Here is a 126,541-nt window from a genome sequence, read left to right as displayed (position 1 = left end):
TATATAGCCATGTTATTTTCTACACCCTCTATATAGCCATGTTATTATCTACTCCTCTGTATATAGCCATGTTATTTTCTACACCCTCTATATAGCCATGTTATTATCTACACCTCTATATATAGCCATGTTATTATCTACTCCTCTATATATAGCCATGTTATTTCCTACTCCTCTATATATAGCCATGTTATTTTCTACACCCTCTGTATAGCCATGTTATTTTCTACACCCTCTATATAGCCATGTTATTATATACTCCTCTATATATAGCCATGTTATTTCCTACTCCTCTATATATAGCCATGTTATTTTCTACTCCTGTAACGGCGTTCATCTGTAGAAAGAGAGCCGGACCAAAATGCGGCGTGGTGGTTACTCATGTTCTTTAATGAAATTGAATGATACATGAAATAACTAAAATTGCAAAACAACAAACGAAATGTGAAAACCTATACAGCCTATCTTGTGACAACAAACACAGAGACAGGAACAATCACCCACAAAACACACAGTGAAACCCAGGCTACCTAAATATGGTTCCCAATCAGAGACAACGAGAATCACCTGACTCTGATTGAGAACCGCCTCAGGCAGCCAAGCCTATGCTAGACACCCCTTCTCAGCCGCAATCCCAATGCCTACTAAAAACCCAATACGAAAACACAACAAAAAATAAACCCATGTCACACCCTGGCCTGACCAAATAAATAACGAAAACACAAAATACTAAGACCAAGGCGTGACAACTCCTCTATATATAGCCATGTTATTTTCTACTCCCTATATATAGCCATGTTATTTTCTACTCCTCTATATATAGCCATGTTATTTTCTACTCCCTGTATATAGCCATGTTATTTTCTACTCCTCTATATATAGCCATGTTATTTTCTACTCCTCTATATATAGCCATGTTATTTTCTACTTCTCTATATATAGCCATGTTAGTTTCTACTCTCTGTATATAGCCATGTTATTTCCTACTCCTCTATATATAGCCATGTTATTTTCTACTCCTCTATATATAGCCATGTTATTATCTACTCCTCTATATATAGCCATGTTATTTAGCCATGTTATTTTCTACTCCTCTATATATAGCCATGTTATTTATCTACTCCCTATATATAGCCATGTTATTTTCTACTCCTGTATATAGCCATGTTATTATCTACTTAGCCTATATATAGCCATGTTATTTTCTACTCCCTATATATAGCCATGTTATTTCTACTCCTCTATATATAGCCATGTTATTTTCTACTCCTCTATATATAGCCATGTTATTTTCTACTCCATGTTATTTTCTACTCCTCTATATATAGCCATGTTATTTTCTACTCCTCTATATATAGCCATGTTATTTTCTACTCCTCTATATATAGCCATGTTATTTTCTACTCCCTATATATAGCCATGTTATTTTCTACTCCTCTATATATAGCCATGTTATTTTCTACTCCTCTATATATAGCCATGTTATCCTCTATATATATCATGTTATTTCTACTCCTCTATATATAGCCATGTTATTTTCTACTCCTGTATATCCCTGTTATTATCTATATAGCCATGTTATTATCTACTCTATATATAGCCATGTTATTTTCTACTCCTATATATAGCCATGTTATTATTCATGTTATTTTCTACTCCTATATATAGCCATGTTATTTTCTACTCCTCTATATATAGCCATGTTATTTTCTACTCCTATATATAGCCATGTTATTTTCTACTCCCTATATATAGCCATGTTATTTTCTTCTCTATATATAGCCATGTTATTTTCTATATATAGCCATGTTATTTTCTACTCCTATATATATAGCCATGTTATTTTCTACTCCCTATATATAGCCATGTTATGTTATGTTTTTCTACTAGCCCTCTCTATATATAGCCATGTTATTTTCATAGCCATGTTATTTCCTACTCCTCTATATATAGCCTCTCTATATATAGCCATGTTATTTTCTACTCCCTATATATAGCCATGTTATTATCTACTCCTCTATATATAGCCATGTTATTTTCTACTCCTGTATATAGCCATGTTATTTTCTACTCCTCTATATATAGCCATGTTATTTTCTACTCCCTATATATAGCCATGTTATTTTCTACTCCTCTATATATAGCCATGTTATTTTCTACTCCTATATATAGCCATGTTATTTTCTACTCCTCTATATATAGCCATGCCATATTATGTTTCTACTCCTCTATATATAGCCATGTTATTTTCTATATAGCCATGTTATTTTCTACTCCTCTATATATAGCCATGTTATTTTCTACTCCTCTATATATAGCCATGTTATTTTCTACTCCTCTATATATAGCCATGTTATTATCTACTCCTCTATATATAGCCATGTTATTTTCTACTCCTCTATATATAGCCATGTTATTATCTACTCCTCTATATATAGCCATGTTATTTTCTACACCCTGTATATAGCCATGTTATTTTCTACTCCTCTATATATAGCCATGTTATTTCCTACTCCTCTATATACAGCCATGTTATTTTCTACTCCTCTATATATAGCCATGTTATTTTCTACTCCTCTATATATAGCCATGTTATTTCCTACTCCTCTATATATAGCCATGTTATTTTCTACTCCTTGTTGTTATTTAATATTAACTGTGCTAATATTTCAATGTTTTATTACAGTTTTCTGCTTATCTTTATCTCTGCATTGTTGGAAAAGGATCCTTAAGTAGCACTTCACTGTTGGTCTACACCTGTTGTCGACGAAGAATGTGACAAATAATGTGATTTGATTTCGATTTGAACACGTAAGATCAAATTGCCTTCAGTGGAGTTAAACAAATATTTATATTTTACTTAACTAGGACGATGCTGGGCCGCCTTATGGGACTCCCAATCACGCCCCGGTTGTGATACAGCCAGGAATCAAACCAGGTTCTGCAGTTACACCTCTAGCACTGAGATGCAGTGCCTTAGAACGCTGTTTACTTACTGTAGCGAATATGCCATTAGTGCAGCAGAGAAGAAGCCCACAGATGATTCATATTTCCTCATGAAATGCCTCAATAGATGTGAGTTTCTGCTCCTCTCCTAGTCTACTATTCACAAACATGAGCTTTCGCTGGGAGATGAGGAAGGAGAGAGAGGACGATGAAGAGAGGATAGGAAATGGAAATACTATAGGGAGACGGGAAGGAAGGGAAGAGGTAAGAGATGCGTACCGGAATGTTCGGACATCTACAAATAAACTGGTGCACTCAGTCAAGCAAAGACATCTCTGATTCAAATGTGAATGCCGTTTACGCTAGGATTATTATGTTCAGGAGCTTTGCTATACACAATAAACCTCAAGGAGGTGTGGTTTATGGCAAATATGGAATTTTCTTAGTCAACGACACAAAGCGGAGTGCCTGGACACAGCTCTTAGCCGTGGTATATTGGCCTTATATCACACCCCCTGAGGTGTCTTTTTGCTATTATAAACTGGTTACCAATGTAATTAGAGCAGTAAAAATGAATGTTTTGTCATACCAGTGGTATACGGTCTGATATACCATGGCTGTCAGCCATTCAGCATTTACTGTAGGGCTCGAACTAACCAGTTTAAAATAGAATGTGCACAACTCATCAAAAGACTATGGGCAAATCAACTGTCAGAACAATTGACAAAAACTGCATGGCTAATCTCAGTGCAACGGCTCCCGGGGAGAGCAGTAGTCCACTGGAGCTCTTACATTAAAATGAAAAAAAAGCCCAATGCCATCAAGCACTCATGATGAAAACCTTGAACCCTAACTGATGCAAGATATTGGAGTTACCATTCAAGTTGAACCAAATGCCATACTGTATGGAAACATTTATGGGACATTTAATGAGATCAACAAGAACCTTTTCCTCCTCATAATATGTATAGTAGCCTAGGCGAAACACACAAATATGTAAAACCCAATGCCGAATGACAATTCGTTGGTGGTTGGAGATATCCCTCTAGTGGTGTGGGGGCTGTGCTTTGGCAAAGTGGGTGGGGTTATATCCTGCCTGTTTGATCCTCTCCGGGGGTATTGTCGGAAGGGGCCACAGTGTCTCCCGACCCATCCAGTCTCAGCCTCCAGTATTTATGCTGCAATAGTTTATGTGTCGGGGGAGTATTTCTCCTGTCTTATCCTGTGTCCTGTGTGAATTGAAGTATGCTCTCTCTAATTCTCTCTATCTTTTCCCCTATTTTTCTCTCTTTCTTTCTCTCTTTCTTTCTTTCTTTCTCTCTCTTGGAGGACCTGAGCCCTAGGACTATGCCTGACTGATGCTCCAGTTTCAACTGTTCTGTACGAACGTGCTACCTGTGTCAGACCTGCTGTTTTCAACTCTCTACAGACAGCAGGAGCGGTAGAGATACTCTGAATGATCGGCTATGAAAAGCCAACTGACATTTACTCCTGAGGTGCTGACCTGTTGCACCCTCTACAACCACTGTGGTTATTATTATCTGACCCTGCTGGTGATCTATGAACATTTGAACATCTTGGCCATGTTCTGTTATAATCTCCACCCGGCACAGCCAGAAGAGGACTGGCCACCCCTCATAGCCTGGTTCCTTTCTAGGTTTCTTCCTAGGTTCTGGCCTTTCTAGGGAGTTTTTCCTAGCCACCGTGCTTCTACACCTGCATTGCTTGCTGTTTGGGGTTTTAGGCTGGGTTTCTGTACAGGACTTTGTGACATCAGCTGATGTAAGAAGGGCTATATAAATACATGTGATTGATTGATTGAAAATATTTTGGTTTCCAGCGAGACAGTTTAAACTGTAAGGGAATACCCCCCTGTATTGGACAAAAATGAATGGCATGTCATTGGCATCGGACAAACCATATACACATTGGCCAATACCACCCAATTCGGCGTTGATTCATCCAAAGTGTATTGCAAATGCCATATGGTAATTGCCAGTTGTAACACTTTAAAAATTCAACAGGGGGCAAATGCGCTCCACCGGGGTTTTTCATATTGGATATGTAACCCAAATTAATGTCCAAAAGTAAAATTTTGAAAAAATGAACTTTTTTTCAAAAACTTATCACCCCTTAAAAAGTGCTTTCTGGACCGTTTTCGAAATTCTTTCGATTTTTTTTGTCAATTACACATGTGTAAGAACTGTATGAATATACTTTTGTCCAATTTTATTATCATAATTTTTTAATTTTTTTATATGCGCATAAGGAATATGTTTTGTCCAATTCCAATATGATTTCATAGGAAGTCAAAAGTCAAAAGTCAAAAATGTCAAAATTTTGTAAAAACTTCACACACCCATAAAAAGTGCTTTCTGGACCGTTTTTCGAAATTCTTTCGATTTTTGTCAATTACACATGTGTAAGAACTGTATGAATATACTTTTGTCCAATTTTATTATCATAATTTTTTTTTTTTTACATGCGCATAAGGAATATGTTTTGTCCAATTCCAATATGATTTCATAGGAAGTCAAAGTCAAAAGTCAAAAATGTCAAAATTTTGTAAAAACTTCACACACCCTTAAAAAAGTGCTTTCTGGACCGTTTTTGAAATTCTTTCAATTTTTTTGTCAATTACACATGTGTAAGAACTGTATGAATATACTTTTGTCCAATTTTATTATCATATTTTTTTATATATTTTTTTAAATTGTGCATAAGGATTTTTTGTGGGCCAAATGACGTAAGAAATTTGACATGCTCAAAAATCCTGCAGAAATGCAAAATTGACTGGCCTGATGAACTCGGGATGGCCGGGCAGTGATAGTTGTTCCTTTCCATCACTCGTTGTGTTGACTTCATCATGTCCATTTTGTGATGTTTTTCACTATATAATCATATTGCAAGTGCACGTGCATTTGCAATATGTTTCAATGTGCATTTACCATATGAAATTTGACCTTGCTCAAAAATGCAAAATTGACTGGTCTGATGAACACAGGATGGCCGAGCAGTGATAGTTGTACATTTCCATCACTCGTTGTGTTGATTTCATCATCTCCGTTAGGTGATGTTTTTACACTATAGAATCATATTGCAAATGCACGTGCATTGTTGTGCAACTGGTAACCCAAAAATAAAAATATGGTTGTAAATGCATTTACCGGTCATTCTGATATTAATGCTCGCTATGGGAACACAGGATGGCCGGGCAGTGATAGTTGTACATTTCCATCACTCGTTGTGTTGATTTCATCATGTCCATTAGGTGATGTTTTTACACTATAGAATCATATTGCAAGTGCGCGCATTTGCAATATGTTTCAATGTGCATTTACCATATGAAATTTGACATGCTCAAAAATGCAAAATTGACTGGTCTGATGGACACAGGATGGCCGAGCAGTGATAGTTGTACATTTCCATCACTCGTTGTGTTGATTTCATCATGTCCATTAGGTGATGTTTTTCACTATAGAATCATATTGCAAGTGCACGCGCATTTGCAATATGTTTCAATGTGCATTTACCATATGAAATTTGACATGCTCAAAAATGCAAAATTGACTGGTCTGATGAACACAGGATGGCTGAGCAGTGATAGTTGTACATTTCCATCACCTGTTGTGTTGATTTCATCATGTCCATTTGTTTATGTTTTCTCACTTTTGCAAAGTCACTGTGCATTTGCAATATGGTTCAATGGGCAGGTACCATCACGAATTTGTCATGCTATAAAATCCTGCAGGAATGTGAAATTGACTGGTCTGATGAACACAGGATGGCCGAGCAGTGATAGTTGTACATTTCCATCACTTGTTGTGTTGATTTCATCATGTCCATTAGGTGATGTTTTTTCACTATAGAATCATATTGCAAATGCACGTGCATTGTTGTGCAACTGGTAACCCAAAAATAAAAATATGGTTGTAAATGCATTTACCGGTCATTCTGATATTAATGCTCGCTATGGGAACACAGGATGGCCGGGCAGTGATAGTTGTACATTTCCATCACTCGTTGTGTTGATTTCATCATGTCCATTAGGTGATGTTTTACACTATAGAATCATATTGCAAGTGCGCGCGCATTTGCAATATGTTTCAATGTGCATTTACCATATGAAATTTGACATGCTCAAAAATGCAAAATTGACTGGTCTGATGGACACAGGATGGCCGAGCAGTGATAGTTGTACATTTCCATCACTCGTTGTGTTGATTTCATCATGTCCATTAGGTGATGTTTTTTTCACTATAGAATCATATTGCAAGTGCGCGCGCATTTGCAATATGTTTCAATGTGCATTTACCATATGAAATTTGACATGCTCAAAATGCAAAATTGACTGGTCTGATGAACACAGGATGGCTGAGCAGTGATAGTTGTACATTTCCATCACCTGTTGTGTTGATTTCATCATGTCCATTTGTTTATGTTTTCTCACTTTTGCAAAGTCACTGTGCATTTGCAATATGGTTCAATGGGCAGGTACCATCACGAATTTGTCATGCTATAAAAATCCTGCAGGAATGTGAAATTGACTGGTCTGATGAACACAGGATGGCCGAGCAGTGATAGTTGTACATTTCCATCACTTGTTGTGTTGATTTCATCATGTCCATTAGGTGATGTTTTTTCACTATAGAATCATATTGCAAATGCACGTGCATTGTTGTGCAACTGGTAACCCAAAAATTAAAATATGGTTGTAAATGCATTTACCGGTCATTCTGATATTAATGCTCGCTATGGGAACACAGGATGGCCGGGCAGTGATAGTTGTACATTTCCATCACTCGTTGTGTTGATTTCATCATGTCCATTAGGTGATGTTTTTACACTATAGAATCATATTGCAAGTGCGCGCGCATTTGCAATATGTTTCAATGTGCATTTACCATATGAAATTTGACATGCTCAAAAATGCAAAATTGACTGGTATGATGGACACAGGATGGCCGAGCAGTGATAGTTGTACATTTCCATCACTCGTTGTGTTGATTTCATCATGTCCATTAGGTGATGTTTTTTCACTATAGAATCATATTGCAAATGCACGTGCATTGTTGTGCAACTGGTAACCCAAAAATAAAAATATGGTTGTAAATGCATTTACCGGTCATTCTGATATTAATGCTCGCTATGGGAACACAGGATGGCCGGGCAGTGATAGTTGTACATTTCCATCACTCGTTGTGTTGATTTCATCATGTCCATTAGGTGATGTTTTTACACTATAGAATCATATTGCAAGTGCGCGCGCATTTGCAATATGTTTCAATGTGCATTTACCATATGAAATTTGACATGCTCAAAAATGCAAAATTGACTGGTCTGATGGACACAGGATGGCCGAGCAGTGATAGTTGTACATTTCCATCACTCGTTGTGTTGATTTCATCATGTCCATTAGGTGATGTTTTTACACTATAGAATCATATTGCAAGTGCGCGCGCATTTGCAATATGTTTCAATGTGCATTTACCATATGAAATTTGACATGCTCAAAAATGCAAAATTGACTGGTCTGATGGACACAGGATGGCCGAGCAGTGATAGTTGTACATTTCCATCACTCGTTGTGTTGATTTCATCATGTCCATTAGGTGATGTTTTTACACTATAGAATCATATTGCAAGTGCGCGCATTTGCAATATGTTTCAATGTGCATTTACCATATGAAATTTGACATGCTCAAAAATGCAAAATTGACTGGTCTGATGAACACAGGATGGCTGAGCAGTGATAGTTGTACATTTCCATCACTCGTTGTGTTGATTTCATCATGTCCATTTGTTTATGTTTTCTCACTTTTGCAAAGTCACTGTGCATTTGCAATATGGTTCAATGGGCAGGTACCATCACGAATTTGTCATGCTATAAAAATCCTGCAGGAATGTGAAATTGACTGGCCCGATGAACTCGGGATAGCTGGGCAGTGATTCTGGTTCATCTCCATGGCTCGTTAGGGTTGATTTCAGAATGTCACTTTTGGTGATGGTCCCTCTCCGTTTAAACATATTGCTAATGTACAAAAGTCAACTAGCAAGTCAGTGTCCATCAGTCAATTAGATGTCATTTTGACACCAAACTGATACCAATTGACACCAAACCCACTTTTTCCAACTCATTTAGAAGCCAACTATCATATATGTCAGAGCAGGCCCATAATTCACAGCGCCTTTAGTTTAAAACATAATAAAAACGTAAAACACATAGTTACGTTCTAGCTGCGGGTCCAGGTCAGACATTATGTGAAGGCCTATGTGAGGCGACCCCGAATCCCGAGTTTCGGCTCGATAGGTCCTTCGGTGCCCGAGTAAAACCCTAATTGGTGCTGAAAATCCACTTTTTCCATGCCTTGCTATGGGGTCCTTGAATGAGCTATCGGACCGAAACGTTGGGGTCCGTCTCTATGGGCCGAGCCGGTTCCAATGCACCTAGTCTTGTGTCTCTGAGACTTTTCTAAATGTCGCCATTTTCGTAATGGTCAAAATGAATTGAAATCATTGCAAATGTACGAGGCTATTTCTCGGTCCGAGAACCTTCTAGAGCCACCTAACTCACCACGCACTATCGACCCGAGGTCTAGAACAGGTTTCTAAAGTTTCGGAACTCTAGGTCTGACGGTTCTTTTTAGCTCGAACAAAGCTAACTATTGGAGGCACTGTCTGTCTCTACAACCCCCAATACGTCCCTCCTTCCAAGTTGTGTGTCTGTGTGATTTAGTTTTCCTTTGAAATTTTATGGGAAAAATGACTGATTTACAGTTCATGGGGGTTGCCTAATCACACATATGAAGTTTTGGACAGATCTGACTTTTTTAACCCCTCGAAACAGCCCCTGAGACACCAATTAAGGCACTTCCGGTTGGCACAGGAAGCTATAAGTCAACACATATCCTCACTGGGCTATGCTTTTACAGAATCCTGTGTTTTAAGTCCTTACGTTAAGAATTGACTGATTTACACAGGGTTGAATGCACTATGTCTATCAAACTGCAGGCAGGTAATGGAAAAACACTTTTAGGGTGATTTTAACCACTTCCGGTTGGTCCAGGAAGCCTAGAATCAACACAGGTAGACCTCATACTGGCCTGATGGACTGTTATCAAAGACAGGTTCATACGGCATTCATAACCCATATAGACTTCAGGTTGAATTTAGGGGTAAAGGCAATGTATTCCTATGGGGAGAGAAGTCAATGCAAACTCTTTGAAGTAAACACCTTCTTTTAACTATTAAGGGTTAATGCCACACGGTCAAGGTTAGGCTTGCACGGATCGGAAGGACCTTAGGAACGTACCTGAGGTCGAATTGTGCTTCTCACCCTAACGGTTCTCTCACTGTCACCCAAAAGCAAATGACATTGAGGGCCAGGCTTCCTTTTTGCGCCTTCTTTTTTTCAAGGTCGCTGCACTCAGAGCGAGCTACGGTCAAGCGGGGCGTCTCGTTGAACTCTGCACAGCCTGGAGACTATGGTGATGCCATTTTTGTGTTGATTTCAGAATGCCATTTTGGTGATGGTCCCTCTCCGTTTAAACATATTGCTAATGTACAAAAGTCAACTAGCAAGTCAGTGTCCACCAGTCAATTAGATGTCATTCTGACACCAAACTGATACCAATTGACACCAAACCCACTTTTTCCAACTCATTTAGAAGCCAACTATCACATATGTCAGAGCAGGCCCATAATTCACAGCGCCATTAGTTTAAAACATAATAAAAACGTAAAACACATAGTTACGTTCTAGCTGCGGGTCCAGGTCAGACATTATGTGAAGGCCTATGTGAGGCGACCCCGAATCCCGAGTTTCGGCTCGATAGGTCCTTCGGTGCCCGAGTAAAACCCTAATTGGTGCTGAAAATCCACTTTTTTCCATGCCTTGCTATGGGGTCCTTGAATGAGCGATCGGACCGAAACGTTGGGGTCCGTCTCTATGGGCCGAGCCGGTTCCAATGCACCTAGTCTTGTGTCTCTGAGACTTTTCTAAATGTCGCCATTTTCGTAATGGTCAAAATGAATTGAAATCATTGCAAATGTACGAGGCTATTTCTCGGTCCGAGAACCTTCTAGAGCCACCTAACTCACCACGCACTATCGACCCGAGGTCTAGAACAGGTTTCTAAAGTTTCGGAACTGTAGGTCTGACGGTTCTTTTTAGCTCGAACAAAGCTAACTATTGGAGGCAATGTCTGTCTCTACAAACCCCAATACGTCCCTCCTTCCAAGTTGTGTGTCTGTGTGATTTAGTTTTCCTTTGAAATTTTATGGGAAAAATGACTGATTTACAGTTCATGGGGTTGCCTAATCACACATATGAAGTTTTGGACAGATCTGACTTTTTAACCCCTCGAAACAGCCCCTGAGACACCAATTAAGGCACTTCCGGTTGGCACAGGAAGCTATAAGTCAACACATATCCTCACTGGGCTATGCTTTTACAGAATCCTGAGTTTTAAGTCCTTACGTTAAGAATTGACTGATTTACACAGGGTTGAATGCACTATGTCTATCAAACTGCAGGCAGGTAATGGAAAAACACTTTTAGGGTGATTTTAACCACTTCCGGTTGGTCCAGGAAGCTTAGAATCAACACAGGTAGACCTCATACTGGCCTGATGGACTGTTACCAAAGACAGGTTCATACGGCATTCATAACCCATATAGACTTCAGGTTGAATTTAGGGGTAAAGGCAATGTATTCCTATGGGGAGAGAAATCAATGCAAACTTTTTGAAGTAAACACCATCTTTTAACTATTAAGGGTTAATGCCACACTGTCAACGTTAGGCTTGCACGGATCGGAAGGACCTTAGGAACATACCTGAGGTCGAATTGTGCTTCTCACCCTAACGGTTCTCTCACTGTCACCCAAAAGCAAATGACGTTGTGGGGCAGGCTTCATTTTGGGCCTACTTTTCTAATGGTCGCTGCGCTCAGACCGAGCGAGCTACGGTCAAGCGGGATATCTCGTTGAACTCGGCACGGCCTAGACATTATGTTTATGCCATTGCCTGCTCTCTGTGTCTTTAAGAACCACACTTTTTCACTCCATCCTTGCTGTGTGTGCGTGTGAGAGCTTTTCTTTGACATCTGCTGGGAGAAATGACTGATTTACAGTTCATGAGGGTTACCTAGTCACACATATGAAGTTTTGAAAAGATCTGACCTTTTTAACCCATGGAAACTGCCACTGTGACACCATTAAAGGCACTTCCGGTTGGCACAGGAAGCTATAAATAAACTCATATCATGATTGGGGTATGCCTTTACAGAATCCCGAGTTTTAAGTCTTTACGTTAAGAACTGAGTTATTTACGGAGGGTTTAGTGAGTGTGTGTTATTTCAGAAAATCATAGAAAATCACAGAAATCTCGCAGAGCTCCGCAGCACACTTTAAAAAGATTCGTAAGAACAACCTGCAACTGGATCTGTAACCGTTGAAAAAAAAAACACCTATCCGTGAACATCACCAAGGTGTCGTTGTACGATTTCTCTTAAATGACGATAGATAAATGGCTGGTTCTTTTTTTTTTATTGACACCGGAGGCTCCTTGACTTTGACGTGAAGTGGAAAAATAATTTCTCTATTTTCATTTTGGACCTTTAATCCCAGATAAATGGCCATAACTCAAAAACCGTTGAGGCCTAGACGCCATCTTGTTCGGGGCCAACTGCCCATTATGCCGCCCCTACGCTCACCGAGTTTCGGCTTCTAAATATTTTCAGTTTTCGAGATAAGGCCCCGTCGTGAATCGTGATGTTTTGTAGCAATAGCCATATGATTGCTTATGCCCTCTTGTGGGAATTTCCGGGACATGGGAAAAATGACATAAATCTTATTATTTTTGTAAAACGGAAACCGAATGTCCGACAACGTTCATTTGATGACTTCCTGGTAGGTCCGGCCCTGCCGCTCGGCCCGACGCCGTCCGCGAATTTTACAAACGATTTCGGACGTCTAGTAAGGGACCGTACATTTGCAATATGGACTTTCTCACTAACCATACAGGTACTGCCGAATTCTTCCCTTAAGGTATGTAACGGCATTCTTCCTCCTCTTCTGAGGAGGAGAAGAGAGAAGGATCGGAGGACCAATGCGCAGCGGTAAGTGTCCATAGCGTTTATTTTAAGACATAAACTGAACACTATGAAATACAAAACAATAAACATGAACGAAAACCGAAACAGTACCGTATGGCAACAAACACTCACACGGAAACAAACACCCACAAACCAAAAGAGAAACCCAGGCTACCTAAGTGTGATTCTCAATCAGAGACAACTAACGACACCTGCCTCTGACCAGGATGTCTTGCTCCCAGGCAGACTAAATAACTTTTTTGCCCGCTTTGAGGACAATACAGTGCCACTGACACGGCCTGCAACGAAAACATGCGGACTCTCCTTCACTGCAGCCGAGGTGAGTAAAACATTTAAACGTGTTAACCCACGCAAGGCTGCAGGCCCAGACGGCATCCCCAGCCGCGCCCTCAGAGCATGCGCAGACCAGCTGGCCGGTGTGTTTACGGACATATTCAATCAATCCCTATACCAGTCTGCTGTTCCCACATGCTTCAAGAGGGCCACCATTGTTCCTGTTCCCAAGAAAGCTAAGGTAACTGAGCTAAACGACTACCGCCACGGAGCACTCACTTCCGTCATCATGAAGTGCTTTGAGAGACTAGTCAAGGACCATATCACCTCCACCCTACCTGACACCCTAGACCCACTCCAATTTGCTTACCGCCCAAATAGGTCCACAGACGATGCAATCTCAACCACACTGCACACTGCCCTAACCCTAGGTCTCGACCCCGCCCTGTGCAACTGGGTACTGGACTTCCTGATGGGCCGCCCCCAGGTGGTGAGGGTAGGCAACAACATTTCCACCCCGCTGATCCTCAACACTGGGGCCCCACAAGGGTGCGTTCTGAGCCCTCTCCTGTACTCCCTGTTCACCCACAACAGCGTGGCCACGCACGCCTCCAACTCAATCATCAAGTTTGTGGACGACACAACAGTGGTAGGCTTGATTACCAACAACGACGAGACGGCCTACAGGGAGGAGGTGAGGGCCCTCGGAGTGTGGTGTCAGGAAAATAACCTCACACTCAATGTCAAGAAAACTAAGGAGATGATTGTGGACTTCAGGAAACAGCAGAGGGAACACCCCCCTATCCACATCGATGGAACAGTAGTGTAGAGGGTAGTAAGTTTTAAGTTCCTCGGCATACACATCACAGACAAACTGAATTGGTCCACTCACACAGACAGCATCGTGAAGAAGGCGCAGCAGCGCCTCTTCAACCTCAGGAGGCTGAAGAAATTCGGCTTGTCACCAAAAGCACTCACAAACTTCTACAGATGCACAATCGAGAGCATCCTGGCGGGCTGTATCACCGCCTGGTACGGCAACTGCTCCGCCCACAACCGTAAGGCTCTCCAGAGAATAGTGAGGTCTGCACAACGCATCACCGGGGGCAAACTACCTGCCCGCCAGGACACCTACACCACCCGATGTTACAGGAAGGCCATAAAGATCATCAAGGACAACAACCACCCGAGCCGCTGCCTGTTCACCCCGCTATCATCCAGAAGGCGAGGTCAGTACAGGTGCATCAAAGCTGGGACCGAGAGACTGAAAAACAGCTTCTATATCAAGGCCATCAGACTGTTAAACAGCCACCACTAACATTGAGTGGCAGCTGCCAACACACTGACTCAACTCCAGCCACTTTAATAATGGGATTTGATGGGAAATGAAGTAAAATATATCACTAGCCACTTTAAACAATGCTACCTAATATAATGTTTACATACCCTACATTATTCATCTCATATGTATACGTATATACTGTACTCTATATCATCGACTGCATCCTTATGTAATACATGTATCACTAGCCACTTTAACTATGCAACTTTGTTTACATACACATCTCATTTGTATATACTGTACTCGATACCATCTACTGTATCTTGCCTATGCTGCTCTGTACCATCACTCATTCATATATCCTTATGTACATATTCTTTATCCCCTTACACTGTGTATAAGACAGTAGTTTTGGAATTGTTAGTTAGATTACTTGTTGGTTATTACTGCATTGTCGGAACTAGAAGCACAAGCATTTCACTACACTCGCATTAACATCTGCTAACCATGTGTATGTGACAAATAAAATTTGATTTGATTTGATTTGATTTGAGAACCATACTAGGCTGAACTCAAAACCCCAACATAGAAAAACACACATAGACTGCCCACCCCAACTCACACCCTGACCATACTAAATAAATACAAAACAATGAAAATAAAGGTCAGAACGTGACATAAACAAATTGGAATGGAACTGAAAAGGTGAAGAACCATCCAATCGAAACATGGAGGGTGTGAACGATATGAAATTCTATTGTGTTGAGGTTAATCCCCTGTTTTTTTTATCCTAAATACTTGTGAAAAAATGAAAGAACAACATTTAAAAAAAAATTGAATGTGAAATAAAGAGTTTTTTTTAAAGGTAAAGCTAAATCAAATTAACAGAAAAGCTACAAAACAAGAGATGAAGAGTGGGGATGGGGGATTGAGGAAGGTGGGCTTGGGAGGGGAAGATGAATCAGCATATTCCAGTAGATAGTCGGCTACTGTATGGAATTCTCTCTAGTTATTTTGAGGAATAGTTAAAGAAACTGTACTGAAGCCCCATAATCCTGATCCATGATAGAAGGTGAGTTTCCATCCTGCCTATTCATAATGACTGAAAGAGGCCAGAAACCATTCAGATGGGATTAGGGTTTGGCCAAGGTTTTATAGGAGAGATCAAACCCTGAGTCGCTCAGGTTGCCAGTCATTTGGCGTGTTCACAGCTGTGTTGGACCGGGTGGGGAGGAGTCACATAAGCCATTGCTTGTCTATTAGGGACATTGGACACAGTGGGTTCATCTCTATGCTATAAAGTGGCTTCTCTATTCCTGTTCCAATACTATTGCAATTCAACCCAAGCTCAGGTGAAACAGATATGTCAGAGACAAACTTGGGAATGTCTCGGATTAGTGTGCACAAATAAAGGTGTCAAGGAGAGGAAGTTACCTTTACATTTTTGGTACGAACGACACCCAGCCTTGCATGCATAAATAGTTTCCAAGGCAACAGGGATGGAATAGTTTTCCCCCACTTCCCCCTCGGAAATTAGGTCTATGATTTAGTCAGCGACAGTTGACTTTTGCAGAGTTAGTGGCCTGTGATATTGGTTTAATTTCATAGTGATGTCAGCTAGTACATTGAATACAGAAATTATTCACACCCCTTCCCTTTTCCACATTTTGTTACCTTACAGCCTTATTTGAAAACAATTAAATAAAAAATGGTTTATTGCCAATCTACACACATACTCCATAAAAATAAATACAACTTATTTACATAAGTATTCAGACCCTTTGCTATGAGACTCAAAATTGAGCTCAGGTGCATCCTGTTTCTACTGATCATCATTGAGATATTTATACAACTTATTTTTTTAAATGTGTTATTATTTTTAGGGGGTTGATCAGCTTTAGTATTGCAGATTGTGGCTTCCATCAATTTAATTGTCTGCATCACTTCCAATCCCCCATATATTTTTAGCATATATATATATATATATATATATATATACACACACACATATAAATACATACATACATAAATACATACATACATACATACATTCATACATACATACATACATACATACATACATACATACATACATACATACATACATACATACATACATACATACATACATACATACATACATACATACATACATACATACATACATAGCTAATCCAAGTTTATAATTTTAAAAGGCTAATTGATCATTAGAAAACCCTTCTGCTATTATGTTAGCACAGCTGAAAATTGCTGTTCTGATTAAAGAAGCAATAAAACTGTCCGTCTTTAGACTAGTTGAGTATCTGGATCATCAGCATTTGTGGGTTCGATTACAGGCTCAAAATAGCCAGAAACATCAGTCTATTCTTGTTCTGAGAAATGAAGGCTATTCCATGCAAGAAATAGCCAAGAAACTGAAGATCTCGTACAATGGGGTGTACTACTACCTTCACAGAACAGAGCAAACTGGCCCTAACCAGAATAAAAAGAGGAGTGGGAGGCCCTGGTGCACAACTGAGCAAGAGGACAAGTACATTAGAGTCTCTAGTTTGAGAAACAGACGCCTTACAAGTCCTCAATGTCAACACTGAAGAGGCGACTGGTCTTCTAGGCAGAGTTGCAAAGAAAAAGCCATATCTCAGACTGGCCAATAAAAATAAAAGATTAAGATGGGCAAAAGAACACAGACTCTGGACAGAGGAAGATTGGAAAAAAGTGTTATGGACAGACTAATCTAAGTTTGAGGTGTTCGGATCACAAAGAACATTTGGGAGATGCAGAAAAAATGAAAAGGTGCCATCTGTCAAGCATGGTGGAGGCAATGTGATGGTCTGGGGATGCTTTGGTGGTGGTAAAGTGGGAGATTTGTACATGGTAAAACTGATCTTGAAGAAGGAAGGCTATCACTCCATTTTGCAACGCCATGCCATACCCTGTGGACAGCGCTTAATTGGAGCCAATTTCCTCCTACAACAGGACAATGACCCAAAGCACAGCTCCAAACTATGCAATAACTATTTAGGGAAGAAGCAGTCATCTGGTATTCTGTCTATAATGGATGGAGTGGCCAGCACAGTCACCGGATCTCAACCTTATTGAGCTGTTGTTTGAGCAGCTTGACCGTATGGTATGTAAAAAGTGCCCATCAAGCCAATCCAACTTGTGGGAGGTGCTTCAGGATGCATGGGGTGAAATCTCTTCAGATTACCTCAACAAATTGACAACTAGAATGCCAAAGGTCAGCAGGGCTGTAATTGCTGCAAAGGGAGGATTCTTTGACGAAATCAAAGTTTGAAGGACACATTTATTATTTCAACTAAAACTCATTATTTATACCCTTGTCAACATCTTGACAATAAGTGACCACAAACGTTTGAATGGTAGTGTATATACACATCTTGATTTTTTTTTTTTCCTTTATTACCCTCCAACCCCACCACCCCTCCCCAATTGGAGCCAAATAGTGAACAACAACGCTTTGGCCTGTATTTCCAGATTACACATACTATATACATTTTATGGACACAGTCTATTTTACATTAGGTATCTTGTTGTTATTAGTTGTTATTAGTCCCAACCTTCAGCTCCATTCAACCCCTCCCATCTATCTCTCAACACCATCCAGTCCCACCCTTCAGCTCCATTCAACCCCTCTCATCTATCTCTTAACACCATCCAGTCCCACCCTTCAGCTCCATTCAACCCCTCCCATCTATCTCTCAACACCATCCAGTCCCACCCTTCAGCTCCATCCAACCCCTCTCATCTATCTCTTAACACCATCCAGTCCCACCCTTCAGCTCCATTCAACCCCTCCCATCTACCTCTCAACACCATCCAGTCCCACCCATCAGCTCCATTCAACCCCTCTCATCTATATCTTAACACCATCCAGTCCCACCCTTCAGCTCCATTCAACCCCTCCCATCTATCTCTTAACACCATCCAGTCCCATCCTTCAGCTCCATTCAACCCCTCTCATCTATCTCTCAACACCAGTCCCACCCCAGTCCCAACCCTTCAGCTCCATTCAACCCTTCAGCCATCTCCCATCTACCTCATTAACACCATTCAACCCCTCCCATCTATCTCTTAACACCATCCAGTCCCACCCTTCAGCTCCATTCAACCCCTCTCATCTATCTCTTAACACCATCCAGTCCCACCCTTCAGCTCCATTCAACCCCTCCCATCTACCTCTCAACACCATCCAGTCCCACCCTTCAGCTCCATTCAACCCTCTCATCTATATCTTAACACCATCCAGTCCCACCCTTCAGCTCCATTCAACCCCTCCCATCTATCTCTTAACACCATCCAGTCCCACCCTTCAGCTCCATTCAACCCCTCCCATCTACCTCTTAACACCATCCAGTCCCACCCTTCAGCTCCATTCAACCCCTCTCATCTATCTCTTAACACCATCCAGTCCCACCCTTCAGCTCCATTCAAGTCCCCCCTCAGCTCCATCTATCCTCTCAACACCATCCAGTCCCACCCTTCAGCTCCATTCAACCCCTCTCATCTATCTCACACCATCCAGTCCCACCCTTCAGCTCCATTCAACCCCTCCCATCTATCTTAACACCATCCAGTCCCACCCTTCAGCTCCATTCAATCCAGTCCCACCCTTCAGCCCTCCCATCTATCTCTTAACACCATCCAGTCCCACCCTTCAGCTCCATTCAACCCCTCTCATCTATCAGCTCCATTCAACCCCTCCCATCTATCTCTCACACCATCCAGTCCCACCCTTCAGCTCCATTCAACCCCTCTCATCTATCATCTCAACACCATCCAGTCCCAGCTCCATTCAACCCCTCCCATCTCATTCAGCTCCATTCAACCCCTCTCATCTATCTCTTAACACCATCCAGTCCCCCCTTCCCATCTCCCATCTATCTCTTAACACCATCCAGTCCCACCCTTCAGCTCCATTCAACCCCTCCCTCATCTATCTCTTCAACACCATCCAGTCCCACCCTTCAGCTCCATTCAACCCCTCCCATCTACCTCTTCAACACCATCCAGTCCCACCCTTCAGCTCCATTCAACCCCTCTCATCTATCTCTTAACACCATCCAGTCCCACCCTTCAGCTCCATTCAACCCCTCCCATCTATCTCTCAACACCATCCAGTCCCATCCTTCAGCTCCATTCAACCCCTCTCATCTATCTCTCAACACCATCCAGTCCCTTCAGCTCCATTCAACCCCTCATCATTCAACACCATCAACACCCAGTCCCACCCTTCAGCTCCATTCAACCCCCCTCCCATCTATCTCTCAACACCATCCAGTCCCACCCTTCAGCTCCATTCAACCCCTCTCATCTATCTCTTAACACCATCCAGTCCCACCCTTCAGCTCCATTCAACCCCTCCCATCTATCTCTCAACACCATCCAGTCCCACCCTTCAGCTCTATTCAACCCCTCTCATCTATCTCTCAACACCATCCAGTCCCACCCTTCAGCTTCATTCAACCCCTCCCATCTATCTCTTAACACCATCCAGTCCCACCCTTCAGCTCCATTCAACCCCTCCCATCTATCTCTCAACACCATCCAGTCCCACCCTTCAGCTCCATTCAACCCCTCTCATCTATCTCTTAACACCATCCAGTCCCACCCTTCAGCTCCATTCAACCCCTCCCATCTATCTCTCAACACCATCCAGTCCCACCCTTCAGCTCCATTCAACCCCTCTCATCTATCTCTCAACACCATCCAGTCCCACCCTTCAGCTCCATTCAACCCCTCTCATCTATCTCTTAACAGCCATATTGGATTTATATTTACCATATATTTTTCAACTATGCTGTGATGTTTCACAAAAGTTCTGAACCTTTCTATTCTCATGGTTGATACAGATTGTCAATTTAAAATAAACGTGTTTCTACAACCCGATTGGAGTCCAAATTGTCTGTGGTAAATTGTCAGAGCAAATACCAAGCCATGAGGTCGAAGGTCACTTGAGCTCCGAGACAGGATTGTGCAGCGGCACAGATCTGAGGAAGGGTACCAAAACATTTCTGCAGCATTGAAGACGGGACAACCTTCCCAAAAGACAACCATATCTGCAGCACTCCAGCAATCAGGCCTTTATAGTGGTGGTCAGACGGAAGCCACTCCTCAGTAAAAGGCACATGACAGCCCGCTTTGAGTTTAGAAACAAGATTCTCTGGTCTGATGAAACCAAGATTGAACTCTTTGGCCTGAATGCCAAGCGTCACGTCTGGAGGAAACCAGGCACTGCTCATCACCTGGCCAATACCTTCCCTATGGTGAAGCATGGGGGTGGCAGATTCATGCTGTGTTGATGTTTTTCAAAGGAAGGGACTGGCAGACTAGTCAGGATCAACGAGAAAGATGAACTGAGCAAAGTACAGAGAGATTCTTGATGACAACCTGCTCCAGAGTGCTCAGGACCTCTGACTGGGGCGAAGGTTCACTTTCCAACATGACAACAACCCTAAGCACACAGCCAAGACAACACAGGAGTGGCTTTGAGACAAGTCTCTGAATGTCCTTGAGTGGCCCAGCCAGAGCCTGGACTTGAACCCGATTGAACATCTCTGGAGAGACCTGAAAATATCTGTGTAGCAACAATCCTCATCCAACCTGACTGAGCTTGAGAGGATCTGCAGAGAAGAATGGGAAAAACTCCCCAAATACTGGTGTGCTAAGCTTGGATCGTCATACCTAAGTGGAATCGCTGCCAAAGTTGCTTCAACAAAGTATTGAGTAAAGGATCTGAATATTTATGTAAATGTGATATTTCAGTTTTTTATTTTTAAAACATTTGCATTGGTAACTCTTTAATCCATTTTAGAATAAGGCTGTGGAAAAACTGAAGGGGCCTGAATACTTTCCGAATGTACTGTATATGTGATGTACAGTACAGCCTGGACACACACACACACACACACACACACACACACACACACACACACACACACACACACACACACACACACACACACACACACACACACACACACACACACACACACACACACACACACACACACACACACACACACACACACACACACACAAATCTCCACTGTGCACTGATTCACCCTACAGAACACCCTACAGAACATAAAATAGAGGGATGAGGACAGCTGCCATGATCACCCTGTGTGTGTTGTAATAGTGGACGTGTCAAACTCAAGGTGAGCCCATTCAATCTGACCTGTGGGTGGTTTGGGTAAAATATATATGTACTTGTTGAAAAAACCCTGATCTCAATCGACATTGAAATGACTTAACCCAAATGGAAATCGTATTTAAATAATAGACTTACATAGTCTCTTCCCTTTGTCCAGGTGTCCAGTCATCAAAACCCATGCAGTCAGGGAGCATCCGAAATTCCAAAAGCGATTGACAGAGGTCAACTTTTTGCAAATTTTGATGGCGAGGAAAAGACCGGACGGACATCGGTGAAGACAGATTGCAGCTTGCTGGGAAAATGAGTTTGACACCCCTGCACTAGTGTATTGATGCTTGTACTTTTTAATGATTTGATCTCAATGTATGTTTATGGATATGAGTGCATCACTGTGTGTATTTGAAGATTCTATCTGTGTTTCCACTGCGTGTTTCTCTTTCATTGAGTGTCAACTGTTTATGTTTGTGCCCCTCTCTAATGCGTAAAGCCAGATGTGTTGGCCAAGGGATGTGAGAGAGAGAGAGAGAGAGAGAGAGAGAGAGAGAGAGAGAGAGAGAGAGAGAGAGAGAGAGAGAGAGAGAGAGAGAGAGAGAGAGAGAGAGAGAGAGGAAGAGGAGAGAGACAGGGAAAGAGGAAGGGAGAGAGAGGGAGAGAGTGAAAAAGAGGAAAGGGAGAGACAGGGAAAGAGAAGGGAGGGAGGGAGGGAGACAGGGAAAGAGGAAGGGAGAGTGAGGGAGTGAAAGAGGGAGAGACAGGGAAAGAGGGAGGGAGGGAGGGAGGGAGGGAGGGAGACAGGGAAAGAGGAAGGGAGAGAGAGGGAGAGAGACAGGGAAAGAGGAAGGGAGAGAGAGGGAGAGAAAGAGAGAGAGACAGCGAAAGAGGAAGGGAGAGAGAGGGAGTGAAAGAGGGAGAGACAGGGAAAGAGGGAGGGAGAGAGAGAGGGAAGGAGGAAGGGAGAGAGAGGGAGAGAGACAGGGAAAGAGGAAGGGATAGAGAGGTAGAGAGGAAGGGAGAGAGAGGGAGAGAGCTGGAAGGGCAAAGCGACAGCTGGGAGAAAGGGGCTCCAGCCTGCAGCTGAGGCTAACTACCCCTGAGCATCACATACTGGACTCAAACGCCCCCTGCATGTTTATCCCATACACGCTGTGTGTGTGTGTGTGTGTGTGTGTGTGTGTGTGTGTGTGTGTGTGTGTGTGTGTGTGTGTGTGTGTGTGTGTGTGTGTGTGTGTGTGTGTGTGTGTGTGTGTGTGTGTGTGTGTGTGTGTGTGTGTGTGTGTGTGTGTGTGTGTGTGCGCGCTCCACATGTGTGGCGCATGCGTGGCGCATGCGTGGAGAGAGTTTGTGTGCATTGGCATACAAAATTAGCATCATCCAAGCAGTGACTATACAATTCCATGGTCCAGCAGTCAGCCAGTCCTGAAATGCCCTGACTGTAAACCTGGCATCTGATTTTACCGAGCTGGATGTAACCCTGCACTACATCCATCAGATAACCATGATAACCTCCTTCAGCGGTACTACCCTCTGAAGAGCCAAGAGGACCCTGTCTGGATCCATGGATAGAGAGGGAAGGAGAGACAGGGAATGAGAGAGAGTGGGGGGGGAGAGGGTGAAATTGAGAAAGAAAGTGCGATAGGAGGCCAAGAGATGGGGAGGGAATATGTGAGATAAAAGGGGTGAATAAAAAAAGAGAGTTTAAGAGTGCATGAGAGATGCAGAGAGCAACAACAAGATTCTGAAATATGGAGACTGAGAAAGAGAAACTGTTGTGTGTAAGTGTGAATGAAGTGTGATTGTGTGCATTAATGTGCAAGTCCCAATTGGCCGTTTCATTGTACTGAAATTGATGGAGGGGGGCATGGAATCTAAGCTATTTATTTGTGTTCATTGATTAAACGTTGTTCCCGCTGTGAGTTTCACAAGGGTAGCAGGGGCCTGCAGCTGGAATGAACAGAGAGGGGGGCAGAGAGATAGAGAAGAGAGGGAGACAGGAGATAGAAAGAGAGAGCGGATGAAAGGAGAGAAAGAGATATGGGGGATGAGAAGGGAGAGAAGGAGGAGAGGGAGTCCGAGAGAAGAGAAAGGGTGAAATGAAAGAAAGAGATATGGCGGATGAGGGAGAGACAGAGTGAGGTGTGACGGAGACCGAGATAAATAGGGGTGAGGGAAATCGAGAGAGACTTCTAGGGAAAGGAATAGTGAACTATATGGGAGGGAAAAGAAAGAGCAAAGAGGGGTTGAGTAAAGAAGGGGGGATGGTAGATTAGAAGAGAGAGAGCAAGAGAGAGGGGAAGTGAGAGAGAGAACACAAAGGATAAGGAGAGAGAGATTGCTATTTGAAACAGAGCACACAACAGAACACAGACAGTTGCATCAGTCTCTGTCCCCCGCTTTGGTCAGCGATCAGTATCATCCAGCAGCATATCGGTCAGTGATCAGTATCATCCAGCAGCATGTCGGTCAGTGATCAGTATCATCCAGCAGCATGTCGGTCAGTGATCAGTATCATCCAGCAGCATGTCGGTCAGTGATCAGTATCATCCAGCAGCATGTCGGTCAGTGATCAGTATCATCCAGCAGCATGTCGGTCAGTGATCAGTATCATCCAGCAGCATGTCGGTCAGTGATCAGTATCATCCAGCAGCATGTCGGTCAGTGATCAGTATCATCCAGCAGCATGTCGGTCAGTGATCAGTATCATCCAGCAGCATATCGGTCAGTGATCAGTATCATCCAGCAGCATGTCGGTCAGTGATCAGTATCATCCAGCAGCATGTCGGTCAGCGATCAGTATCATCCAGCAGCATGTCGGTCAGCGATCAGTATCATCCAGCAGCATGTCGGTCAGTGATCAGTATCATCCAGCAGCATGTCGGTCAGCGATCAGTATCATCCAGCAGCATATCGGTCAGTGATCAGTATCATCCAGCAGCATGTCGGTCAGCGATCAGTATCAGCCAGCAACATATCGGTCAGCGATCAGTATCATCCAGCAGCATGTCGGTCAGTGATCAGTATCATCCAGCAACATGTCGGTCAGCGATCAGTATCATCCAGCAGCATGTCGGTCAGCGATCAGTATCATCCAGCAGCATGTCGGTCAGTGATCAGTATCATCCAGCAACATGTCGGTCAGCGATCAGTATCATCCAGCAACATATCGGTCAGCGATCAGTATCATCCAGCAGCATGTCGGTCAGCGATCAGTATCATCCAGCAGCATGTCGGTCAGCGATCAGTATCATCCAGCAACATATCGTTCAGCGATCAGTATCATCCAGCAACATGTCGGTCAGCGATCAGTATCATCCAGCAACATATCGTTCAGCGATCAGTATCATCCAGCAACATGTCGGTCAGCGATCAGTATCATCCAGCAACATATCGTTCAGCGATCAGTATCATCCAGCAACATGTCGGTCAGCGATCAGTATCATCCAGCAACATGTCGGTCAGTGATCAGTATCATCCAGCAACATGTCGGTCAGAGATCAGTATCATCCAGCAACATGTCGGTCAGCGATCAGTATCATCCAGCAACATGTCGGTCAGTGATCAGTATCATCCAGCAACATGTCGGTCAGCGATCAGTATCATCCAGCAACATGTCGGTCAGCGATCAGTATCATCCAGCAGCATGTCGGTCAGTGATCAGTATCATCCAGCAGCATGTCGGTCAGCGATCAATATCAGCCAGCAACATATCGGTCAGCGATCAGTATCATCCAGCAGCTTGTCAATCAGCGATCAGTATCATCCAGCAGCATGTCGGTCAGAGATCAGTATCATCCAGCAACATGTCGGTCAGCGATCAGTATCATCCAGCAGCATGTCGGTCAGTGATCAGTATCATCCAGCAGCATGTCGGTCAGCGATCAATATCAGCCAGCAACATATCGGTCAGCGATCAGTATCATCCAGCAGCATGTCAATCAGCGATCAGTATCATCCAGCAGCATGTCGGTCAGTGATCAGTATCATCCAGCAGCATGTCGGTCAGAGATCAGTATCATCCAGCAACATGTCGGTCAGCGATCAGTATCATCCAGCAGCATGTCGGTCAGTGATCAGTATCATCCAGCAGCATGTCTGTCAGCGATCAGTATCATCCAGCAGCATGTCGGTCAGTGATCAGTATCATCCAGCAGCATGTCGGTCAGCGATCAGTATCAGCCAGCAGCATATCTGTCAGTGATCAGTATCATCCAGCAGCTTGTCAATCAGTGATCAGTATCATCCAGCAGCATGTCGGTCAGTGATCAGTATCATCCAGCAGCATGTCTGTCAGTGATCAGTATCATCCAGCAGCATGTCGGTCAGTGATCAGTATCATCCAGCAGCATGTCGGTCAGCGATCAGTATCATCCAGCAGCATGTCGGTCAGTGATCAGTATCATCCAGCAGCATGTCTGTGTCAGTATCATCCAGCAGCATGTCGGTCAGTGATCAGTATCATCCAGCAGCATGTCGGTCAGCGATCAGTATCATCCAGCAGCATGTCGGTCAGTGATCAGTATCATCCAGCAGCATGTCTGTCAGCGATCAGTATCATCCAGCAGCATGTCAGTCAGCGATCAGTATCATCCAGCAGCATGTCGGTCAGTGATCAGTATCATCCAGCAGCATGTCTGTCAGCGATCAGTATCATCCAGCAGCATGTCTGTCAGCGATCAGTATCATCCAGCAGCATGTCGGTCAGTGATCAGTATCATCCAGCAGCATGTCTGTCAGCGATCAGTATCATCCAGCAGCATGTCGGTCAGCGATCAGTATCATCCAGCAGCATGTCGGTCAGCGATCAGTATCATCCAGCAACAAACATGTCGGTCAAAATTAATCATCAAGTTTTTCAAAAGTATCTGTAATCTGATGACAATATTTTTGCTGGTAACGTAACCGATTACAGTCACCTTTTTTTGTAATCAGATTACAACCCTGACTAGCACCACACCCATAAACACAGACACTCTCAATCTACCACACCACTCTTATAATAAACAACCCCACACACATCCTTTACCTCCCCACACACGACACAAACGTACACACAACCAGGACCTTTTTCCCACCACCCATATGCTGTGCTGTACACACACTCTGTCTGCCTCTGTCTCTCGAGCCCAGGGCTCCCCATCCCTGTTCCTGGATAGCTACCGTCCTGTAGGTTTTTGCTGGAGCAAAATCCTACAGGAGGGTATCTCTCCAGGAACAGGGTTGGAGAGCACGGCCCTAGTCTAAAGCAAGTGGCCTAAATATGTGGTCATGTCTGACAGAATGGGGAAACCCTGACTAAGTGGTTCTGAGGACTGTCTCGAAGGGACACAGGTGTGACAGTGCTATGAATGCAAAAAGCAGATTACATTTTAAAGCTGCTTCTCAAAAAGTATTCAGTCTTCTCACAGGAGATCTGCAGCAAGTGGAGGGAGCAATCACCAGATTTCCTCGCTATTATTTGCTATCTTCTGCCTGCTTCTGAATCAGCTGTGAAAATTAATGTATTCCTATGGGAAATATAGGAGACTGTAACAAGGATAATTTGCCTTTACCTTTCTCTCACAAAAGAGCGAGAGGGAGGGAGGAAAGGAAGGAGGGTAGAATTATTGTTAAATCCTCATAACTGGTTGGATTGTTGGTCCTCTCTCCCTCGTCGCCCCCTCCTCTCGTTGAGTGTGCTGTGGCCGGCAGCTTCCTGACTGTGAGCTGGGCCTACAGATGATGATCACCAGGTCCTATAATGATGGTCGTTCTCTGGGTCCTCTAATATGTACAATAGAGGTGGACATACAGCAGCATGAACATGTACTATATGACCGGTTAGCTGTGTACTGTATGTGTGGGAGGAAGAAGTTTGTGTATTTATGTGTCATTGTGTGTGTGTTGTAGTGGTTGTGTGTGAGTGTATTAATGTGTGAGATAGAGAAAGAGAGGTGTGTGTGCACACGTTTGGATTGGTGTATTGGAGCATACAGTGCGTGTGAGTTGTGATTGTGTTTCTATTAATGTGCGAGAGAGAGGTGTGCGTATATATATAATTATGTTTGGGTGTTGGAGTGGTGTGTGGGTATGTTGTGTGTAAGAAAGATGTGTGTGTACTGACATAGGATCTTAATAGGATCCCTCTTTTGTTGTTGAGCATCTTCCTGCAAAGCAAGCTTGTTGAGTTTTAAATAGGCTTCTAAAGTTTATCATTTCCACATTGACATTTCAGACTTGATTTGCCCTAACAAAAAATGTATCAACCCATACAAAATGTCCATTAAAGCTGCAATATGTAACTTTTTGGGCGACCCCACAAAATGCATATAGAAATGTGAGTTATAGATCTGTCACTCTCATTGAAAGCAAGTCTAAGAAGTGGTAGATCGGTTCTATGTGTACTATTTTTATGCTTTACAGGCTGACCACACTGCTCGCATCGCGTGCACGAGCGCTGCAAAATACATTTTTAAATCTTTGTTATTCAATTACTGTAACCCACACTGCTAGCGCGCGCCAATGAGCGTCTGCGTTGCCAAGGGCTAAAATAGAATCAGTTGGGTGGGCTGCAAGTCCTGCTTCTCCCATCTCCTCATTGGTTTATAGAAGCAGGTACCCACCCACGTGCCGTCTCCTCATTGGTTATGCCCACGTGGGTGAATGAAAGACGAACAAGGTCAGTGGCGGTAATGCACCTAATTTATGAAAGTTGCCAATCGCAATATAAAGTCAAGAGAAGAATAAGCCTGGAAGGAGAAGAGATGACTAGAAACGATTCGGTTGACTGTTTTATGTGTGGATTAATTGGCGGAGTAGAGGACCTTGTGCATTTCAGGTAAAATAACAATTCAATGTCTATATCCCAGGACAAATTAGCTAGCTAAATTGCCATAAATGTTTAATGATTTTCGACCTGTCCCCAAATTAATATAATTGTTTCAGGGTTTGTTTTGATATTTTAACCTGCGTGTCGTGATCACGTTTGGTGTGGGGGGACAAAATAAATGTATGCACGGTGGCGCACCGCAGCCGGTTGGGTTCCGTGTTATGCTTTGTTTTTTGTCTTTTACTTTTGGTTTTGTACACCAGTTTCAAACAGCTGAAAAAACAATATTGTTGGGTGTTGAAAATATATTTCACAGTGGTTTAGATGGTACAATGATTTTCTACACTTATACTTGCTTGTTTTGTCAAATAAATGGAAATTAGGCAAACTATTATAATTTTAGCAACCAGGAAATGGCAGAGCGATTTCTGCATAGTGCATCTTTAATTATAATCCAAATAATAATTCACATTTCTTGTTGTTGCAGGGTTATTTATTTTACTTCTGTAATAAACTGACTCAAATTAAGATCATACGTCTGTCTGCATGTTGCGTGTAAGGGGTGTTTGCCATGTCAAGAGATTTTCTAGAGCCTCAGTTGCTGTACACAATGGACACAGGCACCATAGTCCATATCACAACACTCTCACAGCTGGCCCCATGACATTTTCATGCCGTAGTTATCTTTAAGTTACTGTAATGTATCAATTTCTCAGCATTTGCGCCCAATCCCTAGTGTGCTGCCGCTTCCACTGCTTTTTTCCACTGCATCATGTCATTGGTCATGGCAGCCTTACATGTACAAAGACTTTGTTCAATTAATGTTTGTATGATTTAAACGGCCTGTCTCTTTAAGGATGTTTACACGGACGGCTGATGCAATTGCATCATTGACCATCTCTCTCTCTCTCTCTCTCTCTCTCTCTCTCTCTCTCTCTCTTTTCTTTCTTTCTCAGTTTTCTTTCTTTTCACACACACACACACACACACACACACACACACACACACACACACACACACACACACACACACACACACACACACACACACACACACACACACACACACACACACACACACACACACACACACACACACACACACACACACATGCACACTTCAAACCCAAGTGAAGGGTTTAATGCATCACCTGGTTTCTATGAGGAACTCATAGTAAATGCACTGTATGTTCATCATGAATTCATGGACCCCCTATCGCCCGTCCTCCATCCCGCCTTCCTCTTCTCCACGTCTTACCTCAGGGGGTGAGGCGGGAAAGAAGGGTGAGGGACACAGCAGGGGGGAGGAGATGGGAGATGCATTTCATGGGTTAATGGGGGAAGATGGTGTTTAAGTATTCCACAGTGTTAGAGCCTGTAGTGGTGTCCTGTGCATAACTAGAGGGCTCCCAGCAGGCTAGCACTGAGAGCCTAGTCACAGCTTCAATATTGCACCATGATCACAGCACTGCTCCACGGCAACAGATCTATGGTTAACATGCCATTGTTAGGAAGAGTGAGCAGCTCCCTCACACTGATTTGTTTTCATTGAAGTGATGCCATTTTGGTCAGTGCCAAACAAAAAAGTGATTTTTGGTCTCTATTTAAGGTTAGGGTTAGGCATTAGGGGTGGCAGCGTAGCGTAGCCTAGTGATTAGAGCGTTGGACTAGTAACCGAAAGGTTGCAAGATCAAATCCCCAACCTGTCATTCTGCCCCTGAACAAGGCAGTTAACCCATTGTTCCTAGGCTGTCATTTAAAATAAGAATTAGTTCATAACTATCTTGCCTAGTTAAATAAAGTATAAAAAATATGCTTAGCAGTGTGGTTAGGTGTGAAATCTGATTTTATGACTGTGGCTGTCCCAGCTAGTAACCACTCTGCAGAGCTTCCTCCAGAACAAGATTCGTGACGAAACACACTAACCTGCACCTTTGTAGGTTATGCTTTGACTCTGTACACTGTATGTCTATAGCTGAGGAGTGAGGATATAAATCCCTATCTGTTACAGAATGTAAGAGAACATAGAAGAGCATAAACTATAGTACAGTTGAAGTCGGAAGTTTACATACACCTTAGCCAAATACATTTAAACTCAGTTTTTCACAAATACTGACTTTTAATTCTAATCAAAATTCCCGGACTTAGGATCACCACTTTATTTTGAGAATGTAAATTATTAGAATAATACTAGAGAGAATTATTTATTTCAGCTTTGATTTCTTTCTTTTAAATTGTTTAACTTGGGTGAAACATTTTGGGTAGCCTTCCACAAGCTTCCCACAATAAGTTAGGTGAATTTTGACCCATTCCTCCTGACAGAGCTAGTGTAGCTGAGTCAGGTTTGTAGGCCTCCTTGCTCGCACACGCTTTTTCAGTTCTGCCCACAAATGTTACATGGGATTGAGGTCAGGGATTTGTGATGGCCACTCCAATACCTTGACTTTGTTGTCCTTTAGCCATTTTGCCATAACTTTGGAAGTATGCTTGGGGTCATTGTCCATTTGGAAGACCCATTTGCGACCAAGCTTTAACTTCCTGACTGATGTCTTGAGATGTTGCCATCTATTTTGTGAAGTGCACCAGTCCCTCCTGCAGTAAAAGCACCCCCACAACATGATGCTGCCACCCCCGTGCTTCACGGTTGGGATGGTGTTCTTCGGCTTGCAAGCCTCCCAATTTTTCCTCTAAACATAACGATGGTCAATATGGCCAAACAGTTATATTTTTGTTTAATCAGACAAGAGTACATTTTTCCAAAAAGTACAATCTTTGTCCCCATGTGCAGTTGCAAACTGTAGTCTGGCTTTTTTATGGAGGTTTTGGAGCAGTGGCTTCTTCCTTGCTGAGCGGCCTTTCAGGTTATGTCGATATAGGGCTCGTTTTACTGTGGATATACAGTTGAAGTCAGATGTTTACATACACTTAGGTTGGAGTCATTAAAACTAGTTTTCCAACCACTCTACTCACTTCTTGTTAACAAACTATAGTTTTGGCAAGCCAGTTAGGACATCTACATTGTGCATAACACAAGTCATTTTTCCAACAATTGTTTACAGACAGATTATTTCACTTATAATTCACTGTATCACAATTCCAGTGAGGCAGAAGTTTACATACACTAAGTTGACTGTGCCTTTAACTTCTTTGGGGTACCCCCCTCTTCTCAATTTCAATTAAAAAAGGTATACCCTAATCTAACTGCCTGTAGCTCAGGCCCAGAGGCAAGGATATGCATATTCTTGGTATCATTTGAAAGGAAACACTCTGAAGTTTGTGGAAATGTGAATTGCATGTAGGAGAATATAACATAATAGATCTGGTAGAAGAAAATACAAGGAAATAAACATACGTTTTCTGTTTTTTATTGTTGCTACATCATCTTTCAAATGACCAAGAACAGCCAAACATACGGATAAGATGCTGTGGATGATTTGAATGAAGAACATAAGATGGCAACAATATCTGAGCAAAGGTTTGGATAGATAACTTCAAAAATGAGCGAGCTACATGACATTGAGCATGAAGTCACCCAGGTGTCCCACACAAATGTACCCAAATGTACCCAAGTGGCCGAATTGGTACAGTGATACATTTTGAAGGAAAGAATAAATAATAATAATAATAAAACAAAGAATGAACAAGGGTAACTATTTACATATTTTCTATTTACAATATTGTGAATACCCTCAGTCCTCTACACAACATTGTGCTTCTGGTGCCATGGCCCATAACAGTCTCTTTCTGCTGTAAAGCAAAGGCTTACTGAACAGGTGGTGCAGGTGATGGGTCATTTCCTGTGACAAAGGGCACAACGATGTCTCCCTACTGTGCCCTTTTTGTCCTAAGGCACATTCATGCCTGCAGAGATGAATCTGGGCAGGTGAACACCACTGGTTGGAGCAGAAGGGACAGAGGTAGAGGGGACAGAAGGTTCTACAGTGGACTTGCTGTAGCTAGCAAACTCCTGGATGAGCAGCTCCCTGAAGGCTAGCTGTGAGATGGGGGGCTGTCCACAGCTCTTAGCCATTTCCTTCTGGAGGATGAAGGAATTCACCACAGCAATGTCAATGAAATGATAGAAAAATGTGTTGTACCATTTCATGGTCTTGTGGAGAACATTGTAGAATCCTATCAGCGCATCTGACAGGTCCACACCTCCCATGCTCTTGTTGTAGTCCTTCACAGCAGCTGGAATGGGGACATTTTTTGTGGTCCATGCCCCGGCACACGCCTGACGACGAGATCTCCACTGAAGGATTTGTGGAGACTGGAGCAGATGACCACCTCTCTGGTATCCATCCACAAAGAGCAGGCCATCTTCACGGATCCATCGGATGGTACTCCGCTCAGCCCGCTTAGGCATGACGTTCACCTTTGGAAAGCCCACTCTGTTGGTCCGAATGGTGCCACAAGCCCACACATCCTGCTTCCTCAGCTCTGTAAACAGGGTAGGGCTTGTGTAGAAGTTGTCCACAAACAGTTTGTAGCCCTTCCTCAGCTCTGTAAAAACAGTTTCCACAAACAGTAGCCCTTCCTCAGCTCTGTAAACAGGGTAGGGCTCTGTAAACAGGGTAGGGCTTGTGTAGAAGTTGTCCACAAACAGTTTGTAGCCCTTCCTCAGCTCTGTAAACAGGGTAGGGCCTGTATAGAAGTTGTCCACAAACAGTTTGTAGCCCTTCCTCAGCTCTGTAAACAGGGTAGGGCCTGTATAGAAGTTGTCCACAAACAGTTTGTAGCCCTTCCTCAGCTCTGTAAACAGGGTAGGGCCTGTATAGAAGTTGTCCACAAACAGTTTGTAGCCCTTCCCCAGCAGTTGAAAATCCAATAACTCCATAACGGAATCATAACTCAGTCCATTACCGGTAGCTAAACTGTTTTACCCCTCATAAACAAAAAAAATGCAAGTGTACACACAGAATCAGCCAAAATAAACAGCTTGTAACCCCACTTGGTTGGTTTGTTTCTCATGTATTGTTTGAGGCTGATTCTGGCCTGAGGCTACCATCCTCTCATCGATGGACAGGTTCTGAGCGGGCTGAAAATAGGTCTTGCAGGCCTCAACGATGTTGGGGTAGAGAGGTTTGATTTTGTCACTCTCCCCATCAACTTCTGGGTCACTGATGTGAAGCACCCGTGAGATAGTCAGAAACCTTTTACAAGACATGACAGTCATGGGGAAATGCAGTTGATAGAGAGCTGACGTTTTCCAGTTGTCCCTTAGAGTTTTCAACTTCACCAGCCCCATGTAAATAACCATTGAAAAGTAGCAGAAAAGCTCTGACATGGAAATGGTCTTCCATGCCTCTTTCATTCCTGCCTGCTTCTTAGCCCCGTACTTATTGGTGTTCGCCACCAGGGAATCAACAACTGACGAGGTGAAAAACAGTTGAAAAAGTTGAAGGGGGCTGTACTTTGCAGTCATGTCTAGTTGAGGTGCTGGCTGCCTTTTGGGTCTAAAACTGGTGGATTTGGTTCCACATCTTCTAACACAGAGTGCCAACGACCCTCTAGCTCTCTGTCTGCAGGTTTCTCTCTTCCCCACCTCCGCTTCTTTGTCACTGACTTCACATCTCTAGATGGGCAGGTAGGTGTGGAGCCGGCGGGGGTCCGGCTAAAATACATTTAAAAAATATATATCCAAACACACACACCAGCTGAGACACACACCCTCACACACAGCCTCCTCTCCTGGGTCACACACACACACACACACACACACACACACACACACACACACACACACACACACACACACACACACACACACACACACACACACACACACACACACACATGTTTACCTCAGCTCATTGGCTATCTTCCAAGCTAGATTTCAAGATGGTCAGTGGTCATTGGGCCAAAATACAATCAATCAACGATAGACTGGTCCTACCATTGGTGCGCAATGATGTCATTGATTGGTGACTTCAAATCGTTTCGTTTCGGTCAATATGTCCCGGGAAAAGAACCATCAAGTATGGTTGTGTTAGTAACAACCATAGGATTGCAATGAAACCAGCCATGACTGGATAAATGTTTGTTTAGTGTGTGTAATTACTATGAACGCATCGTCCAAAGTTGAATGAAACGGAAATCATGACGCGAACGGTTTACAAATGTTTTGTGTTAGGCTATAAAAATGATTTTATCAAACAAAATGAACATTCACTATGTAGTTAGGACACTTGGCATTGCCACCAGAGGAAGATCTTCAATGGTAAGCGATTTATTTTATTGTTATTTCTGACTTTCATTACGCTTAATGCTTGGTTGGAAAATGCTAGTAATACTTTTGTGTGTGTGTGTGTGTGGCGCCGTCCTCAGAAAATAGCATGTTTGCTTTCGTAGTAACGGCTTTTTGAAATCTGACACAGTGGCTGGATTAATAAGACGTTCATTTTTTAAATGATGTAAGATACATGTATTTACAAGAATGTTTACTATAACAAATGGTGTATTTAGAATGTTAGCTCTCTGCAGTTTCACCGGATGTTGGCCTGGTGGGACGTTAGCGTCTCACCTACCCTAGACAGGTTAAACTGCTTGGAAAATCCCAAAAAACGATGTCATGGCGTTAGAAGCTTCTGAAAAGCTAATTGACATCATTTGAGTCCATTGGAGGTGTACCTGTGAATGTATTTCAAGGCCTACCTTCAAACTCAGTGCCTCTTTGCTTGACATCATGGGAAAATCAAAAGAAATCAGCCAAGACCTCAGAAAAAATATTGTAGACCTCCACAAGTCTGGTTCGTCCTTGGAAGCAATTTCCAAAGTTAGCACGTTCATCTATACAAACAATAATATGCAAGTATAAACACCATGGGACCACGCAACTGTCATTCCGCTCAGGAAGGAGACACGTTCTGTCTCCTAGAGATGAACGTACTTTGGTACGAAAAGTGTAAATCAATCCCAGAACAACAGCAAAGGAGATGCGGCGAGGGGGATAAACAACACAAAGAGAGGCGAGGGGCTGAAGGGGGCCTGGACGGAACCAGCCGAGGCTGTGAAGCGGGAGGCTGGCCCAAGATCATAGACGCTGCGATGAGTGTGGTGAGTCGGGGCACCTCACGTGGAGCTGTCCCAGCTGGGAGGAGGCCATGCCCTCCACATCCCCCAGTTCTAGGGTAACCTGGATGGTGAGTTAGGTCACCTCCTGTTGGGCGCACACCGAGACGGCCCCTCCGATGGTTCCTGTACGAATAGATGGCTTCGACACCAGCGCTCTGCTGGACTCCTGCAGCATGGTGACCCTGGCACCCGCAGTTTTTCACTTTAGAGGGGAAGGAGGAACCGGGGGACAAGAAGGTGACAGTGTCCTGTGTACACGGGGACACGAAGAGGTACTCAAACGGTGCCAGTGAGGATAACCACCCCAAGGGGGGAGTGCCAGATGCGCATGGGAGCTGTTCCTAACCTACCCGTGTCCATTCTCCTCGGTTGAGACTGCCCTCTCTTCCAGAGCTCAGGCTCCCCTTTATGGAGGTGGAGACCCTAGACGGACCTCCGGACATGGGAATCCTCACGGGTCAGTTCGGGACGGCCCAGTTAGAAGACCCCAAAACCCCTCCAGAAGGCTAGGGGCCAGGTGATTGCGGTGGATGGCATACTGTTACCTGGGGTAGGTGACTGGCGCTACCCCCACTTCGCAATCAAGCATAATTTATTGTATCAGGTAGTAAAGCATAATGGGGAGACAAAAGACTTGTTACTCATACCCAGCCAATATGTTAGGACTGTGCTGAAGCTTGCCCACACCCACCTGCTTGGGGCACACCTGGGGATGGAGAAAACCAGGAAGCGGATTGGGAACCAGTTCCACTAGCCCGGAGTCAAGCACGCCGTGGAGGACCTCTGCCGTAGTTGCCCGGAGTGGAAAATCACAGATCCGAGGGTGCATTATTGAAACCCTTTGGTTCCCTTTTTTTATAGGAGTGCCATTCGAGCAGGTGGCAATGTATCTGGTGGGTCCGTTGGTGAAGACCGTGAGGGGACACCAATACATCCTGGTAATCGTGGATTACTCCGCCCGGTATCCTGAGGCAATCCCACTACTCATGGCGGCAGCAAAAGGTTTCGCAAGGGAGCTCTTCCATTTGTTTAGCCGGGTGGGTATTCCGATGGAAATCCTGATGGACCAGGGCACCGCGTTCATGTCTTGTGTGATGAAAGATGTCTGCAAGCTGTTACGAATAAAACAGGTGAGGACCAGTGTGTAACATCCACAATGGACGGGCTGGTGGAACGCTTCAATAAAAACAGATGCTAAAGAAGGTCATCAAGAGAGATGGGAGGAACTGGGACCAGCTGCTGCCCTACCTGATGTTTTCAGTGTGCGAGGTACCCCAAGCATCCACAGGGTTCACCCACTTTGAGCTCCTGTATTGCCGTCGGATCCCACGGCTGCTGGTCCTAGCCAAGGAGGTCTGGGAAGAGCAGTCGACCCGCCTTCGCAGCGTAGTCGAACATGTGGAGGAGATGAGGGAGAGGATGACAGCGATTTGGCCAGTGGTGAGAGAGCACGTGGCCCAGGCGCAACGTGCCTACGAGCGTATCTACAACCCTGGTACTCGTCACCCTGGACTTCTCAAAAAACCTCCTGGTCCAGACAGACGCGTCTGACACAGGGGTAGGGGCCATTTTGTCCCAAGAGCAGGAAGGCGAGGAGCACCCCATCATGTATGTCAGCAGGAAGCTCCTCCCGAGGGAGAAGAAATACTTGATTGTTGAGAAGGAGTGCCTCGCCGTGAAGTGGGCACTGGACACCCTCAAGTATTACCTCCTCGGGAGGAAGTTCACCCTGATCACTGACCATGCACCCTTTGTGTGGATGGCAAGAGGTAAGGACTCTAATGACCGTGTAACCTGCTTGTTCCATCCATCTTCTCTTTCTCTGTCTATCTTCAGCCCTCCATCCATCTTCTCTTTCTCCATCTCTATCTTCAGCCCTCCATCCATCTTCTCTTTCTCCATCTCTATCTTCAGCCCTCCATCCATCTTCTCTTTCTCCATCTCTATTTTCAGCCCTCCATCCATCTTCTCTATCTTCAGCCCTCCATCCATCTTCTCTTTCTCCATCTCTATCTTCAGCCCTCCATCCATCTTCTCTTTCTCCATCTCTATCTTCAGCCCTCCATCCATCTTCTCTTTCTCCATCTCTATCTTCAGCCCTCCATCCATCTTCTCTTTCTCCATCTCTATTTTCAGCCCTCCATCCATCGTCTCTTTCTCCATCTCTATTTTCAGCCCTCCATCCATCGTCTCTTTCTCCATCTCTATCTTCAGCCCTCCATCAATCTTCTCTTTCTCCATCTTTATCTTCAGCCCTCCATCAATCTTCTCTTTCTCCATCTCTATCTTCAGCCCTCCATCAATCTGCTCTTTCTCCATCTCTATCTTCAGCCCTCCATCCATCTTCTCTTTCTCCATCTCTATCTTCAGCCCTCCATCCATCTTCTCTTTCTCCATCTCTATTTTCAGCCCTCCATCCATCGTCTCTTTCTCCATCTCTATTTTCAGCCCTCCATCCATCGTCTCTTTCTCCATCTCTATCTTCAGCCCTCCATCAATCTTCTCTTTCTCCATCTTTATCTTCAGCCCTCCATCAATCTTCTCTTTCTCCATCTCTATTTTCAGCCCTCCATCAATCTTCTCTTTCTCCATCTTTATCTTCAGCCCTCCATCAATCTTCTCTTTCTCCATCTCTATCTTCAGCCCTCCATCAATCTGCTCTTTCTCCATCTCTATCTTCAGCCCTCCATCAATCTTCTCTTTCTCCATCTCTATCTTCAGCCCTCCATCAATCTGCTCTTTCTCCATCTCTATCTTCAGCCCTCCATCCATCTTCTCTTTCTCCATCTCTATTTTCAGCCCATCATTCATCTTCATCTTCTCTCTCTCTATCTTCAGCCCTCCATCCATCTTCTCTTTCTCCATCTCTATCTTCAGCCCTCCATACATCTTCCCTTTTTCTCGCTCTATCTTTTCTCTCTTCTACTTCAGCCCTTCATTCATCTTTTCTCTCTCTGTCTTCAGCCCTCCATCCATCTTCTCTTTTCTTTCTATCTCTCTACATGTTTCTGTGGTTTCTCTCAAGGCTCAGCTGGGGTCCAGCTGTGATACTGCCCCAGAGCCCAATCTGCCTCTCCACACCACATGTACCGCTCACTTTCTCTCTCCACACTCTCTGTGTGTGTGTGAGTGTGTGTTTTGTGTGTGTGCGTGCGTACAGATGACAAGTAACCGATGAGAAGTGCTTAATTTAGCTTTTATTCACCACAACACAGAGAAGCTTTTCTCATCTATGACAGCCCCGCCCACCACACCCGTGTCTGATTCACTGGCACTACAAAGCCCCGCCCCCTGAGGACGCCACTATCAAGGAACAGAGAGCTTCAGAACATTTTCAACCCAGCAGGCATGGCTACACCAGAGGCGTATCAAAAAATCTCACAGTGGCACAAAGAACCATTTTCAAAACACCTCTTCTGTGATCCATAAGTGTTGACATCAATTTAAATGACTCCAACAGCAATCCAAACATCTCTCACATCCAGATATAAAATGACTCATTGTGATTCAGATGGACGGAGCCTTTAAGCGACTCTTGAAGGAATTCACAGTGATTCAAATATAAACAGCTTGTTGACTGTGACACGCATGCAGAGGCGGACAGAGCCATATAGTTCTCTAAATACATGGTGGTGGGTGGATTTTAACATGTTTGATTTCACCTTTATTTAACTAGGCAAGTCAGTTAAGGACAAATTATTATTTACAATGACGGCCTACCCCGGCCAAACCCTAACCCGGACGACGCTGGGCCGCCTTATGAGACTCCCAATCACGTCCGGTTGTGATCCAGCCTGGAATCAAACCAGGGTCTGCAGTGACACCTCTAGCAGGAGCCCTGGATGATGTCAGTAGTAATCATAAGTACTGCTGTTCTGAATATAATAGGCCCAATCACCTCAGTGAACCTTAGAAATGAATTGGACTGTGCAGCCCTTGCTACAGTACATGTATACAGTAGCTTTGAGTCATCAGTTGGAGTAGTGTAGCAGACAGAGCTGTGAACTCTAGGGTTGTGTCATAAATGGCACCTTATTCAAACTACGTCTGGTCAGGAGTAGTGCACTATGTAGGAAATAGGATGTGATTTGGGATGCATCCTAGAACTGTGCTTGAGCTGTGAGTTGTAGACTCAAATAGTAATACACTGACGCAAGGAAGACTGTGCTTTGATTGACACAGGACGTCAGCATTTGTGGCCTGGTCATAACACTGTTCCAGGCATCTAACAGAGCATTGTGAGTAGGACTGATCTGTATGAGTATTACTGACTGAGGGTCTTTCTTCATGTCACCTTTTCAACCAGATTACATTTAAAATAATAATTTAACCTTTATTTAACCAGGAAGGGCTCATTGAGATTTAAAATATATTTTTCAAGAGCGTCCTGGTCAAGATAGGCAGCACCAAGTCATTACAAAAATTACAGACAAACAACATGAAAAACTACAAGTAATCTAGTAAAAACCAAAGAATTCACAAAAGTATAACAAAATCAAAAACAGCTAATTAAAAACATTGACAGGTCAGGGAATCAGTCTCGGGATCATTCATCAGTGATTTAAAAGTTCTTCCATTTATATTTGGACCAACAAATGCCTTAAAACGCCAACACCAGGATCATTCCTTGTACCTCATTCAAAGATCACATTAGACCAGGGGTCTTCAACCTTTTCCTGCCCAGAGACCCTTTCCCAGGCAAACCGGAGACCCAGGGATCCCCATCATACGTTAACAAAACAACTTTTCTTATCATCAGGTGAATGATAATGGCAAGGAGAAGTAACCAACATTTTAAAATTAACTGACTTGGTAGATAATTTTCATTATTTTGTATTCCCCACATTCTAATTGGAAGAGGGTGTGTCAACTCTAACAGCCTATTAGCTTGAACGGTAACTCCAAACACATTTTCACTAAGAGCAGTTGGCAAAAATTAATATCAAAGTGAAATGAATGTCAAAGCAGCCATCGGCACTCACTGGTAGCCTATTCACGGCTGCTTTTTTAAAGCCTGTCAGATATCCAGTGAGTGTAATTGCCTCCAGTGAGTGTAATTTTCTCAATATTAGGAGTTGAGAAATAAAGTTAACATCATTAGAAATAAGATATTCTCTTCTTTCTACTGTAGGTACAGTGCTTTCAAAAAGTATTCATACCTATTTACATATTCCACATTGTTTTGTGTTACAGCCTGAATTCAAAATGTATTAAATAGATTGTTTTCCTTACCAATCTACATATAATACCCGATAATGACAAAGTGAAAACATGTTTTTAGATAATGTTGCTAATTTATTGAAAATTATATGTAGAAATATCTAATTTATATACACTAACCTTCAAAAGTTTGGGGTCACTTAGAAATGTCATTGTTTTTGAAAGAAAAGCACATTTTTTTGTCCATTAAAATAACATCAAATTTATCAGAAATAGAGTGTAGACATTGTTAATGTTGTAAATGACTATTGCAGCTGGAAACGGCTTATTTTTAATGGAATATTTACGTGGGCATACAGAGGCCCATTATCAGCAACCATCACTCCTGTGTTAGCTAATCCAAGTTTAGTACCCGCAAAACAGTACCCGTCTCAACGGCAACAGTGATGAGGCAACTCCGGGATGCTGGCCTTCTAGGCAGAGTTCCTCTGTTCAGTTTCTGTGTTCTTTTGCCCATCTTAATCTTTTACTTTTATTGGCCAGTCTGAGATATGGCTTTTTCTTTGCAAATCTGCCTAGAAGGCCAGTATCCCGGAGTCACCTCTTCATTGAGTTGAAATTGGTGTTTTGCGGGTACTGTTTAATGAAGCTGCCAGTTGAGGACTTGTGAGGCGTCTGTTTCTCAAACTAGAGACTCTAATGTACCTTTCCTCTTACTCAGTTGTGCACCGGGGCCTCCCACTCCTCTTTCTATTCTGGTTAGAGCCAGTTTGCGCTGTTCTGTGAAGGGAGTATTACACAGCGTTGGAAGAGATCTTCAGTTTCTTGGCACTTTTCTGTATGGAATAGCCTTCATTTCTCAGAACAAGAAAGTTTCAGAAGAAAGTTCTTTGTTTCTGGCCATTTTGAGCCTGTAATCGAACCCACGAATGCTGACACTCCCGATACTCAACTTGTTTAAGAAGGGCAGTTTTATTTCTTCTTAAATCAGGACAACAGTTTTCAGCTGTGCAAACATAATCGCAAAAGGGTTTTCTAATGATCAATTAGCTTTTTAAAATTATAAACATGGATTAGCTAACACAACGTACCATTGGAACACAGGAGTGATGGTTTCTGATAATGGGCCTCTGCAGACCTATGTACAGTAGTGGCCAAATGTTTGAGAATGACACAAATATTCATTTTCACAAAGTCTGCTCCCTCAGTTTGTTTGATGGCAATTTGCATATACTCCAGAATGTTATGAAGAGTGATCAGATGAATTGCAATTCATTACAAAGTCCCTCTTTGCCATGCAAATGAACTGAACCCCAAAAGAACATTTCCCCTGCATTTCAGCCCTGCCACAAAAGGACCAGCTGACATCATGTCAGTGATTCTCTTGTTAACACAGGTGTGAGTGTTGACGAGGACAAGGCTGGAGATCACTCTGTCATGCTGATTGAGTTCGAATAACAGACTGGACGCTTCAAAAGGAGGGTGGTGCTTGTAATCATTGTTCTTCCTCTGTCAAACATGGTTACCTGCAAGGAAACACGTGCTGTCATCATTGCTTTGCACAAAAAGGGCTTCACAGGCAAGGATATTGATGCCAGTAAGATTGCACCTAAATCAATCATTTATCGGATCATCAAGAACTTCAAGGAGAGCGGTTCAATTGTTGTGAAGAAGGCTTCAGGGCGCCCAAGAAAGTCCAGCAAGCGCCAGGACCGCTGTGGGATCGGGTCACCACCAGTACAGAGCTTGCTCAGGAATGGCAGCAGGCAGGTGTGAGTGCATTGTGAAGACTTTTGGAGTATAGCCTGGTGTCAAGAAGGGCAGCAAAGAAGCCACTTCTCTCCAGGAAAAACATCAGAGACAGACTGACCTTCTTCAAAAGGTACAGGGATTGGACTGCTGAGGACGGGGGTAAAGTCATTTTCTCTGATGAATCCCCTTTCTGATTGTTTGAGGCATCCGGAATAAAGCTTGTCCGGAGAAGACAAGGTGAGCGCTACCATCAGTCCTGTGTCATGCCAACAGTAAAGCATCCTGAGACCATTCATGTGTGGGGTTGCTTCTCAGCCAAGGGAGTGGGATCACTCACAATTTTGCCTAAGAACACAGCCATGAATAAAGAATGGTACCAACACATTCTCCGAAAGCAACTTCTCCCAACCATCCAGGAACAGTTTGGTGAAGAACAATGCCTTTTCCAGCATGATGGAGCACCTTGCCATAAGGCAAAAGTGATAACTAAGTGGCTCGGGGAAAAAAACATCGATATTTTGGGTCCATGGCCAGGAAACTCCCCAGACCTTAATCCCATTGAGAACTTGTGGTCAATCCTCCAATAGGCGGGTGGACAAACAAAACCCAACAAATTCTGACAAACTCCAAGCATTGATTATGCAAGAATGGGCTGCCATCAGTCAGGATGTGGCCCAGAAGTGAATTGACAGCATGCCAGGGCGGATTGAATGGGCTGCCATCAGTCAGGATGTGGCCCAGAAGTTAATTGACAGCATGCCAGGGTGGATTGAATGGGCTGCCATCAGTCAGGATGTGGCCCAGAAGTTAATTAACAGCATGCCAGGGTGGATTGAATGGGCTGCCATCAGTCAGGATGTGGCCCAGAAGTTAATTAACAGCATGCCAGGGTGGATTGAATGGGCTGCCATCAGTCAGGATGTGGCCCAGAAGTTAATTAACAGCATGCCAGGGTGGATTGAATGGGCTGCCATCAGTCAGGATGTGGCCCAGAAGTGAATTAACAGCATGCCAGGGTGGATTGAATGGGCTGCCATCAGTCAGGATGTGGCCCAGAAGTGAATTAACAGCACGCCAGGGCGGATTGCAGAGGTCTTGAAAAAGAAGGGTCAACACTGCAAATATTGACTCATTGCATCAACTTCATGTAATTGTCAATAAAAGCCTTTGACACTTATGAAATGCTTGTAATTATACTTCAGTATTCCATAGTAACATGTGACAAAAATATCTAAAGACACTGAGGCAGCAGACTTTGTAAAAATGTATATTTATGTCATTCTCAAAACGTTTGGCCATGACTGTAGATATTCCATAAAAAATCAGCAGTTTCCATCTACAATAGTCATTTACAACATTAAAATGTCTACACTGTATTTCTGATCAATTTGATGTTATTTTAATGTATGTTATTTTAACCTATCTACCACAAGACATTTCAGATTTTCATTTTTTATTAATGTGTACAAATTTCTAAAAACATAATTCCACTTTGCCATTATGGGGTATTGTGTGTACGTCATTGACAAAAAAAAATCTAAATTGAATCCATTTTAAATTCGAGCTGTAACACAACAAAATGTGGAAGAAGTATGTCATAAAATAATTGTTTAATCTGTTGTTGCTAGGGATTTAAATAAAAATTGTATTCTTCCACTTTATTTTTTCTTCCACTTTATTTTGTATTTATTGTCACGGAGCCCCTGTAGTACCTCCGGTTGAATTCCCCTGCAATAGGCAGCAGGGAAAGGGCATTCAGTGTCTTTTGATGGCTGTACATTGTGTCATATGGATGTGTGGAACTCTACTTCTCTTCATTTCCTTTGTTGCATTTGTCCTCTTTTCTCTATACAAGTATTTCCCCCACCTCTGAATCACCAGTATTGTATCAGTGATTTGTATGGTTTGAATTTATGTCCCTTCATGTCCTCTGCCCGCTGTGTACAGTATAACACAGGTAGAGCAGGTCCTTGCTCAGCTAACTAGCAGCTAAGTCTGATACGGTACCTGTAGTTCAGCTCAGGTGTGCAGGGCCTGTGTTACCGTCAGAGAGTCCTTGCTCAGGTGTGCTATAGTGTGCTGAGAGGTTCAGTGGAAGAGCATGGTCATACATGGTCTTTATGGATCTGTCCTCTCAGCTGGAGATGATTTCAATGAAGACGAGTCATTGACCCTAAAGATGGACGGGTCATGGCTCATGTATCCATGGCTCAGGTACTGTATCCATTATCCATGCTCAGGTTTGCACATCGGGTGGGCCGGGCCTAAGGTCCAGTACAGGTCATAAGCCTTGCCTGACATGGTTATGGTGGACCTATTGGCCTCTCAGCAGCAGATGATCTTATTGAAGTAGAGTCATTGCCCCTGATAATATGCAGTCAGGCTCAGGCCATGACTCATGCGTCTTATTCATACTCAGGTATGCCGGGCCCAAGGTCCAGTACAGTTTAGGTGCCTGGCCATTAGCCTGACATGGTCATGCTGGACCAACTCTGTTCTCAGCAGCTGAGGATCTTGATGAAGGCGCGTCTGAACTCAATGTTGAAGGTGGTGTAGATGACAGGGTTGAGGGCGCTGTTGACGTAGCCCAGCCAGGTGAAGGCGCTGTAGAGCTCCGGGGGAATACGACACGTCCTGCAGTGGGTGTTCAGGATGTGAGTCACGAAGAACGGCAGCCAGCAGATCAGGAACACTCCTGGAAGATGGAGAGAGAGAGTGATGGAGAGAGAGGGAGGGAAGGGGGAGGGAGAGATGGAGTGATGGAGAGAGAGAGAGAGAGAGGGATGGAGAGAGAGAGAGGGATGGAGAGAGAGGGAGAGGAGAGAGGGATGAGAGAGAGAGAGAGAGAGAGAGAGAGAGAGAGAGAGAGGGGAGGGAGGGAAGAGAGAGAGAGAGAGAGAGAGAGAGGAGAGGGAGGGAGAGGAGAGGAGGGAGAGAGAGAGAGAGAGAGAGAGAGAGAGAGAGAGAGAGAGAGAGAGAGGAGAGAGAGAGACAGAGACAGAGACAGGAGACAGAGACAGAGACAGAGACAGAGAGAGAGACAGAGACAGAGACAGAGAGAGACAGAGACAGAGACAGAGACAGAGACAGAGACAGAGACAGAGAGAGACAGAGAGATGGGGGGGGAGAGAGAGATAGAGAGATGGAGAGGGAGGAGAGAGAGAGATATGGAGAGAGAGGGGGGGATAGAGAGAGAGAGAGGGATGGGGATAGAGAGGGGGGGAGGGATGGAGAGAGAGAGAGGGACAGGGGAGAGATGGAAGGATGGAGAGAGGGAAGGAAGGGGGAGAGAGAGATGGAGGGATGGAGAGAGCAAGAGGGATGGAGAAAGAGGGGGAGGGATGAGGAGATATGGATGGGGAAGAGGGAGAGCATGATGGACAGAGAGAGAGAGAGAGAGAAAGGGATGGAGAGAGAGGGGGGGGACAGAACGAGAGATTGAACGAGACAGCGTAAAGCGAGATAAAGAGGAGGGAGTGAAAAAGTAAAAGAGAGGGAGTCAGAATTATGACTTCAAACACTTTCATTTCTCATGAACCTGTACAGTGTGTGGTGTATACATTAGCCTTACGGTCAGCTAACGCATGCTACAGCAGCCACAGAGAGCAAGCCTGGTCTACAGGATTAATGGGTTTTATGCTCCTATACAAACATCCTCCAGCAAGTTAACACACAGCAACTTCAACACACTGACAGAATTCCAAGTAGTCCCATACCCCCATAGACACTTTATGTACAGATCTTTAATGTAGGATGTTCCTTTATGTAGGATCTTAATTCGTTGAAGGAGTAAAATAACCCTGCAGCAGGAAGATTTGATTATTATCATAAAAGTGATCATTTCTAACGGGAAACTAGTTGTTTCGAGTCCAATTGCATTTTGGATACACTTGTACGTCATAGTGGAGAGACCAATATCGCTCTTGTGTCATTAAAGATGCGTTATAAAGGTTTCGTATCATTTCTGCCAGTAGTTTTGAAAGTTTTGTAAACAATGTCATATTGTATTAATACTGTATTAAGCCCTGCAAAAAAATGATACAGTGCCTTCAGAAAGTGGTCTTACCTCTCGACTTCTTCCATATTTTGTTGTGTTACAGCCTGAATTCAAAACGGATAAAAAGTAAATACATCTCACCCATCTATACACAATACCCCATAGCAACAAAGTGAAAACTTATTTTTTACATTTTTGCTAATTGATGAAGATGAAATAGAGAAATATCTAATTTACATAAGTATTCACACCCCTGAGTTAATACATGTTAGAATCACCTTTAGCAGCGATTCAGCGCTGTGAGTCTTTCTGGGTAAGTCTCTAATAGCTTTGCACACCTGGATTGTACAATATTTGTACACTATTATTCCTTAAAAAATGATTTAAGCTCTGTCAAGTTAGTTGTTAATCATTGCTAGACAGCCATTTTTAAATATTGCCATAGATCTTTAAGCCAATTTAAGTCAAAACTGTAACTAAACCACTCAGGAACATTCAATGTAGATTTGGCCTTGTGTTTCAGGTTATTGTCCTGCTGAAAGGTGAATTCATATCCCAGTGTCTGTTGGAAAGCAGACTGAACCAGGTTTCCTTTAGGATTTTGACTGTTCTTAGCTCTATTCTGTTTCTTTGTATCATAAAAAACTGCCTAGTCCTTGCCGATGACAAGCACATCTATAACATGATGCAGCCACAACCGTGCCTGGAAATATGAAGAGTGGTACTCAGTGACGTGCTGTATTGGATTTGGCCCAAACATAACTCTTTGTATTAAGGACATACATTTGCCACATTGTTTGCATTATTACTTTAGTGCCTTATTGCAAACCGAACGCAGGTTTTGGAATCTTTTTCTTCTTTACAAGCTTCCTTCTTTTCACTTTGTCATTTCGGTTGGTATTGTGAAGTGAATACAATGTTGTTGATCCATCCTCAGTTTTCTCCTATCACAGCCATTAGACTCTGTAACTGTTTTAAAGTCACCATTGGCCTTGTGGTGAAATCCTTGAGCGGTTTCCTTCCTCTCTGGCAACTGAGTTAGGAAGGACAACTGTATCTTTGTAGTGATTGGGTGTATTGATACACCATCCAAATGAATAACTTCAACTTTAACTTCAGGAGGTTGGTGGTACCTTAATTGGGGAGGACAGGCTCGTGGTAATGACTGGAGCAGAATAGGTGGAAAGGTATCAATGGAAACCATGTGTTTGATGCCATTTCATTTGCTCCTTCCAGTCATTCTTATGAGCCGTCCTGCCCTCAGCAGCCTACACTGACTTCAACATGCTCATTGGATATTCAATGTCTGTGTTTGAAATTCACTGCTCGAAAGAGGGACCTAACAGATAATTATACGTGTGGGGTATAGTGATGAGGTAAACACCATTATTGCACACAGAGCAATTTATTATGTGCCTTGTTAAGCCCATTTCCACTCCTGATATTGTTTAGGTTTTCCATATCAAAGGGGTTGAATACTTATTGACTCAAGACATTTCAGCTTTTCATTTTGAATGAATTTGTAAAAATGTCTAAAAACATAATTCCACTTTGACATGATGTAGCCCACTGACACAAAGTCTCAATTTAATAAATGTAAGACAACAACATGTGGAAAAAGTCAAGAGGTGTGAATACTTTCTGAAGGCACTGTATGTTATGAATTCCAATTCAACAATATCTTACGGATTTGTAAGTGCTTAAGATTCCCTTCAATCTCTTTAAGCTTTTATAAAACAGTGGTTGTTGATGTGTATGGCTGCATTTAAGATACTGTGCATTTGAATGTCGCAGTAGTAGGACCTAGACTACCTAGACTACCTGGACTACAGTAGGACCTAGTAGTACGAAATGTATTCTTTCTGGTGCTTTAGTGTTAAGCGAGTGATTGAGAAAGAGAACTGCAGGGTTTCAGTGAATTTATGTAAATCACGGGCTCATTTGACAACGCAGAAAAATTCTCACCGACAACAGAGTGATCAAATGAAGATACCGCGGGCTAGGTGTCGATTTGGAATTCAGAAAGTGGCTCCCCCACAGTTCAAAGTCGTCCAAGTCATGTGACATGGCTGACCGATCCAATTCTCTCTAGGCCAGAGAAGCCAAGGAGTGTGTCAGGCTGAGGACATCTGCTCTCTCTGTGTGTGTGTGTTTGTGTGGTATGTGTGCGTACGTGACTCTTCTGTCTAATTAAGCAGACACCTCTGATTAGCTTCAGTCTCACTCAGTAGGGCATGGACTCGCCAACATGCCAGCTTTCACAATGAACAGCCTGGACCAATGGAGGCTAACAACATCCGCTAATCATTACAGTGTGTATGTTTGTGTGTGTGTGCGGTGCATGCGTGTGTGCAGGTGTGTATACATGTGTCTGTGCGTGTGCGCTTGCATGTGTGTGAAAGAAAAATAGAATGGTAAGGTGCTACTGCAGGTGTTTCACCTCATATCTTTAGATCCACCCGTCTAATTTACATATCTATCTTTAGATCCATCCACCCAATTTACATATCTATATTTAGATCCACCCGTCCAATTTACATATCTATCTTTAGATCCATCCATGCAATTTACATATCTATATTTAGATCCACCCATCCAATTTACATTTCAGCTTTACCATGGTCTGTTCTGATTTAATAAAGTCTCACTAGAACTGAAGACAAACTAGTGCTTGGCACCCAGCAGTGAAGGTAATGAATTGTAACTGATATCCTACATATCCTATTCTGCAGAGTAAAATGGTGTTATAATGGCGGGAATAGATCTGGGAGGGAGAGTGATTCTGACCTCTGACCCCCATGTCCATAGCCCCAGTATTCTACAACAGTATTCACAATCTATCATCCCAAGCTTCTGATTGACCCATTTGACTACTTTGTCTCTCCTCTCCTTTCCACTCTTCCCCATGTGGTCCATGTGTTCTCAATCAAATCACGTGGTAGAGTTCATAGAGATGAATGAATAATATACATGGTGATAGTCCTAATAGAGAGAGTACTACTTCTTACCAAGAACAATGGCCAGCATCTGCGTAGCCTTCTTCTCCCTGTTCTGCATGCTCCGGATTCCATGTTGTTGTTGTTGTTGGCCGGCCAGGGACTGGGAGCAGGGGGTGGGGCGGAGGGCCGTGTGAATGCGTCCATTGGACATCTCCTTGACCTCACAGCTCCTTCTCACGGGTCTACGCGCTCTCTCTTTGGCCATCTCCTCCTCTTCTTCGGCACGGTCCTGTTCGTGCTCAGTGCGGCCGCAGGAGGCGTGGCTGATGCTGCAGTAGTTCTGGATGTCCACTGGGGGCAGCAGAGTGTTCTCCACGGGGGCCGTCCGGGTACGCTTACGCCTCAGGCACCCCGACAGGAGGTGAGTTTTAGGGGGCACTGCCGGCTCCACACTCTCCTGGAAGGAACACACAGTCAGTCATATCTGAAGGTGCTGACCAATGACCCTACTGTTGATCTGGTCCAAAAACAAGCTCTTGTCTGATTCCAGAGGGAGGGGATGGGGGTATGCAGATTAAGGTCTGCAACACTGTTTGCTTTCATATTTCCCCTCTAATCAGGGACTTTTTCAGACCTGGGACACCAGGTGACAGGATTCCCTGACATTTACTCCTGATTCTGGACGTGTCCCTGATCTCCACCTGGTACTTTCAGAGACCCAGCCCCTTCCTAGTTCACTGCTCCTTCCTGTTTCTCATGTTTCCACCTGTCAGTCTGAACACACGTCTAACAGCCGAGCCTCGCAGCCCTGTTCTCAGTAGGAAATTAAAGCTTGTCATTTTCTCCATCTTTGAAGTAATTTGTTGATGATGCGCGAGCTGGTGTGACAAATAAAGCGCAAAACTTTAAGATTGGGATCGGAGTTTAGAGGCAGTAGGCGAGGAGAGGAGCTTCATAATTCAGATTTTCAGCTTCCTCACAGCCCTGGGGCTAAGACAAAGTAATCACACGCACGCACGCACACACACACACACACACACACACACACACACACACACACACACACACACACACACACACACACACACACACACACACACACACACACACACACACACACACACACACACACACACACACACACACACACACACACTGCTAAAAAGAGAACAGACAATCACGGCCAAGAATATCTGAATATGCCACCTGATTCATTGAAAGTCGGTGAGTTATTTAGATTCTGTTTAAACCAACAACAGTGCAGCTTGAATACCCATCCAAAAACTCAGGTTGTCTATCTCACATACACTCTTAGTATTAGTGGTGACTCAAGAAACATTGGAGATCCTCAAAGAACCCCTGTAGTTCCTAAAGGAACCATTGCTAGTTGCTTGTCAATTGTTCATATTTGCACCTTTGGTTGGTCAAAAGGCCAATTTAAATAATCAGAATTGGGCTGCCTGTGTAAACATACCCTCAGTTCTTCAAGAGTCTATTCAAATCCCAAAGTTGGAATAGTTAACACTTTATTACTATATATAATAAGCAATGTTAATATTATTAATATTATATTAGAATACATAATATGCATAAATATTCAAGGAGAATATGTTCAAACTTAACATGATAAACAGGAATGAGATTTACTCTAACATTTGGCCAACAATAACTATTTGAAAGCCATTCCTTCTGATAGGCTGCCACCTCTACAATATATTAATAAAAAGGTAAAAAATGGAACCCCTCCCATCACAAAAAGGTTCCAGTTTCAACCTTTACACAGGGATTCCTCTTTTCCGAGAGGTTCCTCGAGGAAACTTTTTGAACTGGAAAGGTTCCCTGTGTGGCAATTTTTAGAACCCCAAAAGGTTCTCCCAGGCTCCTTTACTTCTAAAAGTGTACTTTACCCTCTCATACTTTCCAACATAAACAAATACCTACATGCAGACCGCATAAAGACATACACGCATGGACTCAGATATACACACACACACGCACTCAGACACACACACATATACACACAACTCTTACCACTTTGATCCTGATGGGAGACAGGTCTCTCTTCTCCTTGGGGGTTTCCTCCTGCAGACACGTCTCCTGGGAGAGGGGAATGAAGGGAGAGAGAAAGGGATGAATGGAGCGAGAGAGAGATGGAGAGAGGGATACACATGATGACTGACTCATCTTGCAACATGTAAGGGACAGTTTGAAATGTACCCTCATAGAATTAACTCAAAATAATGTTTACGACCACAAATAATAATCCTAGCGACCCTGTGTTTATAGTCGTGGATATCAACTTTGCCACTTCAGCATGCTTTTGTGGCATAGTCGATGCCACAAATGGATACGGGCCAGGAGGTTGAGGGTTCGCCCACCACCAAGGATGAGTTCAATCTCCCTGCCTGTTTCATTAGTCCTACACTACGATCAGAGCCAGACAATGATCAGCTATGGGGATATCAGATTATCACAATTATGATGCCATATTTAGAATAATATAAACAACTAATTTTCCACCAACAGGTTACTGTGCCAATGCACCACACAAAGCATACCGACTTCAGGTTCTTCAAAATCATGGTATATGCGTTTTCAATGTCATGATTGACGTAGTCTATCTCGACAAACAGAAAATACATCCCTCCCTGCCTTGTAGGCCTACCCAGTAACCGAGGTCTGTTTCCATTTATCAAATGGCCGCTGCACAGTTTGGATTGATTTTATTTGTCAGTTACAAAATATATACATACTGTATATATACAGTGCATTGGGAAAGTATTCAGACCCCTTGACTGAGCGCTCTGGAGCAGGTTTTCATCAAGGATCTCTCTGTACTTTGCTCTGTTCCTCTTTCAATCAATCCTGACTATTCTCCCAGTCCCTGCCACTGAAAAACATCCCCACAGCATAATGCTGCCATCACCATGCTTCACCGTAGGGATGGTGCCGGGTTTCCTTCAGACGTGACATTTGGCATTTAGGCCAAAGAGTTCAATCTTGGTTTCATCAGACTAGAGAATCTTGTTTCTCGTGGTCTGAGAGTCCTTTAGGTGCCTTTTGGCAAACTACAAACGGGCTGTCATGTGCCTTTAACTGAGGAGTGGCTTCCGGCTGGCTACTCTACCATAAAGGCCTGATTGGTGAAGTGCTGCAGAGATGGTTGTCCTTCTGGAAGGTTCTCCCATCTCCACAGAGGAACTCTGGAGCTCTGTCAGAGTGTCCATCGGGTTCTTGGTCACCCCCCTGACCGAGGCCCTTCTCCCCTGATTGCCCTGTTTTGACCGGTCGGCCAGCTTTAGGAAGAGTCTTGGTGGTTCCAAACTTCTTCCATTTAAGAATGATGGAGGCCACTGCCTTCTTCAGGACCTTCAATGCTGCAGAAATGTTTTGGTACCCTTCCCCAGCTCTGTGCCTCGACACAATCCTGTCTCGGAGCTCTACGGACAATTCCTTCAACCTCATGGCTTGGTTTTTGCTCTGACATGCGCTGTCAACTGTGGGACAAAAGGCGTGTGCCTTTCCAAATCATGTCCAATCAATTGAATTTAACACTGGTGGACACCAATCAAGTTGTAGAAACATCTCAAGGATGATCCATGGAAACAGGATGCACCTGAGCTCAATTTTGAGTCTCGTAGCAAAGGGTCTGAATACTTATGTAAATAAGGTATTTTCACTGCAGCCTAGAGTAGAATTTTGTACTCACTTAAAAACAATATCGCAATTATTAATTGCATTGTGGTGTTGTAGGCTAGTTTTGTTAGGAGAATTGCATTGTCCCTAAACAAGATCAATAGGGGAGCTTTTTCAGCTGTGTGTCTCATGTCTTCACTGTTCTTTCATGCGCAATGATGCAACTGGCCTCTGCGCTGCCTATCAGCTATTCCTATTTGTTCTTGTGGATTCATATTGAAATGTATGCAGCTTTGAATGCTTTTACCTATGGTATGATTGCTAGTTAGCCTATTGCAGATCTGGACAAATGAGCCACCAACTCCCATTGTCACTATGAATGGTGAATAGAGGGCAGGATAGACAGACTGCTAGACCATATTGACCTGTGGTATAGTAAAAATGAGCACACAGAAAAGTGTAGTGCATAAAGGAAGTACCAAAACACCTTGATATAGTGGAGGTGCATGCAAGCAGATGAGGAAACTTGGCTATATGGATAAATTATATAGTAAACCTGCAAAATAGCGAATGTTAACTTCTTTGGGATAGGGGGCAGCATTTTCACTTCTGGATGATTAGCGTGCCCAGAGTGAACTGCCTCCTACTCAGTCTTAGATGCTAATATATACATATTATTATTTGTATTGGATAGAAAACAATCTGAAGTGTCTAAAACGACTTGAATGATGTCTGTGAGTACGACAGAACTCAAATAGGAAGTGGGAAATCTGAGGTTAGTAGTTTTTTAACTCACCCGTCTTGAATACACAGTGGGATATTGGTTATGTTGCACTTCCTAAGGCTTCCACTAGATGTCAACCGTATTTAGAATGTTGTTTTAGGCTACTCATGTGATGTCGGACTGGATGGGAGCTCTTTGAGTCAGTGTTCTGCCTACAGCCTCGTTCTCAGTTACGCGCTTTCACTTGAGAGGTAGCTGTCGTTCCATTGCTTTTCAACATACAATGGAATTCTCCGGTTGGAACATTATTGAACTTTTATGATAAAAACATCCTAAAGATTGATTCTATGCTTAGTTTGACAAGTTTCTTTGACCTGTAATATAACTTTTTGAATGTTTCGTCCGAATGGACCAGATCGCGCATTTGGATTTGTTTACCAAACGGCCTAGCAAAAGAAGCTATTGGACATAAATGGACATAAATGATAATGGACATTATCGAACAAAACAAGCATTTATTGTGGAACTGAGATTCCTGGGAGTGCATTCTGATGAAGATCATTAAAGGTAAGTGAATATTTATAATGCTGTTTATGAATAATGTTGACCAACATGGCAGATTTTTCTCTGGCTGGTTTGGGCTCTGAGCGCCGTTCTCAGATTATGCTTTTTCCGCAATTTAAAAAAAAAATCTGACACAGCGGTTGCATTAAGGAGAAGTGTATCTATATTTCCATGTCTAAAAATTGTATTTTCATTGACATTTATAAATACTTATGTGAATTCATGTGGCTCTCTGCAATATCACTGCATGTTTTGGAACTACTGAACGTAACACGCCAATGTAAAATAAGATTTTTGGATATAAATATGAACATTACCGAACAAAACATACATGTATTGTGTAACATGAAGTCCCATGAGTGTCATCTGATGAAGATCATCAAAGGTTAGTGATTAATTTTATCTCTATTTGTGCTTTTTGTGACTCCTCTCTTTGGCTGGAAAAATGGCTGGGTTTTTCTGTGAGTTGGTGATGACCTAACATAATCGTTTGTGGAGCTTTCGCTGTAAAGCATTTTTGAAATCAGACACTTTGGCTGGATTAACGAGAATTGTATCTTTAAAATGGTGCCTAATACTTGTATGTTTGAGAAATTTGATTTATGAGATTTCTTTTGATTTGTATTTGGCGCCCTGCAATTTAATTGGCTGTTGAACCCCAGTCCTAGACAGGTTAACAAGGGGAAAAAATTCACTGCCATCCTCTTTGCCCAATGAAACAATACACAACCCTCACCAAAGCAAAACAAAAGTTAGACAACCCTCCCCTATTTTGGACCCCTAACCCCCCCACCCCAGTAAATTTCAAACTGTCCCTAAACACACAGGAGGCAAGACGGAGGGAGGGAGAGAAGGAGGGAGAGAGGATTGGCAGAGAGGAAATATCACACCTGACTCATCCTTCAAAAGGTAAACAAATCTTTCTTAGCACCCATTCCCCCATCCATCCATCTGTCAATATAGTAGCTGTTAACTAAACCACGTAGCACAGGGCCCTCAAACACCTTAAACCAGATTCCTCAAGTTCTTAACGTCTTTGCCTGCTGTGTTGCAGATAATCTTGCTCTAATCTCTGATTGACTCTATTGAAATTGGATGGGGAGAAAAAAATTGCATTCCATTTATATCAAAATAAAAATAAATCAGGGCAGCATTGAAAGCTTTTCCATATCACATTTTTCTCCAGTTAGCTGGAACTAAATCCTGTTCCAACATTCCCAAACAGCACCGTTAGTTTCCTCATCCCAGATGTCTCCTAGGACGTGATTTGATAACACAAACAACCCATAATGGATATGATCAAACCTGGGCTCAATGACTGGAAATGATCCTGCAACCCGCCGCTCAAATGAGGGGTCTGATCTTATAACCAGTCCCAATGTCACTGATTCAATTCTCTTTATTTGACTTCCCCTCCAGATGGTGTTGCTTGGTATTTACTAAGACATTATGTGGTAACAATTGGCACCCTTTGGAACTAAATACAACATAATGGCTCCTATTTTAATGAATCCCAATTAAACAAAACAGTAATTAGTTTATAATTACCATGTAATTACCATTTATTTGACATTGTGATTTCTAAGCCGGTAAAGAGCGGACTGTAACATAAACTATCCTTCCACCTGCTACCGTCACATTATGGGCATGACCTTACAGTCACCTCTAGTGTGATGGAAATGACCCTGAAACCTGCCTGAACGTGAATGTAATGATCAAAGGAACTCCAACAAGCCCACGGATCCTCAGATGACCACATGATCGTATAACATGAACTGACAAATGAGTAGAACTGAGCCTGTTCGCCCAGCTCTCACATCACAGATACGCTCCTTTCTACACATCATATGGAGCTGGCCACCGAGAGAGCAGCACGGACCTCAGCACAACTCCATGGAGTGGTTATATCATCCCTCCTCCTGCAACCATGACAAGCCTAATAGCTGGATGACCTCCTCTCTATATCAGATCTCTTCAAGATATCTGTATGATGGTGGTAAACATTTCCTTATGGTGGTGTCACATGACAGATGCCACTTGTGACATTGGCTATTCATGAGTGAAATGTTGATGTGAGCGTGTAGTGCTTTATCATTTATCTATGTGAGTCCCATTGAGATTGCCATCTCTTCGGTTAGGAAATCCTTACACCTATGTGCAGATGTATGAGGGTATGCACTCACTTCAATGTACATTTGCACTATCACTGTGGGACCATTTGGATGTGTTCTCACCACTGAGGGCAGGGCCGAGCCTGGCTGGACCTTTCCACTTCTGGCCTGGCGGAAGGCGATCCTCTTCCTCCTTTTCCGTAGGAAGACATAGATGCGGACGTACACCAGCAGGGTGACAGTGAAGGGCAGGTAGAAGGACACCACCGACGAGTAGATAACAAAGTCAGGGTTGGAGATGGAGCACACCGTCGGGTCGCCTGAGGAAGAAGAAAACAACCGTTCGGAGAACACAACCATGGTCTAATTACTAAACACTTACAGTACGCCCTTGATCCTGATCTGAGCTGAACATCTAGTCCAGTGGTTCCCAAGCTGTGCGTCGGGACCCAAGCTGCAAGGTTTCGGATCCCTCCCGGAACATTCATTACTTCCCACTGATTAGTACTCATATAAGTGTGCCCTTTGGTGTCCATTGGGCTGTACATTACTGTTACAATGTCCGTTGGTGCGTGTGAGTACCTGTGCTGTTTGTTTTGGCTTCCGTGCCATTGTGGATTGTGCAGATGATTACGGGCCTCGTCCCGTGTGTTAATCATTGTGCGCGTGTGTTATTTATTCGACGTACTCCTCACTCTTTTGTTTTGGGTTTCTACCCTGTGTTTTGTTACGTGTTTGTTTGGTCGTCGTTGTAACGCTCGTCGTTGCATGAAGAAGGAGTGGACCAAAGCACAGCATGGAACGTGGTCATGATAATTTATTTAAACTGAACACTGAGACAAAATAACAAAATGGAACAAAACAAAACAGTTCTGTCTGGTGCAGAAACAAAACAGAAAACAACTACCCACAAAACATATGTGGGAAAAAGCTACCTAAGTATGGTTCCCAATCAGAGACAAAGATAGACAACTGTCCCTGATTGAGAACCATACCCGGCCAAAACAAAGAAATACAAAAACATGGAAAAAAAGAACATAGAATGCACACCCAAATCACACCCTGACCAGACCAAAATAGAGACATAAAAAGCTCTAAGGTCAGGGCGTGACATTCGTTCCCGTGCCTTTATACGGCACGCCGTAATTTTGCTACAATAACAAACCCTATGACCCATTCCTGCGTCTGTCTCCCGAATAATTTATACCAGTGTTACAGGGATGGAGAAATGCTTTCAGTGTAAACTTAAACAACTCAAACCAAATAGAAAATATATAGAAAAGATAATGGACCTACAGTACCAATCAAAAGTTTAGAACACTTACTCATTCAAGGGTTTTCCTTTATTTTTGCTATTTTCTACATTATAGAACAATAGTGAAGACATCAAAACTATAAAATAACACATATGGAATAATGTAGTAAATGATGCTAGTAAATGATGCTCAACCTGTCTTCATCATAAGGGAGGTTTCTGAGTCAAAGGTGAACAAGGTGATTAGCGCACTCAAGACCTCTAAAGCCAAAGATGTGTTTGGGCTGGACTCTACCTTTCTTAAAAACTACAAAGAGTCACTCATTGACCCCATTACTAAGGTCACCAACACATCTATTGGTCTCGGGGTGTTTCCAAGGGTATGGAAGTCAGCCATAATAACGGCCATCTTTAAATCAGGCGGCCCTGTGACGTGAGTAACTACAGGCCCATTAGTATACTACCTGTCAAAGGTTGTTGAAAAGTGTGTAGCAGAACAACTGATTGCCCACCTCAACAACAGCCCCTTCACATTACACTCCATGCAGTTTGGCTTCAGAGCGAAACACTCCACAGAAACGGCCAACTGCTTTCTTCTGGAAAATGTGAAGTCCAAGATGGACAAAGGGGGCATTTTTGGGGCTGTGTTTCTGGACCTAAGGAAGGCTTTTGATACTGTTAACCATGAGATTCTCATCACAAAATTGTCCAAGTTCAACTTTTCCCCTGATGCCTTGAGATGGATGAAATCATACCTTGAAGGCAGAACTCAGTGTGTCAGAGTGAGCAATGAGCTGTCGCCCACTCTTAGTTATGATGTGGGCGTGCCCCAAGGGTCAATACTGGGGCCCCTCCTGTTCAGCCTGTACATTAATGATCTGCCTTCTGTCTGTACTGGGTCTGAAGTTCAAATGTATGCAGATGATACAGTGATATATGTGCATGGAAAGAGCAAACAACAAGCTGCACAAGAACTCACTACTTTAATGGTCCAGGTTAGAAAGTGGCTCAGTGACTCGTGTTTGCATCTCAATGTGAAAAAAACTGTTTGCATGTTCTTCACAAAGAGGGCAACAGATGCTACTGAGTCAGATGTATATGTGTCAGGGGAGAAGCTCCAGGTGGTATCTAATTTTAAGTACCTTGGCATCATACTTGATTCCAACCTCTCTTTTAAAAAGCATGTGCAAAAGGTCATTCAAATAACCAAATTCAACCTAGCTAATTTCCGATTTATACGAAATTGTTTGACTACAGAGGTAGCAAAACTGTACTTCAAATCTATGATACTGCTTGACTAGTTGGGCCCAAGCTTGCTGTAGAACATTAAGACCTATTCAGTCTGTCTACAAACAGGCTCTCAAAGTGCTTGATAGGAAGCCCAATAGCCATCATCACTGTTACATCCTCAGAAAGCATGAGCTCCTGAGTTGGGAAAATCTTGTGCAATACACCGATGTCTTGTATTCAAGATCCTAAATGGCCTGGCTCCCCCTCCACTCAGTATTTTTGTTAAACAGAAAACCCAAACATATGGCAGCAGATCCACAAGGTCTGCCATGAGAGGTGACTGTATAGTTCCCTTAAAGAAAATCACCTTTTCTTGCTGTTTTTGTCTTGCTGTCTTTTTGTTCTATGTTGCTCTGTCTGTATGCTACGTCTTGCTTGTCCTATGTTGCTCTGTCTGTATGCTATGTCTTGCTTGTCCTATGTTGCTATTGTCTATATTGTAATTGTTTTTAATAACCTGCCCAGGGACTATGGTTGAAAATTAGCCGGCTGGCTAATCCCTGTAAAAATAAAATAAACTCAAACTCAAAGAACCATTAAACAGATCAAAATATATTTTATAATTGAGATTCTTCAAAGTAGCCACCCTTTGCTTTGATGACAACTTTGCACACTATTGGCATTCTCTCAACCAGCTTCACCTGGAATGCTTTTCTAACAGTCTTGAAGGAGTTCCCACATATGATGGGCACTTGTTGGCTGTTTTTCCTTCACTCTGCGGCCCAAATCATCTCAATTGGGTTGAGGTCAGGTGATTGTAGTGCCCAGGTCATCTGATGCAGCACTCCATTACTCTCCATATTGGTCAAATAGCCCTTACACAGCCTGGAGGTGTGTTGGGTCATTGTCCAGTTGAAAAACAAATGATAGTCCCAATAAACGCAAACCAGATGGGATGGTGTATTGCTGCAGAATGCTGTGGTAGCCATGCTGGTTGTGTGCCTTGAATTCTAAATAAATCACTGACAGTGCCACCAGCAAATCATCCCCACACCATCATACCTCCTCCTCCAAGCTTCACGGTGCGAACCACACATGCGGCGATCATCCATTCACCTAATCTGCGTCTCACAAAGACACGGCTGTTGGCAAATTTAGACTCATCAGAACGAAGGACAGATTTCCAGTGGTCTAAAGTCCATTGCTCATGTTTCTTGGCACAAGCAAGTCTCTTCTTATTATTGGTGTCCTTTAGTAGTGGTTTCTTTGCAGCAATTCGACCATGAAGGCCTGATTCATGCAGTCTCCTCTGAACAGGTGATGTTGAGATGTGTCTGTTACTTGAACTCTGTGAAGCATTTATTTGGGCTGCAATCTGAGGTGCAGTTAACTAATGAATTTATCCTTTGCAGCAGAGGTAACTCTAGGTCTTCCATTCCTGTGGCGATCCTCATGAGATCCTCATGTTAGACAGTTTCATCATGGCGCCTGATGGTTTTTGCTACTGCACTTGAAGAAACTTTCAAAGTTCTTGACACACAATTGACTGACCTTCTTGTCTTCAAGTAATGATGTATTGTCGTTTCTCTTTGCTTATTTTTGCTGTTTTTGCCATAATATGGACTTGATCTTTTACCAAATAGGGCAGTCTTCTGTATACCACCCCTACCTTATCACAACACAACTGATTGGCTCAAACGCATTAAGAAGGAAGGAAATTCCACAAATTAACTTTTAATAAGGCACACCTGTTAAATTAAATGCATTCCTCATGAAAATGATTGAGAGAATGCCAATAGTGTGCAAAGCTGTCATCAAGGCAAAGAGTGGCTACTTTGAAGAATCTCAAATATAAAATATATTTTGATTTGTTTAACACTTTTTTGGTTACAACATGATTACATATGTGTTATTTAATCATTTTGATGTCTTCACTATTAATCTACAATGTAAAAAGTAGTAAAAATAAAGAAAAACCCTTGAATGAGTAGGTGTGTCCAAACTTTTGAATGGTACTGTATCTGAAGCAACTGTTTATAGAGGGGAGAGTTGAGATAGTATAGGATTTTCCTTTCTATTTTGTGTATATGGACATGAAGTTTATGTCAATCAATGCCAGGGGGATACGAAACCGGTTGAAGAGGAAATCTTTTTTTTTGAAGGACTGCAACGCAGATCTTATATTCGTTCAAGAAACACATTCATGCAAAGAGGACTTTCATTTTGGGAAAAATGCAATCAAATAAAATGAGTCACATGCCCTGAATACGACAGGTGTCTTACAGTGGAATGCTTACTTACAGGCCCTTAACCAACAATGAGTTGAATTATTTTGTTTAAATTATACCTAAAAAAAATATGAATACGAAATTTAGATGAATAAAAATCAGCGGGGCAGTGACATTTTCTTGTCCTCGGGACTAATCATGCAGCTGGGGTTGCAATTTTAGCACAATTTCAAAGGGACATTTTTGTTTACTCACATGGACACCAATGGACATTGGCTAGTAGCGGTCATCAACTACATGGACAGATTTGTGTTGTGTAATGTGTATGGATCCTGTTCTAGTCCTCCAAATCACTTATCACAAATCACTCTGAGAAAATATCCATCCAGTCAGATTATAGTTGGTGGGGATTTTAATATGGGTTATTATAATGATACTGATAGATTACCCCATAGACCTAACATTGGTGTGAACAAACTGGTGAATTTCTGAAAAAGCCTGGACTTAATTGACATATGGAGAAAAACAACACACACTGAGTAATAGAGGTCATTCACTACAATCAAGAACTTACTCACTGGCTAGGGAGGCAGTTTTCCAAGGGTATAGGGGCTCATATAGTGGTTCATTTCAAACTGTGTTGGCGCGAGGGGGTGTGGGTGTGTCTCACCTGTACTCACGTGTCTCACCTGATGTGTTAAATCCGAACAGCAGGGGGCAGGATACAGCAAAGGCCAGGATCCACACTGTCGCGATCATGACTGAAACCCGCTTCCTGGAGCTGTGTGTGGTGTTGTAGAGGACAGGCATCACCACCGCTGTGTACCTGGAGATGGATCACACAGACAAACGGGTACTAACTAATGCTAACCGTTTCCCTGGAAATGCATCAGTCACCACAAACAACTGGTTATGCTAACTAACCCTAACCCTGGAAATTGGGCAGGATACATATATCCACAACTCTAGACACAAAACTCACAACCAATGATTGGTACCCCAGGTAATCTTAGGTTTTATTATATACAATCGGGAGGAACTATTGGAAATAAGAGCAACGTCAACTCACCAGGGCAATGGATCGGATCCCAGCCGGCGAACCAAAACAACGATGCCGTAAAAGAGGCAGACGAAGCGGTCTTCTGGTAAGGCTCCGGAGACGGGCATATCACGCACCACTCCCGAGCATACTACTCGCAAATGTCCAGTCTCTTGACAACAAGGTAGATGAAATCCGAGCAATGGTAGCATTCCAGAGAGACATAAGAGACTAATGTTCTTTGCTTCATGGAAACATGGCTCACTCGAGACACGCTATTGGAGTCGGTACAGCCAGCTGGTTTCTTCACGCAGCCCTTCTTCTGGTAAGAAGAAGGGCTGGGGGGTATGCCTTATGATTAACGAGACGTGGTGTGATCATAACAACATACAGGAATTCAAGTCCTTCTGCTCACCTGACAGATAATTCCTCACAATCAAATGTTGACAGCATTATCTACCAAGAGAATTCTCTTCGATTATAATCACAGCCGCATATATTCCCCCCCAAGCAGACACATCAATGGCTCTGAACGAACTTAATTTGACTCTATGTAAACTGGAAACCACATATCCTGAGGCTGCATTCATTGTAGCTGGGGATTTTAACAAGGCCAATCTGAAAACAAGACTCCCTAAATTCTATCAGTATATCGATTGTGCTACCAGGGCTGGTAAAACCCTGGATCATTGTTATTCTAACTTCCGCGACGCATATAAGGCCCTCCCCCGACCTCCTTTCGGAAAAGCTGACCACGACTCCATTTTGTTGCCTCCATCCTATAGACAGAAACTAAAACAGGAAGCTCCCACGCTCAGTTCTTTTCAACGCTGGTCCGACCAATCTGATTCCACGCTTCAAGATTACTTCAATCATGTGGACTGGGATATGTTCTGCATTGCGTCAAACAACAACATTGACGAATACGCTGATTCGGTGAGCTAGTTTATTAGCAAGTGCATCGGCGATGTCGTACCCACAGCAACTAATAAAACATTTGTAATGGCTTCCTTTCCTCTTGTTTGGTACGCATACAGTCCACACTCAGGGTTTCCAAATGGCCAAACATTCAATGACATCCAGGGATATTTATTATTCTTATATCTAACAAAGAAATGATTCTCCAATCAACTTAAAGCAACTTACTTGATATGGAAAATACATAATATGACCTGTCTGTATGTATGTCTGTATGGTAAAAAAATTATACCGCTCCCGCATCTAGCAAGGACTTCCTGCATTTATCCTAACACACTTACAGTGGGGCAAAAATGTATTTAGTCAGCCACCAATTGTGCAAGTTCTCCCATTGTATTTTCATCATAGGTACACTTCAACTATGACAGACAAAATGAGAAAAGAAAATCCAGAAAATCACATTTGTAGGATTTTTTATGAATTTATTTGCAAATTATGGTGGAATATAAGTATTTGGTCAATAACAAAAGTTTATCTCAATACTTTGTTATATACCCTTTGTTGGCAAAGACAGAGGTCAAATGTTTTCTGTAAGTCTTCACAAGGTTTTCACACACTGTTGCTGGTATTTTGGCACATTCCTCCATGCAGATCTCCTCTAGAGCAGTGATGTTTTGGGGCTGTTGCTGGGCAACACGAACTTTCAACTCCCTCCAAAGATTTTTGAGATCTGGAGACTGGCTAGGCCACTCCAGGACCTTGAAATGCTTCTTACGAAGCCACTCCTTCGTTGCCCGGGACGGTGTGTTTGGGATCATTGTCATGCTGAAAGACCCAGCCACGTTTCATCTTCAATGCCCTTGCTCATGGAAGGAGATTTTCACTCAAAATCTCATGATCATGGCCCCATTCATTCTTTCCTTTACACGGATCAGTCGTCCTGGTGCCTTTGCAGAAAAACAGCCCCAAAGCATGATGTTTCTACCCCCATGCTTCACAGTAGGTATGGTGTTCTTTGGATGCAACTCAGCATTCTTTGTCCTCCAAACACAACGAGTTGAGTTTTTACCAAAAAATTATATTTTGGTTTCATCTGACCATATGACATTCTCCCAATCTTCTTCTGGATCATCCAAATGCTCTTTAGCAAACTTCAGACGGGCCTGGCCATGTACTGGCTTAAGCAGGGGGACACGTCTGCCACTGCAGGATTTGAGTCCCTGGCGGCGTAGTGTGTTACTGATGGTAGGCTTTGTTACTTTGGTCCCAGCTCTCTGCAAGTCATTCACTAGGTCCCCCCGTGTGGTTCTGGGATTTTTGCTCACCGTTCTTGTGATTATATTGACCCCACGGGGTGAGATCTTGCGTGGAGCCCCTATTCGAGGGAGATTATCAGTGGTCTTGTATGTCTTCCATTTCCTAATAATTGCTCCCACAGTTGATTTCTTCAAACCAAGCTGCTTACCTATTGCAGATTAAGTCTTCCCAGCCTGGTGCAGGTCTACAATTTTGTTTCTGGTGTCCTTTGACAGCTCTTTGGTCTTGGCCATAGTGGAGTTTGAAGTGTGACTGTTTGAGGTTGTGGACAGGTTTATTTTATACTGATAACAATTTCAAACAGGTGCCATTAATACAGGTAACGAGTGGAGGACAGAGGAGCCTCTTAAATAAGAAGTTACAGGTCTGTGAGAGCCAGAAATTTGGTTGTTTGTAGGTAACCAAATACTTATTTTCCACCATAATTTGCAAATAAATTCCCAAAAAATCCTACAATGTGATTTTCTGGATTTTTTCCCCTCATTTTGTCTGTCATAGTTGAAGTGTACCTATGATGAAAATTACAGGCCTATTTCATCTTTTTAAGTGGGAGAACTTGCACAGTTGGTTGCTGACTAAATACTTTTTTGCCCCACTGTACCACAATACAATGAATGGGCAAGAGGGAAGGGACAAAAACTGAATTACAATAAAAAAAGAATATATCTCAATCAGGTAAATATAAATCATAACGGTACGTACCTAATATTTCATCATGTACATTAATATTTACTATATTTACTCAAATGTACATGGAGCTCGGTATGTTCAGTCTTTTATGCAAATATGTCCAAATTGTCTCTAACAACATTCCCAAACCAGAAACCGTGGATTGATGGCAGCATTCGCGCAAAACTGCTTTTAATCAGGGCAAGGTGACCGGTAACATGACCGAATACAAACAGTGTAGCTATTCCCTCCGCAAGGCAATCAAACAAGCTAAGAATCAGTATAGAGACAAAGTAGAGTCGCAATTCAACGGCTCAGGCACAAGAGGTATGTGGCAGGGTCAATCACAGATTACAAAAAGAAAACCAGCCCAGTCGCCGACCAGGATGTCTTGCTTCCAGACAGACTAAACAACTTCTTTGCCCGCTCTGAGGACAATACAGTGCCACTGACACGGCCTGCTACCAAAACCTGCGGACTCTCCTTCACTGCAGCCGACGTGAGTAAAACATTTAAACGTGTTAACCCTCGCAAGGCTGCAGGCCCAGATGGCATCCCCAGCCGCGTCCTCAGAGCATGCGCAGACCAGCTGGCTGGTGTGTTTACGGACATATTCAACCAATCCTTATCCCAGTCTGCTGTCCCCACATTCTCCAAGAGTGCCACCATTCCTGTTCCCAAGAAAGCTAAGGTCACTGAGCTAAACGACTGTCCGTCATCATGAAGTGCTTTGAGAGACTAGTCAAGGACCATATCACCTCTACTCTACCTGACACCCTAGACATTTACATTACATTTACCCACTCCAATTTGCTTACTGCCCCAATAGGTCCACAGACGATGCAATCGCAACCACACTGCACACTGCCCTAACCCATCTGGACAAGAGGAATAAGAGAATGCTGTATTTTTGTTTTAGATTCCGTCTCCCACAGTTGAAGTGTACCTACGATAAAAATGACAGACCTCTACATGCTTTGTAAGTAGGAAAACCTGCAAAATCGGCAGTGTATCAAATACTTGTTCTCCCCACTGTATATGATAGACACCCTCATGAACAAGCCACCCTTCTCCAGGCCATGGATGATGCATGCAATGACATCACGGCAGACCAGTGCCAGGCCTGGATTCGCCCGAAGATTCTTCCCAAGATGTTTGGCTAATGAAAACATCCATTGTGATGTGAATGAAAACCTGCGGCCAAATCCACAAGACAGGGTTGATGGAAATATAGAAGTACAGTAATCAACCCTTTGTTTTGCTTTTTACAGTAAGCCAGGTGAGGAACACTGCAGTTGATGTTTTCCTGTAGTTTTTTTTTTTTTTTTGTAGCTAATTATTTTTTCTTTGATTCAAAGAAACCTGAGTGGTTTTATTGTATTTCATCAATAAATTTCAGATTTTGTTCAATGATTCCACTGTGTCTGTAGTATTCTCTTTACTAGTCCTTTTACAGTGATGTATTTACAGGTAGTACCATAATGAAACATATATCACATATTTTGTACTACAATGTTTAATGATTGAACGAACTATGGTATTTCATGATAAATTTGTTATTTGAACCAATGATTCTGCAAGTGCAAGGATTGTTTAAAGATATGAATGCACACTGCAATGTTTTGAACATTGGACAGCCTGTGTTACAAGTGATGACTGTTTTGAGTGTTGTGTCTAGAGTATTGAAAAATGATCACAAGGTTCTGAAATTAGTGCCAAAGGGATTGTAAAAAACTGTAAATTACTGTTTCTTTCAAAGCAGCAACAACACATTGATGTACTCCATACAAAACACTGCTGTCTTTAGTACTTTGCATACCTTTTTAATGTTCTCATACAGGCTTTTTTCTGTGAAAGATGGTCCAGTATAGTACATCTACTCACATTTCAATGAACACAAAAGTAGAAAGGCTTCAGAAAAAAATATATACAGCTATTTTTTTTGCCATTGCAGGTTATTACAACAACAACAAAACAACTTTAAAAAGTAGAATTACAGTACAGTAATCAATACAATATGTTACTGTAAACTCACGGAAACAATATTAATTACCGTAAAATTACAGTGCAATGGTAAACAAAAAATATAATTGTAAGGGATTGTAAGGGATGGGGTGGATGGTTTATGGATCCCGCCTTCTGTTTGGGTCTGGCCATATCACCTCATCCACATCACAAGCAGTGTCAACCCTGGCTAGTCAACAGGGAAAATATTTCCTTGCCCCATATCCATCCTTGGACTGACCCCACCTCAATGTCTCCGCATGCCTCTTCCGTTGCTTGCAGAAGAGGCAGGCGGTCATGTGGTTGGCGGTCATACACTTTCCAACTCCAAGCCGAAAATAATTCCTCAATCGGATTGAGAAATGGGGAGGAAGGGGGCAAGTATACAACTGTGAAGTTATTGTGGTTGGTGAACCAGTCCCTGACCAGAGCAGCCCGGTGGAAACCAACATTATCCCAGATGTCCACAAACCTGGGCTGCTATATATAGTCCATCCAGAAATATGATTATATGTGCAGTACTGTAGGGACCGAGGGTGGCATGGTGATGGAGAACTCCTTGCAGACTAATGGCGGTTCACAAGGTGATATTTCCCCCGCGCTGCCCAGGGACATTCACAACGGCTCTTTGTCCTATAACATTTAGGCCCCGACGCCTGGTTTTAGCTTGATTGAATCCAGCTTCATCAATGAAAATGAACTCATGAGGCTGTGCAGCTGCATCAAAATCCAGGACTCTCTGTAACAGAAAATGCATACACTGTACCGTGAATATGGTGTAACTCAAAACACAGAATTACAATGTCTACATTTTCACACAAGGATGGGGAGGGATGGGTCAGACACATTCAGTCAAAAATACAAGCTACAGACAAGGCAGGTGCCTTGTTCACTGGGGAACATAGACCTAATATTGTAGGACATACATTGTATTGTATTGTGATGCAGAATGATGTGCAACGATTACATACATACAGTCTAGTGTAGAAAGTTGAAGACATACCTGTTCTCCAGTCTAAATGTCCGTATTATGGATGCTACCGTGTAGCGACTCAGGTTGGGCTGGACTCTCTGCATCCCTCATCGTCAGGCCATGATTTATGACATGGTCCAGCAAAGTGGCCCTAATGTCATCGCAAATATGTCTCCGTTGCCTGGTCCCCTTCTTTGTTCTTGTCCTCCTCCTCCTACTACTCTCTCTCTTTCTCTTCCTCTACCTCTTCCTCTCGCTCTCACTGCCTCCATGTTTGGAAAGTTCTCACAAAAGAGGTGATCTTACCGGAGGTCTATTTGCAGTGCTGAGGCTCAGACTAATTGGTGTTCAATTACTGTATGAATGTTTTCATGTGTGTGTGTGGATGTTGCCAATTTCAGGTATGTTTCGTATTTTGAATAGAAGTGTTTTCCAATGATTGCGAGAGATTTCATTCTTGATCAAAGTGTCTAATGTAATAAACAGTGTGTAGTGTTTTTCAAGTGTTTTGCAGAATTTAAAACTAAGTGCAAACAAAGTGCAAAGTGTGTTGCAGAACTGCAAACAAAGTGGAAAGCAGAAAATGTGTTTGTACTTTTGGTGCCTTTTATTTAAGGCATGGTTACAAAAGTTAAGGGTTTGATGCTTTTTTCTAAGCATTCACCTTCAGTGTGTAAGCAATCGGCAAAAACTATAGGACATCATGGATGTACTTAATTTACTGCAAATGTAGCGTAATACCACTGCATTTATGTGTTTTGGGTCCCGCTTTCAATAACATTCAGCTTATAAAGGCTTCATAGATCCTTCATAATGCCTTCATAAGTACTACATAAATGTATTACAAAGCATCTATAACCATAGGTCATGCTTTATAAAGTGTTCATTAATGTGGCATAACTGTGTGTCATAATTACCAATGTCAAATGTGACATACCCACTATGTTGAATATGATATAGACGTGCTTTGTGATAAGAGTCACTGACTCAAAGCCACAAGAGGATTGAACATATTTCAAACGTTGCTTGTTAGGGGGAGTTAGTTGCAGAAACGTTCTAATGGTTTAGTGAAGTCACGTTATTCACATTACCCCTAATCGTTTTTCTGTTGTGCTATTTGGGATCTTTGGTACGTCCCTTCCCTAAACCCTAACCTTAACCTTAACCTTAGGGTTTAGGGGAGCCACCTCCAGGACACCTACAGCACCCAATGTCACAGGAAGGCCAAAAAGGTCATTAAGAACATCAACCACCCGAGCCGGGGCCTGTTCACCCTGCTATCATCCAGAAGGTGAGGTCAGTACAGGGGCATCAAAGCTGGGACCGAGAGACTGAAAAACAGCTTATATCTCAAGGCCATCAGACTGTTAAATAGCCATCACTAGCTGCCTTCCACTTGGTTACACAAGCCTGCACCTTAGAAGCTGCTGCCCTATATACATATACATGGAATCACAAGTCACTTTAATAATGTTTACATACTGCTTTTCTCATCTCATATGTACTGTATATACTGTGTCATTTTCTACTGTATTTAGGCAATGGCACTCAAACATTGCTCAATGTAATATTTATATATTTCATAATTTCATAATTTTACTTTTAGATGTATGTATTGTTGTGAATAATGTTTAGATACTACTGCACTGTTAGATACTGCTACACTGTTGGAGCTAGGAACACAAGCATTTCGCTACACCCGCAATAACATCTGCTAAATATGTGTATGTGACCATTCAAATGTGATTTGATTTCACCCCTGCCCTTACCCTAACCTTAACCATAATCATAACTCTTACCTAATCATAACCTTAATCTCCCAAAACACCTTCCCCAATGAGTCTTGGCAATAAAGAGATTGTGTTTGTAACTCTCCTTGGGATAGTATTCCACACAAGCGCAACACATATCGACCACAGATTTTAAGGATGTAGTCTTTCTTCTTCTTGGTGGAGCATTTAGCTTGCTAGCTATGTCCTTTGCTAATTAGCTAGCTGGAAGGTAGGACCTGTTGTATTTTTCTCCCCTGAGGCCAAGGGGAATGGTTTCCACGAGAGAGCAGCCACAAATTCAAAATTGTCTATATTCATATGGAAAAAAATGAATTGGTGTTATTTTAAGGTTAGGGTTAGGCATAATGTTATCATTGTGATTAAGGTTAGGGTTAAGGTTAAGGTCAGATTTAAATAACATTTTAAGAAGATAAATTGTGGAAATGGGTGGGGTTTAGCCATAATTATGACTTTGCGGCTGTGTTAACTCTTCCCCTGTAAATATTCCCCAGGTAGTTGTTGTAAATTAGAATGTGTTATCAGTCAACTTACATAGTAAAAAAAGGGTAAAAAAAAATCTAAACATTTACTAGTGAGGACAAGGGGAAATATTTTTTGCTAGCAAAGGACATGGTCTGATGACAAATACTTTACTCAGTCAGGTCACTCCCATATAATTCAATGGTCACTCCCACTAAGGACAACTTTGAATGGATACACTTACCTTGATGAAAGACCCCAACCTAAAGAAAGTGTCTTTATTTACATGTTCCTCAGTACACAAACACAACAATATAACGAGCCATACAGTGGGGTGCTGGACCCAGTCAGGTCTCTGATACAATAATATAACAAGCCATAGCGTGGGGCGCTGGGCCCAGTCAGGTCTCTGATACAACAATATAACAAGCCATACTGTGGGGCGCTGGGCCCAGTCAGGTCTCTGATACAACAATATAACAAGCCATACCGTGGGTGCTGGACCCAGTCAGGTCTCTGATACAACAATATAACAAGCCATACTGTGGGTGCTGGACCCAGTCAGGTCTCTGATACAACAATATAATAAGCCATACTGTGGGTGCTGGGCCCAGTCAGGTCTCTGATACAACAATATAACAAGCCATACCGTGGGGCGCTGGACCCAGTCAGGTCTCTGATACAACAATATAACAAGCCATACCGTGGGTGCTGGGCCCAGTCAGGTCTCTGATACAACAATATAACAAGCCATACCGTGGGGCGCTGGACCCAGTCAGGTCTGTACTACAACAATATAACAAGCCATACCGTGGGGCGCTGGACCCAGTCAGGTCTGTACTACAACAATATAACAAGCCATACCGTGGGGCGCTGGACCCAGTCAGGTCTGTACTACAACAATATAACAAGCCATACTGTGGGTGCTGGGCCCAGTCAGGTCTCTGATACAACAATATAACAAGCCATACCGTGGGGCGCTGGACCCAGTCAGGTCTCTGATACAACAATATAACAAGCCATACCGTGGGGCGCTGGACCCAGTCAGGTCTGTACTACAACAATATAACAAGCCATACTGTGGGTGCTGGGCCCAGTCAGGTCTCTGATACAACAATATAACAAGCCATACCGTGGGTGCTGGGCCCAGTCAGGTCTCTGATACAACAATATAACAAGCCATACTGTGGGTGCTGGGCCCAGTCAGGTCTCTGATACAACAATATAACAAGCCATACTGTGGGTGCTGGGCCCAGTCAGGTCTCTGATACAACAATATAACAAGCCATACTGTGGGTGCTGGGCCCAGTCAGGTCTCTGATACAACAATATAACAAGCCATACCGTGGGTGCTGGGCCCAGTCAGGTCTCTGATACAACAATATAACAAGCCATACTGTGGGTGCTGGGCCCAGTCAGGTCTTTAATACAACAATATAACAAGCCATACCGTGGGTGCTGGGCCCAGTCAGGTCTTTAATACAACAATATAACAAGCCATACCGTGGGGCGCTGGGCCCAGTCAGGTCTCTGATACAACAATATAACAAGCCATACTGTGGGTGCTGGGCCCAGTCAGGTCTCTGATACAACAATATAACAAGCCATACTGTGGGTGCTGGGCCCAGTCAGGTCTCTGATACAACAATATAACAAGCCATACTGTGGGTGCTGGGCCCAGTCAGGTCTTTGATACAACAATATAACAAGCCATACCGTGGGGCGCTGGGCCCAGTCAGGTCTCTGATACAACAATATAACAAGCCATACTGTGGGTGCTGGGCCCAGTCAGGTCTCTGATACAACAATATAACAAGCCATACCGTGGGTGCTGGGCCCAGTCAGGTCTCTGATACAACAATATAACAAGCCATACTGTGGGTGCTGGGCCCAGTCAGGTCTCTGATACAACAATATAACAAGCCATACTGTGGGTGCTGGGCCCAGTCAGGTCTCTGATACAACAATATAACAAGCCATACCGTGGGTGCTGGGCCCAGTCAGGTCTGTACTACAACAATATAACAAGCCATACTGTGGGGCGCTGGACCCAGTCAGGTCTCTGATACAACAATATAACAAGCCATACCGTGGGGCGCTGGACCCAGTCAGGTCTCTGATACAACAATATAACAAGCCATACCGTGGGGCGCTGGACCCAGTCAGGTCTGTACTACAACAATATAACAAGCCATACTGTGGGTGCTGGGCCCAGTCAGGTCTCTGATACAACAATATAACAAGCCATACCGTGGGGCGCTGGACCCAGTCAGGTCTCTGATACAACAATATAACAAGCCATACCGTGGGGCGCTGGACCCAGTCAGGTCTGTACTACAACAATATAACAAGCCATACTGTGGGTGCTGGGCCCAGTCAGGTCTCTGATACAACAATATAACAAGCCATACTGTGGGTGCTGGGCCCAGTCAGGTCTCTGATACAACAATATAACAAGCCATACCGTGGGTGCTGGGCCCAGTCAGGTCTCTGATACAACAATATAACAAGCCATACTGTGGGTGCTGGGCCCAGTCAGGTCTCTGATACAACAATATAACAAGCCATACTGTGGGTGCTGGGCCCAGTCAGGTCTCTGATACAACAATATAACAAGCCATACCGTGGGTGCTGGGCCCAGTCAGGTCTCTGATACAACAATATAACAAGCCATACTGTGGGTGCTGGGCCCAGTCAGGTCTTTAATACAACAATATAACAAGCCATACCGTGGGGTGCTGGGCCCAGTCAGGTCTCTGATACAACAATATAACAAGCCATACCGTGGGGCGCTGGACCCAGTCAGGTCTCTGATACAACAATATAACAAGCCATACCGTGGGGCGCTGGACCCAGTCAGGTCTCTGATACAACAATATAACAAGCCATACCGTGGGGCGCTGGACCCAGTCAGGTCTCTGATACAACAATATAACAAGCCATACCGTGGGGCGCTGGACCCAGTCAGGTCTCTGATACAACAATATAACAAGCCATACCGTGGGTGCTGGGCCCAGTCAGGTCTCTGATACAACAATATAACAAGCCATACCGTGGGTGCTGGGCCCAGTCAGGTCTCTGATACAACAATATAACAAGCCATACTGTGGGTGCTGGGCCCAGTCAGGTCTTTGATACAACAATATAACAAGCCATACTGTGGGTGCTGGGCCCAGTCAGGTCTCTGATACAACAATATAACAAGCCATACCGTGGGTGCTGGGCCCAGTCAGGTCTCTGATACAACAATATAACAAGCCATACTGTGGGTGCTGGGCCCAGTCAGGTCTTTGATACAACAATATAACAAGCCATACCGTGGGGCGCTGGGCCCAGTCAGGTCTTTAATACAACAATATAACAAGCCATACCGTGGGTGCTGGGCCCAGTCAGGTCTCTGATACAACAATATAACAAGCCATACCGTGGGTGCTGGGCCCAGTCAGGTCTCTGATACAACAATATAACAAGCCATACCGTGGGTGCTGGGCCCAGTCAGGTCTCTGATACAACAATATAACAAGCCATACCGTGGGGCGCTGGGCCCAGTCAGGTCTCTGATACAACAATATAACAAGCCATACCGTGGGTGCTGGGCCCAGTCAGGTCTCTGATACAACAATATAACAAGCCATACCGTGGGTGCTGGGCCCAGTCAGGTCTCTGATACAACAATATAACAAGCCATACTGTGGGTGCTGGGCCCAGTCAGGTCTCTGATACAACAATATAACAAGCCATACTGTGGGTGCTGGGCCCAGTCAGGTCTTTAATACAACAATATAACAAGCCATACCGTGGGTGCTGGGCCCAGTCAGGTCTCTGATACAACAATATAACAAGCCATACTGTGGGTGCTGGGCCCAGTCAGGTCTCTGATACAACAATATAACAAGCCATACTGTGGGTGCTGGGCCCAGTCAGGTCTCTGATACAACAATATAACAAGCCATACTGTGGGTGCTGGGCCCAGTCAGGTCTCTGATACAACAATATAACAAGCCATACCGTGGGTGCTGGATCCAGTCAGGTCTCTGATACAACAATATAACAAGCCATACCGTGGGGCGCTGGGCCCAGTCAGGTCTCTGATACAACAATATAACAAGCCATACCGTGGGGCGCTGGACCCAGTCAGGTCTCTGATACAACAATATAACAAGCCATACCGTGGGGCGCTGGACCCAGTCAGGTCTCTGATACAACAATATAACAAGCCATACCGTGGGTGCTGGATCCAGTCAGGTCTCTGATACAACAATATAACAAGCCATACCGTGGGGCGCTGGACCCAGTCAGGTCTCTGATACAACAATATAACAAGCCATACCGTGGGCGCTGGGCCCAGTCAGGTCTCTGATACAACAAAATAACAAGCCATACCATGGGGCGCTGGGCCCAGTCAGGTCTGTACTACAACAATATAACAAGCCATACCGTGGGGGCGCTGGGCCCAGTCAGGTCTCTGATACAACAATATAACAAGCCATACCGTGGGGGGCGCTGGGCCCAGTCAGGTCTCTATACAACAATATAACAAGCCATACCGTGGGTGCTGGGCCCAGTCAGGTCTCTGATACAACAATATAACAAGCCATACCGTGGGGCGCTGGACCCAGTCAGGTCTCTGATACAACAATATAACAAGCCATACCGTGGGGCGCTGGACCCAGTCAGGTCTGTACTACAACAATATAACAAGCCATACTGTGGGTGCTGGGCCCAGTCAGGTCTCTGATACAACAATATAACAAGCCATACCGTGGGGCGCTGGACCCAGTCAGGTCTGTACTACAACAATATAACAAGCCATACTGTGGGTGCTGGGCCCAGTCAGGTCTCTGATACAACAATATAACAAGCCATACCGTGGGTGCTGGGCCCAGTCAGGTCTGTACTACAACAATATAACAAGCCATACCGTGGGGCGCTGGACCCAGTCAGGTCTCTGATACAACAATATAACAAGCCATACCGTGGGGCGCTGGGCCCAGTCAGGTCTCTGATACAACAAAATAACAAGCCATACCGTGGGGCGCTGGGCCCAGTCAGGTCTCTGATACAACAATATAACAAGCCATACCGTGGGTGCTGGATCCAGTCAGGTCTTTAATACAACAATATAACAAGCCATACCGTGGGGCGCTGGGCCCAGTCAGATCTCTGATACAACAATATAACAAGCCATACCATGGGTGCTGGGCCCAGTCAGGTCTCTGATACAACAATATAACAAGCCATACCATGGGTGCTGGGCCCAGTCAGGTCTCTGATACAACAATATAACAAGCCATACCATGGGTGCTGGGCCCAGTCAGGTCTCTGATACAACAATATAACAAGCCATACCGTGGGGCGCTGGATCTAGTCAGGTCTTTAATACAACAATATAACAAGCCATACCGTGGGGCGCTGGGCCCAGTCAGATCTTTGATACAACAATATAACAAGCCATACCGTGGGGCGCTGGGCCCAGTCAGGTCTCTGATACAACAATATAACAAGCCATACCGTGGGGCCCTGGACCCAGTCAGGTCTTTAATACAACAATATAACAAGCCATACCGTGGGGCGCTGGGCCCAGTCAGATCTTTGATACAACAATATAACAAGCCATACCGTGGGGCGCTGGGCCCAGTCAGGTCTCTGATACAACAATATAACAAGCCATACCGTGGGGCGCTGGACCAAGTCAGGTCTCTGATACAACAATATAACAAGCCATACCGTGGGGCGCTGGGCCCAGTCAGGTCTCTGATACAACAATATAACAAGCCATACCGTGGGGCGCTGGACCCAGTCAGGTCTCTGATACAACAATATAACAAGCCATACCGTGGGTGCTGGATCCAGTCAGATCTTTGACACATTCAACCCAGTCCCCCACTGAAAGATCAGCCACAAAATGTTGGCACCATTGTAACAGGTTGTAATCAAGCCCTGGTCTCCAGCATGGAAACCGAAGAGGAATACCTGCTGGGGTAGTCTCAGTTACTGTAGGACTACTCCAAATCATATTGGCTCTGAGACAGACACATACACACAAACACAAGCTTTGCAGGTCCATCAACCTATCTAAACACCTGTCACACCCCAGTAACCTGTGGATCATGAGAGAACCTTCATAAATCAGCAGAATGTTTATAACCTATTTATTGACACTTTATGCATCATCCTGTAATACTAGGGCTGTTGTGGTGACCGTATTACCGCCACACCCGCGGTCACGAGTCATGAAGGCAGTTAATTTCCATGTGACCTTTCAGTCACATAATTAGGCTTCTCCAAGCTCTGATGCTGCTGCTGGTCATTAGTAGCCTAACAAACTTGCTAACTGCCTGGTACTCAGCACTCTATTGTCCCTCTAATCACTCTGACATCAATGCAAATGTAATCGAAAATCTGATCAAGCACTTCATGAGAGCCCATGAGCTAATGTTGCACAACATTTCTATAGGCTATGCAACAGCGCGAGAAAACAGAGTGATGGCCTCTACTAAAAATAGGAGGATCCCATCATATAGGCCTACTATAATTATTTCTCAACCTTCCTAATATTAAACACATTGTTTATATTGACAACAGGAGTATAGCCTACCTGGCTGGCATGAAAATGAAGCATGGGAAAAGCTTCCTCCATTCTCTATTTAAGTGCAAAGATGACATGTGTTTTTCCCCGCTGCCCCTATTTTGAGACAGGTGCATGATAATGGTCCATATGAAATCAAAACAAATTTCACACATATACTGTATTATTTAGTATTGGTAAAGACAAGATTAAATCAAGAACAGTCTGATGGGTGACAATATTAGCCTATCACGTGTGAATTATATATTATCAGCTGTGAATGATGCCCAGCATAAGAAACAATTCCTTTTTTTGCGACTTTTTCTAATCATCGTCGCATGCCTCATTGTAGGCCTAGCCCATAGGCCTATATGTTTTAATAAGTTTGTATCACAACTAAAGTGGCCAAATAACATCTCAAAATTAAGCACTTAACTGGCATACATAAGCAGCGCCTAAATTTCAAGTTTGGGGGAAGACAATTTTCATCATACAAATGCACCTTTATAATAAAAATATTCCATGCATAATTGCATTTGTGATCACTTTGGAATATTTATTTCTCGCACAGAATATAATAGGTTGACTTTTGTACTATGGGGGATAGTAGATTGACATAGGCTAGTGCTTTTGCTGTTAGGTCTACTCATCATGTTGGCTGATGAACATGTCTTTCAAGCATCTTTTTTCAAATCATCATTAGAGTCGCATCAAATCAAATCAATCAAATCAAATCAAATTGTATTTGTCACATACACGTGGTTAGCAGATGTTAATGCGAGTGTAGCGAAATGCTTGTGCGTCTAGTTCCGACAATGCAGTAATAACCAACGAGTAATCTAACCTAACAATTCCAAAACTACTACCTTATACACACAAGTGTAAAGGGATAAAGAATATGTACATAAAGATATGAATGAGTGATGGTACAGAACGGCATAGGCAAGATGCAGTAGATGGTATCGAGTACAGTATATACATATGAGATGAGTAATGTAGGGTATGTAAACAAAGTGGCATAAGTGGCTAGTGATACATGTATTACATAAAGATGCAGTAGATGATATAGAGTACATAGCATTGTTTAAAGTGGCTAGTGATATATTTTACATCCATTTCCATCAATTCCCATTATTAAAGTGGCTGGAGTTGAGTCAGAGTGTTGGCAGCAGCCACTCAATGTTAGTGGTGGCTGTTTAACTGTCTGATTGCCTTGAGATAGAAGCTGTTTTTCAGTCTCTCGGCCCCAGCTTTGATGCACCTGTACTGACCTCGCCTTCTGGATGATAGCGGGGTGAACAGGCAGTGGCTCGGGTGGTTGTTGTCCTTGATGATCTTTATGGCCTTCCTGTAACATCGGGTGGTGTAGGTGTCCTGGAGGGCAGGTAGTTTGCCCCAGGTGATGCGTTGTGCAGACCTCACTACCCTCTGGAGAGCCTTACGGTTGTGGGCGGAGCAGTTGTCGTACCAGGCGGTGATACAGCCCGACAGGATGCTCTCGATTGTGCATCTGTAGAATTTTGTGAGTGCTTTTGGTGACAAGCCAAATTTTTTCAGCCTCCTGAGGTTGAAGAGGCACTGCTGCGCCTTCTTCACGATGCTGTCTGTGTGGGTGGACCAATTCAGTTTGTCTATGATGTGTACGCAGAGGAACTTAAAACTTACTACCCTCTCCACTACTGTCCCATCGATGTGGATAGGGGGTTGCTCCCTCTGCTGTTTCCTGAAGTCCACAATCATCTCCTTAGTTTTGTTGACGTTGAGTGTGAGGTTATTTTCCTGACACCACACAGGGCAGGGCCCTCACCTCCTCCCTGTAGGCCGTCTCGTCGTTGTTGGTAATCAAGCCTACCACTGTAGTGTCGTCCGTAACAATGTATTACACATCAAAACGTATAGCCCAACATTTGTAGAACAACTAAAGTTATATTAACAACACTAAATGAAGCATATAGGAGTACCTATTTCTTTGTTAACCGTACAACACAGAATAGCTGCATGTTCGCACTCCAAATCGTTTGTAGAAAATATCCTTTATATTTTATTCAGCTTTGCTCAATTGTATTCTTCATATTATAAAATAATGCCCTGGAATTCTAAGCACATCTTGTCTGTTAAATGAACTAGTGTAGCCCACAGCCATATGGCATAGCAAGATCAGGATCTAACATAATGACAACTCGGAGTATGCTATTCTTTTCTTCTGAAATAGACTACATTTTCTCCATATCATACTTCTTTAGACCTGTCTAAAATAAATAATGGATTTATTGTGAAAGTGTAGGCTATACTACATTGATTTATTATACTTTTTAAAATGTAGATGTTCAGTATTAGCTTGTAGTCTATGTGTGGAAGCCAGGAGATGCTAAATGTGTTTATTTTTACATTTACATTTTTTCTCCATATCATACACCTTATGACATCCAGTGGAACAGCCACTTACAATAGTGATATCATAGGTATTCCTTATTGTCTCCGGAAGGTGGTGATTGAGCGTCGTGAGGTTTGTTATTGGGGGAGCCAGAGCACGAACAGTTTTGATTGATTTCAGTGGTTGGATACTTGTTTGGGTGTTTCAGAGCCTGGAAAATCCGTAGGCAAGATGGTTCAGTATTAGCTTGTAGTCTGGATGAGTGTGGTTTAATGGCACAGGCAGGGAGCCCAGCCAACAGCGAGTTGCAGTAATCAAGACGGGGAGATGACAAGTGCCTGGATTAGGACCTGCGCCGCTTCCTGTGTGAGCAGGGTCGTACTCTGATGTTGTAGAGCATGAACCTACAGGAACGGGACACCGCCTTGATGTTAGTTGAGAACGACAGGGTGTTGTCCAGGATCACGCCAAGGTTCTTAGCGCTCTGGGAGGAGGACACAATGGAGTTGTCAACCGTGATGGCGAGATCATGGAACGGGCAATCCTTCCCCGGAAGGAAGAGGAGCTCCGTCTTGCTGAGGTTCAGCTTGAGGTGGTGATCCGTCATCCACACTGATATGTCTGCCAGACATGCAGAGATGCGATTCGCCACCTGGTCATCAGAAGGGGGAAAGGAGAAGATTAATTGTGTGTCGTCTGCATAGCAATGATAGGAGAGACCATGTGAGGTTATGACAGAGCCAAGTGACTTGGTGTATAGCGAGAATAAGAGAGGGCCTAGAACAGAGCCCTGGGGGACACCAGTGGTGAGAGCGCGTGGTGAGGAGACAGATTCTCGCCACGCCACCTGGTAGGAGCGACCTGTCAGGTAGGACGCAACCAAGCGTGGGCCGCGCCGGAGATGCCCAACTCGGAGAGGGTGGAGAGGAGGATCTGATGGTTCACAGTATCGAAGGCAGCCGATAGGTCTAGAAGGATGAGAGCAGAGGAGAGAGAGTTAGCTTTAGCAGTGCGGAGCGCCTCCGTGATACAGAGAAGAGCAGTCTCAGTTGAATGACTAGTCTTGAAACCTGACTGATTTGGATCAAGAAGGTCATTCTGAGAGAGATAGCGGTAGAGCTGGCCAAGGACGGCACGCTCAAGAGTTTTGGAGAGAAAAGAGAGAAGGGATACTGGTCTGTAGTTGTTGACATCGGAGGGATCGAGTGTAGGTTTTTTCAGAAGGGGTGCAACTCTCGCTCTCTTGAAGACGGGAGGGACGTAGCCAGCGGTCAGGGATGAGTTGATGAGCGAGGTGAGGTAAGGGAGAAGGTCTCCGGAAATGGTCTGGAGAAGAGAGGAGGGGATAGGGTCAAGCGGGCAGGTTGTTGGGCGGCCGGCCGTCACAAGACGCGAGATTTCATCTGGAGAAAGAGGGGAGAAAGAGGTCAGAGCATAGGGTAGGGCAGTGTGAGCAGAACCAGCGGTGTCGTTTGACTTAGCAAAGGAGGATCGGATGTCGTCGACCTTCTTTTCAAAATGGTTGACGAAGTCATCTGCAGAGAGGGAGGAGGGGGAGGATTCAGGAGGGAGGAGAAGGTGGCAAAGAGCTTCCTAGGGTTAGAGGCAGATGCTTGGAATTTAGAATGGTAGAAAGTGGCTTTAGCAGCAGAGACAGAGGAGGAAAATGTAGAGAGGAGGGAGTGAAAGGATGCCAGGTCCGCAGGGAGGCGAGTTTTCCTCCATTTCCGCTCGGCTGCCCGGAGCCCTGTTCTGTGAGCTCTCAATGAGTCGTCGAGCCACGGAGCGGGAGGGGAGGACCGAGCCGGCCTGGAGGATAGGGGACATAGAGAGTCAAAGGATGCAGAAAGGGAGGAGAGGAGGGTTGAGGAGGCAGAATCAGGAGATAGGTTGGAGAAAGTTTGAGCAGAGGGAAGAGATGATAGGATGGAAGAGGAGAGAGTAGCGGGGAGAGAGAGCGAAGGTTGGGACGGCGCGATACCATCCGAGTAGGGGCAGTGTGGGAAGTGTTGGATGAGAGCGAGAGGGAAAAGGATACAAGGTAGTGGTCGGAGACTTGGAGGGGAGTTGCAATGAGGTTAGTAGAAGAGCAGCATCTAGTAAAGATGAGGTCAAGCGTATTGCCTGCCTTGTGAGTAGGGGGGGAAGGTGAGAGGGTGAGGTCAAAAGAGGAGAGGAGTGGAAAGAAGGAGGCAGAGAGGAATGAGTCAAAGGTAGACGTGGGGAGGTTAAAGTCGCCCAGAACTGTGAGAGGTGAGCCGTCCTCAGGAAAGGAGCTTATCAAGGCATCAAGCTCATTGATGAACTCTCCAAGGGAACCTGGAGGGCGATAAATGATAAGGATGTTAAGCTTGAAAGGGCTGGTAACTGTGACAGCATGGAATTCAAAGGAGGCGATAGACAGATGGGTAAGGGGAGAAAGAGAGAAAGACCACTTGGGAGAGATGAGGATCCCGGTGCCACCACCCCGCTGACCAGAAGCTCTCGGGGTGTGCGAGAACACGTGGGCGGACGAGGAGAGAGCAGTAGGAGTAGCAGTGTTATCTGTGGTGATCCATGTTTCCGTCAGTGCCAAGAAGTCGAGGGACTGGAGGGAGGCATAGGCTGAGATGAACTCTGCCTTGTTGGCCGCAGATCGGCAGTTCCAGAGGCTACCGGAGACCTGTTTATGTTAATTCATGGTAAATTACCGTGAGACTGACAGTTATTTGCTTGACGATAACCGGCTGATGGAAATATGTGACCGCCCTATTCATAACACATCTAAAAAGACTCTACATTGCATGACGATGTACTTGTTTTAATGTCAGACCGCTCTGATAACTCATAACACATTCATAAATGCCTTATATCATATGACGCTGTACTTATTGTAAATTCAGACCTTCATTCATAACACATACATAAAGGCTAAATGTATTAACACCTAGGGAAGTATCACTAAATGTATTAACACCTAGGGAAGTATCACTAAATGTATTAACACCTAGGGAAGTATCACTAAATGTATTAACACCTAGGGAAGTATCACTAAATGTATTAACACCTAGGGAAGTATCACTAAATGTATTAACACCTAGGGAAGTATCACTAAATGTATTAACACCTAGGGAAGTATCACTAAATGTATTAACATCACTAAATGTATTAACACCTAGGGAAGTATCACTAAATGTATTAACACCTAGGGAAGTATCACTAAATGTATTAACACCTAGGGAAGTATCACTAAATGTATTAACACCTAGGGAAGTATCACTAAATGTATTAACACCTAGGGAAGTATCACTAAATGTATTAACACCTAGGGAAGTATCACTAAATGTATTAACACCTAGGGAAGTATCACTAAATGTATTAACACCTAGGGAAGTATCACTAAATGTATTAACACCTAGGGAAGTATCACTAAATGTATTAACACCTAGGGAAGTATCACTAAATGTATTAACACCTAGGGAAGTATCACTAAATGTATTAACACCTAGGGAAGTATCACTAAATGGGAAGTATCACTAAATGTATTAACACCTAGGGAAGTATCACTAAATGTATTAACACCTAGGGAAGTATCACTAAATGTATTAACATCACTAAAGGAAGTATCACTAAATGTATTAACACCTAGGGAAGTATCACTAAATGTATTAACACCTAGGGAAGTATCACTAAATGTATTAACACCTAGGGAAGTATCACTAAATGTATTAACCCCTAGGGAAGTATCACTAAATGTATTAACACCTAGGGAAATATCACTAAATGTATTAACACCTAGGGAAATATCACTAAATGTATTAACACCTAGGGAAGTATCACTAAATGTATTAACACCTAGGGAAGTCACTAACAGCTAAAACAAATAAACATTAAAGACAAGTTTAAACCATACATTTCCTCTTATTTTTACATTTTTAAAACAATGCAAATACGTTATTTAAAAAAGTCCAGCAATGCAATTACTAAACATTACACAGGGCAGTGAATAGTGTATCTTGTTCCTGAGCTGACGGACAAATGGTCCTTGCCTCTGCTGGAGGTACTGCATGTTGGTTCCAACCTAACAACAAAGAAAGTTATCTATGTATCAAATATAAAATTTGATTTGATTTATATAATCTAACTCAACACTTAACTACTACAATCTAATTTCAATTACAATAAATAAAGGTTAACTTACTTGTTTTTCGCTGTCCAGTGGTAGCACAAGTGGGCATTTGAGTTGCAAACTGCATCATGTGAGCTTACTGCTCTACAGAAACACAGCATGAATGAAAGGGTAACTACTCTCAAAAGTTTCTTTGATTTTTCCCAGACCTCAAAAGTTATCCCCTGATGTGTTTTATGCATTGCTGTGAACACAGAAAATCCTATTTAGTTGTTTTTCTGTTAAAAACGTGTGAAACAAACTGTGGGGAAACGAGAAAACGGAATTTGGGGAAAAAAACTAATTACACAAAAAATAAGGTCCATGATTTCACTTTAGAGCGTGTGTCATCACACAGCACAGCATTTTAGGTAAAGTTGAGGTCAGGTCCAATATTGTCTATGCACCCAAGGGGGAAAAGAGGTTGGGCCATCCTAGAAATGTTTTAGAATAATATAATATAAAATAATATATGCCATTTAGCAGACGCTTTCATGCAAAGCAACTTACAGCCATGCGTGCCTACATACGTATGGGTGGTCCACTATCATGGTGTTGCAATGCTCTACCTAGATGCATGACAAGGTTATAAATGCTGTGTGAAGCCTCAATTCAATATACTTTATAAAGACTTTATTAAACAGTGCTTATGCCACCCTTTTATTAAGCACAAGTTTATGTCATATTTTACATAGTGGGTTATGTCACATTTGACATTGGTGGTTATGTCACACAGTTATGCCACATTTATAAACCCTTTATAGAGCATGACATACAGTTATAGATGATTTGTGACACATTTATGTAGTGTTTATGAAGGCTTTATGAAGGCTTTACGAAGCTTTTATAAGCTGCACGTCATTTAAAGCGGGACCATATTGGTGAAAGCATTCTATCAAAAACATATATGCCCCAGGTGTTTCTGGAAAACATAGATGATAATAATACAGATGTGATGTCTGCTTGGGAGAGCAGTGATACATCATTGGGACAGCTAATGTAATTGCATCCGTACAGTGTAACACACAGGCTGTAAACTGGACCTTTAAACAGATCAGCTCTCTGTCACTCTCTCTCTCTCTCTCTCTCTCTCTCTCTCTCTCTCGCTCGCTCGCTCGCTCACTCATACACACACGCAAACACATATGCACACACACACACACACACACACACACACACACACACACACACACACACACACACACACACACACACACACACACACACACACACACACACACACACACACACACACACACACACACACACACAGACTTCACACCCAGGTGAAGGTCTTAATGAATCACCTGTCAGAGTAACCTGTTAATGAGTGATTTTCAGTATAAAGATGCACATAAACAGAGAATAACCATACGCTTTCACTCTCCACACACACACACAGTGTTCAGCCCCCTGTGTTCCTATTTCTTTCACTCTCCACACACACACAGTGTTCAGCCCCCTGTGTTCCTATTTCTTTCACTCTCCACACACACACAGTGTTCAGCCCCCTGTGTTCCTATTTCTTTCACTCTCCACACACACACAGTGTTCAGCCCCCTGTGTTCCTATTTCTTTCACTCTCCACACACACACAGTGTTCAGCCCCCTGTCTTCCTATTTCTTTCACTCTCCACACACACACAGTGTTCAGCCCCCTGTGTTCCTATTTCTTTCACTCTCCACACACACACAGTGTTCAGCCCCCTGTCTTCCTATTTCTTTCACTCTCCACACACACACAGTGTTCAGCCCCCTGTGTTCCTATTTCTTTCACTCTCCACACACACACACAGTGTTCAGCCCCCTGTGTTCCTATTTCTTTCACTCTCCACACACACACAGTGTTAAGCCCCCTGTCTTCCTATTTCTTTCACTCTCCACACACACACAGTGTTCAGCCCCCTGTGTTCCTATTTCTTTCACTCTCCACACACACACACAGTGTTCAGCCCCCTGTGTTCCTATTTCTTTCACTCTCCACACACACACAGTGTTCAGCCCCCTGTGTTCCTATTTCTTTCACTCTCCACACACACACAGTTCCTATTTCTTTCACTCTCCACACACACACAGTGTTCAGCCCCCTGTTGTTCCTATTTCTTTCACTCTCCACACACACACAGTGTTCAGCCCCCTGTCTTCCTATTTCTTTCACTCTCCACACACACACAGTGTTCAGCCCCCTGTGTTCCTATTTCTTTCACTCTCCACACACACACAGTGTTCAGCCCCCAGCCCCCTGTGTTCCTATTTCTTTCACTCTCTCACACACACACACAGTGTTAAGCCCCCTGTGTTCCTATTTCTTTCACTCTCCACACACACACACAGCCCCTGTGTTCCTATTTCTTTCACTCTCCACACACACAGTGTTCAGCCCCCTGTGTTCCTATTTCTTTCACTCTCCACACACAGTGTTCAGCCCCCTGTCTTCCTATTTCTTTCACTCTCCACACACACACAGTGTTAAGCCCCCTGTCTTCCTATTTATTTCACTCTCCACACACACACAGTGTTAAGCCCCCTGTGTTCCTATTTATTTCACTCTCCACACACACACAGTGTTCAGCCCCCTGTGTTCCTATTTCTTTCACTCTCCACACACACACAGTGTTAAGCCCCCTGTCTTCCTATTTCTTTCACTCTCCACACACACACAGTGTTAAGCCCCCTGTCTTCCTATTTCTTTCACTCTCCACACACACACAGTGTTAAGCCCCCTGTGTTCCTATTTCTTTCACTCTCCACACACACACAGTGTTCAGCCCCCTGTGTTCCTATTTCTTTCACTCTCCACACACACACAGTGTTCAGCCCCCTGTCTTCCTATTTCTTTCACTCTCCACACACACACACAGTGTTCAGCCCCCTGTCTTCCTATTTCTTTCACTCTCCACACACACACAGTGTTAAGCCCCCTGTCTTCCTATTTCTTTCACTCTCCACACACACACAGTGTTCAGCCCCCTGTGTTCCTATTTCTTTGATGGTTAAAAGCACGTTGTGCCCAATGGTCGTTTGGGTTCAACCCACAAAGAGCTATTAAATATTAACTTATACATGAGCTGGAAAACTAAGCAAATAAATAATGTACATGCCCAATGTACATCAACAGTAAACAATGTTTACAACATTATACAATTTGCTAACCTAGAGGGTACAGACACATCCCTCCAGCACAAATATTTAAGGCTCATTTGGAGAAAGTAGACCTGCTCTCTGAACCTGACAACTCAACATCAAGCCAACTGGAGGTGCAGTAATGACAAATAGTACTATATATAAAGTCTACCACACACACACACACACACACACACACACACACACACACACACACACACACACACACACACACACACACGCACACACGCACGCACGCACGCACACACGCGCGCACACACACTAAAGTCACTCGTATAGTATGCCCACTTTCTCTTTCAAAAAGAAACTCAGACACGCGCACACTCTCACACACACAGACACAAAGAAACAGACACACACGCACGCAGAGAGTCTTACCTGTCAATGCTGATAGCACACAGGTTGAGAATGCTGGCGGTACACATCATGACATCCAAGGTGACAAAGATGTTACAGTACATCCTGCTGAAGAGCCACGCCCCTCCGACCACCTGGACAGGTAACGCAGGGTCACACGACACACACATTCACACAGCTTCATCAGTATCATCATGATTATCATCATTATCCATATCAATCATCATTCTTCATAATCAACAACACACATCAAATAAATTATTCTCTCTCTCTCTTTTCCTCCCTCTCTCTTTTGCTCCCTCACTCTCTCCGTCTCTCCCTCTCTCTTTCTCTGTCCAATTATGCCACCCACGTTCAAACCCTTGAAAGTACAATTACACAGTCCCAATTCCAGCCTGCCTCACCCAGATAGATAGTGCTGCTCAGACAGGCCTTCCCTTAGGTGCTATAATACGTGATAACAACTGTCTGACAGAGATAAATGTGTTCTGAGCTGCAGCGTCTGACATATCCGCCCCCCCATCCACATGCATCCTTCCTATCCTCTAATTCAGGTATTCTCAAACGGGGGTACGCGAACCCCCAGGGGTACGTGCAATTCCGTCGGGGGTACGCCAAGTAAACATTTTTAAATAAAAAATACACTACCGGTCAGAAGTTTTAGAACACCTACTCATTCAAGGGTTTTTCTTTATTTTTTACTATTATCCACATTGTAGAATAATAGTGAAGACATCAAAACTATGAAATAACACATATGGAATCATGTAGTAACCAAAAAAGTGTTAAACAAATCAAGATATATGTTATATTTGAGATTCATCAAATAGCCACCCTTTGCCTTGATGACAGATTTGCACCCGCTTGGAATTCTCTCAACCAGCTTCATGAGGTAGTCACCTGGAATGCATTTCAATTAACAGGTGTGCCTTGTTAAACGTTTATTTGTGGAATTTCTTTACTTCTTAATGCGTTTGAGCCAATCAGTTGTGTTGTGACAAGGTGGGGGGGGGGTATACAGAAGACTGCCCTATTTGATAAAGACCAAGTCCATATTATGGCAAGAACAGCTCAAATAAGCAAAGAAAAACAACAGTCCATCATTACTTTAAGACATGAACGCAAAAACCATCAAGCGCTATGATGAAACGGGCTCTCATGAGGACGGCCACAGGAATGGAAGACCCAGAGTTACCTCTGCTGCAGAGGATAAGTTCATTAGAGTTACCAGCCTCAGAAATTGCAGCCCAAATACATGCTTCACAGAGTTCAAGTAACAGACATCTCAACATCAACTGTTCAGAGGAAACTGTGTGAATCAGGCCTTCATGGTCGAATTGTTGCAAAGAAACCACAACTAAAGGACACCAATAATAAGAAGAGACCTTCTTGGGCCAAGAAACACGAGCAATGGACATTAGACCGGTGGAAATGAATCCTTTGGTCTGGAGTCCAAATGTGAGATTTTTGGTTCCAACCGCTGTGTCTTCGTGAGACACGTTGTGGATGAACGGATGAAATCTGCATGTGTATTTCCTACCGTGAAGCATGGAGAAGGAGGTGTTATGGTGTGGGGGTGCTTTTCTGGTGACACTTCTGTGATTTACTTAGAATTCAAGGCACACTTAACCAGCATGGATATCACAGCATTCTGCATCAATACACCATCGCATCTGGTTTGTGCTTAGTGGGACTATCATTTGTTTTTCAACAGGACAATGACCCAACACACCTCCAGGCTGTGTAAGGGCTATTTAACCAAGAGGGAGAGTGTTGGAATGCTGCATCAGATGACCTGGCCTGCACAATCCCACAACCTCAACCAAATTGAGATGGTTTGGGGTGAGTCAGACCGCAGAGTGAAGGAAAAGCAGCCAACAAGTGCTCAACATATGTGGGAACTCCTTCAAGACTGTTGGAAAAGCATTCCAGGTGATGCTTGATGAGAGAATGCCAAGAGTGTGCAAACCTGTCATCAAGGCAAAGGGTGGCTATTTGAAGATTTGTTTAATACTTTTTTGGTTTCTACATGATTCCATATGTGTTATTTCATAGTTTACATGTCTTCACTATAATGGGGCGGCAGGGTAGCCGAGTGGTTAGAGCGTTGGACTAGTAACCGAAAGGTTACAAGTTCAAATTCAAAACAGTTAGCCTAATCAAATAATGAATATCCAATCACATTAACCGTTACTCTGCACCTGTCGACGACACAAGTTGGTCTGCTTCCACGAGCACATCCAATGCTAGCATCAGTCATTTTACATTTGTGGTTAGCCCAGCTAGCATGGACACTGACAGTTGTGAATCAGTTGCAGCCCTTCGGCTTCCCGGGAAAGCCCCGAACAACAAACAGGGACGTTGGACCATCGAAGAGGCACAAATATGATGAGAACTACATTTGTTTGGAGTTCACTTATATTGGGAGTAGTGCCTTTCCTCAGCCACAGTGTGTTTTATGTCCAAAAATAGTATCTCACAACTCGATGAAACCTTCACTCTTGCTCAGACATTTAGAAACAAAACATTCCAATTTGAAAAATAAGCCACAGGAATTTTTTGAGTGAGAATTAAGTTGAGTTACGAGTAGTAAGACATGTATAAAATTAATATGAAGGGACTAGAAGCGTCTTATATGGTGAGCTACCAAGTGGCTAGGACAGGCAAGCACCATACTATTGTGGTGGACTTAATTCTTCCTGCTGTCGAAAATTGTGCATAACTCACCACAGGTTAATGAGAAGGGTGTGCTTGAAAGGATGCACATAACTCTTCAGTGTTGTGTTGTATTGGAGAGAGTCTCAGTCTTAAATCATTTTCCACACACAGTCTGTGCCTGTATTTAGTTTTCATGCTAGTGAGGGCCGAGAATCCACTCTCACATACGTACGTGGTTGCAAAGGACATCAGTGTCATAACAGTGTGATTTTCGAAGGCAGGATACACTGAGCGCAGCCCAATCCAGGAATCTGGCAGTGGCTTCTGATTAAATTACATTTTCACAGAACCGCTTATTGCAATTTCAATGAGGCTCTCTTGTTCAGTTATCGGTAAGTGGACTGGAGGCAGGGCATGAAAGGGATAACGAATCCAGTTGTTTGAGTCATCCATTTCGGGAAAGTACCTGCGTAATTGCACACCCAACTCACTCAGGTGCTTTGCTATATCACATTTGACATTGTCCGTAAACTTGATGGAAAGACCTGTATGTTGTCCTTGTTGATGCAGATAGAGAAGAGCTCCAACTTCTTAATCATAGCCTCAATTTTGTCCCGCACATTGAATATAGTTGCGGAGAGTCCCTGTAATCCTAGATTCAGATCATTCAGGCGAGAGAAAAAAACATCACCCAGATAGGCCAGTAGTGTGAGAAACTCGTCATCAAGCAGTAAGTTAACTACTGAGGTAATTATGATTCAAGACTCTCTATAGGCCAGGCTTGTGTCTGCTTCTCACTATGACACTGTTGATTGTCATGGAACCCAAACAGCTGTTACAGTGCACTATTTTCACTTAACTCTCTTAAATAATGTATATTTTTTCAACTCCACATTGTTGAGGTTATAGAGAAATCTGACCCTGGTTCAGGCCTTAGGTGCAACGTTGCGAGTGGAGTTTGCAATAGCACCCTGTGCCTCTCGCCCGACCCTGAATTGAATCATGACCAACGATTATCCCTCACGTCCTCCCTCTTGACCAATTCAAAATGAACACATCAACACTTTATCTTCCTCCAGTCCTCCAAGCCAAGGATTATATCTAATGGACGAAACAACCCCCACTGACTATACCTCTCTAAATTCATTTCAGTAACACTCCTAACAGGGGACAATTATGTGGAGCATATAGAAGATAAAACATTCTTAGAAGCAATAGGCATCATATCATATCATAGCATATCTTCCAGCCACTCACAGTCACTGAATGTATCACCACACCCCTCACACCCTATAAGGGAGAAACTCAAAGTAATAACATGACCATATCCCTGTCCTATCCTTCCTCCATCTCCCTGCCCTGCCCCATCCTTCCTCCATCTCCCTGTCCTATCCTTCCTCCATCTCCCTGCCCTATCCTTCCTCCATCTCCCTGCCCTATCCTTCCTCCATATCCCTGTCCTATCCTTCCTCCATCTCCCTGCCCTATCCTTCCTCCATCTCCCTGCCCTATCCTTCCTCCATATCCCTGTCCTATCCTTCCTCCATCTCCCTGCCCTGCCCCATCCTTCCTCCATCTCCCTGTCCTATCCTTCCTCCATCTCCCTGCCCTATCCTTCCTCCATCTCCCTGCCCTATCCTTCCTCCATATCCCTGTCCTATCCTTCCTCCATCTCCCTGCCCTATCCTTCCTCCATCTCCCTGCCCCATCCTTCCTCCATCTCCCTGCCCTATCCTTCCTCCATCTCCCTGTCCTGTCCTATCCTTCCTCCATCTCCCTGTCCTATCCTTCCTCCATCTCTCTGTCCTATCCTTCCTCCATCTCCTGTCCTATCCTTCCTCCATCTCCCTGTCCTATCCTTCCTCCATCTCCCTGTCCTATCCTTCCTCCATATCCATGTCCTATCCTTCCTCCATCTCTCTGTCCTATCCTTCCTCCATCTCTCTGTCCTATCCTTCCTCCATCTCCCTGTCCTATCCTTCCTCCATCTCCCTGCCCTATCCTTCCTCCATCTCCCTGCCCTATCCTTCCTCCATCTCCCTGTCCTATCCTTCCTCCATCTCCCTGTCCTATCCTTCCTCCACCTCCCTGCCCTATCCTTCCTCCATTTCTCTGTCCTATCCTTCCTCCATCTTCCTGCCCTATCCTTCCTCCATCTCCCTGTCCTATCCTTCCTCCATCTCTCACATGTACAGTGCATTCGGGAAGGTATTCAGACTCCTTAATGGGAAGAAGTTTGGAACCACCAAGACTCTTCCTGGAGCTGGCCACCCGGCCAAACTGAGCAATCGGGGGAGAAGGGCCTTGGTCAGGGAGGTAACCAAGAACCTGATGGTCACTCTGACAGAGCTCCAGAGTTCCAATGTGGAGATGGGAGAAACTTCCAGAAGGCCAACCATCTCTGCAGCACTCTACCAATCAGGCCTTTATGGTAGAGTGGGCAGACAGAAGCCACTCCTCAGTAAAAGGCACATGACAGTCCGCTAGGAGTTTGCCAAAAGGCACCTAAAGGACTCAGACCATGAGAAACAAGATTCTCTGGTCTGATGAAATCAATATTGAACTCTTTGACCTGAATCCTAAATGTCACATCTGGAGGAAACCTGACACCATCCCTACGGTGAAGCATGGTGGTGGCAGCATCATGCTCTGGGGATGTTTTTCAGAGGCAGGTACTAGGAGACTAGTCAGGATCGAGGGAATCATGAACGGAGCAAAGTACAGAGAGATCCTTAATGAAAACTTGCTACAGAGCACTCTTGACCTCAGACTGGGGCGAAGTTTCACCCTCAAACAGGACAACGACCCTAAGCATACAGCACACAGAGACCTGAAAATAGCTGTGCAGCGACGCTCCCCATCCAACCTGACCGAGAGGATCTGTAGAGAATAATTTTTAGAAACTCCCCAATTACAGGTGCGCCAAGCTTGTAGCATCATACTCAAGAAGACTCGAGGCTGTAATCGCTACCAAAGGTGCTTCAACAAAGTACTGAGTAAAGGGTCTGAATACTTATGTAAATGTGATATTTCCGTTTTAATATATATATATTTTTTTACATATTTGCAAACATTTCGAAAAACCTGTTTTTGCTTTGTCATTATGGGGTATTGTGTGCAGATTGATGAGGGGGGAAAACTATTCAATCCATTTTAGAATAAGGCTGTAACGTAACAAAATGTGGAAAGAGTTGAGGAGTCTGAATACTTTCAGAATGCACTGTATTTCATTGAAAAGAATGAAAACTCAAAGTGAACACATCCCTTCCTCTCAATCCCAAAGCCATCCAGTGCCACAAACGGTCTCTCTTTCAGTAGTTTATATAACATGAGTAGGTCTGAGGAGTGTTTCTAACCCTGGGACCTGACCAAGAAAAACATCCCTAAACATCCCAGCCCTAAACATCCCAGCCCTAAACATCCCAGCCCTAAACATCCCGGCTCTAAACATCCCAGCCCTAAACATCCCAGCCCTAAATATCCCGGCCCTAAACATCCCGGCCCTAAACATCCCGGCCCTAAACATCCCATCCCTAAACATCCCAGCCCTAAACATCCCAGCTCTAAACATCCCGGCCCTAAACATCCCAGCCCTAAACATCCCGGCCCTAAACATCCCAGCCCTAAACATCCCGGCCCTAAACATCCCGGCCCTAAACATCCCAGCCCTAAACATCCCGGCCCTAAACATCCCAGCCCTAAACATCCCAGCCCTAAACATCCCAGCCCTAAACATTCCCAACGGACATTCCCAACAAACAGATATTGTTATGCTGGCCAACTCCTATGGTCCTATGGACATTGTCACGCCAATTACAATAGGAGTTGGCAAGACCACCACCATCCCTGCTCCGAACCTGCTTTATCTCCTAATACCCTCCCTCCCCAACCTATCCCTGGTCCACCCACACCCAGTGGACCCTCACCTCCAGGTATACGGCCCAGGGCATGACAAGCGAGGCCACCAGCAGGTCAGCTACAGCCAGGCTCACCACTAGGTAGTTGGTGGTGGTCTGTAGGGACCTCTCCCGCACCACAGCCAGACACACCAGCATGTTGCCAAACACGATGGCCAGGATGAGCAGGGAGTACAGCATGGCGTAGTAGTTACACTCCATATCCTCCTCCCAACCACCAGAGGAATTCCCATGGAGTCGGAGGTCTTCCGGAACCTGTTCCGAGTCATTCCAGAAGAAGCGTTCAGAGCCGCTAAACATCGCCATGGTGACGTCTCGGTGACATGAGAGAAGGGCTGGGTGAGAGACCTGCATGGGAGAGAGGGACATAACTTGAGCTGATATCTATCACATGACGACTACTAAGAGAAAAAACCTTCCATACTGTACATGTGATCTAAGATGTAATCCTCATAAGGAAACCCTGAGTCACATGCACATCTAATCTGATACATCCCCATGACCAAGACCAATATACAATATTGCACCCTTCCTATCCTCTGGGTTCCAGTGAGACACTATACATGAGGATCCCTCTTTAAGACATGACCATACTGTATGGTTCAGAGCTGTCCGCTCTCTGCATATCATCACTAATGTGACCTCTATGTACAAGACAGACAGGACCAGCATCTGTGTCTGTAGTGTGACATAGTGGATGTGTGTGGGATGTATCTAATGATGGCATGTTTTCGCCTTAATACTAATAAGTGGACAAATAAAGTTGAGGACATGTTATTAGAATCTGATGATCTACTTTGCATTGAATAATTGGCACTTGGCCAAAGCAGTAGGTTAGCTACTGAGGTAATTATGATTCAATACTCTCTATAGGCCAGGCTTGTGTCTGCTTCTCACTATGACATTGTTGATTGTCATGGAACCCAAACAGCTGTCACTGTGCACTATTACATTACATTTAAGTCATTTAGCAGACGCTCTATATTCACTTAACTCTCTTAAATAATGTATATTTTCTCAGTTATAGGGAAATATGACCCTGGTTCAGGCCTTAGGTGCAACGTTGTGAGGTGAGTTTGCAATACACCCTGTGCCTCTCGCCCGACCCTGAATGGAATCATGACCAACGATCATCCCTCACATCCTCCCTCTTGACCAATTCAAAATAATCACATCAACATGAGAGGTTTTACAGCTTAATGTCATAGATGTGAATCTGAGGAAGGCTGCTAGAGGTTAATGTTTTCTGCTGGAGCACTGCAACAGAGAGCACTGCAACAGAGAGCACTGCAGCAGAGAGCACTGCAACAGAGAGCACTGCAATAGAGAGCACTGCAGCAGAGAGCACTGCAGCAGAAAGCACTGCAACAGAAAGCACTGTACCAGAGAGCACTACAGATAAGAGCACTGCAACAGAGAGCACTGCAATAGAGGGCACTTGCAACAGAGAGCACTGCAACAGAGAGCACTGCAGCAGAGAGCACTGCAACAGAGAGCACTGCAACAGAGAGCACTGCAGCAGAGAGCACTGCAGCAGAGAGCACTGCAGCAGAGAGCACTGCAATAGAGAGCACTGCAGCAGAGAGCACTGCAGCAGAGAGCACTGCAACAGAGAGCACTGCAACAGAGAGCACTGCAGCAGAGAGCACTGCAGCAGAGAGCACTGCAGCAGAGAGCACAGAGAGCACTGCAACAGAGAGCACTGCAGCAGAGCACTGCACTGCAGCAGAGAGCACTGCAGCAGAGAGCACTGCAACAGAGAGCACTGTAGCAGAGAGCACTGCAACAGAGAGCACTGCAACAGAGAGCACTGCAACAGAGAGCACTGCAACAGAGAGCACTGCAGCAAAGAGCACTGAAACAGAGAGCACTGAATTTAATAAAAAAACATATTTAACTAGGCAAGTCAGTTAAGAACTAATTCTTATTTACAATGATGGCCTACCCTGGCCTAACCCGGACGACACTGGGCCAATTGTGTGCCGCCCTATGGGACTCCCAATCACAGCCGGATGTGATGCAGTCTGGATTCAAACCAGGGACTGCAGTGACGCCTCTTGCAATGAGATGCAGTGCCTCAGACTGCTGCACCACTTGGGAGCCGATAGGGTGCACGGCAACAGAGAACACTGCTGCAAAGAGCACTGTAACAGAGAGAACTACAGCAGACCCAAACTGTTGGCACAATCATCAATTTAATCTTACTGTAACAGTATTCCCTCTTTAATATGAGGATTTCCTAGTCATTCCCTCACAGTAAATAGCTGTGGATTATTGCTTGTATTAAATGGCTACAATGCTAAATTGAAACATGTTAATCTAATGCAGTCATGTCATTGATTATTGCCTTTGGCCTGTTACAGTAAACCCTCTCCATCAGAGAGCGCTAATAACTCCCAAGCTGCTGTTTTGAGTGGTCTGGGTCCTATCTCTCTCTCACTCACTCTAGCTCTCTCTGGCTATTGTCCCTGTCATCATCCCTCCCTATCTTCATCCCTTCACCCACTTCTCTCCATCAATTCCCCCTACCCTTCTCCTATTCGTTGCTGGACTCCAGGTATCAGCAACATGGTAATGCCTATACCTGTGCAGTCCAAATCCCTGCTCCATGCATAACATACCTTTGTTATGCAATGGTTGACACTTGTACCTGGCCCTGTGGTAGGTAGATTATGCTAACCTACAAATACCTTCCAGCTACAATAATTTAACCTATCCAGACCTTTCAGATCAGCAGGGGGAGTGTATAAGGGCCACTCCTCTCACCTTCTCTTGTCTCCCCTCCTTCCCTCCCCTCCTTTCACATTCCCTCTTCTCCTCATGTTTCGTTGTCCCACAGAGCTCCCACTACTCCCCGCAATACTAACCTGGTTGTCCCAGACTCCCTCCTGTGTCTCCTCCTCTCTACAGCTGTAATGATGGACTCAGCTCTATTCCCAATCCCTCTGTATTCCCTCAACATTGACTCTCTATCCCTCTATATCTATGTTCTACTTCCTGATGCTACACATACACAGTACCTTCAGAAAGTATTCACACCCCTTAACTCCACATTTTGTTGTGTTACTGCCTGAATTCAAAATTGATTCAATTTGGGTTTTTTTTACTCACCCATCTACACACGATAGATACCCCATAATGACAAAGTGAAAACATGTTTTTGTGCAAACGTATTGAAAATTAAATACAGAAATATTTCATTGGACACACCTACTCATTCAAGGTTTTTTTTCTTCTTTTTTTTTCTTTTTTTCTACATTGTAGAATAATAGTGAAGACATCCAAACTATGACATAACACAAATGGAATCATCTAGAAATTAAAAAAGTGTTCAATAAATCAAAGTAGATTTTATATTTTAAATTCTTCAAAGTAGCCACCCTTTGCCTTTGTAGTGAATACTCAGGGAGAAAAAGGTGTAGATTCACTCGCAGGGCGCGGCAGCTGTTTATTTCGCAGAAGGCAGCAATCGTGGTCACAGACAGGCAATGGTCATACACAGGTAGGCAAACAGGCAGGTGAATCAAAACTAGGACTGAAGGCTATAACTGGTTCTCACAAACGGGCTGGGAAAAAGTTTAGTAGAGTCAAAACAAACAATACCTCACCAAGGCACAAACAGAATGAACTGAACTAAATAAGGAGCTGATAAGACCAGGTGAGTAACTAACACAGTTGGAATTAATGAACAAAAATGAAAGACAGGGCTACGTTATAGAAAACAAAGAAACAGGGCTACGTCCAAGAACACAACGAAACAGAACTCAAGGTTGACTAAGAAAATAAACACAGAACCTTACAGCCTTGAAGACAGCTTCGCACACTTTTGGCATTCTCTCAACCAGCTTCACCTGGAATGCTTTTCCAACAGTCTTGAAGGTGTTCCCACATATGCTGAGCGCTTGTTGGCTGCTTTTCCTTCACTCTGCGGTCCAACTCATCCCAAATCAACTCAATTGGGTTGAGGTTGGGTGTGGAGGCCAGGTCATCTGATGCAGCATTGCATCACTCTCCTTCTTGGTCAAATAGCCCTTACACAGCCTGGAGGTGTGTTGGGTCATTGTCCTGTTGAAAAACAAATGATAGTCCCACTAAGCGCAAACCAGATAGGATGGTATATCGCTGCAGAATGCTGTGATAGCCATGCTGGTTAAGTGTACTTTGAATTCTAAATAAATCCCCAAAAGTGTCACCACCAAAGCACCCCCACACCATCACACCTCCTCCTCCATGCTTCACAGTGGGATCATCACATCGGAGATCATACGTTCACCTACTCTGCGCCTCACAAAGACATGGAGGTTGGAAACAAAAGTCTGAAATTTGGACTCATCAGACCAAAGGACAGTTTTCCACCGGTCTAATGTCTATTGCTTGTATTTCTTGGCCCAAGCAAGTCTCTTCTTATTATTAGTTGTGGTTTCTTTGCAGCAATTCGACCATGAAGGCCTGATTCACATAGTCTCCTCTGAACAGTTGATGTTGAGATGTGTCTGTTACTTGAACTCCGTGAAGCATTTATTTGGGCTACAATGTCTGAGGCTGGTAACTCTAATGAACTTATATTCTGCAGCAGAGGTAACTCTGGGTCTTCCTTTCCTGTGGTGGTCCTCATGAGAATCAGTTTCATCATAGCGCTTGATGGTTTTTGCAACTGCACTTGAAGCAACTTTCAAAGTTCTTTAAATTTTCCGAATTGACTGACCTTCATGTCTTAAAGCAATGATGGACTGTCGTTTCTCTTTGCTTATTTGATCTGTTCTTGTCATAATATGGACTTGGTCTTTTGCCAAATAGGGCAGTCTTCTGTTCAGCTTCAGCCCTACCTTGTCACAACACAACTGATCGCCTCAAACGCATTAAGAATAAAATAAATTCCACAAATGAACATTTTAACAAGGCACACTTGTTAATTGAAATGCATTTCAGGTGACTACCTCATGAAGCTGGTTGAGAGAATGCCATGATTATGCAAAGTTGGCAAAGGGTGGCTATTTTGAAGAATCTCAAATATAAAATATATCTTGATTTGTTTAACACTTTTTTGCTTACTGCATGATTCCATATGTGTTATTTCATACTTTTGATGTCTTCACTATTATTACACAATGTAGAAAATAGTAAAAATAAAGAAAAACCCTAGAATGAGTAGATGAGTACTGTAAGTATTCACACCCCTGAGAAAATATTTTGCAGAAGCACCTTTGGTGGCGATTACAACTGTGACCCTTTTGGGGTAAGTCTCTAAGAGCTTTGCACACCTTGATTGTACAACATTTGCTAATTATAATTTTTTTCTTTCTTCAAACTCCATCAAGTTTATTGTTGATCATTGCTAGACAATCATTTTCAAGTCTTGCCATAGATTTTCAAGCTGATTTAAGTCAAAACTGTAACTAGGCCACTCAGGAACATTCCATGTCGTCTTGGTAAGCAACTCCAGTGTACATTTGGCCTTGTATTTTAGTTTATTGTCCTGCTGAAAGGTGAATTTGTGTCACATTGTTCGTAATAATGATGATCGGACCAAGGCGCAGCGTGCATAGAGTTCCACATATTTAATAAATAAAGTGAAACTTAAGCTAATACAAAACAAAATAAAGAATAAACTAACTGTGATGACAATGTAGTGTGAACAGGCAACTAAACATAAACAATATCCCATAACCCACAGGTGGAAAAAATGCAACTTAAGTATGATCCCCAATTAGAGACAACGATTACCAGCTCAGCTGCGTCTAATTGGGAATCATACACAAACACCAACATAGAAAAATAAACCTAGAACCCCACATAGAAATAATAAACTAGACTAAACATCCCTAGTCACTCCCTGACCTACTCTACCATAGAAAATACAGGCTTTCTATGGTCAAGATGTGACAGTAACCCCCCACCAAAGGTGCGGACTCCGACCGCAAAACCTGAAACAAAAAGGGAGGGCTAGTGTCTAGTGTTGGCTCTGGTGCGGGGCGAAGTACCCGCTCATCCTGCGGATCCAGCCATGGACCCAGGCTGGACACTGTGCCTGGATTGGACCTAGGCGCAGGGGAAAGCTCCTGCCATGGAGTGGGACTGGACGCTGTGCCTGGACTGGGCACCAACACAGAAGAAGACTCTGGCCTTGGAGCTGGACTGGACGCCATGCTTAGACTGGGCATCAGCGCAGGGGAAGTCTCCGGCCATGGAGCTGGAGGTTTCGAACCGTTGACCGTCGCAGGAGGATCCGGACCGTGGACCGTCTCAGGAGGTTCCGGACCGTGGACCGTCGTTGGAGGTTCCGGACCGTGGACCGTCGTTGGAGGTTCCTGACCGTGGACCGTCTCAGGAGGTTCCGGACCGTGGACCGTCGTTGGAGGTTCCGAACTGTGGACCGTCATTGGAGGTTCCGGACTGGGAACTGTCCCCGGAAGCTCTGGACTGGGCACTGTCGCAGGAAGCTCTGGACTGGGCACTGTCGCAGGAAGCTCTGGCCTGGGCACTGTTGCCGGAAGCTCTGGACTGGGAACTGTTGCCAGAAGCTCTGGACTGGGCACTGTCGCTGGAAGCTCTGGACTGGGAACTGTCGCCGGAAGCTCTGGACTGGGGCTCGTCGCAGGCAGCCTGGTGCGTGGGGCCGGCACTGGTGGTACCGGGCTGGTGACACGCACCTCAGGGCGAGTGCGGGGAGGAGGCACAGAATGTACTGGACTGGGAGACACGCCTCAGGGCGAATGCGAGGAGCAGGAACAGGACGCACCTGACTGGGAAATCGCACTTGAGGGAGAGTGCAAGGAGCAGGCACAGGACGTACTGGGCTGTGAAGGTGCACTGAAGACCTGGTTCATATAGCCGGCATCAATTGTTCCCAAACTTTAACACACTTCGCACGGCAAGTGCGAGGAACTGGCACAGGACGTACTGGGCTGTGAAGATGCACTGAAGACCTGGTGCATCATATTGTTCCCAAACTTCTCCCAGACTGGCTCTTGTTCACGCTTCGGCTCCGCCGACTGCTCCATGTGCTCCCCCCAAAAAATCTTGGGGTTTCTGTGGCCTTCCTCCCCGACTTCGTCACTGTCCCTCCTTCGCTGCTTCCGCCTGCTTCCACGACAGGCTCTTCTCTCCTGCCATTATGTCATCCCAAGTCCAGGGAGTCCATCTCCTCCAAAAACCAGGATGCCATTACCTCCCGGGCACGCTGCTTGGTCCTTTGTAGCTGGGATATTCTGTCACAATCGTTATAATAAGTGGTGATCGGACCAAGGCACAGCGTGCATAGAGTTCCACATGTTTAATAAAGAAAGTGAAACTTAAGCTAATACAAAACAAAATAAAGAATAAACTAACTGTGATGACAATGTAGTGCGAACAGGCAACTAAACATAAACAATATCCCATAACCCACAGGTGGAAAAAATGCAACGTAAGTATGATCCCCAATTAGAGACAACGATTACCAGTTGCCTCTAATTGGGAATCATACACAAACACCAACATAGAAAAATAAACCTAGAACCCCACACAGAAATAATAAACTAGACTAAACACCCCGAGTCACGCCCTGACCTACTCTACCATAGAAAATACAGGCTTTCTATGGTCAGGACGTGACAATTTGTCTCCAAGTGTCTGTTGGAAAGAAAATGAACCAGGTTTTCCTCTAGCATTTTGCCTGAGCTTAGTCCTTGCCGATGACAAGCATATCCATAACATAATGCAGCCACCACCATGCTTGGAAATATGAACAGAGGTACGAAGTGATGTGTTGTGTTGGATTTGCCTCAAACATAAAGCTATGTATTCAGGACCAAAAGTACATTTCTTTACCACATTATTTGCAGTATTTCTTAAGTCCCTTGTTGCAAACAGGATGCAAGTTTTGGAATATTTTTTATTCTATACAGGCTTCCTTCTTTTCAATATGTAATTTAGGTGAGTATTGTGGAGCAACTACAATACTGTTGATACATCCTCATTTTTGTCATATGACGACCGTTAAACTCTGTAACGGTTTTAAAATCCCCATTGGTGTAAAAAACAACAAAGAGAGAGAGTGACCGAAACGAAACAGTTCTGTAAGGTGAAGACACACAAAACAGAAAACAACTTCCCACCAACACAGGTGAGAACAGGCTACCTAAGTATGGTTCTCAATCAGAGACAACGATAGACAGCTGCCTCTGATTGGGAACCATACCAGGCCAAACACAGAAATACAAAACATAGAACAAAAACATAGAATGCCCACCCCAACTCACGCCCTGACCAAACCAAAAATAGAGACATAAAAAACAAAAAAAGAACGTGACAATTACCCTCATGATGAAATCTTAAGGGGTTTCCTTCCTCTCCGGCTACTAGTTAGGAAGGTCGCCTATAACTTTGTAGTAACTGAGTGTATTGATACACCATTCAAAGCCTAATTAATAACTTCACCATGCTCCAAGCGTCTGTTGCTTGTTTTTTCACACATCTACCAATCGGTGCCCTTCTTTGCAAGGCATTGAAAAAACTCCCTTGTGTTTGTGGTTGAATCTGTGTTTGAAATTCAGTACTCAATTGAGGGACCTTACAGATGTGTGGGGTACAGAGATGGGGTAGTTATTAAAAAAGAATGTTAACCACTGTTATTGAACACGGAATGAGTCCATGCAATTCATTATGTGATTTGTTCAGCAAATCTGACTCAAGAACCTTCTGTTTTTATTTTTCTATTAATTTCAAAAAGATTCTACAAACAAAATACCACTTTTACATTATGGGGTGTTGTGTGTAGATCAGTGACAAACAATCTCATTGAATCAATTTTAATAACACAACAAAATGTGGAAAAAGTAAAGGTGTGTGAATATTTTCTGAAGGCACTGTATATTCTTCATTCTCTCATGCTCTATCTTCTCTCTATCCCTGTTTATTCCTTGATCCTGTCTAGTCCTTGACCCTGTCTAGTCTTTGATGCTGTCAAGTCCTCCTGTCTAGTCCTTGACCCTGTCTAGTCCTTGACCCAGTCTAATCCTTGATCCTGTCTAGCCCTTGACCCTGTCTAGTCCTTGATGCTGTCAAGTCCTCCTGTCTAGTCCTTGACCATGTCTAGTCCTTGACCCAGTCTAATCCTTGACCCTGTCTAGTCCTGGATCCTGTCAAGTCCTTGACCCTGTCTATTACTGGATCCTGTATAGTCATTGCTCCTGTCTAGTCATTGATCATGCCTGGTCCTGGATCCTGTCTAGTCCTGGATCCTGTCTAGTCCCCCTGTCTAGTCCTTGACCCGATCTAGTCCTTGACTCAGTCTAGTCCTTGATCCTGTCTAGTTATTGAGCCTATGCAGTGATAGAACAGACCCAAGGCATTGAAGTAGTGTGATAACCCAAACAGAGTCTACAGGGAGAGATATCTTCCATCTGCATGGAGACATGATGAATTACGAGTGATCGTGGTGACTGGTGTTGCACACTTGCTGCCCTCGGATAATAAACACCTCTATCACTGGACCCGGGAACGACAATGCAGCGTGGGTCTACATGCGTTGAAGACAGGGGAAAAAGACACAAATGTTTTGGCAGAGTGTGACTGTGTCTCTTTCTCACACACACACACACACACACACACACACACACACACACACACACACACACACACACACACACACACACACACACACACACACACACACACACACACACACACACACACACACACACACACACACGTACGTGCTTTGGAACAGGTAGTGCTTGTTTGTCCTGTTGATGGCTCAGGTTGTGCTGAAGGTGCCAATATACTTGAACATGAAATTTAAAAAACAGCTCCCTCAGACAACCCCCACACACCGCCAAAACAAACTACCAAAACATATTTTCACATGAGAAAAATAACTGGACTGACAACAAATGTATTCATCCATGATTGCATTGCTAATATACATTCCATATGTAAGCTGGTAAAAACAACAGTGCTACTATTTATCCAGATAGCCTATCACAATTATCACTGAAATGTGCAGTTATCATTTCAAATCGCTTTGGCTGTCCAAATCAATTTGGAGATGCTATCTTACACATGCAGTTCTGATAAATCCTCCCTGCTGTCAGGACATCCTCATTTGCATGCGGAAGCCTCTTATGCACTCCTCATAGGATAAATTACAGTCGAACCCATAAAATTCCGCGCGAAAGTTTGCCTATTTACACCTTCGATATGTCTCTCTTGAGATTGGGGTCAGTCCCTGACACCTAAACCACATGTGACGAGCCAACATGCATGGCCAAAGGATATGGTCAAATGGACCATACTTAATAAAACATGGATAATAGTCGGCATAAAGTGAAACACATCAGGAAAGTCATGCATCAAGCAGGCTGGGTTAGAATAAATAAACACCTAAATAAATCCTGGATGTAAAACGGTTAAATGCATCAGAATAAAACTCGGCAGGCGACAATAACAGTTCCAACTTGTATTTAAACCTGTCATGTTTATTATGTGTGCGCCACAAACAGACAGTCCTACCTGTTAGGCTGTTTCAGCGCAGGATGCATGAGGTGCCATCGTGGAATCCGTCCGTTGGAAGGTAAAAGTTGTCCGGACTGTTTTTATCAGCTCTAACTGCACCCAGAGCTGTGGGGCGTCCATTGTCCACGCGCTCTGAGTCAGAGCCGCGAAACTCATTTAATGCACAAGACTAGAGATACTCACATACTCCGTTTTTCCCTTCCTTGAGTTATTCTAGCAAAGCGACTGGTTCACTTGACTTGAGTTGCGCTGAAGCATCTCGGAACGCGATAGAGACATTTAGTCTCAATGAAAATGAGCTTCAAGTGTAACGATTACACTATGCGTGGTGGTGGTGCATCTACCTTGTCACACAAGGCCTATATGTTCAAGCAGATTTACAATTGATATTCGTTTTGTTTGGCTAGTGGGAGTGAAGAGAAAAGTTATACATTTACAAAGGCCTATGGGCATAACCAAAGTGGCCTACATTCATAATTATCGGTCAAATGCCCACGTATTATTAGATGGAAAATGTATGACAGCCTCCGAATTTTCAATTACCGAGACCCTGTTATTTTTTAGGGGAAGAGCAATTGAGGACGGTAAAATCTAGTGACGAGCTCGGAAGATATTTATTGCACCGCGCGACACCGGTGATGCTGCGCATTAGCGAGCAGGTCTTAAAATACACCCTTCTGAGACAGACTCCCGTCAATAACAACGTGTAGTCGACAAGGTGAGAAGTTGGTTGTGCGTGAGCTATAAGTTGTTATGGTATTTTTATATATATATAAAAAAAGCCCTCCAGCGTGCAGATTAATTTAAAACACTCAAATAAATCTTCACAGGCTGTGAGTAGTAACTGGGCAGAGAGGAAATCCGTTTCATATTAGGATGAAGCTGACTAAGTAATAACTTCAACTCGTCATTCCTTACGACAAATTACAAGTCGGTGAGTTCATTTACAGTGGTATAATTGTCTATGTGTTCTTGAGGATTATTGCCCATTTGACCATGATTATCAGAGGAAAACTATTTGCGCCTGTGTGTCTCTGTGAAGGTGCATCTATACCTGTCTTACACACAGGGATGGAGCGAATACTTCCTGTAGTGCAATTTCTTTAGGTACCAGGTCGCAAAAAAATAAGTTAATGAAGTCAGCATTTCTCAAACAAAGTTTGTACCGACAGATGTAGTCTATTATTAGATGATAAAATATGCATAAAATACATCCTCCAATTGCAACGTTTGGCCACACATATTGCCTCAAATAAATAGTGTATGTTTAATAACCTCAAACAGAAAATGATGCATACCTCATTTCAAAATAAGCTATCATCACTGTCAATCGTGAATAATTATTTACTTTTTACAGGTTGAATCATGAAGATGTCAGTGATCTTGAGGTGGTAGCTCTAGAAAGAGTCCTCGAGTTCCGGATTTACAATTCCAAGTTGGATGAAAGTTCAAAACTTATTTTCCCAGTTGTAGCTCTTTTTCCAGAGTTCCCAGTTGTCTTGAACTCACAAAAGTCAACGTTTGCAGTTCTGAGTTAACAGTTGTTTTGGGCGTGGCACAAATCATGCTTCATTGACAGCATGGCCAATCTTGAATGTTTATCATTTTAAACTAGGAAAAGAGACCCTTCATCTTCTTCTTGGGACCACATTGCCACTCCACAGAATAGCAGGCTAATGATTGTTTTTCAATGCTTGCAGTTAGCCACTAATTCCCTCCAAACCACTCATTGTAGAATTTACGATTTCCAACTTGTTGTTTAATGTTTTTGTCCAATGGCCAATGAGCACCAATACGTTTTATCTATAATTTATTTTAATTATTTCTCTTCATATGGCAAGGATTAAAAAGGATTTGCCAGTAGATTGTCGACTCTGATTCATGATGATGAATGCTAGATAAGATTTTGAAAGTATGATTTTGGCATGATCAATCCAATCAAAGCTACTGTAGATCTGACTTTAGTGAGTTCAAGACAAGTGGGAACTCTGGGAAAACGAGCTACGACTGGGAAAATACATTTTGAACCTTCTTGGATGGGCAGTTCCAATGTAACTCTATGGCATCACCAAAGGGGCTTGAATTTTCTAGCTCTACCCTAAGACTTGGCGGTGACGTAGTGTCCCCATAAGGTGATAGAACACTGAGCCAATCACAGCGCAATGCAATTTTCTGCTGGCTTGCCCCACCACCACAGAAAGCACTGAGCTAGGCTGAAACACCTGCATTTTGGAGCTCCCTTACCAAAGAAATAAAAAAAGAGACCATGTTTGTATGCAGCTTTATTATCTTAATGATATAACTTTTTTTTACATTGTTTGCAAACTGATATGTGACATGTATTAATGGCAAAATAACATGCAAAACAGGCATGTTGTTTTTTTTAGCAAAAAATGTGATGCTCAAAATGACGGGTCACTACTTTGTATATACTGATTAGTCATGATGTGTTCGTGCAGGACATTGACGGGTCACTACTTTGTATATACTGATTAGTCGTGATGTGATCGTGCAGGACATTGACGGGTCACTACTTTGTATATACTGATTAGTCGTGATGTGATCGTGCAGGACATTGACGGGTCACTACTTTGTATATACTGATTAGTCATGATGTGATCGTGCAGGACATTGACGGGTCACTACTTTGTATATACTGATTAGTCATGATGTGATCGTGCAGGACATTGACGGGTCACTACTTTGTATATACTGATTAGTCATGATGTGATCGTGCAGGACATTGACGGGTCACTACTTTGTATATACTGATTAGTCATGATGTGATCGTGCAGGACATTGACGGGTCACTACTTTGTATATACTGATTAGTCATGATGTGATCGTGCAGGACATTGACGGGTCACTACTTTGTATATACTGATTAGTCATGATGTGATCGTCAGGACATTGACGGGTCTGATTAGTCATGATGTGACTGCAGGACATTGACGGGTCACTACTTTGTATATACTGATTAGTCATGATGTGATCGTGCAGGACATTGACGGGTCACTACTTTGTATATACTGATTAGTCATGATGTGATCGTGCAGGACATTGACGGGTCACTACTTTGTATATACTGATTAGTCATGATGTGATCGTGCAGGACATTGACGGGTCACTACTTTGTATATACTGATTAGTCATTATGTGATCGTGCAGGACATTGACGGGTCACTACTTTGTATATACTGATTAGTCATTATGTGATCGTGCAGGACATTGTCACTACGGGTCACTACTGCAGGACATTGTCATACTTTGTATACTACTGATTAGTCATGATGTGATCGTGCAGGACATTGACGGGTCACTATGTATATATGATTGATGTGATGCAGGACATTGACGGGTCACTACTTTGTATATACTGATTAGTCGTGATGTGATCGTGCAGGACATTGACGGGTCACTACTTTGTATATACTGATTAGTCTTTGTATATATGATTATGTGATGTGTGCAGGACATTGACGGGTCACTACTTTGTATATACTGATTAGTCATGATGTGATCGTGCAGGACATTGACGGGTCACTACTTTGTATATACTGATTAGTGTGATGTGATCGTGCAGGACATTGACGGGTCACTACTTTGTATATACTGATTAGTCATGATGTGATCGTGCAGGACATTGACGGGTCACTACTTTGTATATACTGATTAGTCATGATGTGATCGTGCAGGACATTGACGGGTCACTACTTTGTATATACTGATTAGTCATGATGTGATCGTGCAGGACATTGACGGGTCACTACTTTGTATATACTGATTAGTCATGATGTGATCGTGCAGGACATTGACGGGTCACTACTTTGTATATACTGATTAGTCATGATGTGATCGTGCAGGACATTGACGGGTCACTACTTTGTATATACTGATTAGTCATGATGTGATCGTGCAGGACATTGACGGGTCACTACTTTGTATATACTGATTAGTCATTATGTGATCGTGCAGGACATTGACGGGTCACTACTTTGTATATACTGATTAGTCATGATGTGATCGTGCAGGACATTGACGGGTCACTACTTTGTATATACTGATTAGTCATGATGTGATCGTGCAGGACATTGACGGGTCACTACTTTGTATATACTGATTAGTCATGATGTGATCGTGCAGGACATTGACGGGTCACTACTTTGTATATACTGATTAGTCATGATGTGATCGTGCAGGACATTGACGGGTCACTACTTTGTATATACTGATTAGTCATGATGTGATCGTGCAGGACATTGACGGGTCACTACTTTGTATATACTGATTAGTCATGATGTGATCGTGCAGGACATTGATTCACCTTCAGAAATAATTTTCCGGAAAATATTTTTTATCAGCCCTGTGTGTTCTCAAATTGAAAAAGTGCTGCAGGAGCACTACACCCCTGCCTTCCATAACCATACATTTATGATAATACCTGATCCATATAGGCAACGGTGTCACGTATACTCCCTCTCTGGCCTCTAGGTCATCAGGCTGCTGATTATCCCGCACACCTATCGCCATCGTCTTATGACACTCACCTGGACTCCATCACCTCCTTGATTATCTTCCCCATATCTGTCCCTCCCCTTGGCTCTTTCCTCAGGTCTTATTGACTCTGTTTTCATGTCGGTGCATTGTTTGTGTTTCGTGTTCATTGTTTCTTGTATTTATTGAAACATTCACTCCTTGAACTTGCTTCCCGACTCTCAGCGCTGGGAACATGAGAAAGAAGTGGCCAACCCATTAATATGACCAGATAGTCCCAGTGTGTAAAGGCCAAGGTCTGTTCAGGTCATACAGAACAAAGTACCTAGCAACAGTATTACTTTATGGAGCAGATAACTCACCCCAAAACCGCTTTTATCATAAGTATGTCAGATGTTTCCATGGCTCTTACAGTCAATGATCTCAATCAAACCGGATTCCTTAATAAACACCATCTGTCCAGTAAATCTCGCTATGCATTGTAAAAAATCATCAGGCTTCAAACACAAATTAATGGGCATGGGAAAGATTGGCAGAATCAAATTATTTTCAGAGGCCGTTTGTCTTACTCCAGATCTACTCTTCTATAGCCTCCTGCTGCACACCAGTGGTCTATGAGGGGGAGGCAATGTGAGAGAAACAGGAGCAAAGGGGTGGCAGCGTAGCCTAGTGGTTAGAGCGTTGGACTAGGACCCGGAAGGTTGCGAGTTCAAACCCCTGAGCTGACAAGGTACAAATCTGTCGTTCTGCCACTGAACAGGCAGTTAACCCACTGTTCCCAGGCCGTCATTGAAAATAAGAATGTGTTCTTAACTGACTTGCCTGGTTAAATAAAGGTTAAAAAAAAATTAAAAAAGGAAAGAGGAGAGAGATAATTGGAAAAGGCATTTTAGGATCTAGAGCCATATACACACTTGGAAAGAGATAGTATTGATATTTGCACCAGAAGAGGCTGGTGAGGTGTGGAAAGCTCATAATAATGGATGGAATGGTATCCAACACGTGGAAAACCAGGTGTTTGATGTGTTTGAAACCATTCCGTTCATTCTGTTCCAGCCATTACTGAGCCTGTCCTCCCCATTTAAAGTGCCACCAGCCACCACTGAGTTGCACCTTATTAAAATCCAAGACACGTACTGTAGACTATCAGCTCCCAATGCAAAGAGAGAGAGGATCTCCTCAAACATTGTGTTATAGACTCTGTGGAACTGTGGACCATTGCAGCAGCTCTGTGTCAACTATCACTTGTACAGATTAGCAGGGGACTGTGTGGGAATGAAAGGCTCAATCCACAGACAGAACTGTCACCAGCCTCTATCCTGACCCCCTTCCAGCAGGGACAGACTACTACCATGCCCTTGAAATGGTGGATTATGACCTCCCTATACACCCTGTTCTAGCCCCCCAGTAAAAATCACACTCACTCTCTTTTTCAGCAGTGTAGTTAGTAAACATTATAAGGGGAGGGGGGTCATACTTTCTACTGTACTGTCATTGGCTGGCAGACATTAAATTATATGGGGGAGAGAGAGAAAGAGCTGGGAGCAGCTTTCCTACTGAATGAGGGATGCATAGACCTTGAGCTGACCCTGTGCTTGGCAGCTGTTTAGATATCTGGCTGTTACTCACAGGCGCCATGCCTGTCAACATAATGTAAGTTTGAACAGCATCAATGGCCGTAAAACACTCACCTCAGGGACCCTCATAAACAGCAACAATATAATTCATTAAGAAGAACATTGTTATTAGTGGAGATGATAAAGTAACTGTCCAGTCTTTCCAGATTTTTTATCAAATATGAGCTATAATTAATTACAATAAGTTAAATACTTTTTCCCTCCACAAATGGGGAATTAAAAAAAAAAGCGGCTTTTCTGTGTTGGAATGGTGTGGGCGTACCCCAACAACAGAATTAATGGTGTGGGCGTACCCCAACAACAGAATGAATGGTGTGGGCGTACCCCAACAACAGAATGAATGGTGTGGGTGTACCCCAACAACAGAATGAATGGTGTGGGTGTACCCCAACAACAGAATTAATGGTGTGGGCGTACCCCAACAACAGAATTAATGGTGTGGGCATACCCCAACAACAGAATTAATGGTGTGGGCGTACCCCAACAACAGAATGAATGGTGTGGGCGTACCCCAACAACAGAATGAATGGTGTGGGTGTACCCCAACAACAGAATGAATGGTGTGGGTGTACCCCAACAACAGAATTAATGGTGTGGGCGTACCCCAACAACAGAATTAATGGTGTGGGCGTACCCCAACAACAGAATTAATGGTGTGGGCGTACCCCAACAACTGAATTAATGGTGTGGGCGTACCCCAACAACAGAATTAATGGTGTGGGCGTACCCCAACAACAGAATTGGGCGTACCCCAACAACAGAATGAATGGGCGTACCCCAACAACAGAATTAATGGTGTGGGCGTACCCCAACAACAGAATTAATGGTGTGGGCGTACCCCAACAACAGAATTAATGGTGTGGGCATACCCCAACAACAGAATTAATGGTGTGGGCGTAGCCCAACAACAGAATTAATGGTGTGGGCGTACCCCAACAACAGAATTAATGGTGTGGGCGTAGCCCAACAACATAATTAATGGTGTGGGCGTACCCCAACAACATAACTAATGGTGTGGGCGTACCCCAACAACAGAATGAATGGTGTGGGCGTAGCCCAACAACAGAATTAATGGTGTGGGCGTACCCCAACAACAGAATTAATGGTGTGGGCGTAGCCCAACAACATAATTAATGGTGTGGGCGTACCCCAACAACATAACTAATGGTGTGGGCGTAGCCCAACAACATAATTAATGGTGTGGGCGTACCCCAACAACATAATTAATGGTGTGGGCGTACCCCAACAACAGAATTAATGGTGTGGGCGTACCCCAACAACAGAATTAATGGTGTGGGCGTACCCCAACAACAGAATTAATGGTGTGGGCGTACCCCAACAACAGAATTAATGGTGTGGGCGTAGCCCAACAACAGAATTAATGGTGTGGGCGTACCCCAACAACAGAATTAATGGTGTGGGCGTAGCCCAACAACAGAATTAATGGTGTGGGCGTACCCCAACAACAGAATTAATGGTGTGGGCGTAGCCCAACAACAGAATTAATGGTGTGGGCGTACCCCAACAACATAACTAATGGTGTGGGCGTACCCCAACAACATAATTAATGGTGTGGGCGTACCCCAACAACATAATTAATCGTGTGGGCGTAGCCCAACAACATAATTAATGGTGTGGGCATACCCCAACAACATAACTAATGGTGTGGGCATACCCCAACAACAGAATTAATGGTGTGGGCATACTCCAACAAGAGAATTAATGGTGTGGGCGTACCCCAACAACAGAATTAATGGTGTGGGCGTACCCCAACAAGAGAATTAATGGTGTGGGCGTACCCCAACAACATAATTAATGGTGTGGGCGTACCCCAACAACAGAATTAATGGTGTGGACGTACCCCAACAACAGAATTAATGGTGTGGGCGTACCCCAACAACAGAATTAATGGTGTGGGCGTACCCCAACAACAGAATTAATGGTGTGGGTGTACCCCAAAAACATAATTAATGGTGTGGGCGTACCCCAACAACAGAATTAATGGTGTGGACGTACCCCAACAACAGAATTAAGGGTGTGGGCGTACCCCAACAACAGAATTAATGGTGTGGGCGTACCCCAACAACAGAATTAATGGTGTGGGTGTACCCCAAAAACAGAATTAATGGTGTGGGCGTACCCCAACAACAGAATTAATGGTGCAAGCAACTTCAGCACAAGATCTGTTTGTTGAGAACTTCAGGAAATGGGTTTCCATGGCTGAGCAGCCGCACACAAACCTAAAATCACCATGCGTAATGCAAAGCGTCGGCTGGAGTGGTGTAAATCTTGCCACCTTTGGACTCTGGAGCAGTGGAAATCCGTTCTTTAGAGTGAAGAATCACGCTTCACCATCTGGCAGTCCGATGGACGAATGTGGGTTTGCCGGATGCCTGGAGAACGCTACCTGCCCGAATGTATAGTGCCCACTGTAAAGTTTGGTGCAGGAGGAATAATGGTCTATGGTCTTCATGCTTCAGGCTAGGCCCCTTAGTTCCAGTGAAGGGAAATCTTAATGCTACAGCATATAATGACATTCTAGATGATTCTGTGCTTCCAACTTTGTCGCAAAAGTTGGGGAATGCCTTTTCCTTTTTCAATGTGACATTGCCCCGTGCACAAAGCAAGGTCCTTTCAGAAATGGTTTGTCAAGATCCGTGTGGAAGAACTTGACTGGCCTGCACAGAGACCTGACCTCAACCCCAATTACCTTTGGGATGAATTGGAACACCGACAAATCACCCAACATCAATGCCCGACCTCACTAATGCGCTTGTGGCCGAATGGAAGCAAGTCCCTGCAGCAATGTGCCAATATCTAGTGGAAAGCCTTCCCATAAGAGTGAAGGCTGTTATAGCAGAAAAGGGGGAGGACCAAGTCCATATTAATGCTCATGATTTTGGAATGAAATGTTTGACGAGCAGGTGTCCACATACTTTTTACCATGTAGTGTGCTAAAAGCTATGGGCTACATAAAACACTGCTGCCATCTTGTGGCTGAACAGGTAAATTGCAAACAGTTTCACTTCATTGTTTTGATGATGGTAGGTGCCACTAACTTTGTGCACCTGCGCCACTGTTAATTGTTTATGTTGCGTATCAAGTGTAAAATGCATATAATTTTAATAAAAATGGTAATACAACCATAAAAATAATTCATATTTAATTAAAAGTCTCATGATCATGCCTATCACAGGTCTGTGAAACCAGAGTGCATTTCAAACAAATATTTCACTTCTATTTCAGCCGATATGAGGTATGGATACTGAAAAAACAATTTCAAGTACGTGAATTTCATAGATAACTGAGGTCAATCATTCAGGAACAGTAATGGAATACTCAAAATAATATTTCTGTGTAGATGTGTGTTTCCATATGCCTTTTGGTTTTCTGGTACTGTGCTCAGACTTGAGGAGTTATAGGGGGCTATATCAGAACTCAGATTGAGGCTTCATGTTATGGATGTGAAACGACTCACTTTCCCTCATGTGCGGCCCAATCACTGTACCCCCCTCCCCCTTGGTAGGTCCGAGCCCTAGGAGAGAGTGGAGGAGGAGAGAGGGAGGAGGAGCGAGGGGGAGATAAAAATGAAGGTGAGAGAGGGAGAGGGGGATCTTTCAGGTGTCTTTCAGTGTGTACATGAGAATATGTCCACATTAATGTACCCCATTAAGGTAAACCAGGTAGGTGGAGGTGTGTTATACATGTTGAAGCTCAATTGTCGGACGATGGCCAGAGCTAAACATAACCTTAACCCTTAACCGTAACCCTAAGCCCAAACACCTCAACCTTAACGTTAACCCTAATTCTAAACCTAACCCTTAACCTAACCCCCAAGCCTAAAATAGTATTTAGTATCACATGCACATGCACATAGTATCACATGCGCAGAATACAACTGTGAAGCATTACAGTGAAATGCTTACTTACAAGCCCTTAACCAACAAAGCTTGAAGAAGTTTTAAGAAAAAAAGTATTAAGTAAAAAATATTAAATTTAAGTATCAAATAATTAAAAAGCAGCAGTGAAATAACAGTAGTGAGGCTATATACAGGGGGTACCGGTACAGAGTCAACACGCAAAGTAATTGAGGTAATATGCACATGTAGGAAGAGTTAGAGTGACTATACATAGATAATAAACAGAGAATTGCAGCAGCGTAAAAGAGGGATGTGGGTAGCCCTTTGATTAGCTGTTCAGGAGTCTTATAGCTTGGGGGGTAGAAGCTGTTAAGAAGCCTTTTGGACCTAGACTTGGCGCTCCGGTACCGCTTGCCGTGCAGTAGCAGAGAGAACAGTCTATGACAAGGGTGGCTGGGGTCTTTGACCATTTTTAAGCCCTTCCTCTGACACTGCCTGGTATAGAGATCCTGGATGGCAGGAAGCTTGGCCCCAGTAATGTACTGGGCTGTACTCACTACCCTCTGTAGTGCCGTGCTGTTGGAGGCTTATCAGTTGCCATACAACCTTCGATGGTGTAGCTGCAGAACCTTTTAAGGATCTGAGGACCCATGCCAAATCTTTTCAGTCTCCTGAGGGGGAATAGACTTTGTCGTGCCCTCTTCACGACTGTCTTAGTGTGTTTGGACCATGATAGTTTGTTGGTGATGTGGACACCAAGGAACTTGAAGCTCTCAACCTGCTCCACTACAGCCCCATCGATGAGAATGGAGGCATGCTCGGGCCTCCTTTTCCTGTAGTCCACAATCATCTCCTTTGTCTTGATCACGTTGAGGGAGAGGTTGTTGTCCTGGCACCACACGGCCAGGTCACTGACCTCCTCCATATTGGCTGTGTCATCGTTACTGTTGATCAGGCCTACCACTGTTGATGATGGTGTTGGAGCCATGTCTGGCCATGCAGTCTTGAGTGAACAGGGAGTACAGGAGGGGACTGAGCACGCACCCCTGAGGGGCCCCCGTGTTGAGGATCAGTGTATCGGATGTGTCGTTACCTACCCTTACCACTGGGGGCGGCCCGTCAGGAAGTCCAGGATTCAGTTGCAGAGGGGGGTGTTTAGTCCCAGGGTCCTTAGCTTAGTGATGAGTTTTGAGGGCACTATGGTGTTGAACGCTGAGCTGCAGTTAATGAATAGCATTCTCTCATAGGTGTTCCTTTTGTCCAGGTGGGAAAGGGCAGTGTTGAGTGCAATAGAGATTGCATCATCTGTGGATATGTTGGGGTGGTATACAAATTGGAGTGGGTCTAGGGTTTCTAGGATAATGGTGTTGATGTGAGCCATGACCAGCCTTTCAAAGCACTTCATGGCTACAGACGTGAGTGGTATGGGTCGGTAGTCATTTAGGCAGATTACCTTAGTGTTCTTGGGCACAGGGACTATGGTGGTCTACTTGAAACATATTACTATTACAGACTCAGCCAGGGACAGGTTGAAAATGTCAGTGAAGACACTTGCCAGTTGGTCAGCGCATGCTCAGAGTACACGTCCTGGTAATCCGTCTGGGCCTGAGGCCTTGTGAATATTGACCTGTTTACAGTTCTTACTCACATCGGCTACAGAGAGGATGATCACACAGTCATTCGGAACAGCTGATGCTCACATGCAGGCTTTAGTGTAACTTGTCTCGGAATGAGCATAGAAGTAATTTAGCTCATCTGCTAGGCTTGTTTCACTGGGCAGCTCTCAGCTGTGCTTCCCTTTGTAGTCTGTAATAGTTTGCAGGCCCTGCCACATCCTACGAGCGTCGGAGCAGGTGTAGTACGATTCAATTTTAGTCCTGTATTGACGCTTTGAATGTTTGATGGTTTGTCAGAGGACATAGCGAGATTCCTTATAAGATTCCAGGTTAGAGTCCCACTCCTTGAAAGTGGCAGCTCCACCCTTTAGCTCAGTGCAGATGTTGCCTGTAATCCATAGCTTCTGGTTGGGGTATTACGTACAGTCACTGTGGGGACGACGTCATCGATGCACTTATAGATGTAGCCAGTGACTGATGTGGTGTACTCCTCAATGCCATCGGATGAATCCCGGAACATATTCTAGTCTGAGCTAGCAAAACAGTCCTGTAGCTTAGCATCTGCTTCATCTGACCACTTTCTTATTGACTGAGTCACTGGTGCTTCCTGCTTTAGTTTTTGCTTGTAAGCAGGAATCAGGAGGATTATGGTCAGATTTGCCAAATGGATGGTGAGGGAGAGCTTTTTATGCGTCTCTGTGTGTGGAGTAAAGATGGTCTAGAGTTTTTTTCCTCTGGTTGCAAATTTAACATGCTGGTAGAAATGAGGTAAAACGGATTTGAGTTTCCCTCCATTAAAGTCCCCGGCCACTAGTAGTGCCGCCTCTGGATGAGCGTTTTCCTGTTTGTTTATGGCCGTATACATCTCATTGAGTGAGGTCTTAGTGCCAGCATTGGTTTGTGGTGGTATATAGACAGCTACAAAAAATACAAATGAAAACTCTTGGTAAATAGTGTGTTCTACAGCTTATCATGAGATACTCTACCTCCTTAGAGGTACTAGAGATACTCTACCTTCCTTAGATTTTGTTTACCAGCTGTTGTTTACTAATATACATAGACCGCCACTCCTTGTCTTACCAGATGCTGCTGTTCTATCCTGCCGAAAAAGCTTCAAACCTGCCTGCTGTATGTTATTCATGTCGTCATTCAGCCACGACTTGGTGAAACATAAGATATTACCGTTTTTAATGTCCTGTTGGTAGTATATACGTGACCGTCGTTTGTCTATTTTATTATTGATTGATTGTACGATGGCTAATAGGACCGATGGTAAAGGTAGATTACCCTCTCGGCGACGGATCCTTACAAGACACCTCGAACTTTGTCGCCGATATCTCTGTCTCCTTACATTTACATTTACATTTAAGTCATTTAGCAGACGCTCTTATCCAGAGCGACTTACAAATTGGTGCATTCACCTTATGAGATCCAGTGGAACAGCCACTTTACAATAGTGCATCTAAATCTTTTAAGGGGGGTGAGAAGGATTACTTTATCCTATCCTAGGTATTCCTTAAAGAGGTGGGGTTTCAGGTGTCTCCGGAAGGTGGTGATTGACTCCGCTGTCCTGGCGTTGTGAGGGAGTTTGTTCCACCATTGGGGGTGAATGACGGGGATGAGGGGCTTGTTGGTCATCTGAAGTAAATACGTAGAATGTATGCACACATGACTGTAAGTCGCTTTGGATAAAAGTGTCTGCTAAATGGCATATATTATTATATTATTCTCCATATGGCTCCATAACATGCTCCATAACATTCTCCATATGGCTCTATAATATAGAGAATGTTATGGAGCATGTTATGGAGCATGTTAAGGAGCATGTTATAGAGCCATATGGAGAATGTTATGGAGCATGTTATAGAGCCATATGGAGAATGTTATGGAGCATGTTATAGAGCCATATGGAGAATGTTATGGAGCATGTTATAGAGCCATATGGAGGATGTTATAGAGCATGTTATAGAGCCATATGGAGAATGTTATGGAGCATGTTATAGAGCCATATGGAGAATGTTATGGAGCATGTTATAGAGCCATATGGAGAATGTTATGAAGCATGTTATGGAGCATGTTATGGAGCCATATGGAGAATGTTATGGAGCATGTTATAGAGCCATATGGAGAATGTTATGGAGCATGTTATGGAGCCATATGGAGAATGTTATGGAGCGATATCGAGAATGTTATGGAGAATGTTATGGAGAATGTTATTGAGCCATATGGAGAATGTTATGGAGCATGTTATAGAGCCATATGGAGAATGTTATGGAGCATGTTATGGAGCCATATGGAGAATATTATGGGGCGATATCGAGAATGTTATGGAGAATGTTATAGAGCCATATGGAGAATGTTATGGAGCATGTTATAGAGCCATATGGAGAATGTTATGGAGCATGTTATGGAGCCATATGGAGAATGTTATGGAGCATGTTATGGAGCATGTTATGGAGCCATATTGAGAATGTTATGGAGCATGTTATGGAACATGTTATGGAGCCATATGGAGAATGTTATGGAGCATGTTATGGAGCATGTTATGGAGCCATATGGAGAATGTTATGGAGCATGTTATGGAGCATGTTATGGAGCCATATGGAGAATGTTATGGAGCATGTTATGGAGCATGTTAAGGAGCATGTTATAGAGCCATATGGAGAATGTTAAGGAGAATGTTATGGAGCCATATGAAGAATATCATGGAGCATGTTATGGAGCCATATGGAGAATGTTATGGAGCATGTTATGGAGCATGTTAAGGAGCCATATCGAGAATGTTATGGAGCATGTTATGGAGAATGTTATGGAGCGATATCGAGAATGTTATGGAGCATGTTATAGAGCCATATGGAGAATGTTATGGAGCATGTTATAGAGCCATATGGAGAATGTTATGGAGCATGTTATGGAGTATGTTAAGGAGCATGTTATAGAGCCATATGGAGAATGTTAAGGAGAATGTTATGGAGCCATATGGAGAATGTTATGGTGCATGTTATGGAGCCATATGGAAAATGTTATGGAGCATGTTATGGAGCATGTTAAGGAGCCATATCGAGAATGTTATGGAGCATGTTATGGAGCCATATGGAGAATGTTATGGAGCATGTTATGGAGCCATATGGAGAATGTTATACAGCATATTATGGAGCATGTTATGGAGCATGTTGTGGAGCCATATCGAGAATGTTATACATTTACATTTACATTTAAGTCATTTAGCAGACGCTCTTATCCAGAGCGACTTACAAATTGGTGCATTCACTTATAGAGCATGCTATGGAGCCATATGGAGAATGTTATGGAGCATGTTATGGAGCGTGTTATGGAACCATATGGAGAATGTTATGGAGCATGTTATAGAGCCATATGGAGAATGTTATGGAGCATGTTATGGAGTATGTTAAGGAGCATGTTATAGAGCCATATGGAGAATGTTAAGGAGAATGTTATGGAGCCATATGGAGAATGTTATGGTGCATGTTATGGAGCCATATGGAAAATGTTATGGAGCATGTTATGGAGCATGTTAAGGAGCCATATGGAGAATGTTATGGAGCATGTTATAGAGCCATATGGAGAATGTTATGGAGCATGTTATGGAGCCATATGGAGAATGTTATGGAGCCATATGGAGAATGTTATGGAGCGATATCGAGAATGTTATGGAGAATGTTATAGAGCCATGTGGAGAATGTTATGGAGCCATATGGAGAATGTTATGGAGCCATATCGAGAATGTTATGGAGCATGTTATGGAGCATGTTATGGAGCCATATCGAGAATGTTATGGAGCATGTTATGGAGAATGTTATGGAGCCATATGGAGAATGTTATGGAGCATGTTATGGAGCCATATGGAGCATGTTATGGAGCATGTTATGGAGCCATATGGAGAATCTTATGGAGCATGTTATTGAGCAATATGGATAATGTTATGGAGCATGTCATGGAGCATGTTATAGAGCCATATGGAGAATGTTATGGACTATGTTATAGAGCCCTATGGAGAATGTTATGGAGCATGTTATGGAGCATGTTATAGAGCATGTTATGGAGAATGTTATAGAGCCCTATGGAGAATGTTATGGAGCATGTTGTGGAGCCATATGAAGAATGCTATGGAGCATGTTATAGAGCCATATGGAGAATGTTTTGGAGCATGTTATGGAGCATGTTATAGAGCCATATGGAGAATGTTATGGATCATGTTATAGAGTCATATGGAGAATGTTATGGAGCATGTTATTGAGCATGTTATAGAGCCATATGGAGAATGTTATGGAGCATGTTATAGAGCCATATGGAGAATGTTATGGAGCATGTTATAGAGCCATATGAAGAATGTTATGGAGCATGTTATAGAGCCATATGGAGAATGTTATGGATCATGTTATGGAGTATGTTATGGAGCATGTTATAGAGCATGTTCTGGAGCATGCCACCATATGGCTCCAGCAAAAATGCTACAATTATATAGCCTTTCATTAGTTTCCTTTTTCATATTCAAAATGGGCTATATGGTGGTAGCACATATGTTAATTAGTTAATACAGGGGTCTAAGGCACTGCATCTCAGTGCAAGAAGTGCCACTACAGTCCCTGGTTCGAATCCAGGCTGTATCACATCCGGCCGTGATTGGGAGTCCCATAGTGCGGCGCACAATTGGCTCAACGTTGTCCGGCGTTTGGCCGGGTTAGGCCGTCATTGTAAATAAGAATTTAAATAAGAACTGACTTGCCAAGTTAAATAATGGTTAAATTAAAATGTTAAAAAATTAGAGCAGTCACACTGAACAACAACTAAGTTTGATTCAGGTTGAACAATAATGAACCAAATTGATAGGCCGCAAGAGGACTGGTGACCATGTCAGGTGGCAGCTTTGCCTACCAGGGTTGAGCGAGGAGGACTCGCTGTTGACATTATGAAACCAGACCATTGTCCTTTCGTACCGAGCAAACCCTGGCTGCTGGTGTCAGCCACAGTCAGGAATATTCTCCGTAACAGCAGACCGGACATCATGTTGACTGCAGACCGGCTCCCGACATCAGCAAAGGACCAAGCTACTTTGTATCTTTATTACACAGTAGTTCAAGTGAATCTTCACCGCTAGACACAGTTATAGAGGAGGATAGACACAGTTATAGAGGAGGATAGACACAGTTATAGAGGAGGCTAGACACAGTTATAGAGGAGGCTAGACACAGTTATAGAGGAGGATAGACACAGTTATAGAGGAGGATAGACACAGTTATAGAGGAGGCTAGACACAGTTATAGAGGAGGCTAGACACAGTTATAGAGGAGGCTAGACACAGTTATAGAGGAGGATAGACACAGTTATAGAGGAGGATAGACACAGTTATAGAGGAGGATAGACACAGTTATAGAGGAGGATAGACACAGTTATAGAGGAGGATAGACACAGTTATAGAGGAGGATAGACACAGTTATAGAGGAGGCTAGACACAGTTATAGAGGAGGATAGACACAGTTATAGAGGAGGATAGACACAGTTATAGAGGAGGATAGACACAGTTATAGAGGAGGATAGACACAGTTATAGAGGAGGCTAGACACAGTTATAGAGGAGGATAGACACAGTTATAGAGGAGGATAGACACAGTTATAGAGGAGGATAGACACAGTTATAGAGGAGGATAGACACAGTTATAGAGGAGGCTAGACACAGTTATAGAGGAGGATAGACACAGTTATAGAGGAGGATAGACACAGTTATAGAGGAGGATAGACACAGTTATAGAGGAGGATAGACACAGTTATAGAGGAGGCTAGACACAGTTATAGAGGAGGCTAGACACAGTTATAGAGGAGGATAGACACAGTTATAGAGGAGGATAGACACAGTTATAGAGGAGGATAGACACAGTTATAGAGGAGGATAGACACAGTTATAGAGGAGGATAGACACAGTTATAGAGGAGGATAGACACAGTTATAGAGGAGGCTAGACACAGTTATAGAGGAGGATAGACACAGTTATAGAGGAGGATAGACACAGTTATAGAGGAGGCTAGACACAGTTATAGAGGAGGATAGACACAGTTATAGAGGAGGATAGACACAGTTATAGAGGAGGATAGACACAGTTATAGAGGAGGATAGACACAGTTATAGAGGAGGCTAGACACAGTTATAGAGGAGGATAGACACAGTTATAGAGGAGGATAGACACAGTTATAGAGGAGGATAGACACAGTTATAGAGGAGGATAGACACAGTTATAGAGGAGGCTAGACACAGTTATAGAGGAGGATAGACACAGTTATAGAGGAGGATAGACACAGTTATAGAGGAGGATAGACACAGTTATAGAGGAGGATAGACACAGTTATAGAGGAGGATAGACACAGTTATAGAGGAGGCTAGACACAGTTATAGAGGAGGATAGACACAGTTATAGAGGAGGATAGACACAGTTATAGAGGAGGATAGACACAGTTTATAGAGGAGGATAGACACAGTTATAGAGGAGGATAGACACAGTTATAGAGGAGGATAGACACAGTTATAGAGGAGGATAGACACAGTTATAGAGAGGCTAGACACAGTTATAGAGGAGGATAGACACAGTTATAGAGGAGGATAGACACAGTTATAGAGGAGGATAGACACAGTTATAGAGGAGGATAGACACAGTTATAGAGGAGGCTAGACACAGTTATAGAGGAGGATAGACACAGTTATAGAGGAGGATAGACACAGTTATAGAGGAGGATAGACACAGTTATAGAGGAGGATAGACACAGTTATAGAGGAGGCTAGACACAGTTATAGAGGAGGATAGACACAGTTATAGAGGAGGATAGACACAGTTATAGAGGAGGCTAGACACAGTTATAGAGGAGGCTAGACACAGTTATAGAGGAGGATAGACACAGTTATAGAGGAGGATAGACACAGTTATAGAGGAGGATAGACACAGTTATAGAGGAGGATAGACACAGTTATAGAGGAGGCTAGACACAGTTATAGAGGAGGCTAGACACAGTTATAGAGGAGGCTAGACACAGTTATAGAGGAGGATAGACACAGTTATAGAGGAGGATAGACACAGTTATAGAGGAGGAGACAGTTATAGAGGAAGATAGACACAGTTATAGAGGAGGATAGACACAGTTATAGAGGAGACTAGACACAGTTATAGAGGAGGCTAGACACAGTTATAGAGGAGGCTAGACACAGTTATAGAGGAGGATAGACACAGTTATAGAGGAGGATAGACACAGTTATAGAGGAGACTAGACACAGTTATAGAGGAGGCTAGACACAGTTATAGAGGAGGCTAGACACAGTTATAGAGGAGACTAGACACAGTTATAGAGGAGACTAGACACAGTTATAGAGGAGGCTAGACACAGTTATAGAGGAGGCTAGACACAGTTATAGAGGAGGCTAGACACAGTTATAGAGGAGACTAGACACAGTTATAGAGGAGGCTAGACACAGTTATAGAGGAGGCTAGACACAGTTATAGAGGAGGCTAGACACAGTTATAGAGGAGGCTAGACACAGTTATAGAGGAGGATAGACACAGTTATAGAGGAGGATAGACACAGTTATAGAGGAGACTAGACACAGTTATAGAGGAGGCTAGACACAGTTATAGAGGAGGCTAGACACAGTTATAGAGGAGGATAGACACAGTTATAGAGGAGGATAGACACAGTTATAGAGGAGACTAGACACAGTTATAGAGGAGGCTAGACACAGTTATAGAGGAGGCTAGACACAGTTATAGAGGAGACTAGACACAGTTATAGAGGAGACTAGACACAGTTATAGAGGAGGCTAGACACAGTTATAGAGGAGGCTAGACACAGTTATAGAGGAGGATAGACACAGTTATAGAGGAGGATAGACACAGTTATAGAGGAGGCTAGACACAGTTATAGAGGAGGATAGACACAGTTATAGAGGAGGATAGACACAGTTATAGAGGAGACTAGACACAGTTATAGAGGAGGCTAGACACAGTTATAGAGGAGGCTAGACACAGTTATAGAGGAGGATAGACACAGTTATAGAGGAGGATAGACACAGTTATAGAGGAGACTAGACACAGTTATAGAGGAGGCTAGACACAGTTATAGAGGAGGCTAGACACAGTTATAGAGGAGACTAGACACAGTTATAGAGGAGACTAGACACAGTTATAGAGGAGGCTAGACACAGTTATAGAGGAGGCTAGACACAGTTATAGAGGAGGCTAGACACAGTTATAGAGGAGACTAGACACAGTTATAGAGGAGGCTAGACACAGTTATAGAGGAGGCTAGACACAGTTATAGAGGAGGCTAGACACAGTTATAGAGGTGGATAGACACAGTTATAGAGGAGGCTAGACACAGTTATAGAGGAGGATAGACACAGTTATAGAGGAGGATAGACACAGTTATAGAGGAGGATAGACACAGTTATAGAGGAGGCTAGACACAGTTATAGAGGATAGACACAGTTATAGAGGAGGCTAGACACAGTTATAGAGGAGGATAGACACAGTTATAGAGGAGGCTAGACACAGTTATAGAGGAGGATAGACACAGTTATAGAGGAGGCTAGACACAGTTATAGAGGAGGATAGACACAGTTATAGAGGAGGATAGACACAGTTATAGAGGAGGATAGACACAGTTATAGAGGATGATAGACACAGTTATAGAGGAGGATATACACAGTTACAGAGGAGGCTAGACACAGTTATAGAGGAGGATAGACACAGTTATAGAGGAGGATAGACACAGTTATAGAGGAGGCTAGACACAGTTATAGAGGATAGACACAGTTATAGAGGAGGCTAGACACAGTTATAGAGGAGGATAGACACAGTTATAGAGGAGGCTAGACACAGTTATAGAGGAGGATAGACACAGTTATAGAGGAGGCTAGACACAGTTATAGAGGAGGATAGACACAGTTATAGAGGAGGCTAGACACAGTTATAGAGGAGGCTAGACACAGTTATAGAGGATAGACACAGTTATAGAGGAGGATAGACACAGTTATAGAGGAGGATAGACACAGTTATAGAGGAGGCTAGTCACAGTTATAGAGGAGGATAGAAACAGTTATAGAGGAGGCTAGTCACAGTTATAGAGGAGGATAGACACAGTTATAGAGGAGGCTAGACACAGTTATAGAGGAGGATAGACACAGTTATAGAGGAGGCTAGACACAGTTATAGAGGAGGATAGACACAGTTATAGAGGAGGATAGACACAGTTATAGAGGAGGATAGACACAGTTATAGAGGAGGATAGACACAGTTATAGAGGAGGATATACACAGTTACAGAGGAGGCTAGACACAGTTATAGAGGAGGATAGACACAGTTATAGAGGAGGATAGACACAGTTATAGAGGAGGATAGACACAGTTATAGAGGAGGATAGACACAGTTATAGAGGAGGCTAGTCACAGTTATAGAGGAGGATAGAAACAGTTATAGAGGAGGCTAGTCACAGTTATAGAGGAGGATAGACACAGTTATTGTCACGTTCTGACCTTTATTTCTTTTGTTTTGTCATTATTTAGTATGGTCAGGGCGTGAGTTGGGTGGGCAGTCTATGTTTGTTTTTCTATGTTTTGGGGTATTTCTATGTTTCGGCCTAGTATGGTTCTCAATCAGAGGCAGGTGTCATTAGTTGTCTCTGATTGAGAATCATACTTAGGTAGCCTGGGTTTCACTGTGTGTTTGTGGGTGATTGTTCCTGTCTCTGTGTTTGCACCAGATAGGACTGTTTAGGTTTTCACTTTTCTTGTTTTGTTTAGTCTGTTCATGTATAGTCGTCTTTATTAAAAACATGAATAACCACCACGCTGCATTTTGGTCCGCCTCTCTTTCACCAGAAGAAAACCCTGACAGTTATAGAGGAGGATAGACACAGTTATAGAGGAGGATAGACACAGTTATAGAGGAGGATAGACACAGTTATAGAGGAGGATAGACACAGTTATAGAGGAGGGTTGTGTGTTTTTTATTGGGCACAGGGTTTCCCTGGATTACTTTCACTCTTCTGCACATATTTTCCCTATAAACAATGGCTTGACTTACTTTTCATATTACCCTAAAACAGTTTAGAAACGTTTTTTGAAGGTTTGGTATGGTGTGGCTATTATTAAGCTTTTGCTAATACAGGCCTATGATATGAAGGCAGTGCGCCCCGGTGCTCCAACATGTTTGATTTTTTTTAACCTTTGTTTAACTTGGCAAGTCAGTTAAGAACAAATTCTTATTTACAATGACGGCGTACCAGAAGACAGAAGGCCTCCTGCGGGGATGTGGGCTGAGATTTAAAATTTAAAATGTAATTAAAAATATAGGAGAAAACACACATCACGACAAGAGAGACACCACAACACTACAAGCAGCAACACAGCATGGTAGCAGCACAACATGACAACAACATGGTAACAACACAACATGACAACAACATGGTAGCAGCACAAAACATGGTACAAACATTATTGGGCACAGACAACAGCACAAAGGGTAAGAAGGTAGAGAAAACAATACATCACGCAAAGCAGCCACAACTGTCAGTAAGAGTGTCCATAATTGAGTCTGTGAATGAAGAGATGGAGATAAAACGGTCCAGTTTGAGTGTTTTTTGCAGCTTGTTCCAGTCGCTTGCTACAGCGAACTGAAAAGAGGAGTGACCCAGGGATGTGTGTGCTTTGGGTACCTTTAACAGAATGTGACTGGCAGAACAGGTGTTGTATGTGGAGGATGAGGGCTGCAGTAGGTAACTCAGATAGGGGGAGTGAGGCCTAAGAGGGTTTTATAAATAAGGATCAACCAGTGGGTCTTGCGAC

At 43.5% G+C, this 126,541-nt stretch overlaps 1 protein-coding gene across 1 annotated transcript; it reads right to left on the bottom strand.

The window, feature by feature from the left end:
* Nucleotides 1–38,931: 38,931 nt before the first annotated feature.
* On the bottom strand, nucleotides 38,932–104,348 carry drd3 (dopamine receptor D3). The gene is made up of 8 exons (XM_052483687.1): nucleotides 104,091–104,348; nucleotides 93,609–93,947; nucleotides 87,046–87,158; nucleotides 61,952–62,088; nucleotides 56,673–56,869; nucleotides 51,546–51,611; nucleotides 49,584–49,971; nucleotides 38,932–45,273 (listed from the first exon to the last, which is right to left on the bottom strand). Exons 2-8 carry the CDS (start codon nucleotides 93,903–93,905, stop codon nucleotides 45,077–45,079), a joined length of 1,395 nt encoding a protein of 464 aa, XP_052339647.1. The 5' UTR covers nucleotides 93,906–93,947; nucleotides 104,091–104,348; the 3' UTR covers nucleotides 38,932–45,076.
* Nucleotides 104,349–126,541: the final 22,193 nt, after the last annotated feature.

Source organism: Oncorhynchus keta, chromosome 28 (assembly GCF_023373465.1).
Source record: "Oncorhynchus keta strain PuntledgeMale-10-30-2019 chromosome 28, Oket_V2, whole genome shotgun sequence".
Lineage (NCBI taxonomy): Eukaryota > Metazoa > Chordata > Actinopteri > Salmoniformes > Salmonidae > Oncorhynchus > Oncorhynchus keta.
This window is presented reverse-complemented; position numbering and strand designations above follow the sequence as displayed.

Excerpts from the sequence above, each read along its gene's own strand:
- drd3 (XM_052483687.1), bottom strand. The coding sequence starts at position 93,905 with ATGGCGATGTTTAGCGGCTCTGAACGCTTCTTCTGGAATGACTCGGAA. Across the intron at positions 51,612-56,672 it reads GCTCGGCCCTGCCCTCAGTG|GAGACGTGTCTGCAGGAGGA; the intron begins GTGAGAACACAT and ends CCCCTCTCCCAG. Across the intron at positions 49,972-51,545 it reads CTCCCATCAGGATCAAAGTG|GAGAGTGTGGAGCCGGCAGT; the intron begins GTAAGAGTTGTG and ends TGTTCCTTCCAG.